The 123,546-nt window shown below is 31.6% G+C and overlaps 10 protein-coding genes and 1 non-coding gene across 14 annotated transcripts in view; 6 read left to right on the top strand and 5 right to left on the bottom strand.

Annotated features, from left to right (window-relative positions):
• The window catches only part of NAC35 (transcriptional factor NAC35), a 4,390-nt gene extending 160 nt beyond the window's left edge, over positions 1 to 4,230 (bottom strand). Inside the window, 3 exon segments of the mRNA NM_001248972.1 lie at positions 1 to 338; positions 1,096 to 1,370; positions 4,031 to 4,230. The exon segment at positions 1 to 338 is cut by the window's left edge and continues 160 nt beyond it. Of these exon segments, the coding sequence (NP_001235901.1) occupies positions 1 to 338; positions 1,096 to 1,370; positions 4,031 to 4,196 (779 nt within the window). The 5' untranslated portion in view covers positions 4,197 to 4,230.
• Positions 4,231 to 14,491: 10,261 nt separating this feature from the next.
• Positions 14,492 to 16,087, bottom strand: LOC100782862 (ribosomal L1 domain-containing protein 1). The gene has a single exon (XM_003545857.5). The coding sequence runs from the start codon at positions 15,894 to 15,896 to the stop codon at positions 14,670 to 14,672; it is 1,227 nt and encodes a 408-aa protein (XP_003545905.1). The 5' UTR covers positions 15,897 to 16,087; the 3' UTR covers positions 14,492 to 14,669.
• A 559-nt stretch (positions 16,088 to 16,646) lies between these two features.
• On the top strand, positions 16,647 to 20,926 carry LOC100783394 (uncharacterized). 2 transcript variants are annotated; one of them, XR_418601.4, is made up of 3 exons: positions 16,647 to 17,062; positions 19,572 to 19,670; positions 20,445 to 20,926. XR_418601.4 is itself a non-coding variant. In XM_006598121.4 (3 exons), the coding sequence occupies exons 2-3, from the start codon at positions 19,594 to 19,596 to the stop codon at positions 20,797 to 20,799; spliced, it is 339 nt and encodes a 112-aa protein (XP_006598184.1). In that variant the 5' UTR covers positions 16,647 to 17,062; positions 19,572 to 19,593; the 3' UTR covers positions 20,800 to 20,926. The 2 variants fall into 2 exon arrangements, 1 of the variants encoding a protein (XP_006598184.1); XM_006598121.4 differs by having other exon boundaries at positions 20,538 to 20,926.
• An 18,338-nt stretch (positions 20,927 to 39,264) lies between these two features.
• Positions 39,265 to 41,181, bottom strand: LOC102664887 (receptor-like protein EIX2). Its single transcript, XM_006598576.1, has one exon. It carries the CDS (start codon positions 41,179 to 41,181, stop codon positions 39,265 to 39,267), a length of 1,917 nt encoding a protein of 638 aa, XP_006598639.1.
• Positions 41,182 to 67,196: 26,015 nt separating this feature from the next.
• On the top strand, positions 67,197 to 68,521 carry LOC100784462 (uncharacterized). The gene is made up of 2 exons (XM_006598122.4): positions 67,197 to 68,276; positions 68,372 to 68,521. Exon 1 carries the CDS (start codon positions 67,240 to 67,242, stop codon positions 68,236 to 68,238), a length of 999 nt encoding a protein of 332 aa, XP_006598185.2. The 5' UTR covers positions 67,197 to 67,239; the 3' UTR covers positions 68,239 to 68,276; positions 68,372 to 68,521.
• Positions 68,522 to 68,724: 203 nt separating this feature from the next.
• On the top strand, positions 68,725 to 68,810 carry LOC112999659 (small nucleolar RNA Z122). The gene has a single exon (XR_003264869.1). It is a non-coding gene; the product is annotated as a small nucleolar RNA Z122 (small nucleolar RNA).
• Positions 68,811 to 73,736: 4,926 nt separating this feature from the next.
• Positions 73,737 to 78,087, bottom strand: LOC100781060 (uncharacterized). The gene is made up of 3 exons (XM_003546736.5): positions 77,805 to 78,087; positions 75,006 to 75,170; positions 73,737 to 74,084 (listed from the first exon to the last, which is right to left on the bottom strand). Exons 1-3 carry the CDS (start codon positions 78,085 to 78,087, stop codon positions 74,068 to 74,070), a joined length of 465 nt encoding a protein of 154 aa, XP_003546784.2. The 3' UTR covers positions 73,737 to 74,067.
• LOC100305829 (uncharacterized) lies at positions 77,990 to 82,723 on the top strand. Of its 3 annotated transcripts, XM_041009405.1 has the most exons (7): positions 77,990 to 78,110; positions 79,256 to 79,514; positions 80,108 to 80,182; positions 80,433 to 80,473; positions 80,573 to 80,647; positions 82,225 to 82,277; positions 82,386 to 82,685. In XM_041009405.1, exons 3-7 carry the CDS (start codon positions 80,146 to 80,148, stop codon positions 82,474 to 82,476), a joined length of 297 nt encoding a protein of 98 aa, XP_040865339.1. In that variant the 5' UTR covers positions 77,990 to 78,110; positions 79,256 to 79,514; positions 80,108 to 80,145; the 3' UTR covers positions 82,477 to 82,685.
• Positions 82,724 to 86,009: 3,286 nt separating this feature from the next.
• On the top strand, positions 86,010 to 87,115 carry LOC100781605 (thaumatin-like protein 1). Its single transcript, XM_041009524.1, has one exon. The coding sequence runs from the start codon at positions 86,182 to 86,184 to the stop codon at positions 86,878 to 86,880; it is 699 nt and encodes a 232-aa protein (XP_040865458.1). The 5' UTR covers positions 86,010 to 86,181; the 3' UTR covers positions 86,881 to 87,115.
• A 13,752-nt stretch (positions 87,116 to 100,867) lies between these two features.
• Positions 100,868 to 103,243, bottom strand: LOC100785525 (pentatricopeptide repeat-containing protein At1g20230). Its single transcript, XM_014767792.2, has one exon. It carries the CDS (start codon positions 102,782 to 102,784, stop codon positions 101,045 to 101,047), a length of 1,740 nt encoding a protein of 579 aa, XP_014623278.2. The 5' UTR covers positions 102,785 to 103,243; the 3' UTR covers positions 100,868 to 101,044.
• A 7,639-nt stretch (positions 103,244 to 110,882) lies between these two features.
• On the top strand, positions 110,883 to 113,113 carry LOC102667121 (pentatricopeptide repeat-containing protein At1g79080, chloroplastic). The gene has a single exon (XM_006598123.4). The coding sequence runs from the start codon at positions 111,194 to 111,196 to the stop codon at positions 112,907 to 112,909; it is 1,716 nt and encodes a 571-aa protein (XP_006598186.1). The 5' UTR covers positions 110,883 to 111,193; the 3' UTR covers positions 112,910 to 113,113.
• Positions 113,114 to 123,546: the final 10,433 nt, after the last annotated feature.

Consider the following 123,546-nt stretch of genomic DNA (forward strand, 5'->3'; position numbering starts at 1 on the left):
ACAGCTTTTAACATTTTTCTGTCACATGATAAAGGGTCTAAGCAATAACCCAAATTTGGTGCTCCTCCATATGCATTAGTTGCATGGTTGGCAGGTAACTTAGGCTCCATAGTGGCCATGTGGTTGAAAATGGGGCTTGTTTGGTTCTGAGAGAAAATGGAGAAGCAGGGCACTTGCTCAAACTCATCTGCATGGGTTTGAGTTTGGTCAAAACTTATGTAAGAGTCCATTAATGCAGGAAGAGATGAAGATCCTGTGTCCTCATAGCAGCTACCCATTCTAGGTTTGGCTGAAACTTCTCTGTTTTTGTAGAACACCCTACACAAAACCCAATCTTCCTGCATGTACACAAGGTGCAAATATTTTAAGATAAGGTCATCAATTAATATTGGATGAAGCAAAAAGTTAAGAAAGTGAAAGGAATGCAATATGATTGATCCTATAATATATGCCATGTTCTCAACACAAGCAAAAAACCTTTACACTTGGAAGAATTTGGTGCTTTCATAGGCTTACATAAGTGTGTAATAAAAAATTCCTAGAGGATCTTCTTAGGTAAGCTACCCAATATATCTTATGTAGTCACAATTTAGCCAATAGCCAGGTGAGACAAATTTGGTTTCGGCACAGACCAGAAACATATTCCATAAAGTCAAAAGTCCTTAAATTTTTTATTGCAAATCACTAGTTGCCTCCCTGATTCATGCAAAGGAAACCAAACAAGGCTAGTGCCAAAAGTCTATATATAAAGTAATATTATATATATTGACCATTCAAAGTGGTTAATGGAAAAACAAATCCCTCATTACTAACTCGTTTTGGTCCAATACACATTGGAATTTTATGTTATCATAACATAACATAAAATACTTTAGATGAATGCATATAATTGAAATATGTTAAGGAAACTAAGAAGTTAAATCCTAAGTAAATAAAAAAGTTTTTTATACTATTATCCAATTACAAACCATCACATTTAATAAGTTTGTCGACTTTTTCAATAATTAATTTAAAAGGCATATCAAATATGATTTATGATAAGTTAATATTAATGGTGTATAAAAATTAAATTCATAAATGCTTTGGTATGTATACCTTGGAAGAAGAAATTTTTGGAGGTCCATGAGGTCCTTCAATTCGAAACTCATGCATGACCCACTCAGTTTTATTTCCTTTGGGTGCCCTCCCTTGATAGAACACCAAAGTCTTCCTCATCCCTACAAGGGTGCCCTTGCGGAGGATAGACCTGTCCTTCCCTGTGGCCTTCCAATACCCTGAAGCAGTGGCACGATTTGTGCGTAGCCCTGTTGCATACTTACGGTCTCTTTGTGTATAGAAATACCACTCCTTCCCTCCCACACAAGCTGTTTCTGCACAACCATTACAATACAATATTGTTATGATTAAGAATCTCGTGCTTCAATTACATATATCATTGCTAAAATAATGTGGTATGTTTTGTGTTCTAGTCAATTATGACTAGTTAAAAGCAATTGTTCATATTAACAATATTACGTTACTATATAAGTTGAAGAAAATAAGTGATTCAAGTATACCAGTATCATATATATGCAAAAGAAGGGTCTGATTAACTTTTTTTTTGGTGATATATGATCTCTTGATTTCAGTAAGATGAGGCACATGTGCAGTTAGGTCAATAAGGCGTGTCTTGTGTTGAAGTCAACTATGACTAGTTAAAAATAACTGTTCACATTAACAATTTATCTTTTGTTTAATTTAATCCTAAAAAATGTTCATGGCTTTCTTTACTTTGTCTTATTATAAGAATTGAACATTTTGATTATGGAAACAGGGAAAGAAAGAATAAAGAAGTTATATTCTACCAATTGTATTATATAGACTTTGAGATTATTTTAGAAATACACATATATAATAAGAAGAATCAGAGTACAGTTTAAAGAAAAATACAAAAAACAAATAGTTCTTGATGGGAGGCAATTACTATTATTTGAGTGCAAATTATTCTGGTTACTATTCGGATAGGCCCCTATTTATAACTAGCTGAATTCTTCCATTAACTGTTCTTGTTTCTTCTGATTTGCCTATCCTTATCAGTTTCTTTTCATATATGACATGCTTATATAAAATACAAAACTAATTATGGTGATTTCATAATCAAACAGTTGATATTATTTCCAAAATAATGTAAACTATGAACCCATGGCCTAGCACACCAAAGCAATGTTGACCCAATATATCAGGCCTAGAAATCTTTTTTGCCCTTGTTGATATAAATTTTTTAATAAGCATCTCAATAATTATGCAGATATTTTGAGTATTTTTTGTTTGTTAAATATTAAAAGGGAAAAATGTTTAAAATTTAAAAATTAAGAATGAAATAAATCCTCTTCTTATTCAGTAAAGTAATAGTCGTTTCAAATTATTATCCAACGAAGGGGGAAAAAACAATTATCAATAAGGACAAGATAGTTAAAGAGGTGTAAATTTAATTGTCTTTGTTTATGATGAGTAAAATCTCACAGTATATTTGTTTTTGACATGAAAGTACAATAAACATGGTGAGATCCAGCTAGAATAGTGATAAGGCTTGAGAGTTCCATCACTTTAACACGACATGTGTAAGGGGATGAGATGTTCATGTGCAGTGTGTTGTTGCAATGAAAATCAATATTTGAATTATTGTGGTGGAAATCACTGTCAAACTCTTTATAATAGGACAAGATTCAATAAGTCAATTTATTCCAAACTGAAAAAAAAAAAGAAGCTATGAAGGTGATATATATCTTCCATTAACCGTTAGATAGTATTACAATATTATCGCATATAGCCACATGTACATGCATATACATGATTTTTAGAACTTCCCATTCAGAGTTGCCAACCTAACTGTGTAGATCCCTTTCATGGGTATGCATATTTGTGTACATGTTATCCATATTCACATTTCATAGCATTAATTAATAATTATTATTAAGTACGGATGAAAAATTATTTTTTATTAAAACAAAAAATAATAATGATTTCCAATATATATAATTTTTATTATTATAAAGTACAGGAGTGCAGCCACCTGTACCTATCTGTGTGAATGTGGCTGGGGTTGGAATTAAAGTCATGACCCACATGAAAATGCAGACTGAAAATAGTGATATGTGTTCTCAATTATTCAATTACAAGGAAGAAAATATTCAATTAATATAGATCATACATCATAGATGGAATTATTGATCCCAGAAAAGAAAGAAAAAGAGATTAAAGAATAACGGTTTTGATCTTGCTCTTTCATTAATTGGCATGTATATATAAAGCAGCGGAATCAAAATATCATATCATAGCTAATAATTATTGGCCGGGTTCAAGTTCAAAGAATCAAAGCTTCATGGACTCATCTACATGACATATAATTCTAAGACATTAGGATTAAGGTATGGCCTACCAAAAATGGAATTCAATATAACTATCAAAGTTTCAATTAATTTTCTGATGAATTGATTTGCAACAATGAAAGCTTCTATAATGTCTCATTAGTCACAGAGATGACAGGTATCATAATTCCCCATCAAAGCACTCACAAGTGCACGTATAGATTGGGATTTATACTAGCCATTGCAGTTGTTATCATCACCTCACCCCCACATAATCAATTTACCCCTCATCATGCTTTCAAACAGAACAAGAATTCAACACAAACGAAAGTAACAACTCATTTTCTACTTTGCAAACCGTAATAGGAAACTGAAATATTGGATCAAGCATGCTGCATGTCCATTATTAGTCTCATGTGGGGTGCCTTTGGCTTTGAGTGTGAGATGATGAAAAAACTACAGGAAATTTCTGGCTGATCAATTACCCCCCAAATTAATTTTATTTATTTATGAGAAGAAAATTTAAAGTATAAATTGTGTGAGATTAATTTCCAAAGATAGTGAACTCTAATGGTCATATATAGAGAAATTGAGAAACATGTCATGTATGTATAAAACAATAATTAAATTTATATTAGAGAATGCATGATATGAGGGGAAAGAGTAGGCACTATATTGCTCACCAGGAATATCCCATGGCTCACACTTGTTAAGGTCAACGTTTATCATGAGAAGGGAATCATTGTGTGCCACCTTCTTCATCAAGTAATCACACACAAGTTCTTCATCTCTTGGATGAAACCTGAACCCTGGTGGCAGCTTTGCCTCTACCATGCTTATGTTGCTCATTTTTCCTTCGATAAAGGTAATAAAGGTGAAATATAAGAGATGAAGAAAAAAAGAAAGATGATAATAGAGAAAAAAGAAGTTCAAAGTTCAAGTGAGAAATTTTGAGAGGTATAATAAAGGGAGAAGGAGAAGAAAGGAATATATATAAATGTGGGAGGGATCACAAGTGGGTAAGTCAACATGTAATTGCTTGCAAGGAGGGAGGGTAGACTTGTCATTGAGTTGTGTATCTCCAGTGAATGATGACGTGCACAAACCAATCACTGCCAACTCGTTGATTTGTACCCGTAATTCTTTTTTTTTTTTTTGTACAGAAACTTTTTTTTATGGGCAAAAACCTTTTGACAGAATTTGTACCTCCAATTCTAGGAAACTAGTTTATTTCCATATCTTATGAGATTAAGAAATATTAAACCTTATAAAAAAAGTTAAATATTGAAAATTATACTTTATTGCATTTTAATTTTTTAATATATGTTTCTAATTATGGATTAAAATTTATTGAGAAGTAACAAAATGATAATGTATTTTTTTTATAAAGAATATATGTATTTTATATGAGAGACAATTTTACTCCAATCGAATACTAATAGAATTATTATTAGTAATAAGAATTTTCTTTTAAATATTTAGTATAATTGTATATTCAAGAATCAAACTTAAAATCAGTAATTAAATTGAAATAATTTTATCTTAATTAATCTACATATTGTATAGTTAATTATCATATAAATCTCAACATTATTTATAAGTTATATTTATAGGTTGATATTTTTTAATAAATTTTACTAAGATTATCTTAATAGTGATGAATTTAGGTAGCTTGTGTGGAATTCTAGATTTCAATTTCAAGTATAAAAAAATGTGGTGTTGTTAATAAAAGTAAATCTTATATATAAATGATAGATATATGATGTAAAAAAACTAAGGTAAATATCTCTCCCTTAGAATGTCTCCAAAAAAATCTCTCTCTTACTCAGAGAGATAAACATTAAATTTCAATTAGACTTTAACATATTTAAATTTAACACGATTACTATTACGCATACATTAATTTCGGATGGAGAAAATAAGATAATAATTAGAGAGTTGGCACAAGAAGCAGCCAGTCTCAAATCAACACACAGAAGGAGGGGAGGGTTCACACAGATGATGAGAACTGACATAGTCATTTATTTTAATTTTTGTCCACTTGTGCATGATCTCTCTCCCCTCTATTAATTTATTTATTTTGTTCTCTGTTTTGTTATTTATCTTTGTCATGAATTAATACATTTTTGTTTTGTACAAATTCTTTGCCCAAAACTAGCAATATATAATCTCTACGAACCCATGTCTCTCTCTCTCCCCCTTCTACTTTTTAATTGTATTCATATTGGTTGTTGATAAGCTGGCATCCATAGGAATTTTCTTGAATGGCCTTTATTTGGAACAAAACTATATATGAGTCATTATATTCATTAATTTTGTTCATGGGCTATGGACTTATGGTGAATAATTTATATATAATGAAGACAAATTAAGGAAACGCATAGCCTAAAGAGTATTTTGTTCTGAAATGTGATAGGAGGGCCGGGGAGTTAGGGCGTTAGGTGATCAATTTAGTCATAAGATTAAAATAATGGATAAACACGAACACTAATGGTTTGATTGATTGATGATTAATTCAAATCTTGCTATTAACCCAACAGTTGAAAAGGGTCACTCCTCCTAAATTCTTTAAATCTAACTATTAGAAAATGTAACTTAATTAGGCATGTGATATTAGAGGGTTATAAATTCAGATTCTCTTATGAAATGGAGTAGAAATTATATTCTCCATTTTCAAATAAGTACCATTTTGGTGATTTTTAAATTACATGCCACTTTTCAATATTAGATGTGTGTTTAGTTCAACATGTTTTAAAAAATAATTATTGTTTTACTACTTTTTTTAAAAATTGAAAATAAGAAAAAATATTGTTCTCAAATATCCATTGAGAAAATATTTGTTGTTTTTATTTATTTTTTCCTTCTCTTTCTCTAATCTAGTGTTCCTTTACCCCCTCCAAATACATACTGTTCAGTCATTTTTATTTTTTTAATATATACAATATTTAAAGGATAAATTTGGTCCTATGATTTTTTTCTTAAAATTTAGAATTTCTTTAATCTTTGTATAATATTTTAAATAGATACGTATTTCAAAATGAAAGTAGTTCTAGTTTGAGCAACTCTTGGGAACGAGAGAAAAATCAATACCAAAAGATTGTGTTTTTTATATTCGTAAATTAAATAAACTAATTTGCTGATATTACCCACCAGTAGGTTGAATAGAAAACCTTTTGTTTCATTTAAAACTTAAAAGGACGTACGAAGATTTGAAAATGTTTAAATACACATAATTTTTTTACAACAAAAATGCTCCATCAGAACTTTTAAGGTAATTTAAGGAAATTACCTTTTCCATTTTGAATATTCACCACGTATTGAATACATATATATATATATATAGAATTACGGTTAAGAACTTAAATTAAAAAATTACAAATAAAATAAAATGCAATCATTTTGGATGCGTTTTGGGAAAATAGTTTATATTATTTGAAATTTAAATAATTAATTTTTAACTAAATTTTCTTTACTGTGTTCTTAACTATAATTATTAACCTAGGTTATTGATGTAGAAGTAATTGGCAAAATTAATTATTGAACTAGTTTCTTTTTTTTTAACTGAATTACTGAACTAGTTGAAACTGGCTTGTTTGTATATATTTTAAATATAAATTGTATTTTCTTGGACTAAAATATATTTTAAGGTAATTAATTTTAGATTTATTTTAGTTAATTTTGAATTCTTATCATTTCTATATTTCAAAGACCAAATAATTTATTGAAAATAAAATAAATTGTGTAATTAATTAATTAATTGTAGAGAAAGGGATGATGATTTCTTGAATTAAAATGGGAGGAATTTTGTTAAAACCATAAAAAAATGAAAAGGGAAATAAGTTATACAAAAATAAACACGATAAGTTAGTGACCGTAAAATTATTTACTAAATACTTTTATTTTAATTGAGTAAATTTGTAAACAAATATCAACATTTATTTATATAAATGATAAGAATTTGTGTCTCTTAATCAAGTGATCCAGCCTCGTAAGCTTATGTATGTTTAGAATCTCTCATAGAGACTAATTACTACTTTTCAATAACTAACATTTCATACAATATCATTGTCAAAACAAAATATAAACAAATTAAATAGTCATAAAATAGTTAAAAACTGAAATGTCTAGTAAAGCATAAAAGTATAACCTTCATTTTAAGCCTTAGTACATGTTAAATTCCTCATTATGCCATTGAAGGTTAGATGCTAAAAAATGTTAAATGTAGTATATATATTTTCTGAATAATTGTAGATAAACTGGGCATGTGAGGGCTACATTTATCGAACTTGCCAGTGCAATGCATAAAGTAGCATGTGTATAGTAACCGTGAAAGAAAAACCCTACCTTGCATGAATAATCCAATCAGAAGTGACACCTTGACAATATTCACTTGGGTATAGTAGATTCAAACCAAATGGAAAGTTGCTTCATATATGCTCTCAAACTAGCTAGTACCTTTGGTGTGGTAGGATTGTGATCATGAACATATAGGCCAGGTGGATCCAGCCACACGTGAATTTTATCGTCAATGCAACTAATTTATGTGTTCCTCCAAGTCAACTTAATTGACAATTTCCTGCTACCCTGATTTCAAATTCAATCCATTAACAGAGTTAGAGGAGAAAATTGCATGTAGGTAATATAATTAAAGTCGTCAAGAAAATAGGGATATTGATGGAGTAATATATAATAATAACAATGGTTGAAAAGAGGCACACATTCATGGGGTAGACTAAAACCGTATGGGATGTCACAATCATGTAAAAAACAAGGAGAGTGGAGAGTAGGGAATTTGATGACAACGTTTGGCAGATGAGGCAATTGGTGGAAATTTTGACTATTTCAATTTTTATTTTTATTTTTTTCTGGTTAGGTAAATACAGGTTCCCCATTTTTAGGTATTGAATTTCGGTGAGAGGGTCACGTGTGTGCCATAAATGTCTCCATGGAAAGGGGGGTGGCGGCTAGTGTGGCCTTCTTGAGAAGTTTAGTGTTGACGAGGAAGGGTAGCATCAAACCTTGAATTGCAACAGTGATTATGTTTTTTTCCCCTTATTGAGGAAATAATTTCCCAAATACCATAACTAATAAAGTTTTAAATTGTTTTCAGTAGGTATAGCTTTTTCGCAATTTTTAATACTAAAGACACATGTGATAAGACATCGTCAATGTAACCGTAATTATGATCACAAAAACTCCAAAAAATCTTGACGTTGGAATTACAATTCTAGCTCCGAACCATATTTGAAAACCCTTGGAAACCATTAAATAGTTTGTTACATAATCATCTTACTTACTACTTTCTTTACCCTCTTTTTTCCACAGTTTAATTTTTTTGGAGGCAATTATGCTCGAAACATTATCGGACACTGAATGTGAAAAAATAAAATAAAGTGTAATTCTTCATTCATTTACCAAGAGTTTGAATATAATCTTGCAATTGCATGTCTTGTTAAACTCTGGCTGTTTGTGAAATGTTGGATTGAACTTGACACATTGAACCTATATATTTTTTCTGACTTGACATCAATATAAAGATCCAAAATTTCGTAGTCGTACTTTGCATTTTACTAGTGCATGCACACGGTTTACTAGACTTGGCCTATTAATTATACACAGGGGAACTACATTTGCCATAAAGATTCAAGAATACTGGTTTGGTGAATTGTTAAGGGGAAGAAAATATTTGAACACAAATGTGATGTTTAAATATAATTGCGAACATCATTTGTATTACCACAGAATAAAAAAAAAAAAAAACTAGCCCTAGTTTTATAACCCTGGATAAAAATACTATGGATTTGTTTATAAGAATTTTGAACATACTAACCTATTCTTAAATCATAGGCTACACAAGAAACCAAACCATTGTCTCAGCTAGGTGACACACCACTTCATAATGTGCAAGCAAACTCATCATCAATGTATCTGTCTTAATTATGTCAGGCCTACCATTTGCATGCGACCATTATCAAGATGGGAAGAGGAACAGTGGTTATAGTTTTGTCAAAGAAAGTAGGCCATGGCTTCATTAAATTAGTGTATATGTGTGTGCACATGTGTATATATTATATAGTCCTATTAGAAATATGAAGCATGTTCAACGTTCTGATATTTTTGGTGAAAGACTGCCACTCCACTAGTTAAAGTTAACACTCATAAAAGTCACACGCACACATATACACACACACACACACTATATATATATATATATATATATATATATATATATATATATATATATATATATATATATATATATATATATATATATAAAAGACTCTCTTATGCAATTGAATATTTGCTGGGAACCGTGCACAATCTGATAAGTGAGTTAATTTCTAATAATCTAATGATAAATGGATTAACTTTCCATATTAGGGGCGGGAAGAACAGAAGGGACATAAGCATGAGTTAATTTGAGCTACCCTTGTTCAATACGACTCCTGTTTCAATGAATGGTGACTGAAGTCAAACCTCTGAATAGAGTTCAGATATACAAGAGTGTTTAGCCAATCAGAAACTGACATCCAATACAAATCATGGTGCTTTTAGGCCAAAAGAATCTTGGTTTAAACAAGGTCTAGATTCTGGAATGTGACAGAGACAACAGTGTGAGACAAACTAAACTCCTATAATAATGATTTGATTTCAAACTTCATAGTAACCATGAGTCAATGCAGTATTTGTGTAGCCAACCGTGAATAATATTTTTTTAAAAAAATTAAATACAATTTCTTGTGTATTTTTAGAAGTATTTTTCAATAAGAATTGAAGTTTCACATACACATGACTAAAGTCGGTTACGTATTAAGAGTGAGTTCTAACTCGATTAGGAAAATACATGAGTTGTTGTAAGAGGGGGTTTGATTTGACTATTTTTTATTTTCATTTTTATTGAAAATAGAAAATGATGATGAAAATGCGTTTGGTTGAATTTTTGAAAACATTTTCAATGAAAATATTTTCTCAAACAAACCAAAAATTGGAAACAATAAAATCTCGTTTTCAGTATTTTCAGTTGAAATCAGAAATTTCATTTTAGGTAAAATGAAAACGCGGTGACAAAGAATATAATTTTAAGCAAATCTAAAAATACATTTCTTTTTAAAAACACATTTTTAATATTTTTATTTCTTGAAAGCAAAAAATAAGACGACAAATCAAACATGTTTTTAAAATTTTAATCTTTTGAAAATAAAAATAATTTTCAAAAAATAAAAATAAAAAATGAAAATGCAAACCAAACACACTCTAATATATCTTATTTCAATTCCTACATAATAAAAAAAAAGTGGACCACAATACATGCTCGGTGTGGATAGTTAGTATTGTATTGTGCTCTTGAGAGTATTTACTCTAGCGCATATAGGTGTTAAAATTAGGTTAGATATCCTGACGCAAGGCCTCTCATGAGCAATTATATCTTGTTTTCGTATGATAAGAAAATAATTCTATTCTTAATTGTGGTGTAATTCGTTGTACACAAGTGTATGCTAGTGCTTCTATTATTGGTGATAACTTCGATCAATACTTATAATTTTGGGCTGGCTCAATATTTGAGCCAGAAATATCATCATACAGATTTTGGATTATTACCCACAACAACCTTGGTAATATGTATAATAAATATTTTATATTAAATATAAGCAATAGTTATCAAAATGAACTCCAGACTAAAAGCACCTAAAGAATTCGATGTCCAATTTCCAATTTTGGAGAACAACGATGCACATTTATCTGGAAAATGATAAGCACACGTAATGTGTCCAAATCCAATCGCTTTAGTATTTTTGAGTTTTGAAAAGTCTATTTCACTTAGTGTATCTCTAAACTAAATCCATTGTCTATAACATGCAAATACGGTTACTTTCCATTCAAACCGCCATGATGAAAATTTGACCAATTCATGAGAGTGATGTCGTGCCTATCTGAAACCACTAAGGAGCCTTACTAGTATATATGGTACTGTAGCTTCAGTCACTCTTCTTTTTGTTGATAGTAACCTTTCATGTCATTTTGCATCAAAATGAAAGGGAAAAACATTCACCAAAAGCCTAAAACGACAAGTTTGGAGCACGTGGCGTGCTTTGTGGCACTGCCATGTGTTACAAAGCCGCCACAATTGGAAAGGGAATCAAAATTACAAAAGGGTTAGTTCATCAAATGGCTAGACTTTTAAACTTTAAACTTGGTGCAATACCAAAACACTTATTAGTTTCTTTCTTTCCTCAGTCTTGGTCTTCAAAATTGCCTTTCCAACATTACAACCACTATTGACAAAGAAATCACTTATTAGTTATTATCACCCCTTGCAATGGCTTTTGATAGAGAAACACCACAAATTAATAAACCAAAAAGGGGTTTAATATTAATGTTTCCTAATTGGTTTGGATCACTTAAACACGAATGTGTAAACAAGAACTGACGTGGCTAATCACCACGCGTAGAGCTCATGAACTAATTTGACTGGCAGCGCCATGATAGGTAGTTGATGAGACAACTGTTGGATAGGACGAATGAACATAATTTGAAGAAAGATGAACTGGTCAAATTGTATAGGATTAGAGGATAGAATGAAAGAAAGTTAAATATAACAATATCATATTTCATTGTTTATCTTCATTTATCAACATGATATGACATAATTAACAAATAATCATATTTCTTAAACATGTGATCATAAATCTCTTAAATGAAACTCAGTATCTTAAAAAATTAATCTTTGACTTACGAATGAAGAATATCATAATTTACACCAAATTATTTATATTCATTTTATTTTTCTTTCTGAGAAAAGTGAGATGAAATGATATATTCTTCCAATAAAATGGAAATTTTATATTTATTATTTTTCATTCTAGTGAATTCCACTTCAACAAATCTCTTTCTATCAATTCAAATATAGTCTTAATACTCTCTAGTATGTACCGGATATACATGTAATTATATATGTGTAGTTATATTAGCCACCTATGGATTTATCCATTTCAGCCATCAACTATCACTATCAGATGAAGAGATCAGGATTCAACAGAATATACGCCGTGGCACATAGCAGCCCAACCAGAATATACCAAATGATGTAAGCCACTCGTTCACGTCTTTTTTGTATTTTACTCAGAAATAGTTATTGAACATATAATCTCTTCCTCATTATTATTACATGACAAAATTCCTGAAAGTTCCACTTACCCACGAAATATATCATTCGAAGTTTGTGATATTCAGGTAAAGAATTTATCTTTTTTTAAGAACAGATTCATTACACCACATTATCACCATCAGTACAAAACAGTGTGCACCTGGCTGCTTTCAAGTTTTCGGATTCCTCAGCATCTCTAAACGATGTTTGCATATAATGATTCAGATATTATTAAACGAGGTAGTGAAACTTAAAGGGTGGAAAATAATACAAGAACTAAATAATTAAGGAACCATAGAAAGTGTTGAACTATTTACTAGCAGCAGATGAGCATAAAAAAAATGAAAACGAGAAAAGATAACAGAATAAAGGGCAAAGCATACTCAATTTAGAAACCTTTAGTAAAGTTACACAAAACTTTGAATAATATCAAACTAAAAGCTAAATGTTTGCCAATGCTATTGCATCTCACACATGTATTAACTGAACTTCAGAATGCCTTAAAACTTTCTAATAGCTAATTAGGAATCCTGAAGCAATTCAATATCAAAAAGTAAAAAAATTAAGTACAATGGTATAACAGAAAATAGCAGCTTTTAGCTAACTTGTGCAACTCAAATTATCACTAAAGTACAGAGAATCCACTTCCAAGTCCAACCTAACTTGCCACACAAGGTCAAAGGTTCTATTGTTGTTTCTGACTATAGCACAAGATGAAATCCCTAACTCTTTGACTTTTCCATGGGAACATATAGGGATCCTAACTTAACAAGTTATCAACTTTTAGCAGGGATAAAGTCCGTCTAACAACTACACGGTGATTTTCTAAAAATTTTAATCCAGAGATTAATATTTAAGACAAATCTGGTAGCCCAGTAGTGAAGTTGGAAGCAGATAAACAAGGATGTTGCCTTTTTAAAAGACAGACACTAAAAGGTTGAAAGGAAGATCCTGCCTAGCAAGAAGAAAATGTGTGTTCATGAACATTAACCTATTTGATACAGAAATGACCTTCCTAGTAAACTAGAGTAAAAAGACACAAATGAATACAAAAAACATCAGAGTATAAACTATAGAGGAATTCCGCTCAAATTATCAGCTTTTCCAAATACCATGCACACTCATCCCCATATCAACTACAATTTTCAGCAGATATTGTTAAAAAAATACGTCTAGGTATTTCTTTTAGAATAATAAGAACTTTCGCAAGTAATCAGTCCAACACTCCATAATCCATACCCCACAAAACAAAGACAAAAAAAGAAACATTTCTAGTAGCTTAAAATCATTACAAATATAATGTACTGACCATGTGTGCCAGCTTGCATCTTTAAGATAATTTATGGCTATCTACTAAAAGCCCATACAGATGATAAAACTAAATACCAAGATATGCACTTGATACCACTGTTTCCAATCCGTATCCAACTAAGTACAGTCAAGGCATAGAGAGATGACTAACACATCCTAATTGAATGAACGAAATCACAAGTTTTGAATCCAAGAATGATTTTAAACTCACAAGTGTTTCAACTCCTATTGCTCTTTAAAAACAATAGCAGTTTAATTATCGGTGCCCTAAAATACTGCTAAATAGACGGCTTCAGAATTGACATTTTACATTGATCTTAGCATTCAAGAAATGAAAATTCAAAAACTACACAGAATAATACTAAAAATATTTCAGCAAAACAGGTACCTAATCTAATACGAAATAAAGAAATGAAATTAAAGGTAAAATTCTAGATTACATAAGGAAAACAGAAAAATTAAGCAGTGCGAATAAGAGAAAGCAGCACTCAACCCATTGAAAGCATTAATTTGTTCTCAGCATTCTCCTAACATTTCCTTGATACATTTTCCCTTAAAGTACAGCACCAACTTTTCATCTCAAATTCCAAGTCAAACTCCAACAACATGCAATATCTAAATATCTCTAGTATACTAAACACTTGTGGGGGATGCAACATTTAGATTCTTGCCCATTTAACAATCATTCTAAACCTCAAATATAGTAAATTTGAATTAGAAATGATGAATTGAACTGACACAACACACAACTACCATAATAATGCGGTCTAAAACAAAAATCCGCTAGAGGCTCAAAAATCAGAACCATACAATCTTGCACAGAGCCACATCAAGCAGCAATTTCTAACATCAAACACTAATCCAACTCACACAGCCTTCTTAATTATCTTAGCCTTTACACTTTTCGTAGCCTTCACATCCCCTCTCTTCTTCTTCTTCTTCTTCACCCCCGACTCCTCATCCTTCACAACCAATTCACTTCCACTCCCCTCAATCAAACCTCCCTTAACCCCCTTCCCAACAGACAAGCAGCCCTTCTTTGACTTCTTCTTCCCATTGGCACTCAACTCATTAAATACCAACTTCTTCAATTGCTCAACACCACTCAACTCACTCGAAACCCCTTTCTTCCTCTTCTTACTCACCATCTCATCTTCACTATCATCGTCATCACTCGCCAATTCATCTTCCATCCCAGCCTCCACAACATTCTCATCCATATACCTAACCTCATGAATCCTCCCCTTCTTCTTCTTCTTCTTCTCCGTCCCTCCCTCAATCGAATCACTAACCTCACCATCCCTCTCCTTCTCATTCTTCTTCTCCTCAACCTTAAATCCCTCAATCTTCAACTTCACATCAGGAACAGTCTGGTAGACCGGCAGAGCCACGCTCTCCAGCAGCTTCAAATGCAGCGACCTCACATTGCCCCACTTCTTGGGCACAACCTCCACAATCCCCTCAATCGCGGCAACGACATTCTCCACAATCTCATCCCTCTCCATCCTCACCTTGGCAACCCTAACCACACTACAGGTCCCCGTCCTCATGAACAGCATCGCGGACGAGCAGGCCCTCTCCACCTGCTCCTTCCAGCTCCCCTTCTTCAGGTCCACCGGCACCGGAATCTTCCTCTTCTTGAAAAAACTCTTCCCCAGAAGCCGCGGCAGGAGCGGCACAATGCTCTTCTCTGCAAAAAACAAATCATAAGAATCGCAGAGTTTTCGCTTCGCCTCGAAGGGGCGGTAATCGGAGGCGAGTTTCGAGAGCTTGAGGACTTTGTGGACGGGGATGGATTCGGACTGGATTTTGGCTTGGGCCTGGGCTTTGGTGACGCGGGCCTTGTTGGGCCGGTCGTCGAGGATGAGGCACTGCTCGGAGAAAGGGGAGATGAGGGAGTGCGGGAGAGGAATCTTGTGAGGGTTAACTCGGGATTTTGAAGGGATCTTCTTCAGCGTGAGGATCAGGTACACGAATTCTTCGTCTTCGCCCAAGAGTTTTGGTTTCTGAATCTCCGATTGGGAGCGGCGCCATTGGAGGAGAGCATCGACGGCTTTGGATACTGTCTCGGGGCTTACGTTCTCGGAAGCCATGAGCGACGTCTAGGGTTTAAGGAGGGAGATGAATGAAAGAGTAATTAGGGTTTAGTTGGTCAGAATTGGGATATAAGGGGTTTGACTTTTGAATTAGGGCTGTGCAAGAGTGTTTGTGGACTTGGGATAGGCCTATTGGGCTTCATAAATATAGCAATTGCACTGCCTCTTTTGATATATCCACTCCTAGGCTACTGCTTCCTGTTGCTTTCCCCACTCCCTTTATGTCTTCCAGAATGACAAATCCAAAATGTAAAATATACATTCCATAATGCACTCTCTTTTTTGGCTTCTAGAATGACCATTCCTTAAAGGTTATAAAAAACATTATTAAAAGAGCGTATGAAGCAATTTGGGTAGTGTAGGAAGCAATAACCCTACTCTCATTTGTTAATTGTTAATTGAAGTTATGGTAATGATAAAAGTTATGGTAATATTTTTAAACGTATACAGGGTGGTAGTATAATATTTTTAAATTTAAAGGACTTAATATAGGAAAATAAAAAAGGTAAGATTATGTATAATTATCCAACCCAATTTAATAATTCAACATTCACTATAAACGATTTTTTTGTCTCTTAAATAAGATAAAAAAGAGAGAGAGAGAGAACTTGCTATTATAATAATCTATACAACTAACAATTTTACTAGCCTCATTTAAACTCATTTTTAATTATATGCCAAGTTGTACATGCACATGTATTGAATCTTTTGTTCTTAATGATATAATACTATAAGGTGTGACTGAATAATAATAAAAATTATATAATAAAGATTACAAATGCAGCCAAAAGTTGCATACTTTAATTTGCTTTGTTTCTTTACTCCCCCATTTGCTTCCAAACAAAGGAAAAATCACTCTCTTCTGAGAATCCAAACCTCCTCCCAGCATAGGATGACTTCTAATCCAAACAAAAGTTCCTATTGCTGCGGCTTTTTTTTTTTTTTTTGGTTATAATCTCAAGAGTTTAATATAATGTTTCCGTTTTTCAGTCTTTTTAATCCATTATTTTTCTTTTTTTGGGGGTGTTTTTGTGGATAAATATTCAGATTTAAGTGGTGGTGGGTCAGCTACTATGGCTTCATCTCTGTTACTGGCTATGGTGCTTGTGCTTGATCTGGTTGCTTTTGCTCTCGCTGTTGCTGCAGAGCAGACAAGGAATACTGTGAGTCCACTCTCTTCTTCTCTTTCTTTCTTTGCTTATTTTTTTTTTTGTTTCTCTTTTCCTTAGAGTTTGCTTTTGCTATCATCTTATGATGTTTACTTCTATTTTAGTACTATGGATTTAGTTATCTGAGTCTGAATGGGGAAACAAGAGCAACTATATAATATTCAATTGAATTTTTTTGGATTAATCTTGGTAGAGGTTGATAATGATATTATTAATTTATTTTAGTATGAAAAGATTAGGTGGTTCAGTACTTGTTTATTCGGTTCTCTCTTAAATTTTGCTTGACTTCATACTTCATATGTAAGGAAGGTATGAAAATGAAGTGTTGTCGCAAAAAATGTAAATTATAGTTTTGTATTATTAATTTTAAAGATAAAAGTACAGATGATGTCACTATTAACTTTTAATTTCAACTCTATGGTTCATTTTTAAAAAAAAAAATTGACAAATATGTTAAGATTAGAATACATAATGTAAAAATTTTAAATTGACAAATTACTTTTTAGCTTAAATATTGCTTTTAAAAAAGAATTAAATATGTTTATAATCTTTACCAAATGAATAAGTTATGATTTTGGTCTTTGTAAAAAAATCATTTGTTTTTTATATAAAATCAGAAAATTTTGATTTTGATCCCTATATAATATTTTTTTTATATATTTATCTCTCTAAAATTTTAAGATTATTTTCCCCCTAGTTTTCTAAAGTAGATAAAAAAAAACTTTTTATTTTAGGAATCAACAAAAAGTTTAGAGCTATCACAGCTAATATAGTACCACAAATGCTAGTGGGTGCCATCGGGAATGATCAATTGACCTATGTTAAACACATTAATGTGTATGACATAATATTAGGAATAAAAGCAAAGATTTTTTTTATGATAATTAAAATTAAAACTTGCTTATATGGTACTAGGCTAAAACACATTTAAGACTTACTTTTTTATCTGATTATATGATTTTAGAAAACTTTTAATCTTGATAATTGATATATGGTTGTATATTTTATATTTGTCTTTCTCACCTCTCGTATAAAAATGATTTTCTCACTAAATACATCTGTTATATGTCATGAAAAATAAGAACAATGAATGTCAATTATTAAATTTTATTTGAATAGTTAATATATATATATATATATATATATATATATATATATATATATATATGAATTTTTAAGTGATCTATAATCATATTACAATTGTATAGAATCCTCTACACATGATCTTTGCCTCCTAAAATTTCTCACCCTCACATTGAATAAAAAACTTATTTGCTCGGGGAGAAACAAAGGAGAGGGTAAGAAAAATAGAGGGGAAATAGTGTTGGTCTCCTAGCTCCTATGCTCTACTTTAATTCAAATATATCCCTTCTATTTTCATCCTCTCTGTCAAACAAAGTGTGAAGTAGCATTTGGTTTGTGTGGACAGAGCAAAATGAAAAATTCTAGGTTCTCCTTGGTTTCATCTTTTAAGTGGAATGAATGTATCATTTTTTTAATCACATGTTCTGTTTCTATTTTATTATTATTAAAACGTACTAGACATAAAATAGAACTCAGATGTCAAATTCCATATGATTCTAACACATTACCAAAATGCTGCCGTATAAAAATAAAAAGACAAGTTGCATTACATGAAGATAGGTTTAAAACAGAAAAATGTTGTTATTTTATGTAGAGAATTATGGTTTTACTTATTGCTATTTACCACTTACTTAACTCCAACATTCAAAAGGCCTTTTATTCTATTCCTATTTTTACTTCATCTTCTATCATAAAGATGTCTACCAAAAATACTAAATTAATAAACTTAAAAACGACTTGGGCTCTGTTTGAAAGAACTTATTTATAGTTTATTTAGATTTATTTTATGAAATAAGCATTTGTGTAAGTGTTTTTTTATATTTTTCTGTTATTTTTTTCCTTATGTGGCAAGGTACCGGGAGCAGTTCCATGGCATGAGTATAGCTTGCATTACATGTCTCAAGATAACCTTGATCTCTCTAGTCTCTAGTGAATGTGGGAGCATTATTTCCATCTTAAAAGATTTGGCAGTTTAACCAACTTGTACCTTCAATGTTCTCTCATGATTAGATCCTGAATTTTACTTCTAGAAAATCTAAAGCAGAATAAGTTTATGATTGTTGTCTGACTCTGACAACACCATTAGATAGGGGGAAAATCTAACGTAAATTTGAATTTCAATTCATTAGTTGCAATGTATTCAGAATTCCAAGATGCATTATTTCATTTATTTGTGATTTGAGGGAAACAAAGTATGGATTAAAATTTTGTTCATATATACATAAAACATGTTCTAGAATTAGTTTCATTGTGCAGACACACTATTAGCTACTAGTTCAACATTTTCTCCATGGATCTGCTGTATTGTTTCCTTGCATAGTAGGTAGGGTGTGATGGGATAAGTCAAAACTGGAAACAAATTTTTGCAGTGTTGAAATGGGTTTACTCAAGTGTGACAATTAGTTCTTGTATGTGACAGGTCTCGTTATGGTGGTAACTAGATGCATGTGCTGTGGGAGAGCTATGAGACCCAGTGGATCAAGATCATGGTCAATTTGCTTGTTCATATCACTAGCCGGTATGTGTTAATTGCTAAATCCCAGTCTTAAAAACAGAAATTATATGTTTGCTCTAAATTATTCATTTGTTGATTTCAATTCACAGAAACAATTGGTTTATTTAGTTTTTTAGGAAATGTTTTTTCTGTTTCTGTTTTCTATCTTCACTAGTAATTATAAAAATATCACCTTATTTTCATTTTGTGGTCAAAGATTTTCACTCTCTATCACCTTATAGCAGCATTGTTTTTCTATGATTTCTAGCACACATATTAAAACAAAATGAAAATAACACTGCATTATCAATTTATCATTATTAGTGAAAATATACAACTAAAAAGCACATATTCTTACAAAAACACAAAACATAATACATACACAACATATATAATTTTTAGAAGAGTGTCACCAACACACTCTCTATTAGCTAATTATTTTTAGAAAGATTTTTTAAATAAGACGTAAGATCCACCACATTTTTGTAATTTTTAGTAAATTTCAACCAATAAAAAAAATGCTCAGTATATTTCTAACTTTTTTTATTTTGTTGTTAATATTTTTTAGTATTTTATTTAAGATAACTTCTCTAAAAGTTAAAAAGATGAATATTGTTTTAATAATATTAGTGTGTGTCTATTCATATGGAGGTGGTGTCACCTCAAGAGTGTAGAAGTATCGGCTTAATTTAGTTGAACATCTAATGAAAATGTTGCGGAGGTGTTGGTGTTGAAAATGTGTTTGACACTGCAACACTTCAAACAAGAGACATGTTTGTATTTGATACTCTCATGTAGGATCACAAAGCACTTCTTAAGCTCAAACCGGACAAGCTCAAAGGCAACAACATACAAGACATGATATTGTTTTCCCATACATGTATGATCCAGGGTGACATTTATCATTGCTGCTTCGTGCCTTCTAGCGGGTTCTGTGAGAAACATGTACCACACAGAGTACCGTGATCCCATCATGGGAGAGAGAGCACCTTCATGCCAAACCTTAAGGAAGGGAGTGTTTGGAGCTGGAGCTGCCTTCATTGTTTTCACAGGCATAACCTCGGAGCTCAATTATGTTAGTTTTTCAAAAGCTAATAATAATGGTCCCCCTCCCTATGCTAGGGACACTGGTGTGAGGATGGCCAATTTGTAGTAGTAGTGTGGGGAAATTAATTAGTTGTTTGTAATGTTAAGTTGGATGTGAAAGCCTACTTTGTAAATTTATTGATATATAAGTAGTTAAAAATAAATGTTTAACAATCAATTTATTTTTCATAAAATCACATTTTTAACATTTTCTTTAAAAAAAATTATTTTTTTAATTTGAATTGAGTACGGCAAGGGATACCGATACCCAATGACTACAGGATGAGATAATAATTTTTAACTTATCTGGTGATATGAGGACATATTGTAAAGTCAAGATCGAAAATTAGAGAGACAATATTCGTACTCGTCCCATACCATTTTCATGTCTACTTCATATCAATATATAGCATAGTGGTAAAAAAAATAATAACAAAAGTTTAACGTAATTTAGAAAGCATTAAAAATGACGGATATATATATTACGAGTGTGAGTGCCAGTGGGATAGAATCGCCAACCTGTTCCATTTTCTGTTTAACGTAAGCAGTGAACCTTGAGCCTACAAAATACACATACTATAGGTTGCGTGGATACAATTAAGTGGGAAACGTCGTTCAATATATGGCCCTTGCATGTTTTTCATTTAAGAGCAATTTGTTTTACCTTTATTCGTTTCAAATTTGTTTTGAAAGATTACAAATTTACCAAATGTTAATTTTTAGAGTCCAAGCTCTACTTTATTTAAAAAAAACGAAAATATTTATTTAAGAAAATATATGCATAAAATAATAAAAAATTTCTTTTTCTTTTTGGGTAGCTATGACCACCCCATTCACAAACAAGGAACCACCTCTGCTTGTTATAGGATGAGAAAAAGAGTGCATAGTGATAGATACTAGTAGTATGGCAAAAATATCAAAAGGGGTCCTTTTTATAAATTTTTTTATCAAAATGGGTCTGTTTTGAACTTATTTATCGTGGGGGTCTTTTTTTTTTTTCAGGTAGCGTTATCGTATCAGGCGCTTTCCGCGGATTGACGACACGTGGAGGGGTTGCAATTGGACGTGCCCACATTTGGCGCCATGTGTCGCGCCCTGCACGCTGGCGCGCTTGGTCGCGCCTAGCTGGCAGGCGCGAGTCAACGCGCTGCTACTCGAGGCGCCTTGGGTCACGCCCAGGGCCCAGGCACCTCAAGGCCTCCCCAGCTTCCCCCCCACACCCCCAGCCTCTTCCCCCCACACCCCAGCCTCTTTATAAAAAAATGTTTTAAAATGTTTTTATAAACTCTAAATTTTAAAATAATTTTAAAATGTTTTTTCAATTTGTATAAAAGAACTAAAAATACATTATTTGTTTAACATTTGTACTTTGGGTTTAATTTTTTATAGACTCTAAATTATATATTTAATCAAAAATTTTAATTTTTTTTCAATTTTTATTATTAGTATTATTTGTTATTTTTTTCCATTTTATTATTTTCTCTCTTTTTGAAGTATATATAAGTACATTTTCAATAAAATAAATTTTCACTTAAAATACATTTTGAAATCCTAAAATGTTTTAAAATGCTTTTTGATTTGGCCATTAAATTACGTTAAAGATCACTTTTGTTTTATGTTTGCATCATAGGCCACCAACTTTTTTGTAACTTGATAATTTAATATTTGGTTATAATTATGTGTCATTCACATTATCGTTATTTATTTTAAAAGCATTGCACAATAAGATTGAAACGTTAAAGTGACAATAATATAAAATTAACATGGAAAAAAACCATACAAATTACATGACAATGTTAAAACATGGAAAAAAAACAATACAAAGTACATGAAAATGTTAAAACATGCAAAAAAAATGTAAACCCATTATTAATCAATCATCACTATGTCTGTGATGCCGCGACGAAGTCCCACATGCCCGGTCCCAATTTCTAGCTGCCCTATCAGGATTTCTTCTTCTATGATTCGCCCTTTCATCCACTTGGTCAGCCTCGGCAGAGAAATCATGACGTAAATCGACCCCTAATAAGTCGTCCATGTCGAGTATATCTCCAGGTACATTCCATGGACCACCAAGTGGGGCATTTGGGGTTGATAGTTCACCACTTTGGGTAAATGAAGGAGTTCCTGTTGAAGGAGGAAAGGACCCAAATATGTCTGCCAAAATATACCCTGGTTGAAAATCATGTGGGTATGAATACATCGACGACATCTGCGACGGTTCTTGGGTGAATGTCAGCGGTGTGTAATACATTTCATGTTGTCGTTCTGGCATCGGAGGCAAATTGTATGTTGCTGCATCAATAGTTTTTCGACATCGCGCTAAGCCTCGAGTCTCCACACTTCGTTGTAGTATATTAAATAGTTGATGTTCAAATTGTGGCTGAGAAGGGGGAGCATCTTCATGTGCCTCAAGTATCTTATCCTCTTCGTCAGACAAAAGAGTGATCTTCTCGATACATGGCAGTAAATTGTCAAAAGTACAAACCCTTCTCCCAACAGGCAACATCATAAAATGTAGTGTTTCAGCGATTTCACCCTGCATAGAAAATAATGGAATAGTAATTAAAATAATCTTCAATAAGTGCAACATTTTTTTCTAAATTATAATGAACAATGTATACCAATAGTCCTCTTCTTGCATGTTTTGGGTCGACATAAACTTTTGTTTTACGCCTGTACCACCTCATATATTCAGAGTTCAGACCAAGGGTCCCTGTTTGTGGCGACGTTTGCTCTACTCTCCTTTCATAGCGACTATTCCATTCATGAAGCGCGGGTTGCATTAGTTGCATCCAATTTCTTCCTTCCTTTCCCTTTAATGTCAAGTCATGTATGTTGCTGGGTTGCATTACTGGGCCCGAAATAGGTTGTTGCATTCCAAATTGTCTCATGACTCTATCCGACTGGTGTCATTTCACTTTTTAAAAATAAATAAGTGGTACGATACATGTCCATAATACAGACCCAATAAAATAAACTTGGCTCAAATTCATTTTCACATGTCCAGAATAAGGGACCCAGACAAACTGCATATAAAAGTTAAATTTAATAAATTAATTAAGAATTACAACATCATTTAATAAATAAACGTTAAAATTGTTACCTCGTCGCGTTTCATGACATCTAATTTACGACGAAAATCAAGTAAATTGTCATTGCCTATGTGATGAAATTCACCTCCCAACCATCTTCACAAAAAATTAAATAACAAAATAAAATGTTACATAGAATAATGATTAACATCAAACAAACATATTTATTAAAAATCAATTAAAAATAGTAAAGAAAAATATACCTGTAGGCAAGTGGTGCGTTTTGTTGTTGTGGAGAAATAAACGACGGGGCTAACGTTGGGCATCGTTTCCATGCCCACAATTGAATCAAGAGAGTGAAATCGCCTATTGATTTAATATTATAGTATGCACATCTCTCTATAAAGGTTACCCAAAAGAGCAACTCCCCACGCATAAGTGATGCACTCTCCAAGGTCTCTCAAAAATTGCAAATATCTCATTGGCACCCTTTTTACTGCTTTTGTCAACAAACATCACCCTTCCTATGAATCTTAAGATCCAAGCACGAGAAAATCTTTCAAGCCCTTGTTGGTTGCCTATAAAATCATGAATATTTGCAAATTAAGAAGCCAGTCAACTCAATCAAAGTGAGTTCCCATCAACTGCATCATCGTCAGGCATGACACCCAATAATTCATGACACAACTCAAACCAGTCAATATTTGTAACACCAGTTAAAGGTCTTCCATCCACAAAAATACCAAGTAGCACAGAAACATTTTGAAGTGTAATAGTTGTCTCCCTACACTTCAAATGAAATGTATGTGTTTCTGGTCTCCACCTTTCACTAAAAGCATTAACTAATGCTCCATTTACTTTCAATTGCGCCAATTTCATTATCAGGTACAAACCCGAAAGTTGTAATAATGGAATAATTTCGTCTAGCGGTGCTTTTGTATGATTGTACAATGGTGTAGCTCGTCGGATTTTTAATATCCTTTCGTTAACACCATTCCAAATATGCTGTAATATATGATTTTTTTGCATCCACAATAAATCATCCTCTACTAGTCTAGATGCCACATCATAATGATTAGAAGATAACGAACTTGCCATATTAAAACCCCTGTATAGAAGAAAATAAATTAATAATCACACATATCATAAATAATAAACAAAAAATAACGATATATTTAAATACATTTTACTAATAATTTTATTATAAAAAAAACGATATTCAAAATACTCAATTAATTAAAAATATTAACACCATTAAATGTATATAAAAAAACACATAAATTCAAGTCATCCATATAAATAAATAATAACAATAATAATTTCATTAAATGCGACAATAAAAATATATTGGATATATTTTTAAAAATACAAATATAATAATTTTAAATATTTTTAACGATATATTTAAATACATTTTACTAATGATTTTAATTTAACAAAAACGATATAATATATCCAATATATTTTTAAAAATACAAATATAATAAAACAAAAACTATAAAAATTACAAATAAAAAAAATAATAATATTATCATAAAAAATATTTAAAAAATACAGACACAAATCATCCATATTAAAGAAATTATTTTAACATTAAGGCGCCTGGACGCGCCTGGGCCCTGGGCGCGACCCAAGGCGCCTCAGGCAGCATCGCCAGTCAACGCGCCTGCCAGCTAGGCGCGACCTAGGGCGCCAGCGTGCAGGGCGCGACACGTGGCAGCCAGTCGCGGGTGCGTCCAATCACGACCCTGCCATGTGTCGCCAATCCACGGAAGGCGCCTCCTTCGTTAACGCTACCTGCAAAAAAAAAAAAAAAGACTCTCACGATAAATAAGTTCAAAACAAACTCATTTTGGTAAAAAATTTGTTAAAATGACTCCTTTTGGTATTTTTGCCCCAGTAGTGTAGTGTGGTTATCAAAATGGTCCAATCTTTTTAACTGCCCTAGTCTTTATGTACCTATTCCAGCATTCATTTCCCTTCCAATCAATTGCCATCTTCGGCAAAAGTACCAGTTTGGTGTCATTTTAAAAACTATTTACCAAAAGGGGGCTGTTTTGAAACTATTTACTGGGGGGTCTATTTTTATTTGTATTGTGCCAAAGGCAGGGGCGCAACTCAACTGGGAGCTGACACGTGGCATGAATTTGTTGTGCCAAAAACTTTGCGCAATGAGTTGCTACACATGCAGTGGCGCAATCACTTTTAGTCAGCATAGGTGCAGGGTAGGGGCGCAGGTGCTGCACAGGATGCACAAGAAGCTAGTACGCATGTGAGGTGTGTTGCGCCAAACCTCATGTAGCAATACTCATTCCCCATTTATAAAGTGAAAATGCATGCCATTTGCTCACTTCTTCACTTCCGGCAAACACTCTTCAGCAGCTTCCTTCTTCCTTCTTCCCGATAAGTAATTTTTACTCCCTTTCATCCCGAACTTGCTCTCTCTCTTGTAGTTTGATATGTCTTTCATAATAATTTTAGTTTATATTTTTTATTATTACTAATGACAGTTACATATATTAAAATAGGTGATATTATTTTCAATTTGTTTTTTTATTGTTAGATATAATACTAACGTTATAAAATTAAAAGTTAAATATAATTTTACCTTGTGACATGCATGATTCCCAATAACACATTTTTAGTTTTTTTTTAATTTTATTTCACTTCTAGAGAGGCTAGGAAAAATTACATTTGTGTCTCTATAGTTTTTATAAAATAAAATACAATAAAAGAGAAAGATAAATAGAAAATGAGAAGAAAAAAAAGTGATAAAAAGAGAGTGGTGGATAGTGTTCAATATGGTATGTGAACCACGTGAAATTTGTAGATTTCATGAACAAGTCAGTGAGGTAAAAAAAGAGTTCTAGTCTCGGGATTTGATGAAAATTTTTTTGTATTATTTTAACCTTAGCTTGTAAAGTAACAAACCTGAAGAAATAACATTTGTATGTAGGTAAGAGTTTTCACTACTAGAAGATGCATGATCTACATCGGTCACAATCAATGTTCTACAACGGTGCATGACCGTTTTTGATTATAATGATGTTGAAACTTAAAAATTTCAACATCAGTCCATAAGCGAACGTTGTAGTAAGGTGTTTTTTTTCTAAATCGGTGCTATACTAATGACTGATGTAGAAACCTTGGTTCTGCTTTTTGAGGGCGGATTTTCTACATCGTTTTTAAATTAAGCAACGATGTTGATCTTTTATTTTCTACATCGTTTTTAAATTAAGCAACGATGTAGTAAGTTGCGCTTTTTACATCGTTTTATAGAAAGCAATGATGTTGAATATGGGACCGACGAAATGTAGAAGCAGACCAGGGAGGGCACCACAGAGGTTTTCTACGAAGGAGGTTGCTAGCTAGGGCGTGCTCACAACAGATAGGAAGGGCAAAGAGATAAAAGGTAATGGCGCAGTTTCTAAAATTTTATTTTAATTTGTAAAACTGCAACAAGGACGGTGATTTCTTAAAAAATGTTGTTGTATTCTGTCAAATACAAAGACGTTTTTCACTACTCAAACGTAGTCATTTGAATTGCTCAAATACGACATCGGGCAGCACCAAAAACGTTGTCGTTAAAGTCAGGGTATTTACAAAAATGCCACCGGTACATATTCAACAACATTGGCATAGCACCGATGTTATTCTGATGTCGTGGAAATGCTTTTTTATAGTAGTGTTTATGTCAATAAATTATCCGTTTCAAGATTTATACAACATCAAATGGTCCAAATAGTTAATTAGTTGCTATTTATTTTTAAAATTATTTGGTGCAGTTCATGAAAATCATTCCTTGTACCAAATACCACTTCTGTAATCAAGATTAACTCCCCTTACCTCTCCCACCCTCAATAATACATGTGGCCATAGTATTAGTCATAATAGAAGTGAGCTATGACTTGCAAACTTTACATACGTACAATATTAAGAGTTGAAATCCTAAGCTGTTAATTATCTTTTTTTCCAGAATTATTCAGAGTTTGAATCCTAATATGTTAATTATCTTAGAAAATCATTTACTATTTTTATATATTTATGTTAATTTTTTTATATCATGTTATGATATATATAATATAATTTTAGCACCTTAATTTATATCACGTTATGATTCTAAAATATATGTTTTTGAAAACTAAAACTATGTTAATAGTGGCTAGTGGTTTCTATTTTTAATATTTTTTAGATTTATATACTGTCATTATATTATCTATTTTGTAATTTTTAATTTATTTTTAATCATAATTGTTTTTGAAAATAAGACAGCCTTTTATAAGTACGACTTAAACAACGTATAAGCAGTTATCAATATATATCTAAATGTAAATAATTTATTGAATTTAAAACTCTTACAACATAAACTCCTATATAAAAAATATTCATAAAAACTTAATGAAGCTATTTTTTAAAATGCATTATATTGTATTTAAGCCAGTCATAAATAGACATAGATTATTTAAGTTCTATTAAAAAATTAGACTTAAATAAACTCATGGTACCTATAAAATAGGGAGATATTGATTTTGATATGTCTAAACTTCTTGTTTATTTTTTTTTATTATGATACTTGACAATTTTTTTTTTAAATAGTTATCTGTCATTTGAGAATTTTCATTAACGTACTGATGATGTGTGGCTAATGAAGTAGCACATCAGGTAGTCTAGGTAAATTTAATTATTTTTGTAATATGCAGTGTATTTGATATGGCAAGTTCATCATTCTCCTCATCCAGTTTTGATGTGATATGTGGACCACGTGAAAATGATGTGTTGTGGATGCAAAAGCAACATGTGTCCCAACATATTTGGAACGAGGATGCAGATAGAAAATTAAGAATGAGGCGAGCGATTCCAACTTATCATGGTATAGAACAACCATCGGCAGAAATTATTCCTCTGTTACAGCAGTCTGGATTATACACAGCAATAAAATTATGTAAAATCAAAATCAATGGAGGAATTATAAATGCCTTTGTTGAAAGGTGGAGGCCAGAGACACACACCTTTCATTTGACATGTGGGGAGGTCATCATCACACTACAAGATGTGTCTGTGTTGCTAGGTCTTCCTGTGGATGACAATCCTTTAATTGGCAGCACAAATATTGATGGGATTGATATTTGTGAATAATATCTTGGAGTCAGGCCAAATGCCAATGCATTGGCTGACGGAAACACATTGAAATTAAGCTGGTTGACTTCACAATTTGCAAATATCCAGGACTATGTGGACGACGAAGAGCACCTCAAAATGTTTGCACATGCTTGGATTTTGAGATTTATTGGAGGTGTCTTGTTGGTGGATAAAAGTAGTAAAAGAGTCCCCATGAGATATTTGCAATTTCTGGTAGCTTTTGAAGAGTGCAGTACTTATGCGTGGGGAGCTGCTACATAGAGTTATTTATACAGAGAGATGTGTAACGCAACAGATTATAATGTGCAATCTATTGGCGGTTACGTTCTCTTAATTCAATTGTGGGCATGAGAACGATGCCCTAAATTAGTCCCATCGATTGTGCCTCCACAACAACAAAACAATCCACTTGGTTATAGGTACACAATTTTAAATTATAGACTTCATTTATAATTTTAATTATTATTGTATGTAACACATTATTATTTATTGTTGCATAATTTTTATACAGATGGTTACAAAATAGAAATCCTTATATGGCCAGTGATAGGGACGAGGTAACTAAATATACAATTTTCAAATGAACAATGTTATTATTTGTAATTATTTAATGAATTTTTAAATTGCCTTGTAGTTTTTATGGGTCCCTTACTCTGAAGAAGTCCAAGCGTTGTTGAGTCATTTATGTTTTGCTGGGTCTGCAATTTGGAGATGTGTAGTGTCGATGATTTGTTTCAATGTTGTTGAATGGCATCAGCCAGATAGAGTCATGAGGCAATTTGGACTGCAACAACCTATACCTGGCCCTCCATTGTAACCTAGCAATATACATGGCCTAACACTAAAAGGAAAAAGTGGACATAATTGGAGGCGACTACTGCAGCCAGCGCTTAATGAATGAAATAGTCGCTATGAAAGACGGTTTCAAGAAACGCCACCACAAGTTGGGCCCTTCAGTGTGAATTCTGAGTATATGAAGTGGTTTAGGCGTAAAACCAAATTGTATATCAGCCGACAACATGCAAGAAGAGGACTAATGGTATTTATTAATTATTGTAGGTCTTACTTATTTATTTTAATATTCTAAAAAGTGGTTATTATTTTCATACATTTTCTAAATATATGTATTATTTAACAAGAATTTATATGCAGGGTGAAATTATAGAAACAATGCAGTTCATGTTGTCCCCGTATGGGAGAAGGGTGTCAAATTTGGACGATTTGGCGCCGTGCCTTGATAAGATGATTCTTTTAGCTGAGGAAGAGGATAGAATTATTGAGGCACGTGAAGAAGCTCCTCCTTCGGTTCCACAATTTGAAAGTCAACAGTTTGATATGTTGGGTAGGAGTATGGAGACCCAAGGTTTAGGGCGACGTAGGGAAAGTGTGGATGCAGAAGCACATGTTATTCCTGCGATGCCAAAGCGCCAACATGGAATGTATTACACACCTTATCAGTTCACCCAAGAGCCATCTCAAATGTCGCCCCTGTATCCGTACCCATATCAAAGTGAAACTTCATCAGGTATGAAATTTTTGTGTTAATTTAATTTATAATGTCCATTAATATTGTATTTTATTTAATTTATTGTTTATTTATTATGTTATATATTGTGATATGTAGATGCATATTTCATGGGAACGCAACCTCCGCTACAACTAGGATATGTTATGACTGACTTATTTGGGTCTCCTTCTCCTGCGGGAACTCCTGAGGAAGGGCGACCATGTGGGACTTCCTCCCGCCATAACACACATGATGATGATGATGATGATGATTGATTAGTTTTATTTTAAATTGTTTGAATTAATTAGAATATGTGTGTAACAAAATTGAGCAAACAACATCAATAAAAATCATGAATTGAATCGGACAATAATAACTAATTACATGCAGACCATGACGTTAACAACTACCCTGATTAGATTGTAGAGGACAATTGCGTCGGTTGTGTCCTTGTACACCACATCCACCACATTTTTGACGAGTTTGAGAAGGTTCCCTCCAATCCATCTCATTCCTTAACCGTGTTGATCTTGGCCTTCCTTTCATACGATTAAAACTTGGATTAGGCACAAGTGTCCACGACGCATCAGATGGAGGAATTGCATCCTCGTTCCCCAGGGGCCACCACGGTGGAGAGTAAACACATAAGATGTGATCATTTGTGTATACAACATCTATTTATTGATAAAAGTTGATGCTGACAACACCACACGCAACGATAATATGGGAACATGGATAATGGTAAGTACTAAATTGACCGCATTGGCAGTAACGGTCGTTTAAGTTAACTGACCATTTTTGTCCACCTCGTTGAGACATAGGATCGTAAGCCTCCTCAACTTCAAACATTGTTCTCTGAATATCATAAATGTGGACAATGTGAGAACAAGCCTTTTCTTGATTTTTCTGAATCTCTTTCATAACCTTCGAGCAATAAATCTGACCGCTTTGTAATTCTCTTTGAGCTTTACGACCGCGGTCTACAAAATATTGTCGACATTTACTGTATGTTGACTTCACAAGGGCAGCTATTGGTATGTTGCGGCAACCTCTAAAAACTTTATTTACACATTCAGATAGATTAATTGTCATATGATCGTATCTACGCCCTCCTCTGTCATATGCCATGGTCCATTTTACTTTTGAAATCTTGCCTATCCATGTTTTTATGGCAGGACTCAAATCACAAAATTTGTCAAAATTCCTATTGAATATATGTTTGCAAGGAGTGTATCCTGCACATTAGTCATTACCAATTTCAGTAAAATTATCATAAAAAATAAGATATATTATAAGTCAAATCTTACCTAATTTTTTCAACATTTGTTTTTGTTTCTAATTCTTGAACTTGTGGTTGAAATTGCTTGCGATATGTCGCACACAGTAAACATGATAAACATGGGGAGGTTGCCACCCAAGTGCTTCATTAGCAACGACTGACTTTATACTTGCATGACGATCAGAAATGAGACATATACCATCTTTATCTGTGACATGTTCACGCAAGTGTGCCAAAAACCATGATCATGTTGTTAATGTTTCTCCCTCAACCACAACAAATGCGAGCGGAAGAACATGGCCATTTCCATCTTGTGTTGTTGCCATTAACAATGTCCCACGATATTTTCCATACAAGAATGTACCGTCGATTTGTATGATTGGCTTGCAATACTTGAAAGCCTCTTTACATTGACCGAATGTCCAAAATACTCGATGGAACTGACGGTATTCACGACTCACCGTATTGCCAACTACAAAATCATCGTCACATATTTGATAATATGATCCTGGACAATGATTTTGCATGTGCTTCATCCATGACGAAAGTTGGCCATGAGATTCATCCCAATCACCATACTCAATCATAATGGCCTTTTGTTTAGCCTTCCAGGCCTTTCTATATGAAATTTTATAGTTAAACATACCACTGATCCTTTCTTGAATCAAAGAAATTTTCAATGACGGATCTTCTTTAATCATCCCTATGAAAATAATTATAACAATAATTAATTATCAACATAAACCAAATCAATGATAAATAAACATGAATAATTAAAATAGTTAAAATCATACCTACTACACACGTAGAAATCAAATCAGAATCAAGTTTGTCATGGTCTTGTGTTATACTTGTATTTAAACACGTGTGCGGTCCCCCCTGCGTAACTTTTCATGTATCAGTTTTTTTAGATACAATTGCCCTCATATAAAAAGGGCATGGGATGTCATCATTTCGATTTGCACAGCAAACAACATATTTTTGTGATTTTGATTCAACAACTTTAAAAGTTTGGTGCACCCTCATAACATACTGTTGGAGTGCATTTTTTTACTGCATTTTTGCTTTCAAATTCCATGCCAACAAATAATTCTTGGCCAATATTGAAGGTTGATCCCATATCGAAACCACGGATGTCTTCTTCATCTGGATGACTCCAATTAATGTTACTATAATAAGAAGCAGATTCCCAAAATGCAGTTCCACTTCCACCTGCAAATAAATCTTAATATACGGTTTTTTCTCAAAAGTATTTATGAATTAAATATAAGATTAAAATATTATAAGATTACAATATTATTTAATTAAATATACCTTCTTCATCTGTGTCAGATATATCATCGATATCTTCCTCCTCATCCGACGAGTCCTCAACATATGAATTCGATATCATGTAATCATCATCGTCAGAATCATCATCTAAATTTATTGCAAATCTTTGAACTTTTGATTCATTGCCAGCTATATTATTCCCACATGATAATAGTGAATTTGCCACATTCAACGCAGAAGCACTGGCAACATCTACTTCAACGCACAATTCAATGACACCCATTTCTTGTTGTTGTTGAAAACTTTCAATCATTGTTTCAACATCTTCATCGTCACAAATTTACAATGCAATATATTTACCTGCAACTAAAAATTGACAAGTCATAGTAGATATATTTTCATTTTTATCTAATTTTACCTTATCACGAATTCTTTTTTTTAACCCATCAAAAGTTACACCACGTTTAATTTGAATAGCCTTCTTAGGGCCTTCAAATCTGATGTCATCGTCACTTTGAAATATTCTTCCATTCAAATAAACCAGAACAATAATCGAAGAACTCATTTTTATAATAAAACCTACAAAATAAATCAATAATGGCATCAATAATTTTCATTAACTATAATAACATAAAAAATAATACAAATTAATAAAAAATTAATAAATATATTGTCGATTTTCACCCTACAGAAGAAAGATCAGCAAAGCTATAATATAGAGAGAAAGAAAATGGGAGAGATGTGGAATTATACCAAAGAAAGAAAATTGGAGAGATGCACAAATGTAGCAGAAAGTGTGTCTCATTTATATAGGCATGTATTGCGCCGGTAGTAATGGCACAATACGTTGTACTTAGCTAATTTAATTTAAGCAAAGGGTTGCTCCAACTGACATGCCACAACACCTTTTCAGCTGGTCACACGCTGCCCAAAGCAGTCAAGTCTGTCTAAAAGTGGTTGCGCCACTACATGTGTAGCAACTCATTGCGCAAAGTTTTTGGCACAACAAATTCATGCCACTTGTCAATTCCTGGTTGAGTTGCACCCCTGTTTTTGGCGCAATACAAACAAAAACAGACCCCCCCTCCGGTAAATAGTTTCAAAACAACCCCTTTTGATAAATAGTTTTTAAAAAGACACCAAACTGATGCTTTTGCCGCCATCTTCTCTCTAGTCACCAATCAAGAGGTCATCAGAGAGCTTTTTCCCACTTCAACCACGCTGGTTATTCCACTGCCACCCCTTGTGAAGTGTTGAAATTCTTATATGATGTTTAATATAATTTAGATTAAAGAGGTTTATTTACTTTTTTTTATACAAGAACCAAAGATGATATAAAAAAAATTATAATATTTACACTTGCTATCCTCAACTAAATAAGTTAGATTCAGAGGTTTATTTATTAAAGCTTGACACTAGTCATTTTAAAATAGTAACGTGTGCTTTTAAAGTTTAAACACATGGTTGCATGAGTTTTGAGTGGTCCTATGTAAATCTTTATTTAATTTTTGGTAAAATCTATGTAAATCTTTTATTATGTAAATCTTTTACGTTCTTCAATACAGATTTAGTTATATTTGCAATCGTGGTTGGCTTTGATTCTAATAATTATGAGACCACAGAGTAAGAAGTTGACAATTCTTTCAAGGCTAAATAGACAATTTAATCAATACTAATAATAAAGCATTCCTTGAATCGTCTCAAAATAATTATCTTCTTAAATAACATATTAAGAAAAAGTAATAGTTTAATAAATGAAAAACAATAATTTTATAAAATTAATTTTATGTCATCATTAATTTATTTATAAATTTTATTGTCGATAATTAATATTATAAGAGATAAAAGTAAAAAAAAATATGTTACATTAAAAATATTGAAAATTATTATATTTTTTTTGTTGAGTTCAACCATTATAATTACAATCTTTGCTTTTCAACCTGAGATATTTTCACAAATTTAATCCTTCAAGCTCTCGCAATAAAAGTGACTCGGTTTAAAACATAATTACACCTAAAATTTAACGTATTTGTCAAGTAAGTTATGTCAAATGAAGTATGTATGCTAATAAAAAATAATTATTTTTTATTTTCCTATATTAACCCCAGCAAATGTTCTCAATATATAAAAAAATTTACTTCATTATTTTTGTGATAATTATTTTAAGATAAAAAAATTACAAGATAATTATAATGTGAGAGAGAGACTTCTTTGAAAGGGTAATAAACATAATTATGGTCCAGCTCCAGCCAGCTTCCTTAAGTCTCTGCCTCTGGTAATAAACAGTATAATAAAATTATTGATTTTTGTAATAATTATTTTAAAAATTATTAGTATAATAATTTCTAATTAACTGAGAATGTAAAAAATTTACACAAATAATTCGTAGAAATTAAACTCAGACCATTTTATTACCTACAATGCCTAAACATGTGAGAAGCAATATTAAAATAAGGGGAAAAAAACTCAATGCAATCTTTAGGTTCTTTACATAAGAAATGAAAACACTGCCATATTCTTTGCTTTATTTAGGTCCATTTCTATGACAAGGAGAGATGACTAGATGAGGAGAAAAAAAAAAGTTTCTTGGTGCACTCTAAACACTCAAGCTTATGTATACTCTCTTTTGAGCCCCAGACCCCATTCAGAGGTGTCTATAACTCACAAAACACTCACGACTCATTGTTAAAATTATTTTAGAATATAATACTAATATGAGGTTAAAATTATACTATCATTATTGGGAAATATCCAAGTTCAACATCGACTGCCTCAATCCTTGAAGTGCAGCTTATATGCCTGTTGGACAACTTTACTTAATGTCAATTGGTTTTAAAATGAAATATAACATGGTATCAGAGCGGGCTCTGACCCTCGGACCTTGCCTTCGCTTCTGCTGCGACGAGCACCTACCATTTATGATTCACGCATCTATTGGGCAACTTCACTTAACTTATATACCTGTTGTGAAATCAAAAGACATGTTAATCTCGGAAATGATTAGACAAAAAGTCTTTTTTTCATCAAGTGCACCTCTAAATCCTCGTCCGTAAGAAGTGAAAATGCAGTTTAGATTCCATTCGAACATAAATTTTGGACTAATTCATGAAAGTGAACTTGTCAACATTATGCACCACAAAGTAGCCTTTCTCTAGTCTTCTCAACATTATGCACATAACATACCAGTCATTCTTTTTCTTGATGACAAACTTTCATAACATTTTTAAGCGGAATCACCATCAATAAAGAACATGCAGCTAAGGTCACACTACCCTACTCACAAGTAACTAAAAGTAAAAAACCAAAAAAAATGACAAAATTCTTTCAATGTGGCATGCCATAACTCGTTTGTTCTAAGATTATTCTAAATTCATCTAACATGAATCCAAACCTGCTATAACTCGTTTGCAGTACTTAAAAACATAACCAAAAGAACTGGTGTGGCTTATCAACATGACGCAAACAATATTGACTAGCTGTTGCAGCATCATGATAAGAATTGAACAGAAAACTCCTAGATGAACTGGTGAAAAACACCCTAGGATTCTTTATTTATACCATACAGAATACAATTGTAACTATAATAATAGCCAACTCTGGATTAATTTATCTACTTTAACTATCAAACTATTCAATCAAATCTAAATAGTGGATTAGGTAGAAAAGGAATATACGACAGGGCATCATTAGGCATATAGCAACCCAAAACAGAATTATATAAATTATACTAAGCTACTTGTTCAGGTCTTATAAATATCTTGTACTCAGATTAAGTTAAATAACCATAATCTCACCTCTATTACGTGACAAAAGTACTGATTTTTGTAATTCTTGAAATAACTTGTTCTAAATGTTGGGAATTGTTCTAAATGTTGGAAATAAATTTGTATGTTCACGATCCAAGTCATCATGTAATCAATTCTAATTTTAAATAATAGAATATTATTTTCATTGTCATATTTTACTATTTGATTAAATGGTTTATTTGATAATGTCTTTGATTAAAATTAAAGACTTGTTATTATAATATAGATTATGATAATGAAAAACAGATTTGTTCTAATTTTAATCTAAATCATTCTTGATCATAGGATTATTGTAAGTAGAATATCAATAATCTGGATAAATTAATATATATGTGATAGTATTTATTGGATAAATATTAATATATCTCATTTATTAATTTGTATATATAGATGAGTCACATGTTGACGTGATCATTGAACTGACTCAATTGGTTAAAATTTACCATAAACTGTCAATAGAAAATTCTCAAGAAGAGGTATAATAGTTTTCTTTGACATGAGATTGTCATAGTAATTAACAGGTTATTTGTTCTATTTTGATTCCGAACACCTAATGCTTTAGAGCACTTGTTGAATGGATATTGGATATGATTAAATACATGTAGAATTAATGATTAATCAAGAAGGAATACATCAACTCTTGGTAATGAGTTTGAGTTCTATGAATAAAGTTATATCCTGACCAGAAAAATTAAATAAAAGAAGAAATGAGTTTCTTAAGTAAGTCATTATCAGTTAACTCAAAAAGGGTTTGACAGTAATACTATACTCTAGAGTTAACCCAGTAAAGATAGAAGAAATTATTATATTACTCTTCTAATGGTTCTTGAAAGTAAAATACTACTTCATGCTATCCGGACGTTAAGGAATATTGTTAGACGTCTATCTTGATTAATATATTAACTTGATTAATATATTATCAGCTTAGTATTAAACTTACGGGGTCACACACAAACGAGTGTTCTAATCTCTATTAAAGAAATTATTTTAATATTTGATGATTAATTAAATTAGAGAATTTAATATGATCAAATGATGAATTGATTTCAAAAAGGTAGAATATTATTATATTTTTGCTAGCACTGAAAATATAAATAATGTGAAAGATTTGATGAAAGACAAGAAACAAACATATATGATTTTGAATATGGAATTTAGATTGAAAAGACGGGTAGATACAAGTTTGACTTGGTCAATTATTATTTCAATTTTAAAAAAAGGTACTATCAATAATGATTTTGATTTGATAAGAAATTTGGTATCCTTAGCGTGCTATAAATAAAGCCATGCACGTTGAAATTATCCCAATATCACTTCTCTATTCTAAATTTTTCACATGTCAAAGTTGTTGATAAATAGAGGTCAGTGTGAATACACATAGAGTCTTCACACTATTGAAGAATTTTTTTGCTTCAAGAGCTCATCAACAGATATATTTTTAATATGTCATATGTTTATAATATAATTTAAATATAAAATAGATCATTTTATTCTGTAATATTTGTTTTTTGAACACCTTTTATCTTACACTAAATTTGTGATATTTGAGTAAACAATTTATCTCCTCTTTCAAGAATAGATCTATAGATCTACAATTTCGATTGCAACACACATTCTTGGACAACCAATATCGATACACGAAAGTATAGTGTGTGGAAAATATTCAATTAAATGTATACTAAACATTAATTTCAAACTTCCCTTAAAAAACAATCCAAACCAAACCATATTTAAAAATTCAAATAATATAAACATGTTTTTAAATTGATTTACTTTTTAACAACTAATTCAGTTAACTGGTTTTGGAATCAGTTGACCCAAAACTGGTTTTAAAACTAATCTTGGTTAAAACATGGTTTTCTATATTTTAACTGGTTTAGAACTAGTTTTGAACCAAAATCAATTTTAGAACCGGTTTTCAAAAGTAGAAGTGATATAATTAGAAATCCAATCCATATAATTAATCTAAAATTAGATTTGATTCGGGTTTACATGAAACTAAACTATGCAGAGCCCTCAAAGAATATACAACTAGAAATAGATGCAAGCAAATTTTTAACTCTTAAGTACTCGGATTCCAAAGCATCTCCAAAAACATGTAGCACATAATATTTCTGATATCATTAATCAGGCTATAGTGAAATTTTTAGAATAATTAATCTAGGTCATCAGTTAGTTGTAAGCAAAAATAACACAAGAACCTGAGAATAGCTGCATCATCATTTAGGGAACCACAGAAAATGTTAAACAAGTTATGAAACGGCAAATGATCATCTAAGAGATTGAAACAGAAAAGAAGTCAGATGCTATTTCATATACCACACCCTATTTTACAAAGAATATTACATCTTAACGAGCACAATATGATACAAGCACAAGACAATAAAGTACAGGGAAAGAAAATGCAACAGTATAAAAGAGTTTGGACCAAACGTTTTGACCCCTACATATATCTAATACACATTTTGATGATCACCATCACCATGGCATAAAGTCAGCCTCTCAAGTCATAAAGAAACTTATAGGAAACTCCCAAAAAGCCGGTGCCAAATCCAGATCCTATTCCAATGTAAAACCATGACCAAAATGCAGATTCATCCCCATCTTCATCTATTGCCTTTGTGTCTTTAGGTTCACTAACCTGCAAGCAAAATTTTGTAAGTGGAGGTCCGCAAAGATTGCGATTGCCTATATAGCTGAGTGCACCGAACCCTTGAAGCTGTGTGCCTGATGGTATTTTGCCTGTGAAATTGTTAAATGACAGGTTTAAGGAAGCAAGAAAGGACAAATTGGAAAGGCCTTGAGGAATTTCACCCCGAAGTTGGTTTGTTGAAAAATCAAGGGACTCCAAGTTTTTCATGTTGCCAATCTCATTTGGTATTTGTCCTGTTAATTTGTTGTGGGAAAAGTTCAAGGAGTACAATCCAATGAGGCTGAACATTTGGGGAGGTATTATTCCAGACAAATTGTTACTTGACATATCAATTAAGCTCACAAAGTGCAGGTTCATTCCATAGTCTATTGTTTGACCTTTTGTGACCAGCTCAAGACTGTCTTCGAAGATATAGTAACTGAAACCATCTATAGGAAAGAAAAAAGTAAGCTTGTTGTAGGAAGCATTGTTGAAAACTAAGGCTGTGATATTATGTAGGCAGCTGGGTATATGTCCTGAGATTGTGTTATCTGCAACATCCAAAATAATGAGGGATGACATTAGGCATATCTGTGTTGGGATCACACCACTAAAATGATTGGATCTTAATTGGAGAGCCTTTGCACCATGTGGTATCCAGTTTGGTATATTTCCTGAAAAGTTGTTCTCACGAACATTAAAGATCAATAGAGAGTGGCAATTTTGCAGCGCGAGAGGAATGTCTCCATAGAGCTTATTCTCATGTAGATGTAAGGAGGTAAGATTAGATAACAAGCTCATTGATGTAGGTATCTTGCCTGTTAGATTATTGCTTCCGAAGTTAACATGAACCAATGATTTCCAATTCTTCCAGCAATTTGTAAGCCCTCCAGATAGATGATTCAGGGATATGTCCAAGTATTCCAAATTGTTTTTCCCATTCAGCATCTTGTGATCACACAAAAGAGGAGAAATGGTTCCTGATAATGAGTTGTTTGATATATCAAGAAAGGCCACGTTGGATGATAGTTGAGGCAGGCCACCTTTCAGATCATTTGATGACATATATATGAATGTAGAGTTCAACAACACCTTTGACATGTTCACATCTATCAAATTATCTTTTAAATAGAGTTGTGCCACTCTTGACACAAAACTCCAAAATTTTCCCTGTGCCTCAAATGATGATTCATAAATGTCCAACCATTCAATAGATCTTTGTGTATATAACCACACAGGAAGGTTAGGACCTGCAAATGCAAGAGCTAATCGTTGCAGTTGAAAAGGTGGAACCCAATAGGAGTCAAAATCAAAGATTAATGGTGGTGATGAGTATATATCCAATTCCCTTAATTTTGACAATTTGGCAAAATTTCTCTCAGAAACAACTCCTGATAATTGATTGTGGCCAACCAACAAGCTGGTTAAGGATGATAGATTTCCAAAACTTGTGGGAATAGATCCAGAAAACTTGTTTAAATTAAGAGCAAGATATCTTAGATGTTCGAGTTTGCCTAACCAATATGGAATTGGTCCACTCAACTTATTGTCTTCCAAGTTCAAGACTTCCAAGTGTTTAAGATTTAACAATGCCTTGGGTAGTTTCCCTTTTAAAGAATTTGAGTAAAGCTCGATACTAGAGATACCACTGCTAAGATTGAATAACCATTTAGGCAAATCTGAGGGAAATTCATTTGCAGAGAGAGAGAGAGATTTGAGTGAAGTAAAATTAGCATATTGAATAGATGGACTCAAGTCTTTAAGTTGACAGCCACCCATATCGAGCTCTGAAAGCTATGGAAGCATTGTCACAAATTGAAGCCAGTTAGTTTCCTTGTGAAGATCAATGCCAGTGAGGTAGAGATACTCCAAGGAGGGCATGCTGGAAATCCATTGAAGACTATTGATGGAAAGATTATCATTATATGACAAATCAAGATAATGAAGAGCTGAAGAATTGGCACAGTGACAATATTGACTATGCACAGAATCAAATTGGATAGCTAAGAAGTCATTATTCCTCAAATTCAAGTAATTTAAAAATTCTAATTCCACCAACAATAAGGATAGGTGAATAGAACCTGTGAGGCAGTGTGATTTATCTTCTTTGTCAGTGTAAGTTGGAAGAGTTGTGGAACATGAGAGACTGAGGTGAGTGACTCTACTTGTGATGTTGTCACACTTGACACCTCTCCATTCACAACAATCTTGTTGAGTGGACCATGAAGAGAGCACACTTGATGGATCTATGACTCCTTGCTTGAAGTTTAAGAGAGCATGCTTGTCTTTTTGGCTGCAGCGAATATTGAGGCTGCACATGCCAGTGTTGAACATGATTGCGCATAGCAACCATGCAAAGATGATTGCATATTCAGAGGGAGATGTGTTCATGGTTACAAGAGAACTAAAGTGTGAGCTAAGGGGTATGTATGGCTTCAACTTGAGGGGAACTCTATATATACAATTAAGAGTTTGTTCTTATTTATCATTTAGTATGATCTATAATAACATTTTGTGTTCCACAAACAAGTGTAATTAGTATTGCGACGATTTGGTCAAAAAAATTCCTCTAAGTGCTCAGACAATGATAACGTTGCTTGACAAAATGTGTTGCCCGGTTTACTGACCACAAAAATTTGAAAAGTAAAACTTGCAACCAAGTCATACATACTACATCATATCACCATTTCTCATTGACAACCTCCATAACCTCCCCTTTAAATCCCAATTAACATCTCCAAACTGTCCTAGTCCTAGTCCTGGCCACAACGCCACTAATTAGAAATGATATTTTCGACCCTTCATATGGGTTGGATGGTTAAGGGAGAATAAAAGAGAAAAAAAGTCATAAGTTTGATCCACTTTACTAACAAAATTAACATTTTAACAAAATATTTTCATCATTAGGGGTGGATATGCAGATTTGGATCCCCAGACCAGTTCGTTAAGCCCGCGGACCAGTGGACCTCTTTTTCTAACATCTATATAACTATATCGAATTTTTTTGTCTGGTCGTTAAGCCCATGAACCTAGCGGACTTTATTCGCAGACTCACAAACTATCCGCGTAATTCACCTGAGTCTAATGTGTAAGTATTATCAATTTGTTATGTTAAGATTTTGATCTTTAATTTAGGTTGTTATTATTAATTTGTTATGTTTAAAAGGTTTATATATTTTAGTGTGATAGATTTTAGCTTAAAAAATGAAATCAATATTTTTCTTCTAATTTTATACATTTTTTATTTTTTAAAAATTATATTTTCTACCATAAAAAGAAAATATATTTTTTCAAATTAGTATTTAGACTTCGGATCGGCCCATTTATCCACAGGATTTTGTAGATCAGATTTTGAAGAAAAAAATATCTATTTTACGGAAAGAATTTATCCCGTCTATTTAAAGTGTAGGTTTCATAGTCCATATCAGTCAGTATATTCACCCCTAAATTTTTATTTTTTTGTTAATTAAATGGCATCACACTTTATTTTTCTATTTTTCATGTTAATTTTTTTAATCAATTTGTAATATTTTAATTGTCTGCATGAGTAAATGTGTTGATTATGTGCTCATATGACAATTAAATTATATGAATTTTTTTGTCAATATCAATCACAACGTCTAAGTCATGCAGGATGTCCTTCATCTCGGAGTGCATCGAAAATTAATTGTAATATTTACTCATTAAGAAAAAGATTAAATCATTTATCATTAGGGGTGTATTTAGGCCAATTTGGATTGGATTTGATCAAATAAATGACTCAATCTAATTAAATTTAAACAGATTAGTTTGATTTAATTTTTTCATTCGATTTTTCAAGAAATTAAAAACTTAAAACCTAACCTAAATTAACCTATTTGTAAAAAGTTTGCATTAAATTAGATCAATAGGTCAAAACATTTAAATTTGTCAGTTAGTCTTTAAAATCCAATAACTTTTAATAAAATGAAATATTAAATGTATTACTTATAATTGTTAAAATATAGTCAAATAATAAAAGAAAAGTTCAAGAGAGGAATTACATTATTATAATATAATAAATAAGTTTAAGTATTACATTTCTAAAGCCTAAAAATCCAAAAACTAAAATTATTACACCATAATTTGAAAAATTCAATTTTTTTCAAATAGAAAAATGACCAGTAGAACTAAAACATCAATTATATCTAAAAAAATTTGAAATAAATTAGAAAGCAAAAATAGACGTACTACAACCAAAGAAAAATTGAAATCCGTGATTAAGTAAAATGTTAAGAGCTAGTAAAAGAATAAGTGATCTCATTCTTAGTTCCTAAATTTGATAATAATAATAATTAATTTTTTAAAATTTAAAAATATATATTATATATAAAATAATAATAATAATAATTTAATATAAATTAAGGAGTCTATAAGTCATGTTAGTTAGTAGACTAATAGATTTATATAATAAAATTTATTATTCAATTCTAATTAACGAATTTAAATATATTGTGTTAAATTTGACTCAAATAATAAAAGTACTCCATCCAAACTATATGAATTAATTGAAACTAATTCAAATCAACCAGTAACACCCCTATTTATCATCATGACGCGTGACACAAAGTCTTAGAATTAGGTATACAAGTAAGATAATGAAGATTGATCATGACGTCAGAGAAACTCTTAGATAGAATTAGGTAATATTAAGATAATGAAGCTATTTTCAAACCTATATGTCACAATTCGTTGATTTTTTATACAAAAGTTTGACGTGTGTGATTTTAGTTTCCAATCCTTTGAAAAGTAAATTTTAATTTAGAAATTCAACCCTTTGAATTAATCTAAACTTAGATTTTATTTTGGTTTACGTGAAACTAAACCATGGACAGCCCTAAAAGAATCTACACGTAGATGCAAGTGTGTTCTAGCTGAAGTACTCGGGTTCCAGAGCATATCTCGAAGACGAAAAACATGTAGCACATAATATTTCTAACATCAATGAACAGGCTATAAATCTAGGTCATCAATTGTTTGCAAAATAACACAAGAACTTGAGATTAACTGCATCATCATTTAGGGAACCACATAAAGTGTTGAACAACTTATTAAACAGCAAGATGATCATCAAAAGAGATTGAAACAGAAATAAGAAGAAAGCAAATGCTATTTCATGTACCATACCCTATTTTACAAAGAATATTACTTTCAAGTAAGCACAATATGATAAAACCACACGACAATAAATGACTCAGAAAGAAATGCAACAGTATAAACGAGTTTGGACCGAACTATCAACTTCTCGAAGTACCTAACATTTTGATCCCTACATCTATTACACATTTTCAGCACATACTACTGAAAATTACTTCTAGCAATGTTGTATATTGAGAATACTCAATGCTTTAAGAATATGTTTGGATGAGGAAATTTAAAATTTTAAGAAATTTTAAATTTTAAGAATTTTAAATATTTCAATTGAAATTCTTTTATTTTTAAAATTTTGTGTTTGGATAAAAAAAATTGTGAGGGTGAAAGAAAATGAATGCAAAGAGAAGAAAATATACGATTGGTGTGCTTCTAAAAAGAAGAATATCAATGCGGCATGGGTAGTCGCAGGAGAACTGGGACACGACGACGTACACCACCACACCCGATCACAACATTCAGTCAACAGTACAAGGCAAGACCCAGACCCTTCGCGCCGGCAAGCACCTCCACCGCGTGATAGGTAGCGACGATTGCTCCCCTGACTGGCGGATGCAGTTCTACACGTCCCCTTAAGCCTGTATTCCATGAGCTCAAACGATATTTCTTGAAGAAGAGGATCATCGGCGCGAGAGAAGAGTTACGAATTCGAAAACAAGATTAACTTTCACGTGGAAGAGAGAACGGAGGTTATAAAGAAAATACGCAAATATTTTTTAAGGCTCTTTTATCAAGAAGAAAATTTCAATTTCTCACTTTTTAGAAGGAAATTAAAATTCTATATTTTTAATTGTTTAAAATTATAAAAATTTAAATTCTTTATAAAAAAACATTCAAACAATCAATTTTAGATTAAAGAAATTTAAATTATCTAATAAATTACTTTCCTCAAGTAAAATTATGAATCTAAATGCATTCTAAAAGAAATTAGGACAAAATCCCCATGCCCACAGAGGAAAGACACCAAAATGAATGATGATATACAAATATATATTCTGGAAGGTTAACAATAATAATTAATACAAACAGCACGGGTGTAAAAAATTTACAAGCTTGCATCATGTAAGTGAATTGCTCAGCTAGCTAGCTACTCTAAGACATTACATATGATTAATGATAACAAAGTAACTTCTCGTGATGTTGGACCTGACTAACAACTTTTCACTGACGAAGGACAGAGGGAAGCAGTCAGCAGCATTGTGGCCTTGACCCACATGAACTTGACCTTGTCCTGAGGGGATCTTGAGAATGAACAAAACTCAGCAAAATTGGACATTGAATGATTGCAACATCATTGCCTTGTCCCATGTGAATTTGACTTTCTTCATCTTGAGGGTCTTGAGAATCAACTCAACTCACAAGAAATTAAGAGTCTAGCAGTGGAGTGGGGAGAAGCAATACCTGTACTTTACATGGTTTAACAGATTTAATAATATCAGCATGTGACAGAAAAATCACCCAACCAAGAAAAGAATCTCATAAAGAAACTCCACTCCAACCAGGCAATATTGAGTCATTCATGCTCGAAGACAGATTCTACATGGTCTGGTTTCGCACCTTTGTTTTTGGAAAGAGAAGACTAGGATGTAATCTTGCTACAGAAAGAAAGTAATGGAGTAATAAAATGAAAGCATATTCAAAGGGCTGTAATTGGGTAACTGCATTAAATGGTAGGGATACACATAAATATTAATGGCACACGCACACACTACTTACCTTTCACTAACAGGAGGATCTTACATCTTTGTCAATCTTTTTTGCAATTATGACCACATTTCTTGGGGATATGTTAGGATCAAATATCGGTAACATGCAGGCTTCTAGAGCACTGCCTTGTTCTTGAAGAAACAATAATCTATCAAGTAGAATAAGAGTTTCCAAAAGGGGCCCTAAAGCAGCTCTGAGAGACCAATACGGTCCTATAAGGTCCTGTACATAATTTTGTTACATTAAGTACTTGATAATTTTGCCTTCTGACTTAACTTAGATTACAGCATAAATATATGTAACTTCAGCAAAACACGTGAAATTTTGTTTTCATTAATTCTAGCAAACATCTTTGTAGAAGCAGTTCATACAAATTATTTTAATTTTGCAGAAAACATTATTTTATGACCAAAATTATATGACATGATGGAACTAAGAAAACACTACACCAATAGGTAGAAATATAAATATTGTATCTTAGAATATTAAAGAGTATCTGGGAACTTGGAAGATAATCTTATGAATGGTTTCCATATTTCATTATATTTCTTGATTTGTTTTCTTATTTTATTGAGATTAGGAGTATAGAATTAGTATGAATAGAAGTTGAGGCTTTGTATCTTGTATCACATCGGTATTCAAGATAAAACTATTAGCCTTTATTATCTACTTTTCCCTCCTCTAAGTTTCTATACTTTCAACATGATAATTTCTCATGTGCACACTGACCCTATTCCATCCACCTTTGCTGTCATTTTCCTAGCCTCACAATCTTCAGTCAAGCCTGGCCTGTGACCTCTGTTTGCCACCGTTCCATGGCTGTTTCGTTCCCATGGAAAGTGGACTTTGTATTCAGTGGTAAAATCTGATGTGTCCTCTCCATTGGGTTTGATGTGTTAGGGCAGTAAGCTTTAACTTGGGAAAGAGGGTTAGAATATCTGCAAAATATCTTATTAGCATTCATATCACTATTGTGTGTCTCTAGGATACTTTGAGGTATCTTGTATGATCTTAGGAATGTTTTCATATTTCATTAGGTTTCATGATTTGTTTCCTCATTCAATTAAAAATAGCACTTAATATTTTGTATCTCATCATATCACATATCACATCAATGTACACAATTGAACGCCATTCATAGTCCTTTTTATATCTCTTTTCCTCCTCCTCTCATGTACATACCTATAATTTCAACAAATTAGGATCTACCAAAGGTTTTAGGCTTTAAAAAGTTCTTTTTTCCTCTTCATGCTAAAAATTTAACGATGTGCTGCAATGAGATTTTTTTTTCTTATAAATCCAACCTTATTAACTAATCGTCTAAATCCTACTACCTTAGGTGACTAGAAACATTATAATTAATGTGTGGACTGTATTTACGATTTCATTTCTTGCATGCGCAATTGCCTATTATAATCTAACTAATGATGCATCCAACCAATATGTCTGCCACCACTATATCCCATTCACCACATGAAAATTGAATTCTTACGTATGTTAGAAGCTTAACCAATCTGAATAACATTGAAGTCAAAATATGAAGAATGTGTAAGTCATTAAACTAAAACAATGCACTCAATCAATCATTTTTTTCCTCTCATAAAAAAGTAGGCATTCTAACCAGGCAACCCATTCATTTTAATCATAGGGACACAAACAGAACAAATTCAAATTCAATTGATTATAACAATATTTTAAATTTTAAAGTTACATACAAAGTAGCAAAAGAAATCATATATACGCAACAAGAAAAAAACTGCTAAAAAGAAAATAAAGTCCTAGACAGAGTAAAAATAAGATTTACGAGCATTATAATGACAATAGTTTGAAATAATAGAAGAAATTGAAATTGACATACAGCAAATGGTTTTGCTTCCTTCCATGTGCCTTGAAGGTTTATATCATGTGAATGTTTAATTCCAAGATGATACAATCCAGACTGGCAGAAATTCTCAAAATGATGTATGACAGTAATTTTTTAGTTGAATTATTATATATAAAAATTATGCTCTTTTAAATTTATTATTGAATTGTATATGTTGTCACTGTAGAGTATTAATTTGTAGTAGCATATATTATATAATAACCAGATAATATTTTAAATATATAAAAAAATATTAATAACCAAATTACCGATAAATAATCCATCAGTAATATATAAAATAATCAAGGCATTTGTTGTTTGTTTCTAATCCATGGATAATAATATCAATGGATATTTCATTGGAAAACATAATTACACCATTACCGTTGAAATATCCATTGAAAATTATAGTATCCTTTACCAATGGACTATCTGTCAAAAACAAAAGTCATCATTAATGTCAAATAACCTGTCGAAAATAAAAGACACCATCACCAACGAATTATTTGTCGGAAACAACAGACATTATTATCGACGAATACTTTTTGTTGGTAATTTTGACGGATAAGTCTAACATAACTCCGAAAGAAGTTTTTTCTGACACTGCTGATGGATTTTAGTCTATTGAAAATGTATATTTATTGATGGATTTGTAACCTTAACAACGGATTTTGTTTATTAGAAATTGACGTTTTTCTTGTAGTGTAATTTTTAAGACTAGAAGCGAATAGTAAAAGTGAAAAAAGTGATATCAAATTGTTGCAATTAACAATAATGCAATTCTCTCATGTTTCCGGTTCCCATGTTCTATCCTTTCCTCATTTTCTCTAATTTACTTTATAACATAGTCTATTTATAATTTATATTTTTACCTTTTCATTTTATTTTATTATTATACTTTTATAGAATTGTGGTAATACAAAATGTCAAACAAAAAAAAATATAAATCTGGTTTTGAAAAAAAAAAATTAAAAAGAGCGAAGTTGAAAATTTAATTCAATCTAGACGTAATGCTCTTGATAAATTTGTTACTATCCTTAAGAAAAGATATAAGAATGAGCTCAATTGATGAAAAAAATGATAGAACAATCACAACTAAAAGATGTTGAAAGCATTGGTAGTCTTAATTCCAATCAAGAGTAACAAGTAAATATTAAGCAAAGTGACATGCAAAGTAAAATTCAAAAAACTAGAAGATAATAATTAATATTATATTAAATCTCTTTATAAATTTTGTCTTAACCCCAAATATTAACTCAATTGATTAAATAAGATACTATTATTATATGAACATTTCTTTCAATAAACCCCATCCCTTTGGCTTTGACCTTGTCTATAATGTACCTATTTGTAATCTTTCAAATAATTTGAGTCTAATTTCACTAGGATTGTTGGTAAAAAGAAAATAATATTCATATGATAGAGATATGTGAATTTTTCACTTATTCTTTAGTATCTGAATTAATATTCAAATAAAATCCCGAGATATTTATCATTTAACTTAATTGTAGTCTATTAAGTATTACATCTTTGACCGATGTTTGTGTTTATTTTTTTCACTTAAATAAAAATACTCAAAATTTCAAACTTTCTATATATCCTGTATCACATACAAGTAAAAAAGAAACTAGTTACTGTTAATTTGTCCTACATTATTATACTTCCAAAATGTTAAATGTTAATTATGTTCGCATAAATGATGATGTAGATTGTGTATGCATGCATGCGTGCTTGTCATGCCCAAGCTTACGTGTATCTACGTTTTATTGCCTGTCTGACTATTTCTGCATGTGCACATTCTTTATTGAATAGTAGTCACGCCTGTCTTTAAACTTTTTCAAGTCAAACTTGTCCCGTCTATATTTATTAGATAAAACATATCTATAAATAATCATTTAATCAAGTACAAAAGTTACTTGAATGAACAAAGACTTGACTGGTCAGCAAAGGTTTCATCTTGATTCTTGAGAATGAAGCTTTTCTACACACTCGACCAGAATGGAAGGTTGTGGGAGAAACTCTTCCCATGAATGTTAAACATAATTATGGTTTTCACTCATAATATATCTTATATGGGGCCAAATATATGTATGAGTAAGCTCTTGAACCTAGTTAAGATTGAGATTATATCATCACTCATTACAAAAAATAGTATGAATGTTTAATTCTACTTTTCTTTCAGCTGTCAATCAACTAATGTAATATACTTTGTTTTCCCCTCACTTTTCTCTATGATACTAATAAGCAAAAGTATCCTAAAACAACTAATAAGCAAGAGATTTTTTTTTTCTTTCTAAAATATATTTTTATCCCTTATTTTATTTTTTATTTCAGTATATTTTTTAAGTATAAAATGTGTCACTGTCTCTTAAGATATTTTTACTTGGTCAAATTGATTAATTTGTTAGTTTTTTTATTGAGTGTTACTCTGATCTTATTTATATTAAGACGTTTGTTTTATAAAATTTTATTTGTTAAAAAAATTATATTTATGGAAAAAAATTATTTATACATGTTTGATTCACATTATTTTTTCTTAGGAGTATATGCTATATTACTAAAATGTTTTTATATTAAAAAATTATTATATTTTATATTAATAACCAAATTTCCTATGTTTCTTGTGAATCGATGCAGTGCAACTATCAAATTTCAATATAAAAACTCATCACAAAACAACGATTATATTACAACATTATATATATTTTTTATAAGCAAAAGTTAATTTCATATGTGTTGCTAGGTAGATACAAGAAGAAAAGAATAAAAAACTTATTTTAGCCAAAACCCGTGATACCAACTACTTTCAGTTTTTTGAAATAGCCTCCTAACACACGGTTATATTAAAGAGAAATCTGATTTAACTTTAGATGTTACAATAGTGAGGATAAAATTATTTAATGAAAAATGCGAGCAAATATTTTAATAAATTTTAAATATGAAAAAATTATTTTGAAATGATTTTAATTCATTAAGTGTCAAATAGATATGGTACATTGGGTTTGAAAATAAAAGAAGGTGGATTATTATTTATCCATTTAACTATATGATTCATCCGATCCAATAGAAAGTCTTTTTTATTTTAACAACGTGTGAATTGATTAGATTTTATTTAGAAATTAGATGATAACAAATAAATGGATTGTTTTGCCATCCCTAACTACAATACATGCAAAGTGGCTTATTTGTAATCAAATCTAAAAATTACACAAGTTTCAAAGAAATTTAATGAGGCAAATAGGCAAATTAAATGACGCAATATAGATCAGGGTTAAAGGCTTATAGCAGCAAGAAGCATAAAACAGGAGTTTTTTTTTTCATTATTGTGTTAACTTGGTCAGTTTAAAGATTATCATGAAGATACAATACAACAATTCCCATTAACTTATTTAGCAGGGTGTTTTGCTATGGCTACAATTAAAGAGACATGACTCTGACATTCATTATCTTATGTTATTTTGTACATTCCGATAATCAGTGTTGAATCATATGGCCAATTTTATATTGTGTAGTTTCACAAGGATAAAAAAAAAACGATGGGTTAAAAATGCTTGTAACTGACAAATAAAGACAAATGCATAGTACCATGAAGAACGTTTCAAACAAAACATCTATAGTTGGTGAAATTCAGTTGTCTAAATTATTTCTGAATCATACTTTACAGAAATCTTATTTAAAAATCTTGCTATGGAAAACACGTGATAGGTTCAACTTAATCAAATGCAGTGTGTCCACGAATAATAAAACTTATTTTATACGAACCGACCTAATTCCCACTTTAATCATTAATAATATATTACATTATTCTTTTTATATTAATTTTAGTGTATTAGATTCTGTTACCGTTAATGTGGAAGGAAAAATTACTTGCGGAAGTAAATGTTATACTGTGAATAGTCTTAATTATTGAGATAAACACAAACAAAATTTTAAATAACGAATAAAAATAAATGTAACTATATAACTCTAAATTGAAACAAAAGTAATGTATTTGAACATTATCATGACCATTCCGGTGGGTATAGTTGAAATTAGAAGTGGGTACATGGTAGTTTCATGTCTCATTGTTTGTACTCATGGCAAAACACCTAGCTAATGGATATTTTTGTATTGTATCTTCATGATAATCTTTATTCCAACCAAGTCAACACAATAATGGAAAAAAAAATTGTGGCTTGCTTCTTGTTGCTATAAAACTATTAACCTTCTTATATCTATCACTCCATTTTTATCTCATGATTTTATTTTTTTTGAAACTTGTTTAATTTTTAGATTTGATTTCAGTATAGCCATTTTAGGTGTACAAGACACACACATAGAAGAGGATTAAGTTACATAAAAAATAATTCTTGGTAAATATACTTTTTTCTATAACTATATATATATATATATATATATATATATATATATATATATATATATATATATATATATATATATATATATAATTTTATTCAATCCATGAATTGAAAATTCTTATTAAATAGTTAAAGTTTACAACTTTTTATAAAATTAAAAAATTATTTGATACCTCATTAAATAAAGTTAATTAAACATATATAATTAATATATTTTTAAAAAAAATAAATATTGACTGCAAGATTACAATATATAATCAATATACCTCATTAAAAGATCTTTCATTTCTCATATATGTATATCTATATATAAAAAGAATATTAAATGAAAGATCTTTAATCATGAAAGAATGGGGGTGATAAATCTTAACCATAGAATAAAATTATGAAAAGTTAAGATTAACTTTATGTGTTCATTAAATAAATTTTAAATAAATTATATATATATATATATATATATCACTTAATTAAATATGAATTATATATATATATATATATATATATATATATATATCACTTAATTAAATATGAATTTGGGTTTCTAACTCACATATTTATGTCATCTCAAAACCTAACTGAATAAGATTAACCTCAAAATCCACTAAATTTGACTTAATGATGAGGAGTTAGAGCAGAATGCATAACATCATATTCAAATATGATTATTGTGCATTAAAAAAAAAAAAGACTAACCTCGGTAACTATACGGGGATCTCATTCTCTGTCCTTAAACTTAAACTTTAAAGCTTGTGATTTTGAGACTCTTAGGAACTCAACACGAAAGTTATATAGCCTAAGTATGCCTTATTTGATTTGAAAAGTCTTTTTTTTTGTGAAATATTTTATTTAAACAATCGAGGAAGACTGTTCTTGAATCTCAGGTACGTTTTTTATTTCCTTTTTTTCATTTCTTTGCAGATATTAAACGCATCTCCATGATCAAATAAATAAATGCTTGAATCGAAGGAGAAAAATGTTCTGAATAAAAATGAGCTAAATGAAATTTGACCAGGAGATTCGACTTTTTGCTCTTCGTACATGATGTGGGCTTGAGGGTTTGTCATTCAAGCATGTTAGCCAATGTTATAACCTTTAAGTGTCATTTTCTTTACAAAAATTAAAGATAAAATGTATGTATATACTCAACTCGTAAGTATCAAAGGTGGGATTAGTGTCTAATTTAGTGGATGAGAAAAATTGAAAAAATCATCTATCATGATACAAACAACGCCCTAACAATGCCAACGTGGCATTGTCAGGGCTGACGTGTCGCAATGCTAGTATTCCTAATTCTCGCCCAAAAATATCTCTTCACTATGCATTTATTTTTTTCGTCGTTTTGTGAGCATGGTTCACTTACCAATGCATTTTTTCGTTTCCAGCAACGCTGAACTTATTGTTTTATCTTTTCGAGTTTCGGTTGGGTCTGCACTGTTCATGCCTTTGCATTTTTCCGATTTCCATTTCCATTGTGGCCTCTGAATTCTCTCCCCTTTGGATTTCCTCTCCATGGTTTTCATTTTCCATTGTGACTTTCCATTTTTCATTTTCTCTCGTTTCGATTTTCACTTCGTTCGTCATTTCTGTTAGCAATCCTTTGCATTTTTTTTTTGTCAAAAGCATTGTTTGTTGTTCGTTTTCGGCTTGGTTTAGCATATGATGGTATTTCAAGCCAAAAGGTTCGACCTTTTTGTATTTTATCATGAGTTTGTTGTGAACTTACCCTTTGAGATGTTGACTCAATATTGAGAATGTGTCTGAATTCAGACCCTAATTTAGGGAATTGTTTTCATTTGATTTTTTTCTGAATAAATTTTTATCCTATAACTAAAACATAGTTGTCTATATCAGAAAATGGTGCAACTTAAAGCATAGTTGTTTGCTTTTTGACTTGATCCAACCTTCTCTTTAGAATATCAAAATTAAAATGATATTCTATTTTATATTTGCTTACAATATTGTTTTTAAAATGTTATTGCAAGTCATTCAATCGGTATGTTTTATTTTTAAAAATGTCTTGCAATATGCACCTGCAAAGCTTAGACCTTTGTTCATTTTTGATCATTTGTTTATCGTTTCCTATACCCAGCTGGGAAGCCTTTTGATCTTGCATGTGCATCATGTAGTAAATTTTTTCATTTTTCAGGTTGTAAACTTCCTTCTCTACCTGTAATTTGCTTCACTTCTTCCCCTTAATTTGCTAGACTTCATCTTCAATTGCTTTGTTTCCTCTTCTGGCTTCTGGCATTTCAAATTGAAGGTGAGCAAGTTGAAATTTATAAATAGAAATACACATATTATTTGTTGTGTTATATAAACCTCATTTTTTACGGGTTATGAATACCTAAACCTAAAAATGTTATTTGTATCATAGAGGTCTATATCAGAAAAAGGTACAAATTAAAACATAGAGGTCTATATCAAGGATTTTTTCATTTTCGTTTTTAGCTTGGTTTTGTATCTATGAGTTGGGAATGAGTATTGAAAATTGATTTTCTAATTCCAACATTGTAAGACAACTTTTTTTTTTATGTCAATCTTTCCTTTGTTCAGATCTGTGTCAATGAATTCATTTTTTTTCATTTTCATGTTGGTCATTGTTTTCTATCTGCTTGAGTCGATACATTAGTCAACCTGATTGTGAATCCTGCTTTATTATTGATTTCCTTACATTATTGTTTTTAAAAATTCTTATATTTTTTTATTTGCACCCCGATTTGTTTTTTTTTTTTTAGAATCCTATCTTTGATACACACTCTTCATGTTTTGTATTTGCTTGCATGTTGAGCGAGAATGACAAAGAAGCCGAGAAAGATAACTACAAAGAACGACAGTAAACAATATGTTTTCGTCTACCCAACTTTTCTACCTTTCATCATTGGATTGTTGTGATGATCCATTTTTGTGGGCCTTTGTTGTGTTTTGATCTTGCGTGGTTTGCGATGTTTTTGTTCTGAATGAGTTGCGAGAAAAAACACCTACATAACTTCTTTTTTATTTCCATGATGGCCATTGGTTTCATGTGTTTTGATTTGGTTATATATGTATATATATTTATATATCATCATCTATCATGATACAAACAAGGCCCTGACAATGCCAACGTGGTTCGACCTTTTTGTTCATAAACGTTGTTTGTTGTTCATTTTCGACTTGGTTTGCAGGTATGATGGTATTTCATGCAAAAAAAATTTACCTTTTTTAATTTTATAATTAGTTTGTTGTTTTGTATACGAAGTTTTTCGATTTTTCTTCTGTGGTTTGTGGTTATGTACCATTTTGTTCAGGGTTTGTTGGGTTTTCATTTTGCATGTGCATCATTTACTAGCTTTTTGTGGTTTTCTCAATTATCTGAACAACAAAACTTAAAGGGTTGTTCATTTTTTATCATTTGTTTATTGTTTCCTATACCTAGCTGGGAAGCATTTGGATGGTATTTTACTTTTTCCGTCTTAAAACAAGGCAAAAGGTTTGACCTTTTTTATTTTCTCATGACTTTATCATTTTCTATACGAAGCTTTTCAATTTTTCCTGGGTGGTTTGTTGTTATGTACCATTTTGCTCGGGGTTTGTTGGGTTTTGATGTTGCATGTTCATCATTTACTAGCTTTTTGTGGTTTTCTGATTCATCGCAACAACAAACCTTAGAGCTTTGTTCATTTTTTATGATTAGTACAACATGTTGGACCTTTTTTTGTTCTATAATGAGTTTATCGTTTTGTATACGAAACTTATCGATTTTCCGTGGGTGGTTTGTTGTTATGTACCATTTTGCCAATTGACACCTGGAGATGAAGGGAAAGGGACGGCAGCCCAGCTTCGGGACTCACGGAACCTTCTAGGCTACAAAAGAAAATAAAAATTGGACGCTCCTCCAGCTTCTGCTATTTCAAATACAACCAAGTGAGCAAGTTGAAATTTATAAATATATATACGTGGTTGAGTTATATTTTAAAATTTTATCTTATAATTATGTTTATGATGTATGCATTTGATTTTTCAGGTTGTAAACTTCCTTCTCTACCTGTAATTTGCTTCACTTCTTCTCCTTAATTTGCTTCACTTCATTGTTTTTGTCTCAAGGATTTTTTTTATTTTCATTTTCAGCTTCGTTTTCTATCTATGAGTTGGGAATGAGTATTGAAAATCAATTTTCTATTCCAACATTGTAAGGAAACTTTTTTTTTATGTCAATGTTTCCTTTGTTCAGATATGTGTCAATGTTCCTTTGCTTAAATGTTCATGTTTGTTCTGCAAAGATGTCCTACAAAGAAGGCCTTCACAATGCTTTGTTGATGTCCGTTCTGCATGTTTCGCAACATGTTTTGTTCATTTTATCGTTATTTTGTGGCCACATTATTGTTTTCTTCATGTTTTAGCAAATGGTTTCCTTTTTTTTTCATGTTTTGATGTATCACAAGTCAAAGGGTTTCAAGTGTATTCCATCTTGGTTTTCTGATGCATCGCAAGACACAAGCTTAGATTTTTAAAAACCATCGATCTCCATGTTTGCAATGTTTGCATTCTGAATGACTTGCGAGCCAACAACTTCATAACTTTATTTTGATTTCCATGTTGGCGATTGTGCAGATCTGTTTGGGTAGATACATCAGACAACCTTACACCTTTGTATATTTTATCCTTAGTTTATCCTTTCGTATACCATGTACATCATGTGCTTCCTTTTTTTGGTCTTCTGATTTGCCGCAACAGATACGCTTACATTTTTATTGTCAATCCTGTTTTGTAGATCGATTTGGTTACATTATTGTTTGAAGTCTCATTTATATTTGCTTAAATTTTTCTGTCTATGTTAGTGTTCATGTCTGTTATGCATCTTAATGCCACATGTGCATTAATTTATACTTATATCTTGCAAAGAAATCCTCATTTGGGGATTGTTATGTTTCACTTCTGAATGAGTTGCTAAGAGGGACAGCTTTGTTATTTTTATTATTACTTTGTCATTTTCTATACCCACATTTCTTGCATTTTGATTTTGAATTTTGCTCCTATACCTGAGGACTTTGGTATCATATTTTTTATTTGTAATTACCATTAAATTCATTTTAATTTTATTGTATTATCATTCAATTTTTGTATTATCATTCAATTTGTTCACAACATTTATGTGTTTTATTTTTGAAAACAATCATTAAGTATTGTTTTAATATATATTTTGAATATGAAAGGTGATACTTTGATGTGCTTGCAGGTTGCCAAGTAGTACAGTGACGTACAATTTTAAAGTTTCATATCAATGTTGACTTAATTATCAAGGTACCGTGTAAAATGTTCAATATCCCTACAATAGATCCTATTGGAATTAGTGTCTATACATGTACGGTCCACTCCTATACTTTATAATATTATATTATCGCTATAATAATATAGTATGTTCTAGTCGTCTCTACAAAGTTCTAGCCATCTAATCATTTTTCACAAGTCAGAAATGTAATAATTATTTTCACCATTATCAAAGAAAACCAATACGGGAATTGTTAAAGCCTCCCAATTAATATATATATATATATATATATATATATATATATATATATATATATATACATATATATATATATATATTCATTAATTATTAATTAATATATTCAAAATTCAAAAAACGAGTACGAGAATTGTAAAAGACTCCCAATTAAAAGCGGTTTCCAATGTATAGGAAGAGACGTAATTAAAAGCGATTTCCAATGTGTAATAACTGATTCGACAAGTACATTATGTATTTACTAAAGCCCATTCAATACAAACTACAAAACCTCAGGTATATCAAATCATAACCAACAGTTGTCCACGTTTCTTTTCTCATTTCTCCAACAACATCACTCAACCCTTAACAGTACGAGTACACAACATCAACCTTCTCTAATGCGGTAAGTTCTTTAACATTCTACTCCTTCCTCTTTTCGTTCTTATTTTTATTCAATAACTTTCCACATTTGTTTCATCAGACATCCTTACAATGATGATACTCTATTTTACACTTTGTTCTTCATTTGATGGTTATTATATCTATATTATATGTTTATGCTCATTATAGACTACATATTCACGGTGATATTTGTAATTTTGTTGACTAGGATATTCATCATGTTATCATGCCTATTTTTGTATATTGTATGTCATTTGTGTGTTGCTTCTTATATGTGTTTGTTCCTTATAAATTGGTTATTGACTTCATGTTTGTATGCCTAATATGGACGGTTTTCACGATTTTCATCATTACCTTCCATGGTTCTTGTTATGTTTTTTTATCTATCTTTATGTATATTTATGTATAACTTCATTATAGGTTGTTTGCATTTTGACCATCGATTTTTGTGCCTTTGTATACATTGCCTCTTCTATTGTTTGATATTGGTTATTTGTAATAACCCATTATTTTTGTTTGTGTTGCCTTTTAATCCTGCATCTGCATCAATCAATACCATTATTTGGTTTTCTCAGTTAGCCCATTACAAAATCCATCATTTTTTATTATCCTGGCATTTGTTTCTTATGTGCTTGCATTTTGTTTATGTTTTTGTCCATTCCTTATTTGATTATTTTCTTTCGTACTTCAATATTCATGTTTGTATGTATAACATTTACAGTATTCTCCCCAAACTGATTTGTCACCTATACTTCCATTTTTCTTTTCCTCCCTAACAACCTATTTTATATCTTTTTTATAAAGCTACCTCATAGCCATCATCTTTGCACAACAAATATGACTACGACCAATGTTTGACGATTGGCTATTTTTTGGGTGTATCTTTCTTATTTTGTTCTGTAACTAATTACATTCAATGTTGTGCTATAGGGTCCATCAAATTGGATGGCAAGAACACGATTTACAGCAGCATTTCGTGTTGACAAGGTCAACATTCACAATCTCAACCACTTTTCCATTTCTCTTATTCCAAATAAAAAGAATATCTAATGCCTAATGTTTTCATGTTTCCCTGCAGAACATCATTGAAGTTCCATTGACTTACCATAGACAATGGAGGCCATATTACCCAACTTATATTTTATTTGACTATAATGGAGAACCAAGCATTTTGTTAGAGTGTGCAAATATGGCACACTATACTTTTTGCTGATGGGCTGAAAGAGTTTAGAAGAGCCCACGACATTAATGACAATGTCATTATCCAATTTTTTGCAGCCTCAAAAGATACTTCTTTCGACGTTGGCGTCATGGGACCTATCCATAGACGTCGAAGGTCGGTTGTTACAACCAGAAGGCACATCTTTATCGCTGATGTCACGCAAGAGATGATGGAACATAACAACCCTTTGGTAGGAGTTTGTTACCACTCAATGATGTTTTTATTTTTTTGTTCCCATCTTCTCTTAGTTCAAATAACATTTTCAAATAACATTGACCATTGATCACTTTAAATGGTCGTATAATCACTATTTTGGTTTCAATGCAGGTTCTTCCCGCAACAGCTTTAAATTTTTTGTTTGGATCAAAAAAATATGTTCCTATTCAACGTGCATATGGAAGACGTAAACAATGGCAGATCACCGTGCACAACGGTCTGCCATCTATTGCAGAACCATGGTTCCAACACCTCTCTCAAAATAATTTAATGGCAGGAGATGAAGTTATGTTCTTCTTCAGGTTTGACGAACATGTATGGGAGACCATATTTAGGAAACAAGTTATATGGGAAGAAGACCTCCCGGTTTGAAAGACCATGTCTAAAGTCGATGACTTTTTTTGTTTTAATTTTATTTATATTTTGATTAATGTTGTTAATCCAATACCTTAGGGTATTAAACAATTTCTTTGACTTTCTGTTGTACAGTTAATGGTTATGAACTTATTATGTTCAATGGATATATCTATATCTTTGTTGTTTCTTCAGTAATGATAGTCAAAATTAGAGTATGAGCCTGTGCATCGACACGGGCTTCTCGCTAGTTATATATGATTGTGTTATCAAATTTTTTAATAATAATAAATCTATGAATTATTAATATTCTTATTATATCATTTGTTAACGTTATTACATGACAATAAGGATTAAATTCATATTTTTTATCAATAAATATTAACTGTTAATTGCTAATTCTTTGTTATTGGAAGAATCAAACTCACAATCTTTTTCTTTCTCTCTTCTCTTTTTACCATTAAGTCAATCTTATAACTTTTTAAATTCAAAAATTTTAAATCTTAAAAAATTAAAATAAAAAACCCTATTTTGTACGGACCAAAATGTCATTTATACCAAATAGTAATGATTGGAGAAATGTTAGTTATATAATTACTAATACTTTCTTTTGAACACATTCATACCATAACTACAATTTATTAGAACTTACAAATTTTATGAGTATCTATCTTACTAAATGATCTCCAATCAAAATTTTAAAATTTATAATAAATTTTAACTAATAAAAAGTGTATCAGAAAATACTTCCTCCATTTTTTATTTATAAGATTCAATTACCTTATTTATCCATATTAATAAAAAATGATTATTTAGTTGATAATAATAATAGATTTGTCCTAATTTTATATTTTTTTTCTAAAATACTCTTATCGTTAATACTTTCCAACTTTTTCTAATTGTTTGTCAAGTATACTTAATTAAGGATATTTTTGTCTAAAAATAATTAATACAAAGAATATTATGAATTAAGTGTTATAAAAAATATCACTTCTAACTTGGATCTTATGAATAATAATGAAAATAATATATGATAAAAAAAAAAGTGAGTTGTGGACACTTCTCTCATAATATGTGATACAAATTATTTAAAGACATCATTCACAAACAAAAAATGAAGTAAAAAAATAGAAAATGAAAATATGAATTTAGGTTAAGTCTAATTGGAAGAACTTTTTCAATTAATTGAATATAAAAAGTCTAATACTCATTAAATGTAATTTGATATTACGTGGATGGTCAAACATAATGTTTTGAATTTGCAATAAAATTTTATAATAATGAAAAAAAATACTACAAACACACTTTCTTACACGTTCTTTTAAATGTATTGTTTTTTACTAGTTAAGATTTATTAAAAATGACTAAGTTTTGTAAGCCTACATCATATTTAATGATTTTATTTTCTGATTTTTTAATTTTTAATAAATTTTAATTAATTATAAAATATGTGATTGAAGGAGTATGTTAAAAAGGACTATGTTCTTAACATTTATCTTTAATCAATTAAAGAGAGTGCTTATAGAAATGTGTTAGAAAGTGAATTCCTATAACTTCTCTTATAAAAAATATATAAATATAAATGTTTCCAAAAAATTTACTACAGATTATTTAAAATTAATATAAAGAAACTAAAAATGAAAAAGTTAAAAAGAAAATATGAATATTGGTCAAGTCAAACCGGAAGAATTTTTTTATTAACAATATATCAAAATCTAATACTAACTAAATCTCATTTAATGTCATTTAACTTAACCTCTACATTCAAACTATCACAATATTCTTTTTTTTTCTTTCTTAACTACCATAATACTTTTAGTTTGCAATAGAATTAGGTCATATTCATGAAGACATTTTAGTTAGTTTGTAGTTTTTTTATTAGTTGAAAAATTTGTTTAATTATTTGGTAAATAAGTCTTTTTAGTAACTTCTAATATTTTTTGAAACATTATTTGAAGTAACATTTCTTAAAACGTTAGCTTTTAGCTTCTATTTTTCATATTTTCTTCCATTTTTATCCTTAATACATTTATTTAATTTCCTAGTTACCCTTTTTAAATAAATTATTTTTTTTTCATTTTACACTTGTCAACTACTTCAACAACTAGTTTTATCAAACACTTACAATTTAATAAGTTATCTTTTTAGCTGTCACCTACCAGCTAATTTTTTCAGTTTCTAGCTAACTTTCCAACTAATTTTTTCAAACATAACCTTAGTCAAAAGTTTTTATTCATAAAGAAATAAAATAATAATTTTAACAATATTTAGAAAACCCATTCTCCAAAATACTCAAATGCTCTAAAAAATTTAACTACTAAGTGCTTATTTGGGTTCCTGTTGGGAACGTGCGAATGTAAGTTGGGATAAGCATCCCATCACATGTATATTTGTGGTTAACTTAATTTTTTGTCCTCTAATTTATTTTTTACATTCAATTTGGTCCTTTAATTTTTAAAATTAATTCAATTTTGTCATGTTGTCTAAATTAAACTAACAATGTTACCACATGTGTATTTTGTGACGATTTAAAATCACTTAATGAGAATTTTAAATTATCACAAAATATGATTTCTTAATATTATTAATCCAATTTAGATGGTATGACTAAACTAAATTGGTCTTAAAAATTAGAGGACCAAATTAAGCTAAAAAATAAATTAGAAAAAAAACTAATTTAACAGATAATTTTTTACTCCAAAAGTACATTGAAAGTTTTCAAATAGTGAAGCCATCATACCCTAATTCATTATATTACATTTGATTGAAAAAAAAATCTCTCAAAAATAAGTTGTTCTTTTCAAAATTAAATTGCCCTAAACAATAAACATGTAGTCATAAAAAAATTGTGGAAGAAACTATATTTATACTCTTGAAAAGTGTACACCTTCACATTAATATTTAAACTAAATTGTAATTTTGATCCCCCCTAGTTTCATAAATTTGTGATTTTCATCCCTATGGTTTTAATGGTAAAATTAGGTCCCCCTAATTTTGAAAATTGACGATTTAAGTACTTTCATCCACCTGCTCTCATTGATCGTCAGAATATGAACGTTGGCCAATTAATTGTTAGGTGACACAATCATTAAAAGGTAATTAGTGAATAATTAGGATTAGTAGGTTAACTGAGTTAAAATTCAATAAATTCATTAAAACCCACTAATTATTAAAATACTTCTAAAATAGATTAGTGAACCCTAACCTATCTCAATGTTTTTCACTCATGAACCCTACTCAGTGCCTTTCTTACCCGTTTCTCCTTATGATGAACCCAACACCTCTCTTACCGATCATGCCTGAAACTAAATGTTAGGTCAAAAGACATTTATGTCTTGAGACAAATCAAAACCCTTAATTATTTTGATTAGATATAAACAAATACAAAGGTTAAAATATGTGTCTTATGCGTTATCAGAACATGTGTTGTGAAGGTCGCGTTTGATATTTTAAACGGTAGCAAGATGAAATCATGATATGATATGACATTAGAGTTGACATTTAAGACTTCATTTAATACGCTATGTCTGAGATTTATTTTACAAAGATATTCTCTTAGGATCTATCAAATCCTATAAAGAATAAATGCAGCTAAGCTCTGAAATTCCTCAATCGCCATAAAAGAAGAGCTTTGCTACATAGACCTACTCTGACACAAAAGGAAATGGTTTCCTATTGAAGTATTCAACACGCCAGCGACGGAGAGTGGTTTCTCAGCATGAAGAAGTATGTGCATTAAATGCACACATTTAATGTCCCAATGGCCTTTTTCTTTAGACATAAGCTTAAGAAAGGAAATGTATCTATTTAAAGACAATGAATACTTGATTGAAGGAGGCCTATAAATATTAAAAGCTTTGAAGACATGAAGTATGATTTTGAAGCCTCATTATTTCATTTTTTGCACAAAAATTTATTTGTTTAAATCCTTATAAAATTTAGAAAATTTCTCAAAACACTTCATTCATATTAAGAGAAAAGACTAAGTGCTAAATTTATTTATTCATCTATAAGACGATGGTGTTAGTCATTGTGCAATCAACTAACAAATCTTCTTATTTGTGTTAGAGTTAGTAGTAACTTAGTAGGACAAAGTATATTGGCTGTAACAAGCTTGGTGTAAAGCTTGAGTTAAGGAGCCAGAAGTGACAATGATAAATACTTTTAACTTGTTGAAGTTAGTGGAACTTTGTGATTTGTCAAGAACTAGACGTAGTTTTAGTGGTTGAGACGAACTAGAATAAATCCTTCACGTCTTATTCTGTTTATTTTCTCTTTCGTTATTTGAACTAACCTATGGTTTGAATTTGATTTTTGCTTTTGAAAAACTTTTTTTATTGTATAAAGATCTAAAACTATTGTCTGATCTTTCCAGCGAAAATCTATTGTCTGTTTTTCCTAAGTCTTGTTAGATGATAATTTCGTTGTTTTAGAAAAAAGGTTTTACACGTAGTAAAAAAAAATCACAATTCAATCCCCTTTCTTGTGATATTTGCCTTTACACTGAAAATTGTTCTTTGATATTAGCAACCCCGGTAGAGTGAGAGCGACATTTAAGTCAATGATGAATCGTGCTCGAGCAGAAGCTAAAGCTACATCATTCATATGATTAAGCTAACCATGTGTCTTTCAGTTATCCTTCTCCTTTCCACCTTCATAAATATCCATTCTCTTTACCATCTTCTTGCATAAAAAATAGAGCAAAAATGATCCTCAAGTCCACCAACTTCCCAGTAATTGGTAGCTTGCACGTGTTAGGGAAGGTCCCACATCACACCCTCAAAGTCTTGGCCCAAAGATATGGGCCTATCATGTCCATGTGCCTTGTGTGTGGTTCAGTGTGGTCTGCTTTGACAACACCATGACGGGCCTCCACCTCTATAACCCAATCGACGTTGACGCCCTTATCGAGATTTGTGACCTATGAACCGAGAAGCGAGACAAGGAGAGAGATTTGAGTTTGAACAAAGGTTGGATCTAAAGAAGCAAGATCTGAGTTTGACAGAGGTTGAGTTTGGATCTAAAGTGAGATCTAAGTTTGGATCTAAAGATGTTTCGTTTGGTGTTGTGTTTTATTTGTGCTTAATGTTTTGTGATAATGATGAAGAGATACTTGATTATTGGGTGTTTGGTTTTCAATTTTCAATTAAGCATTGACGAGGAGAGTGTGACGTCAAGAGTGGATCTGGCTTGGGGTTGGGTGTGGGTTTGGTTTAAGTTGTCAATCCTTGTTGCAAATTTGGGTTTTAGATTGAGTTGTTTGACTGCAGATGTTGTGTGTGATGAAAAACAAGGAGAGGTTTAAGATTAAGATGCCCAACTTTAGTAGAACCTTTGTCACAAATTTTGTTTTTAAAAAATTTAATATTAACTTAATCAACCTACTAATCCTAATTATTCACTAATTATCTTCTAATAATTGTGCCACCTAATAGATTAATTGGTCAATGTTCACATTCTAACGGTCAACGAAAGCTAGTGGATGAAAGTACCAAAATTGTCAATTTTTGAAACTTGGGAACCTAATTTTACCAAAAAAAATCAAGAAGATGAAAATTACAAATTTGTGAAACTAGGGGACCAAATTGTAATTTAGCCTAATATTTAAAATTAAGAATATTCAAATAGCTTTCCAAATTGTAATTCATTGATTATATTAGTTCAATTTTTAAAAAAATATATGATATAAATGATAATGTTATCAAACATTTGGAAACAAAAACGACAATAAATAAATAATCAAGTTTGGGAATTTAGATAAAATAATAAAAATTCTTAGGTAATTATTTAAAATTTCTTTAATCTTATAGACTAATATAATTACTAATAAATCAATTAACACAACTTTAATTTTAAAATAATTATTATAAAAATTAAAAAAATTATTATATAATAATTTATAATGAGATGACAATATAAAACTTTTATAGTTTTAGTGTATCACCTATTTTTCTCTTACACTTTATAGTCTGTTTGCTAAAGAGTAAATTGGAAAATAGAAGCGAATGAGATTAGAATAAATTGAGTTGTTTGATAAAGAAGAAATATAAAATAAATAATTTTAATAAGGATGAGATTCATTATACTATTTCTCACATATTTATATTTATTTTTCTATTTTTTTTATATTTATTATCTATTTCTCTTTAACTTTTTTTGGTGATATATTTTTCTTCAATTGAATACCTTTAATATCTATTCACTGCATGCTTGATTTAGAGTTTAAATTTATTACAACATACATCTTAATGGAGATTCAACGAACGGATAAAAATAAAATAAAAACAAAAATAAAAATTATGAACCTTTCCCAAAACAATTTTGCCTCAAAAGTTATTTTTATCTCATTTATAAACATAGTTTTATTTCTTACCTATTGTTATTTTTTTCATTTTTTTCTCCTCTCTACCAAACATATAAGTAAGGATAAAAAATGATAGTTTATTATTTTTTTAAAGTTAAATTACTCATATATCCCTATACTTTCACGATTCTTATTTTTTTAGTTATTTTTAGTTCCTATCCTTTACATTTTAATTCTTTTTTAGTCCTGTAATCTTAAAAATGATTTTTTTAGTCTTTATAATTTCATGATTCTTATTTTTTAGTCATAATAGTTTTCAGATTACAGAAATTAAAGAGAATTAAAATATAAACTATAAAAACTAAAAAAAATACTTTTAAACTACATAACTAAAAATGACTAAAATATCACTTTTAAATTATAAGAACTAAAAATGTAAGAATCATAAAATTTTAGGGATAAAATAAATAATTTAACCTTTTTTTAATTTATAATTTTTATGGTATATATATATATATATAATTTATTAAATTGTAATTGTAATCCAAACTAAATCATACGATCTAATCTAAGTTTTTTTTTTATATATTTTTTTTCTGTTGAAACCAGTGAGAGTAAACCTTAGATAGGAGAGAGAGAGAGGGAAAAGGGGGAGACACGTGGCCCTAGTTTCCATGTAGGTGGAGAGAAGTGTTATATATGCGAGTCCTTGTGGCAGTCACCATCGGCACACACAAAGTCAAGTCTCTTGGTTGCATGATCACAATGCCCTCTCTCGCCATCGAACCCACCTTCCTCGACTTTGAGTTCCCTCTAGACCCTCCCACCACCATGCTCCCCGCCGACCAGCTCTTCTCCGACGGCAAACTCCTTCCTCTCCACCCCCTAACTTCCACAATCACAACCTCCAAATCCCCCTCTTCCTCCGCCGTTAACGCCACCGCCTCCGCCGCTACCACCGCCACCACCGCTGACCCTTGCCTCTTCTCCCCCAAAGCCCCACGCTGCTCCTCCCGCTGGAAAGACCTCCTCGGCCTCAAAAAATTCTACCAAGCCACTAACAACGCCAAAGCCGCCCCACCCTCTTCGGCCAAATCCCTAAAAAATCTCCTCCACCGCAAAACGACGTCGCCTTCACTCTCCTCGGAAAACGCGCCGCTGCTAGCTTCAAATTCCTCCGACGCTGAATCCCTCTCCATCACCTCGTCGCGCCTCTCTCTTTCCTCATCCTCCTCCGGCCACGACCACGACGACCTCCCCCGCCTCTCCCTCGATTCCGAAAAACCTAACCCTAACCCTAACCAGATCTCGCTCCACCGCAACCCTAACCCTAGAATCCGCCTCGTCAGAAACCGCACAAACTCATTTGACGCTCACAAGCCCTCATCGGACCAACATTATTCCCGCCCGGGGAGGAGTTCGATCCGGCGGGAATCGGAGACGGTGACATGCAGGGGAGTTTCTGTGGACAGCCCTAGAATGAACTCTTCGGGGAAAATAGTGTTCCAGAGCCTAGAGCGAAGCTCGAGTAGCCCCAGCACGTTCAACGGTGGTCCCCGCTTCAAGCACCGCGGAATGGAACGCTCTTATTCCGCCAACGTTAGGGTTACGCCGGTCCTCAACGTCCCCGTTTGCTCCCTCCGCGGCTCGTCGAAATCGGGTTCGGTTTTCGGGTTCGGGCAACTCTTCTCCTCGCCGCAGATAACAACAACGGGTAAAGGGCACCACCAAAGTGGTAGGAGTAATCGGAATTGACGTAAATACCCTTCTATAAAGAAACAAACCAAAAAAGGGTAACATATTGTTGACTAGGTTTTTTTTTTTGTTTTTACCTTTTTTGCCACTTTATCAACCTTTCTTATCTAATCTCGGAATGGAAACATTGCAGGAAGAGGACGTTGTTATTGATTGAGGGGTTTGGTTGGCTGATTTATTTTGATTTTGTTAAGGTTTTTTTTTTCCTTCACTTTTTAGGTTACTTAATGTAAATAGATGCTGTTGTTTGATGATAAATCGATAAAGATCTAGTTACTGTTTCTATCTTGGTTGATTTTTTATTTATTTTAATTTTTAAAGTTTAATAATGGGAAAATTGGAATGTGTTTTTTTTTTTATTTGTTCTATTATTAAAGTGTTTCGAGATCTGTGGAGGAATCATGTTGAGCTTATCTTGCGTGTCTGCTTGCGAGTTTTGTTTTGTTTTTGGGTTTTTGATTATTTTTTTACTGTGTGGTGAAGTGTTTTGGGAAATGATGCCAAAGATTCAAACAGAGGCACCAGCTCTGCTGAATTATTATTATTTATTTGCACGTCAGTCTGATCCCAAAACCTTCATGGCATACAATTAATTAATCAACCTAAGTTTTTATTTTAGCTAAGTGACAACATTGATGTGTTTATTTAACCTTTTTTTTATGTATAATGATATAGTATATGGATATATTATGTTTTTTTTTTCTTACTATATGCCTGAGGGGTGAGTGAGTGGTCCACACCTGAAGTTCAGTGTGTGTGACCTTTATGGAAGATTCAATTGGGTGGGGCAGGGTTCTTCTTTCTTATAATCAAGATGTGTGTTGTTGTGTGTACTTTGATTTGGGACATTGGATGAGTTTTTTTCCTAGAACAGATTATCAAACCTTGAATGAATAATCTAACACGATTTTCACTATTAAATTTGCCCGTTCTGTGCGTCCAAAATTTTGGTGGAGGAGTGGAACAGAACACCCACAAATCGGGTCATCATCTTTGTTGTCGGATAGACTTGTTCCTTCACTTCACTTTGATGAATGATAAAAAAGATCTTACTCTCGGACATTTGATTATTATCCAGCCATAATGGGTCCCTCCCTAATTAGATATGGTAGGACCATTTCCTGTTTGCTGCAAGCAATTTGATGATATTTGCTATAGCCAATGTGCATAATTGAGGGAAAGGATATGTTCAAAAGTTCAATGCCTTTGGACCCCCCACCCTTTTTTTCCCCCCCATCTTTTATCGTATTCTTCACATCATGATAGAAATGGTTCTAGATCCGTGGTACTATCACGGGTCTTAGTCACATTGAAATCATATACTTTGGGGCGATTAAACATTAAAACTCGTAATTTGATAGGACCCTCTGTTGGTTTAGTTGCTTCGGTTCATTCATTAATTCACACTTCCGAAACCCAAACTAGATTGTTGAAGTTTTTTATATACGCTTTCTTGTACTCTTCTAACTCGTACTACTAAGGTTCGATCGATCAAACAACTCTACAACAACGGAAACGAAAAGTGTACCAACCAAGAAGATGGTATATAAAAATACAATGATGTTCCTTTTTTTCTTTTAAAAAGGTAGGAATATGCTAAAATCACGTGGCTAATATGTTGCCATGGTTTCAGCCTATAGCCACCATAAAAGCCAAAACCCATGTGAGAGAGCGGGGTTTTTTTTTTCAATTGCCTAAATAAACAAATGAATGTTGTATCGTGTCTGCATCAGTATCTGTAACGGATGTGGATGGGAGGAGACAAGGTTCTTTCCTAACTCATTTTTCTATTAATGCATTTTGTTTCAATCTTATATTTTATTGGCACAGGTTCTACCGTTTTTTTAAAATTAAACAACATGAACTTTTAATGTGAAAATTTTCATTTTTACGAGTGCACCCATCTTTCTAAAGTACTAGCGACTTTAAGGGTCTGTTTGGTAGAGGTAGAGGGGAAAGATTGAGAATTTTTTTGAATTAAAAAAATAGAATAAAAACGTAGTCTTGTATCATTTTACGGTTTAAATGTTTTTCATTTTTTCACTTTCTTTCTCTTTACACCAAAAACTATAAACCCACTAATAAATAATATTCTTTGCCCCTTATTAGCAAGTTGTACTCGTTCATATTACAAGTGTTGTTGGAGTAAAAATAAAATGTGATTAATAATAGGTATGTACATTAGATGAAACACGTGAGTTGGCGCGCATGCTTTGGAGTTTGGGGTTCTGTCTCTATGACAATGATCTAACCCCCTACCCTAATGATTTGACATTTTCATATTCAAGCCATAGTTATTCTATTCAATATAGTTATAGCGTGCACCAAAAATATCCATATCAATAATCGTTTTAAGAACTCGTCTTCAGTCTTTGACTCTTTGTGGACTATTTAGTGATAATATTCAATATAATATTACTCTCAAGGTCTTGCAAATTATACACATTTTTTCTGTTTTCATTTACTTCTAACTAACCTTTTCTAGCTTTTCATTTTACTGTTTTATTTACTTTCAATACAGACACTTTATCATTGGGCTCTTATTGTGATTGTTACGAAATTCTAAAGATGTTTAATTTTACTCTAAAGAATATAGTATAATTATTCTAATTTAAAATACAAAATATTGTCTTCATATATGTTATGTAATTTAATTATTCTAATTTTAAAATATAGAATATTTAAAATAAAAAAACATTTTGAATAAATCTAATATTTGACGGGTATCGGTGCATGGCATGCTACAGAAGATTTTCTACTTTCTACTTTGTACATTGAAGCAATTTATTGGGCCCCATAGCATAGAGATCAAGTAAACCGTGAAGCTAAACCTACCTAGGAAGCATTTGCAGAGCCATGAGCCATCCTATCATATTCCCTTCCCTACTCACTTTTTATCTTTTATGTATATTTTTAGGCGTTTCTGTCCATAATCGGATTTTGATGCATTTGATATGATATGGGTGTGGTGTTTGACCAGTCCTAAATGGGTAGTCCCCATTATAATACCACATTTGTTCCCATTAGAGTTTGGGCTTTATGACAACTTGAAAATGGATGCACCTACCAACAACACTTCTTTTAATACCCATGCTGCTGCCAATGTCTGTTTACTGTGTCCCAATACAGCAGCGCAACAAGGGTAGTTCTGTCATTTTACACTTTTTGTGGAGGGAGGTTTTGTAGTAGGGTCACATGCCCCCAAAGTGATTCACCCAAATCCAAAAATGAGCCCTAGATTCTTGCCATATTTTGCTAATTTGTTCGTATTCTTAATTGCATTGTGAAAGCATAGTCAGGATTGTGTGAGGTGACTTATAATAGTTTGGTGAGTAAATAATTAATTTAGTCCTTTAATTTGTATTTTTTAATTGTTTTAGTCTCTGAAACTAAGGAGAACTTAAATAAATCTCTGAATTTAGTGCTTTTTTTGTCCATGGACAGAGAACTTAAGTGATAAAAACAACAAAAGTTTAGAGACTCAAATGAGAAAAAGAGGTTGATTTCATGAACTTAAATGAAATCTTTAAAAAAATTCAAGATTTTATTTAAGTTTTTTCTTAGTTTTGTTTCAGGAACTAAAATCTTCCATAAAAAAAAAAAACTAAAATGCCAAAGAGATACAACTTTAAGAGTTATATTGACCATTTGCTCTAGTTTGGTTGTTTTGATTAGTGAGCTCAACTTTGCCATTACTTTCTCTTAGCTTTTTATGGAGATGAGGATGCGTGCAATCACTTTTATCTTGCGAGGTAAATCAGCTGAAAAGCAACCCAAGGTTAATTAATAGAAACCCACAAAGTCTAAAAAAGATTCTAAACTAGCCAGAGGCTCCCATTAATTAAATATTCAGTAGGAGAGGGGGGGTATTTAAAGCATGATATCCTCCTTGATCTGATTTTCTGTCTCATAAAGAAAACAATTTGTTTGTTGAATGATAATAATAAGAGAGCCTGCAAAAGGCTGAGGGGTGAGTTTGGGGGCATCAAAGAGAGAACGTGCTTATGTGCAGTCGGGTCTCTGCACAGATTCCCCCTCATCCAATCCCTTTTACCCTATCATATGGCATCACTGCCACCCCCCTCCCCTCTTGTCAGTGCACAAAAGGGATGAGAAAAGGAGGGTGCTGTTGCTAAAATGCTAACGGCTAAAAAGGGTGAGGTCAGTACTAAGATCAAGATGGCAGACAAAAATAACAAAGAATTTCTGTATAGTGAAAGATAAATAGTTAAAAATGAGTTAAGTCATGGTTAAATTAATCACTTGACAAACAAGGTCAACCATAGTTGTAGATAAACTGAGTTTCTTAAACAAGGAATTTGATTTTCTGATATTGCTTATCAAGAATACTTTTTTAAAAAAGTCTTAAGATTTATTTTAGTGATTTATATGTTTTAAGAGTTAGTCTCTGTGACTTTTCGATATGGGTAAATTAATCACTAGATTCACTTGATATCAATTAATAGTCACTCTTCTACTTTTTGACATGAAATTTGAGGGAGGATATGAATGACTTGGGAACATATCTCTGTCCTCATCTTCATCTACATTGCAGTGTCCCCGTTATAAGATTCAAGGCCAGGTGGGAGGGTGGATGTTTTTAGAAATAGAATAATGATACTGCAACCTGTGAGGTCCGTACTAAAGTGTGGGGGCATGTGAACTACTGGAGTTTCACATCACAGTATCTTCATGAGCTGGACTGCGAAGGATAATTTGTTGTTGTTATGTTAGAGTATGTCATAAAACTGCAATGGGTTTTGGGTCCCTTTGGAGTTTAGTACTGCATGGACAACAACTTTTTTACGGTTTTACTGTAGCTCAATCAGAAGGGGTTGGATGGAGATGGAGGGAGCCCAGATGAGATAATTGTTAGTTATTTCCTTTTCTTCTTTACTCCATTTGGTAGGGTGGAAAGAAACAGGATCAATGTGAATTGAGATGAAAATTTTAAATTAACATAAAATGTAAAAATATTATTTTTACTGTTCATTTTTTTTTGTTTTTTTTACTTTCTTTCATTTCAATCGAATGGACTATCAGGGATACAACACAACGACAACAGCAACCAAAGGCATGATTCTGGCCATTTGCTTCGGGTAACAAGATCTGGTAATGCTTGGCAAATTTCCCATGTGTCACCAAATCGTTCGAATTTTATGCATTTATATATAAACAAGCACGGCCTTTGTATATTACAAGTCTATATCACCTTCTAGGCATTGAGTTTCATGGTGGACCCAACAGTGCAATGGAATTGGGTTGCAGACTTTGCTTCAGAAGTTCAATAAATTAAACGGGAATGAATTACTTCACCAACAAACAAAGAATGCAAATTTAGATGGGGCACCTGCTAAGTAGCCCCCACCATGCTATGGGTACCTGTTTTCCTCTTTTCTTTTTCATTTCCTAAACGCAGGGAATGGGATATATATGACAGGTTGCCTATGGGATATTTCTAGAAAAACATAAATTTGAAATATAAATTGACTTGTAAATACTATCAAAGGCAATAGAATATACAAATTCTTAAATACAACAGAGTTATTTGTTAAACTAAATTTTATCATTAAAGTCAAGTTTTCGGTTTCAAATAAGAATTCATTAATGAATGAAATGAATTTTTATTTGTGAGACTTCAAACAGAGTGATAATCAAAAGTAACCTAAATAAACTGGATCCCAATTCTGAAGTCCTTAATCCTTAACTGGCACCAAGCTGGTTTGTGCCTAACAAGAAGAATTCAATTTAAGGGGTTAAGGGTGCATTGCGTAGTACATTTGGAAAGAATGGAAGCTGATTAAGCTGATGACATTTCACTCAGAACCTTCAGTGGTTGTTTTTCTCTGCAAAATTACACAAAAAAAGTTAGTATTAAGAATTAAGAATATGAATACAAAAGAAGGTTGAAGTATGAAAATTATTAATCAAATCAATGCTAACAAGTGTGGTACAAGCCATTCATCAGTTTAGTCTTGGAAATTCTTTGACAAAACTATTTATCCAACTACTAACCACTGTAATTCAAACAGAATCACTATCCTACCTGCTTGTTACAAAATATCTTATGCATACTCGACCTTCCGGTCATCTACAAAGGCATAGCTTTCACATAGGCAAGTTAGTCAATCCTAATCATCTAAAGGCGCCTAGCTTTTTATTTTTATTGCAGGGACAGTACCTCAAGTCCTATGGTTCTTGTCAGAATCATATCGTAGATATCATAACTAATAGGGTTGTCAACATCTTCAGTGGCCCTAGAAGCTGATAATGCATGCTGACCACTTTCCTTATCAAGCCAGAGCAGCCGTGATGCTTCTGGGCTACCTGATTAGATAACTATCACAACGACAGCATGATTGATCTGCAATATGCCAGCTAGAGTGATTGATCCCATTCCCAGTGTTTTCTCATGGCAAGTGTATGCGGGTTCAAGAGTTCCTCTTAAAGCCTAAAGGATAAAACTCGATTGTAAAGTAATGAAGAAGTTGTCAGGGAACTTTCTCCAACTAAAAGGAAAGCAGATCACAGCTAGGCTAAGAGGAATCCTCAAGTCGTACACAATGATGCACACTCACACTGATGTAAGTTCAGCTTATAGCTTATTAGCATGAAAGTGATGAAAGACAAAAATTATTAACTCCAAATACGTAGCACAAAATATCAATTTTCCATGGTATTTATGTGGAGGGGAGTTTTTAATGATCCAATACTCATAATTACTAGAAAATAACTAGAAAATAAAGTCTCTGGAGACATGTCTATACCATGAGTGGGGCCAATAGATAGCATGCGATCTATATTATCAATCCGCCCTTGTATGGATTTTAGAAGTAAATTCAGTGATGAAACTCTTTTCCTAACACTAGAAATCTTGGCAGCTTGCTGCATTATGAATGGTAAAGGTGCATCTTCAAGTAACTGATCAAGTTCTGCCAAAAGAAAACATGAATTTCAGGTCAGCAAACTGGAAACCTAGAGTACTAAGAAATTAAGACATCCTAGAGTAATAGGAGAAGCATTAGCAGAGGCAATAAAATTACGCAAGTGTAGTTTATTTTATTTTTTAAAGTCTGTGGAATATCGAATTGGTTTTATGGAACATCTAACATTTTGGCTCTGGTATAGTAAAACACTCTTTGCTGGAGGCTAAAAATGCATCTTTCACAAAACCTGCTACACCATACCATATAGATGTTTAGTTCCTTATTCCACTGAGATGGAATGGAATGAATTCTGTTCTATTTTAAAATAAAATAGTTAAACCAAGCCATTAATTCAAATTAATATTCACGTTTCTTAGTAAAACATTCCCACACCAGGAGGTTATGAAATGAACCCTTTACAGAACTTGCCCATATGAACTGTATAGCTTGTCAACATAACTTATTCCAATAAAAGAATTTTATATGAGGGTTAAACCAAAGGCATCATACCAAATTAACACAACAATTTTCAGTTGCAAACAGTAATTTCAGAAAGAAAAAGCTGGAAACAAGTTGCCCATCAGGACCATATAACTTTTCGGCATAACTTACTTATTCCAGTATATGCATCACACCAAATTAATGACAGAATCATATTGCAAATGTTAACTGAAAGCTTCCAGTAATTTTATCTGGCTGCACCATAAATGAAATCCTTCTTCCAATATCAACTAAAGCAAGTCAATGCCTAAAATTAGCTTAAGTTACAAAGATACAAAAAATGCCAAGACTAGAACTGCTGTGCAACTTTAGATACTTGTCCGACGAACAAAAGCTCTAAGTCTATCCACAGAAATCAAAACCCGGTGCACCTCCAGTACACTAAGACAATGTATCTTCATGAATTGCACATTCTTCATTCTTCCAAGTGTACATAGAATAAAAAATATTATTTCATTTCTTTATGCCTTTTCCAAGTTTCCAGAATATAACACTTAGAAAGACTCTGGCCGAATGTCCTGACCAAGTACTAAAGGTGCCTACATTTCTCACTCCAAGACTTGGGTTTGAATTGTTTCCAAAGCATCTAGTAGGGACAAACCTAGGAACCAAATGCAAAATAGTGGGATTAACTGTTTCTCTATCTTGACCTCATAGCGAATCAGTAGTCAATAGAGCACTATAGTGGCTACGCGGAGCAGCCTTGCCCTTTGGTCACTGCAGGATTCAAATAGTGGAGCAGTTTTCAGTAGTGGCTGCCACAGCTGAAAGCCTGAAACTGAGGCCAAAAGTTTCACTGCACAGCAGTGATGGAATTCATAAACCTAGTTCAAAGCTTTACCCATGCAACATGAACTGCTCTCTCACCCTGTTTTGGCACAAACCACCAAGTGCGTGCAGGACTCTTTCTAGTAAGGGTGTTAAGGATTTGGTTTTTTCACAAAAAATCATTTGAACCAAACATAAAAATATAGATTGTTCTGAATGGTTGTCTGTTTGTTTTTTTCTTAAACTTCATTTTCACCCTTGAAGCAATCATCATCTTCCTGGAGGCTTGCGCTTACTTATTTTCTTGAATTTTGTTGTTATTGACTTGTGTGTTTAGCTTAAGATATGACTTTGGATTATTAATAAATACCTTTCACTTTGCAATCTTTTATTTTTGAGCATTTATATATATTTGATATAAATTATTTAACTAGTATCTATACTTGGAATAGCACCCATTCTGCTATTCACTACCCTGTTATATTGTTTTCAAGACCAGCTGCCATGTTCTCCGGTATTGATAAGTACAAGCAAAACCTCACTTTTGCTAGTTGTACATTCAGAAATGTTAATATTTCTTGTTAGATCTATCCACAGAATATGCTCCTTTGATACAATAGTAGGTTGAACAGAATAATGTTACATTTTTTTATTCGTAAGAATCAAAGATAAATACCAAAAGTTTACAAAAACTCACACACCTTGCTTAACCAACTGGGCTATACCCTCTTGGTATAATGTTACAGTTAAATGCCAACATTACTAAAAACTTCACAAGTTTATAGAGTAGCACGCATAATGATTTCCTCAGCATGTGCAAGTTCACTTGATCAGGTCACACACAATATACAATTTGACAAGGACCTCAATTCACCAAGTAAAATAATTTAGTGTCTGTTGGGATTAATTTAGCTTATTTTAAGGTCCAAACAAAAACTTTGGGAAGGAAAACAAAACAGGTAACCAAACATGCTCTAAGCCTATGTCCACAAGCAATTTTTTTCAATTTCCAGAAACCATAACCTAACTCCCTCTCATGTGCTAAACATGTTAACAGTGATATATACAAAAGCAAATTCTTCCGATAATAATAGTATTATCGATGAAAATGATGGGGAAGACTATGCAATTAGACATAAGTGCCGTTATTATATTCAACTAACTATAACCAACCATCTAACTAACTAACTTCAATTTCCCAACCAATCCAACTACTAAATATAACAATGATAATAACAAAAAGGAAAAGACATAACCTACTTGCAATGAACTACATACAAATCGAATCTAACTTTAGCAGTTGAAAATGCTGAAAATTTAGCAGTGTTGTGAAATTAGTAAAAAAAAAAACGGAGAAGCCGAAAGAGAAACCTCCGGTGAGACGATCGATGACGGAAGAGAGGTGGTTCTGGCTTTGGAGAGTTTGCTGAGCTCTGAAATCGAAATCGCTAATCACCGAAGAGAGCATCGAAGACAAGCCTTTGGCCAGCACGTCGGAGCTCTGTCGGAGGTGATCGTCGCCGTCGGAACCGTGGGAACTGGAAGGCTCCGTCGTTTCGAGTACGACGCTGTCGTTTTCCGCTGCTTCCATTGTCGTTTGGTTCAGTTCGGTGCGCAGAAGGAAGTGATGCTGTGACTGAGAAAAATCGTTCATGTCCTTAACAACCAAATTGAACGGTATGCTTAGTGAATCTGTTTTATTATTTTTTGACAAAATGTTTATTGATTCTATTAAAAATATGATAGAATAAATAGTCAAAATTCATCGGTGTAATAGTTAAAGATAGAAATTTAGTAATATGTAAAAAATATAATAAATTAATTTTATATTTTATATTTTATATTTTTAGGAATGAATTTGACTATTTAGTCATTAAAATTATGCTTTTAATCCTTATATATGCAGGTTTGTCTCTATTAGTCCCTAATATAAAAATTTGTATTTTTACTCCTTTTGTGAAATATCTTTTGAGTTCTTCTTGTAGTCTTGCAATAAAAAATTGTCATAAATTGTGGACATGCATCTAAATAATAAAAAATAAGCCAAGAAGGATTAAAAAATATATTTGTAAATTTGACGGACAAAAAAAATACAAATTTTAATTTTAGAGATTAAAAAAGATAATTTCCCAAATTTAAGTGATTAAAAGCATATTTAACCTAAAACAACAACGTTATATAAACATTAAATAATTAAATTATAAAATATAGCTCAATGTGTATTGAGGAGACTTGAGTTTTTTTCATACAAATTACATCCTTAGGGAAAAAAAGTTTTAGCCTTTAAATATGATTAAACTTGGACTGAAAATTAATTTTATAATTAAAGCAAATAATAAAAATTTGTAAGTAATTGTGTGTTTTTGTTGTTGTGAGTGGTCAAGATCCATTTGTGTTTGTAGGGGAGGGGGAGGAGGAGGAGAGGTGAAATACATTTTTGTTTAGTAATAAGGAAAAAAAAGAAACAACAAAAGGGGGAGGAGGAGGAGAGGTGAAATACATTTTTGTTTAGTAATAAGGAAAAAAAGAAACAACAAAAATATGATTATGTTGTTATACAGTATGACAAAAAAATCATATTTTCTATTACATTAATTTTTCACCCATCGTATCCACGATGAAAATACAATTCTTTGTATATTATACAATGAAATCTTATTTTCATTGCTTTAATTTTTTTCACACCCCAAATAACAATAAAAATATAATAAAATATAATTCCGTTGTATACTTATATAATAGAATTGTATTTATGCTATTATTTATTTTTTTTTCACCCTATATACAGAATAAAAATAGATTCTATTATGTTTGTGTCTAAGGGTTAATTTTGGGATATTACTAAATGGCACCCACGTGAGTAGTACCAATAGCAACACACTTGTTATTTTTTGTCTTTCGAACCCTTTCTGCTCCCATTCGATCCTTTGTGGCTCATTGTATTCGAACGAACCCTAACAACGTCTGTGGCTCTGTGTGAGACTGCGAGCCACGAACCCAATCTCCGACGACGACGACCTCGGTCCAGGGACGACTTATCTCCGGAGACCCACAACTTTTCCGGCGACCAACCGTGCGCAGGTTTTTTTTCTCGTTTTTTCTTGTTTCTTTTTTTCTTCGTCAACTGTTTTTCTTTGCTTTTTCTTCTCTTCTCAAATGTTCTTCATCTGGTATTCTGTTTATGCTGGTGCTCTGTTTTTCTGAAATTTCAGTTTTTCATCTCAATTCTGTTTTTTTTTATTAATTTCAGATTTTCAATTATGTGCTTTAATAAATTCAGAATGTATTATTCGTTTGCTGTCCTGAGGTTTGTCCAAATTGTTTTTTTTTTCAGTTATAGCCTTATAAAATCTTGGTGTTTTTATTAATTATGTTTATGACTTTGTGATGACTGAAATTATGAATTTTATGAATTGTGTCATTGAGGACCAAGTGGCCATGCGTATCCCTGCCCCAACCAAGGATAACACAACTCTTTAGAGATTGAATAAATTGTGTTGGACTTAATTATGCAACACCCCTTCATGGCTCATTTTGTCAACACTAGTGTTTTGAAAATGTTTGACTGATATGTGAGTTGTGGCATCATATTTTTGCTCTACCTGATTTTAGCTGTTTCTCAATGTGTACATTTGCATTGTTTAATTGATATTTTGACACTGAAGCTTCTACAGGTGCAAGGATAAGTGTGTGATCTATCTATAAACGCAAGATGTCAGCTGGGCCTGGACTTGAATCTCTTGTAGATCGTAAGTCATCTGTAAATATTTATGTTTTGCTTTGATGTTTGGAATTCTCTACATAGTTAAATCTTTATGTTTTGCTTTGATGTTTGGAATTCTATACATAGTTATATTATTTGCTGCGCTTATTAATGACAATTATTTAAGTTAATGAAGCATTAGGAACCAGTTCTCCATCAAATTGTGTTTCTGTGAGATATGCCTTAAACCATGCTAGTAGTTGCTATATTTTACTGAATCTTTTGGTTGTTGACAGAGACAATTTCAGTCATTACAAATGATGGACGAAATATAGTGGTAAGCTTTAGTATATAATCAAAATTAGCTCTTGATTATTTGTAGTGTGTTAATAAGTGTCATTGCTCTAACTTCTCAATACAATGACTTTTTGTTCAGGGAGTCCTGAAAGGTTTTGATCAGGCAACAAATATAATTCTTGATGAGTCCCATGAACGAGTTTATTCTACCAAGGTATGATGAAGTTATGCAATTGCAGAAAAATTCCTTCAAAGATTAATGAGCCATAACTTCAATGAACTTAGTATTTATATTTAGCTTTGAGACCTCTAAAATGAGCATTCTCACTTTTGAGGGTAAAGTAAGCATCACATCTTTACCATTCAATGTTCTAACGGATTAGATTGTCACTTTTCATTATAATATTCTTAAAATATTAAATATAAAACACATAAAACTTATACCTCTTGCCAACTTGTTCTCTCTGTTAGATGACAGGCAAGGCTACCGTGCAGCATTAGATTCTTCATAATGCAATGGGGGCAAATTCCATGTCTACTATGCTAGATGTTAGATATATCTGAGACCAAGAGGAATTTGTCTATGATTAAGAAAGACCATTTGTTGAGAAGCTGGTTTTATAATCCCAACAACAATACCCTTATCTTCCTAGGAGAGTTGGTTACATGGATACATTACATTATTGGGTTTGCAAGAACCAACTTCATGCAATATACTTCTTCATCAATGCCTCTGGTAGTCTTCTTTGTTCATGCCCAAACCACCTTAACTAATTTCCTGTTATCTTTTCCTCAATAGGTGCCATACCAATATCTCTTATATAATCATTTTGTATCTTGTTCTTTCTTGTGTTATCACATCCATTTTAACAGTCATTTTGGCTAGTGTTACTCCCTCTTTTTTTCTCTTATTGTCCCTTTAAAGCCCATCATTTGCTACCATAGAATATAGTTGATTGTGTAGCAATACCATAAAACTTTTTTTTGAACTTAGTAGGCACTTTGTAATCATAAATAAGACCCAAGTCTTTCTCTATTTTAACCACCCTGCTTGTATCTTGTAAGATCCTTAATTTTCCCATCATTTGGTAATGTGGATCACTTGATCTCAAATACATAAACTTTGAAATCTATGGTATGACATCTCCAATTTTTACCTCCAAGTCATTTTCCTCTTCTTGCTAAGTTGCAATGTATATCCTCACTCTTACTGCTACTTACGTGAAAACCCTTTGGCTCTATAGTTCCAACTCCCAAAAATTAAACTGCTTTTTCATGCCTTAGAAGTTGTAAATTTTCAACCATTTGATTTAAGAAATTTTACTGTCTTTACATTAAATCAATATTTGCATTTTTTTTTTTTTTTTTTTGTATTTTGCTCTTCTCTATTTTGTTTGATAAATAGCCTTTTGGTTTTGGGGTTACAAAGTCTATTGCTTGGTTGTGTCTCCTGACACCTTAATGTGGCTTTGCTAATGACGGAACAGGGAGAATGGGCAGGGACTGGGGGAAGGATAATCTTCATATATATGTTTTTTGTAAATAAAAAAATAGTAAAATTACAAAGAAAAGGTGCTGGTCACAGCCATTAAAACATAGGAAAGGAAAGATGGGTTTGCTTCCTTTAGAAGACTGAAATTTCTTTCTTTGAACTGTAGATTGCTGTATTAGGAATCATCAATTCTTTGTTAACTTTGTATTAACTGCTGATTTTTTCTTCAAAGTCACGGTTTAAGCCTTGCACAATTTCTGTCTTCCTGATGTCATCTTCATTCTTGTTTTTAACTACAGGAAGGTGTACAACAACTTGTTCTTGGTTTATACATCATCAGGGGTGACAACATGTATGTCCCTTACTCTATCATTTTTAAATTTGTGCATCATTTAGATTTCATTTTGTGGCACTATTTATATACACTAAAAAATGTATGGTTTCCGTTTGGTCATTGCAGAAGTGTTGTTGGTGAACTAGATGAAGAACTGGATTCTAGTCTGGATTTGTCAAAACTCAGAGCTCATCCCTTGAAACCTGTTATCCATTGAGGTGAAATACTATGTGATGGATTTAATGAATGCATGCCTACTTGGTGGAAAGAGTCTTAGATTTGCGGCATTGTATACTAGAGTAGGCTGTGAAACTCTAAGAATATGCCGACAGCATAATATTTCTAATATTCTGATTCTGTTAGCATGTAACTCTTGTCAAACAAACAAATTCTGAGACTATCTGACGTGAAGAAACTATCTTCTAATTGGCCATTATTATACATATAGATATAGATGTTTCTTTCGGTGAGACTTATATGATTGCTACACGAATGTATCTTATATAAGAAAGTGCATTTACTATTTATACATGTGTCACCGATGATCTTTGTCAAAAGGCATGATTTCTTTTAATTGCAAGATTGTATGTATACTCTCATTTGTCACACTCCCTCAGTTCGAGTCTCATTCAATGATTGTTATAAAATAATACTACTTGCTCAATTTACCTGGTTACTAGAGGGGTAATATTGATGTAAAAGTTACTTAACAGTGAAAAAATATGTAAAGAATGTCGGAGCTTTTACAAAGAAATATTTTTGTACATGATATATATATATATATATATATATATATATATATATATATATGCAGTACTACTCAAAATATTTAGGCCTTTTTATTCCTGCACCGTTTTTCAGCATCCAATACTTTTTCGAATTTTTCAAAATTATCACAATCCGTATAATTCATTGGTGATTCTTATGAATCATAAGGATTGTAAATCTGTATCATCTAAATTTTTTATAAAAAAAATAAAAAAATATTTTTAATGTTTTTAAAATAAATTATTTATAGTTTTTTTATAATTATTACATTAAGTAGATTTTTTATTATAATTAATTTTAATATAATAATATATTTTTTATGTATATAAATTTTAAATAAAAATTATAGATTTAATAAAAATTTATATGTCAAAAAATTAATTATTATAAAGTTTATCATGTAAATTTATATGTATTAAATATATATTAAATTTTTTAGTGTAGGCCATCCTCACCGTTTCATCTGGTGCATAGTCACCCATCTTTCCCCCTTCAAGGGGTGTGCCATGCACGTAGGCCACCCTCACCGATTCATCTTCTGAAAGCCTAGCTTGTGATGTTCCATAGGTTATGTCTTCTTTGCTCTTTGCCATGCTTGCTTTGCAAGCAACTAATTAATTCAACCTCTCCTCTATTTTTTATGGCAGTGTGTGTGAAGATTTGAATAATAAGATAATGAAATGGAGGTTGTGCCCAAAGGGTGTTGTGATGCGTGGTGGGCTCTTTATATGGTTAAGTGACAAGTGTGTATAAGCAAAGGTTTTGGATGTCTAAGTGATGACAAGTGGTTGATGATGAGGGAGAGAAATGGAATGTGTCAAAAGTCTAGAAATCAATAAGTTTGTTCTAGAGCTAGGAAACCATAGATGTTTGATATTTTTCTTTTTCTGTATCTTATATGAGAGATAATATATCATATAGGTAGGTTAGCAACATGTTTCTGGTTAAAATTTATTGAAAATATAAAATTAAGAGAAAAAATCATTAAATAATAAGAAGTGAGACTCATAAAATTTATAATTTTTAATAAAATTTAATCAATAATAAAAAATATGTTTAAAAAAGTATATTACTTCTTATTATAATATCATAATATTATTTGAGTTAGATAAGATAATTATAAATAATAAATTATTATTTTCAATATTTAATATAATTATATATTAATAAGATTTAAATTCAAAATTTTTATTAAGTTGGAATAATTTTTTATCATTTGATCATACTCGACAGGAAGCTACGTTAGTTCAAGGTGTAGGATTGCGTTCATAAGATTTACATATATGCAGGATTTTTTTAACTCTGAAAAAGTATTTTTTTTAAAATACAAAATCAATAAAATAAAAATAAACATTATAATTGTATTATAAAATATTTTTATATTTTCTAAGAGTATAATTTTACCACTTCTCATCGTAAAAAATAGAGCATTATTTTTTCAGACATGAATAATATTTAGGAATAAATTTTTAATCCTCAACAAATATGAAAACATTATACTTTTAAGTTCATATTTCTAGTAATAAATTTTTAAATGTTAAAATGAATACACCCTTAGTCTTACTTTAGTAAATAATGCATTGCATCATGACAGCTATTTCTAAATTTTTCTTGATTGATTGAATATGCCCATGAAAGTACTTAACCTTAATCTGTTTGATAACACACTACTTTATGGATAATGTTCCGTATTAAAAACCAATTGGAAGAATCTAATACTAATCTGCGTCAATCAAGCTCAAGGTTCAAGCCTTATCTGGCCACTCGCATTATTTTCAATATGCATATTTATAACTCGTTCATTTTTTTTTTTTCTTCCTGTGATGCAGAAATAATTTTCTCTGTGGTTCACTGAACCAGGACTCATGCATATATATCCATATTTTTATTCATACTTCTATATTATTCGAGCTAAAATGTATAAATTGCATTTGTTTTACCAGATTTTTTTGTTGAAAAATAATAATAACTTACCCTGCTTAATTGATTTTACATGCACGCCTTTTTTGTCTTCAAATCAGGAAGTCATTTTGTTGCACTAAGATTATAATTGAACTTGAACCCTTTAAGGTGAGTTCACACTTGAGTCAAGAAGAATGTTGCACAAGACAAGGGTCCATGAAGACTTTTACAAGATTATATGATAAAAACCAAAGAAAAAGAAGAACGATAATCGTTTAATATTTAGCAATTAATTGACGTAATGGATCAAGATACAGTTTTTTTTTTTTATTATTGAATATATATTTTGAATGATGGAGGCATGAGGATGGGGTTAATTATATTCGTGTTACTTCAGAATGAATCCATCGAATTTCTTGAAAGCAAAAGAAACATTAAATAAATGGAAGAAAATTGAAATGGTTAACGAAATGGTCCTACTCTTATCAGTAGGTTGATTGATTAGTCACACTGCCTTCTATTGAGAATTAGTTTAATGATGCTCTTAATTAGTAGTTAATTTAATATTACAGATATATTGTTATATGGAATTAAAACATATATCAATTAATTAAATGTAGATGATTATTTTTCATTAAGCATGGGACTTGAGTCTCTGTTAAGATAATGCAATGTCACTGACTAACGTAAATTGTTAGCCTCCTATAATGTAGTGAATTAAAGTTCAAATTTTTGTAGAAAAAATGGTTATATTTTATGTTCAATATCACCTCAAATAAGATTATCTTTTTAAAGAACATACACATGATGAACAAAAAGTAATCTTTATTGACAGAGACACTTATTTTAAGGTTTCATGATGCTTAAACGATAAAATTATCTTTTATAAAAGAAACTTGTAATAAGAAAGCAGAAATAAGGAAAAATATTTCTACAAAATCAATTTTATTATTGATGCTAATCAAAACAAACTCATTGTATAAGACAAAGGAAACGATTGAAGCACACATAGTACATTATTAGCCTACTCATTGTATATATTGAGAGCAGATTACAACTTGCATGATACAAAGTCTTTCAAGAAGCAAAACAAAAAGCATCAACAAATGGAAGCCAGTTCAATTTTTGCTCTCACCTTATCCACTTTTCTCCTCTCTGGCAAGTTCTCTAATTTCAACACATCTTCGACATTTGTCATTTTCTATCTCTCCCTCTTAGAGAAACATACATTTTGAATTCCTAACACATTTCCATGTATGCAGGGGCATATTCAGCAACATTCACAGTCACAAACAATTGTGCATTCACAATATGGCCAGCCACTCTCACAGGAGGTGGCAACTCACAGCTACCTTCAACAGGCTTTGAACTAACCTCAAAAGCCTCATCCACAATTGATGTCACAGCTCCATGGTCTGGCAGATTCTGGGCCAAGTCTCAATGCTCAACAGACACATATGGGAAATTCACTTGTGCCACTGGTGACTGTGGATCAGGTCAAGTACCATGCAATGGTAATGGTGGAACCCCTCCAGTTTCTCTAGTGGAATTCACTTTGGCTTCAAATAAAGGACAAGATTTCTATGATGTTAGCCTTGTTGATGGCTTCAATCTGCCAGTGTTGGTGATCGCTCAGGGAGGCTTAAGGGGTTGCAACACAACTAGCTGCCCTAGTGATGTGAACAAAGTTTGTCCTCCAAATTTTGCTGTCAAAGGGTCAGATGGAAGTGTCATTGCTTGCAAGAGTGCACGTTTGGCATTGGACCAACCTGAGTATTGTTGCACTGGACCCTTTGCTTCAGCTGACAAGTGCCCACCAACCCCTTATTCAGTTATTTTTAAGAATCAGTGCCCTCAAGCTTATAGCTATGCCTATGATGATAGGACTAGCACTTTTACTTGCTCTGGGGAGCAAACTATTCCATCACATTTTGCCCCTAAACCAAAATGATTAGGGAAAACATCCAGATTGTAATAACTAGAGAGGAAAGATCCTCTTCAGTCATTTTTTATCGACAAATATTAGTTATTAGTTTGTTAATTTTTTGTTTGTGGGAGGATTTGAACCTATGACCTCTTCCCCCTCCCTTCTCCCTTCACCACCAAGCCAATCATATAACCCCAAAAATTTCTTCCTCAGTCATTTTTTTGTATTGTATGATTGGAATTCTTATATTTGTTTTATCTGCAAGGAAATGTTATAATTCTTATAGTTGCAAGAACCGTTTAGACGAATTAGTGACAATGCTATGGTTTGTGTTTATAAATAAAGGATCAATTCACCAAATGCATTTTGCTATCTATAGGTGGTAAGCTATTGATGTTTATATTCAATAACATTATTTTGAATTTCAGTTTCCTCATGGACTGTTTCCCATTTTTCTGTGACATTACTCTGCTGTTTGAAAGTGATCATCTATCGCTTCACATGGAACTATTGAGTACTGAAGGTTAAAGCATATCATTGACAGATATCATTTATCTTGTGTATAGTGTATATACACACTAACAAGAGTTCGCTAACTAAAAGCAAAATCTACCACTTCACATTGAACTATTTGAGTAATGAAGGTCGAAGCATTTCATTGACACATATCATTATATAGTGTATACTGTATAGTGCATATACTCACACTAACAAGAATTTCCCCTTAACACTCTATTTATGAATCACTTATTCTCTTTTGAATTGGCACTTTCTGTTGGAAATGGTGTTGAAGGACACGAATAATGTCTTCATAAGGTGTGTGAGAACACTAAGGCAACAGAAACTAGCAAGAACAAAAATTCAAACCCAAACCCAAGAACTGAGAAGAGAAAAACGAGAAAAAGAGAGAAGAGAAAATGTTGGTGTGTAAAACTCGATCAAAAAGGCCATATATATAGCACTCGCTGGGACTTTGTGACTGTTTGTAATTAAAGGGTAACAAAATCCTAATTAAAATAATTGATACAGGAATTAAAACATAATTGATAAAATGGTAAAAAACATTAATGTCGGAAATCCCATAATTTCCATAATTGAAAAACGGTAACAAAATGTTAAAAGAAAAATCCCAAAATATTGTAATTGATCCTCATTAAAATCAATTAGCTTCAAAAATTAAAAATAATTTATCAAAAAAAAATTAGTTGAGTAAAACTAAGTCAATGGATTTGTACTACAACAATCCCACATGGCCCAAGCTCATGCATGTGAGACTTTCATCTCTTGCTAGTCACTTTGTAAGCTCATATCACAAAATGATATATAAGCACTTGAGCCAAAACTATCCTAGGCAATGTGACACTTGGTCTTTTGTGATTTCCTTCAAATTACAACAATCCCCCACATATTACAAAAGGCTAAATAAGACATTTTGATAAACCATTTTGAGAAAACAATTAAAGAATGGAAGAAAAGAGTTCTTGGGTTCACATGGTGTTGGACATTTTAGTGTAATTGATCTTTTTATTATGTTAAAATAAGAGTGCACGCTTGTTTTAATGTAATAACGAGATGTTCGGTTTAGACAAATTTTGGAAATTACATGAAAGTGACTTTCAGGAAAAGGCAGTTTTTAAAAAGATAAAACTTCCATCAACCGCCAAAAACCACCTATTCATCAACCGCCAAAAACCACCTGTTCTTTGATTATAAATAATCACTCTAGTTCAGAAAGCATAACGGGTGACAAAACATACAAGACCAAAACAAAACTCTTGAATTATAATCTTCTGATTTTATCCGATTGAACAATTTTGGTTGAACCCCGAAATTTGATTCAATCTGAAAGTGTTATACACGACTTCAGATTTATCCAGTATTATCTCGATTTTCAAATTAACCAACAAAAGATTGAATCAAATTTTTTTTCGAGATGACGAACGATAGTTCGAAGATGACAAGCAAGTTTGCGAAGTTGGACAAGTTTGAAGGGCAGAATTTCAGAAGATGGCAGAAGAAGATGCACTTTCTCTTGACAACATTGAAGGTGGTGTATGTGCTGAGTACACCAATGTCGGTGTTTATGGAAGACGAAACTCTGGATCAAACAAGGAAGCGTTCGAAATGGGAGAACGACGATTATATTTGTCGTGGACACATTCTGAACGGTATGTCTGACTCTCTCTTTGATATTTATCAAAATGTTGAGTCTGTTAAGGAATTATGGGACTCTCTTGAATCCAAGTATATGGCAGAAGATGCCTCAAGTAACAAATTCTTAGTTAGTAATTTCTTTAATTACAAAATGATTGATTCGAGGCCTGTTATGGAACAATATAATGAACTGCTGCGGATTTTGGGTTAGTTTACTCAACATGATTTGAAAATGGATGAATCCATTGCAGTTTCATCTATAATTGATAAACTGCCTTCTTCTTGGAAAGACTTCAAGCATACCTTGAAACATAAGAAGGAAGAGTTGACTCTAGTTCAACTCGGTAGTCATTTCATGATTGAAGAGTCGCTGAGGACTCAGGAAATTGACAAAGTCAATGATAAAAATGTAGCAGGTTCCTCTTCCGTTAATATGGTAGAGGAAAGTGGAACAGTTAAGCAAAATTACAATGCAAAAGGTAACAAACAAAAATTTCAAGGAAATAAGAACAAAGGTCCAAACAAACAGACAAAATTGTCATGTTGGAAGTGTGGGAAACCTGGTCATATAAAGAGGGATTGTCGGGTGTTCAAAGGAAAGAACAAGGCTGGTCCAAGTGGGTCTAATGATCCTGAAAAGCAACAAGGTCAGATTGTAGTGAATAATTTTAATTCGAATACGAATTCAAATTATGTATCACTAATATCTGATGCATTCTATGTGCAAGATGATGACGTTGCTTGGTGGTTTGATTCGAGAGCAACAAGTCATGTGTGCAAAGATCGTCGTTGGTTCAAGGAATTTAGACCAATCGATGATGGCTCTATTGTGAAGATGGGCAATGTTGCAAATGAACCAATCCTAGGATTAGGTTGTGTGAATTTAGTTTTTACTTCCGGAAAAAGTTTGTATTTGGATAATGTCTTATTTGTACCTGATATTCGTAAGAACTTATTGTCTGGTATGGTTTTAAATAATTGTGGTTTCAAGCAAGTACTTGAAAGTGACAAGTACATCTTGTCAAGACATGGTTCGTTTGTTGGATTTGGTTATCATTGTAATGGAATGTTTAAATTAAACATTGATGTTCCTTTTGTTCATGAATCTGTTTGTATGGCCTCGTGTAGTTCTATAACTAATATGACAAAATCAGAAATTTGGCATGCTAGATTAAGACATGTTCATTACAAAAGATTAAAAGATATGTCAAAAACAAGTACGATTCCTCCTTTTGATATGAACATTGAAAAATGCAAAACTTGCATGTTGACCAAGATCACTAGGAAACCTTTTAAGGATGTTAAAAGTGAGACTAAAGTCTTAGACCTTATTCATAGTGATTTGTGTGATTTGCATGCTACTCCATCATTAGGTCATAAAAAATATCTTGTTACTTTTATTGATGATGCATCAAGGTATTGTTATGTATATTTATCAAATACAAAAGATGAAGCTCTTGATAAATTTAAAATTTATAAGAAAGAGGTAGAACTTCATCAAAATGGGCTAATAAAAAATCTTCGTACGGATAGGGGAGGTGAGTATTATGATCCTGTTTATTTTCAATCTACTGGAATAATACATCAAACTACAGCTCCCTATACACCACAACAAAATGGTGTAGCCGAAAGGAAGAATAGAACCTTGAAAGAAATGGTGAATTCCATGTTATCCTATTCGGGTTTAAGTGAAGGATTTTGGGGTGAGGCTATGTTGACAGCCTGTTACTTGTTGAACCGAATTCCTAACAAAAGGAATAAGGTTACCCCATATGAACTTTGGCACAAAAAGACACCAAATTTGAGTTATCTCAAAATTTAGGGATGTAGGGCTGTAGTCAGGCTTACAGAACCTAAAAGGAAAACCATAGGTGAAAGAGGTATAGATTGCATATTTATTGGATATGCTGAACATTCTAAAGCATATAGATTCTATGTGCTAGAATCTAATGATTCTGTTGCTGTGAACTCGGTTATAGAGTCACGGGATGCTATCTTTGATGAACAAAGGTTTACATCTATACCTAGGCCAAAGGACATGAATTCCATGTTGAAAGTCTCAGTTAATATTGAGGATATACCTTCAACTAGTACTGAAACTAGAAAGAGTGCGAGAGTAAGAAAGGCTAAGTCATTTGGTGATGACTTTCAACTCTATTTGGTTGAAGGGTCAAGGAATGATATTGAATTTCAATATCAATATTTCCTTAATGTTGAGGAAGACCCAAAGACTTTTAGTGAAGCAATGGCTTCAAGGGATCTGGAAAGAAGGAATCCAAAGTGAGATGGATTCCATCATGCAAAATAATACCTGGAAATTGGTTGACTTACCTCCTGGATGTAAGCCATTAGGATGTAAGATGATCTTTAGGAGAAAGATGAAAGTGGATGGTACTGTTGACAAGTACAAAGCCAGATTGGTTATCCAAGGCTTTAGGCAAAAGGAGGGTATTGATTTTTTTGATACATATGCTCCTGTTGCTAGGATATCCACTATTAGACTGTTGTTAGCACTTGCTGCTATCCACAATCTGGTGATTCACCAAATGGATGTGAAAACTGCATTCTTAAATGGTGAATTAGAAGAAGAGATATACATGAAACAACCTGAAGGGTTTGTCATGCCAGGAAATGAAAATAAGGTGTGTAAACTGATGAAATCTCTTTATGGCTTGAAACAAGCGCCTAAACAATGGCATCAAAATTTGATGAGGTTGTGTTGTCTAGTGGTTTTGTTCTAAACCAAGCAGATAAATGTCTATACAACAAGTTTGATACTCATGGCAAAGGAGTTATCATTTGTCTGTATGTAGACGACATGTTGATCTTTGGTATCGACCAAGATCAAGTTGATGAAACTAAGGCATTTTTGTCTTCTAAGTTTGATATGAAAGATATGGGGGAGGCGGATGTGATCTTAGGAATAAAGATCAAACGTGGAAACAATGGCATTTCCATCTCTCAATCACATTATATTGAGAAGATATTGGAGAAATTTAATTTTAAAGATTGTTCTCTGGTAAGTACTCCCATTGATCCTAACCTGAAGTTATTACCTAATAAAGGTGTAGCAGTGTCTCAACTTAAATACTCAAGGGCGATAGGATCACTCATGTATGCAATGATCAGTACTAGGCCTGATATAGCTTATGCTGTTGATAAACTTAGTAGGTTTACAAGTAATCCCAGTTCTCATCATTGGCAAGCTATGAATAGAGTATTCAAGTACTTAAAGGGAACCATTGACTATGGTTTGACATATACTGGATTTCCTTCAGTTATTGAAGGTTACTCTGATGCAAGTTGGATAACCAATATGGAAGATTATTCATCCACAAGTGGTTGGGTATTCCTCCTTGGAGGAGGTGCTATCTCTTGGGCATCCAAGAAACAGACCTGCATTACAAATTCAACAATGGAATCTGAATTTGTAACTTTAGCAGCAGCTGGTAAAGAAGCTGAGTGGCTAAGAAATCTGATCTATGAGATTCCATTGTGGCCCAAACCTATACCTCCCATGTCTATCAGGTGCGATAGTCAGGCTACTTTGGCTAAGGCATATAGTCAAGTGTATAATGGGAAGTCTAGACACTTGGGTGTTAGACACAACATGGTTCGGGAGTTAATCATGCATGGTGTGATATCAGTGGAGTTTGTGAGAACTCAGCATAATTTGGCCGATCATTTAACCAAAAGGTTAAGTAGAGATCTTGTGAAAAGGTCGGCTGTGGGATTAGGATTAAAGTCCATCTTAAATCTCTTATGTTAAGATACCCAATTCCCATCTAATATGACATTAGGTGCTAAATTCAATGTGGAAAGCTTAACATGTAGAGATTGGAACACATCATCGAAAGTATCCCAAAAGGTATGTGTTCGGTTATGTAAGTTAAGGAGGTTGAAGTATAACTCCTCAATGGTTCTTTTGAAAAATTGCATTTGCAGGTGCAAGAAAGAAAATGACTACCTATATAAGCATGAAGTTTAGCCGCTTCAAGAAGCTGGGACTTGGCTTTGATATGCTTATGAAGGATAGGGACACAGGCTAGTAAACTAGTGTCGAGCAAGAGTAATGTTATAAACTATTGTACAGATTATCTTCATGTATTCATTATGAATAGAAAGGGTTCAATCCTTAGTGACACCCTGATATTCGAATATTTGAAACATGTAATTTGCTAAGATGAAATTCAATCGTCACGATATTTCATCTATGCAGTAGTTTGTGGTATGTTATGACTTTGGTGATTTGATCGGTAATTACACTAAAATGGGGAAGGTTTGTTGGACATTTTAGTGTAATTGATCTCTTTATTATGTTAAAATAAGAGTGCACGCTTGTTTTAATGTAATAATGAGATGTTCGGTTTAGGAAAAATTTGGAAATTACATGGAAGTGACTTTCAGGAAAAGGCAGTTTTTAAAAAGATAAAAATCAATCGCCAAAAACCACTTGTTCATCAACCGCCAAAAACCACCTATTCTTTGATTATAAATAATCATTCTGGTTCAGAAAGCATAACGGGTGACAAAACATACAAGACCAAAACAAAACTCTTGAATTATAATCTTCTGATTTTATCCGATTGAACAATTTTGGTTGAACCCCGAAATTTGATTCAATTTGAAAGTGTTATACACGACTTCAGATTTATCCAGTATTATCTCGATTTTCAAATTAACCAACACATGGGATATAATGCATTGAACTTAGTGTAGCAAGATATTGAACTTGACCTAGATTGATAAGACATGACACACAATGTAGTAGGTGTAGCAAATTATTGAACCTAAAACACTTGGTGTGTGCTAATCATTTACCAATCACAATAAACCCACACAATTCTTGTTGTTGTCACTGTGTTGCGCCACTAGGTCATGCACATGTCCAGTATTCATGAGTGCTCTAGAGATAACACATAACAAACCTCATTCTTATCCATCTAGGCATCCTTTGTGTGATGTTTATGATAGTGAGTCGAACATACAAAGATTGTCCAAAGTAGATTCATTCTGCTTTGAAAACTAATGATGACTATATTTGTTTATAATTTTACACAAAACTGTGAAGTTCTTGCCATGCCTTTTTATTTTCTTAGTAGCATTGTAAAGATTTTAATTTGTAGCATTAAAGCTATTTAAAGTCATGTATATTTCTTTTGTGATGGGTGTGTGTGATTCAGTGTTTGGGGGAAATGGATCCTTTCATTTTAATTTTTTTTCACCATGACATTGATGCATATTATTTATTAGTTTTACTTTGTTGATGACTAATTTTTGTTGAGAACCTTACTAACTATCTTTAGTGGGATCTTTCTGTTCAATCATTTTTTTTTATCATATATGAGGTTTGAATCTAAAACCTTATTTAAAGAATTTGAGTTGAGTTTCACTCTGACCAACAACATATTGGTACACCAATAACATATGTCATGTAACCTACTTACTAGCATTTTAATTCATCTTTCTTTATAATATTTACTCTTTCAACTTTCAATACAATAAATCATGGGCAGAGATGTGAGTGATCTTGATGAAATTTGTTTCTCTTTCACAATAGGAGTGAAATATGTGGGCCTTCTTGATAGAGTAAGAAGTTGAATGCATAACCATGCTTAAAGGAATCAATATAAAATATTAACCTCATTTATTGTCATGTATGGTCAAATAACACTAAATAAATAATGTGTTGTTAGATATCGTTCACTATTTATAATACTACCTCTAAATTACTTAATTCATCAGGATCAATGATTATGGTTAATTTAGTTGAGAATAATACATTTTTCCTAAATTAATAATTTTTTTCCAAAACTATCCTTGTGTACAAAACTAACAAACAATAATGGATTATGTTTCCCTCACTATCATGGCATTCTAGAATTGACTTTAATGAATGATATTTTTGTGAAAAATAATTAATGCATGAAACATTTTGGACTAGACCTTATAAAAAAGACTAAACCACACTTTTAATTTGAACCTTATGATAAAAACCGAATGTAGTATTAAGTAAGATTTAATATTGTTACTGATGTTATGAGAACCTATAACGTCACATGCATAATGCAAATTATAGAAGAAAATAAATATTAAGTATGACTATAATATTTCTCATGGGCCAGGCTCATAATGTAAGTACCTATGAAAAGAAAAGTCAAAGGATCCGATGTATTCTCATAGGCCATTCACTTATTATGAAAAGCCCAATAATGTTAGGTTAAAATGGCTAAAGTTCTTCTATAAAAGGTAGTGCCTCATTCTTCACTCTAACTTTTCTCTTTTGGACATGAGAGAAAAACCCTAGCCGTTGCGATGCTTTCTCCTTCACAACTAAAAATTACACACCTAACTTTTCTGTCTTGGATGTGAGACTTTTCAGGAACCTATTTGTGTGGACTTCATAGAAGTTCGACTGTTGTTACTTGATGAGGAGATTTTCATGCTTCAAAGGTAATTTTTAAACACAATGTTATGTGGTTTCACTTGAATCCTTTGATTGGAATTTTTTTTGGTTGCATATGTTTGTGATTTGCAATTCCCAACATGAATTTCTAGGAAAGATTTCTCAATCATCACGAGAAAAAAATATTCTTCCTATTTGAAAATATATTCCATTAAACATATTTAATATAATTATGTTATACTACATTGTCAAATTTTGTTATTTCTTCCTTCATTGATCAACTAGTTTTCTTGTCATAAAACTTCATTGTCTATCTCTTTTATATCCTTCCACTAAAGATTTTTTTTTCTGAAGAAAACACCCTCATGTTATGGAGTATTTATTTTACGAAAAACATGTTAGTAATTAATGAAATAATTATTATTTGAAAATGACTTATATTGTTTTATAATTCAAAATAGATACACACACACATATTCTTTTCTAAAAATTAATGGCCATAATTTCTTTTCTTTTCTTTTCCCTTTTCAATTTTACTCTACAAGCAAATGAAGCATCTTTTTAGGGTTCTCCAGGGGTGTTCAAGAGTCAGTTTGATTTGGATTTTAGAACCTTTTTTCCCTAACCTGAACCAAACCAAATCGATGATGAATGGGCTAGTTTAGCTTGGGTCACTAGATATTTGATCAAAAAATAAAAAATAAAAAATAAAAAATAAAAATCTGTATTAAAAAAAAGATGACTTTGTCTCAAAATTAAACAAATAATGTTGTCATAAAATAATGTAAGCAACATATTTGAGTGTAATTGACTTATAAAAACTAAGTAATATAATAAATTATAAAAAAATAGGGTAAACTAAGTTTTTTGGCCCTAAACTTTTTTAGATTTATGATTTCGGTTCCTAAACCTTTTTGTGACCAGTAAAAGTCTATTTTGGTCATTTAGTGATGACGTAACATTTTGTTTTATTATTATTTTGTTACCATTCATTTTTTGGCAACTAAAAGTTATCATAAATTGCCTCATCAATGTTCATGTTAAACTGCCATTGTTCAACGGAACCTTAAAATCTCCAAAACTTTTGATTCAATTTTGTCTCATACAGATAATCCTTATTTAAAATTGATAGAGGTCTTTAGTAAATGTATTAATTTCGAGCAAGCTAACCCATACTTAAACTTGGGTTTTCGTTCAAAAATGAGAGATTATTTGGAAAAAAATGATTTTTGGCATTATTCGCAAACACAATTTCGTTTCCCAAATTTCTCCTTCATTGTTCATCGATCTTCAAGATTGATTGAGGGGTTTTGTTCCCCATGAGTAAACAATCAAAACACATGCTAATATGTTTGATTTTGTTGTCTAAGTTGTAATATCGAAATTCATCTTCCTCACAAAAAATAGTGGTCTGGTTCATCTTTGACCTGCGAGAAGATACATTTCAATCTTGCAGCTCAAAAATGAAATCAAGTATATGTACATGTGTTTTAATCTTCTACATATGAGGAACAAAAACCCTCAATCAATTTTGAAGATCATTGAATAGTGAAGGAGAAATTTGGGAAACGAAATTGTGTTTTTGAACAATGTCCAAAATTGAATTCTTTTTCAAATAATATGTCATTTTCAATGAAAATCAAAGTTTAAGAAGTATGAGTTTTGCTCGAAATTAATAGATATACTAAATCCCTCTAACAATTTTAAAAAAGGATTATCCATACAAATCAAAATTTTTTAGGATTTGAAGGTTTCGTTGAACAATGGAAGTTTAACATGAACATAGATAAAGCGATTTTTGACAGCTAAAAGCGGCCACAAATAATTTATTCATTTTAAACATTCAATTTTTGACAGTTTTTAGCTATCAAAAAATGAATGGTAATAAAAAATAATAATAAAATGAATTTCACATCATCATTTAACAACCAAAATAGACAAAAAAAGACTAAAAGCTAAGACGCAAAAAAAGTTGAAAGACTTTAACCAATCGCAAAAAAGTTTAGGGACCAAAATCATAAATCTAAAAAAGTTTAGGAACCAAAAACATAGTTTACCCTAAAAAATAACACATAATTAATTGATTAAATCATAAAACTCCAACTATTTAAAATAATAGATAGGAGATAAACCAAATTACCTAACACTCACTGTGATTCTAAAGGCAAATTGAAGTGAAATGCAATGAAAAGATTCAAAATGACACACAATAGTAAGTTAAGTGTTAAATAATAATAATAGATATATAGTTGGTTTGGGTTGGGATGGTCCAAGTTTGGAAAGTGTGAACCTGATACTCGAATCAATCAACGTTGGATTTTCAATTAGTTAGGTTCGGGTCCAACCCGAACAGGAAAAAAACTGAATCAATCTAATTCGATTTTAATTGTTGGGTTCTACATATTGATTTAGACCAATGAATACCCTAGGGTTATCTATGTTTGAGAACAATTGTCATTATATTCACTAGTTCATTGATATGTTCTACACTTCTCGTCCTACATATTTATCTTCCGGTGCATATTGTTGATGTGGTATTGTATGTTAGCGAGCAATCACTAAAGACATATTATTTTTTTAAGGGAACATTTCAATGATTTTCCTTTTTGAACTCCTTTAATAAGTTGTGCCACTTATCGATGTACATGATGATATGGTTATCAAACTCTTTAGTTAACTTGCTAACTCTTGTGAGTTTATGAGTCCATTTATCCTCTACGAGTTGACTTGTGTGCAAACTCTTTTTTTAGTAGACTCTGGATAAACTTGGTAGACTCTATGGAAACTCGATAGACTCTTGAGTTTACCAAAAAATGCATGTTATTTTGGGTTGATTTCTAGGTGTTTAGGGTTCAATATACCATCATTTGGTGTGTTGTTCTTGAATCGAAGAATCTTCACCTTTAACAACAAGAAACTCTTGTTCTCCAATAGTATCAAATCCTCAATAGGAATTCTCTACCACTACTATCACCTCTGCAAATTATTATCTAGTAGTGATGTATTACTAGACTTGATTATTTAAGTATTGCGAAATTTATGGTTTGCTATTTTGCTTTATTATGTTGTTATTGTTTGATTAGTATGTTATTTATATGTATTTTGTAAACATGAAGAGTTTATAAAGACTTTGGAACTCTTATTTTTGTTGATAATGAGTTGTAAAATTGATAAACACTAGTCTTGATTAGGATGATTGTTATTGTTATAATACTTGATAGTGTGTGAAGCCATGCATACATGCATCCTAGACTAGAATATGTAATTCAACATGCTCTAATTGATTAACATTGCATTAATTCATGATGATTAGCCTTTGAGAATTGAAACTTTTGTAACTTACTTTTTAAAATTTCTAAGTTTCAATTCTGCAACAATATAATTGACTATATGCTAATATAGTAGACTAATTTGTGGCCCTTGTATCTCATAGTTGAGGTAGTGTGCAAATAGTTTACTATCTTAAATATCTAATAAACTATTTGGGTCTGAAGAAATTTTCGCTTTTGCAAACAGTCAACTATATAGGGAATATAATCAACTATCTATTCTTTAGGAAACCCATGTGATGCGAATAATAATATAGTTGACTATCTCTATGACGTAATCGACTATTTCTATTCTAAGGTTATAAAAATGATTTTTTTTTGAAGGAACTCTGTCTGAAACCATTCTCTCATATTTTTCACTATGATTTTCATTGAGAGAGATTTAGAACCTCTTGAGTGTCATCACCACTTTGATCCTTTGATTGAAGACTCATTTTTACATGGAATCAATGGATTTATGTGTTGGATCATGAGGAGAAGTTGATACTACATAGGACATATTTTCAAACTTTCACATCTTTCACTTATCAGGTGAAATCTTTCCTTTATTTATGTTTTGATTTTCGTTTTCATTTGGTGGGTTACTCAACGGTGTTCATGTAGTGGGTTTTCTATATGTAGCTTTTAGTTCTTGATAGGTTTTCAAGGATTAGTGCATTTTTTTGTGAGTTTAGTTGTAACTCAAAGATAATAGTGGAAAGATCCTAGTGGGTTACTATGTAGATTTCTTAGTAATCAAACCAACATAAATTGTATTTGCATCTTTTTCTTTAACCCTTCAACTCTTATATTACTTATTGCTTTAAGTTTCTTAACATTTGTGTGTTGATATTTTGATTTGTATCATAGTGTAATTGTTTAATTGTGATTAAGAAATCAAAGGATATTTGCAACACATCTATTTCTCTTGTTTCAATTGGATTAAAGGAAGATTTTTGAGAAAAGTTTTAATTTGAGTATAAAATCAGTTTAAAACCAATTCATCCCCTTCTTGGTTTGTGATTTCATGAGCAATTATTTCTAACATATTTTGTTATTATTTTTATATTAAGTTGAGACTATGGAACTTTCACAAGTTTACGTGGACTCTTGACTTTAATAATCTTGCATTGCAAAAGAACAATCAAAATCCTTCCTTTACAATCCTCTTGATCATCTTTAGCAGAACTGTACAGGAACAGCTTTCAGTTTTCAATGATGAGAATAATCACTGCAGTTCATCCATCCTTGTGCTAGTCTCCATAGAGGAAGCTGTAGGATTGGGTAGCTTTCAATGAAGAGGAAGTTCAAGCAGCAGAAACTCTTTCAACAAGTAAATTGTGCCCTCACACCTGAAGTGACAGCATTTTGTGAAGCTACTCAATGGTCAAAATAAAAGAGATCTACAATGTGGTTTGCACTGGGTATAATAATCTAGTCTTGACCTCTTTGCCCTAATAAGACTAGCTCTGGTAGTGGTAGGATAGGACTATTAGGTCTCTTCCTGATCAGTTCAGCATCTTAATTTCAGTTATACCTGGATGCATATTCTTTGTAGAAGAATATTGGTATCTTTATCAGAGGGCAATTTGCTGAAGATTGATACTGTACATTGGTCCACTTTGTAATATTTTGTAGTCATTTAGCAGATTCCAATACTTTACCTAACCCACCATATGAATATATTTAATTCGTTATATCTAGCAGTTCATGCGTCATGTGTACGCAGTTATCACATTTTTTTTAACATTTCAGCACAAAGTGGAAGGGGTATTTCAAAATAAATAATTTCATAAATTTTCTCACGATGCTTATTCCTTCATATACCAATGAATTTTTTGCTCGCCATACTCTAAGTAGGAATACAAAGTACAAAGTATACAATGAAAGTTTGTCATTGAAAAGAAAAAAAGATAAATCAACTTATATTAATTCATTCTATTCTATTCATACAACTGAAGCAATCAGCATATCTTTGTCACAAATTCCGGAGAATAATCAGAAACAAGCTCCTCCTGATGTCATTTCAACTGGTTGAATGCACAGTGCAAGCATCCCCATAGAGATATTTTCTTGAAAGAAATTAGTTTTTATTGCTAAGAGAATCTCTTGACATTGGTACATTGGCTGATCAAACCGCAGGTGGACCCAATTTTTTAAAAATATCTTATCAAATAATGTCATAGATAATGTCTCCAATTTCACAACAAACACATGAATTGTACTTTACAATTGTATTTATAAGTTTACTGAAATTTTGAAAAGACAGACTCGGATAGGACTTTTGTCACCACTTAATCCCAATATCTGGTTCAAATAATCACCACAAGTCTTGACAAGAACAATTTCCATTTCTGAAGTGATGAAACCTCAAGGAGTCTCTAACAATGATTGTCACACCAACAACCTTAGAAACGTACTTAATGGCATTGTGACAGTCACCACAAATTCTCAGATTCTTGAAAACCCGTATAGATGACTGTCCATTCAAATTGAGTATCCCAAAGGCAACAGCAAGCTTTTCACTGTGGCTGCAAAGACTCTCAGCTTTTTCCTCTTGGTCAATATCTTGCAGAACATAATCAGTATCAGGCTTATATCCAGCCGATTTCATTTTCTCACCCAACTCATCCAGAAAATTATAGATTTTATCGCTCTCCATGTTGTTTTTGTCTCCAACAACAAAAGTGTGAACTCTATCTCCCACTTGAAGCCAACTACAGCCTGGAGTTTTGGTAATTCCTCTCTCTTTCATCAATATTCTGGCTTCTGAAGCTTCACTCCACAATTTGGCAGTGACAAGGATGTTGAATAATGAAACATAGTTTCCAGGGTTGTTGGGCTCAATTTCAAAGAGTTTATTGGCTGAAATTTTTGCCAACTCCACATTCTTATAAACTCTACATGCACCAAGTAGTGCTCCCCAAGCACTGGCAGTTGGCTCCATAGGCATTCTCTGTATAAACTCGTATGCCTCGTGAAGCCGACCAGCACGGCTGAAGACATCAACCATGCATGCATAGTGATTAGCATCTGGTTCTACTAGATGATCCCTACCCATTGAATTAAATATCTGGAGTCCTTCCTCTACTAGCCTTGAGTGGCTACAACCAGACAAAACACCAGTAAAAGTGACAGAATTGGGCTTGATCCCTGACTGAAGCATGCTCTCAAAGAGCAAAAGCACTTCTCTTCCATTCCCATGCATTGCATTTGCAATGATCATCGTGTTCCAAGCAACAACATCCTTTCTGCATATCATATCAAAAACATTCCTTGAAAGATTCAAGTCACCACATTTAGCATACATGTATACTAGCGCCGTCATTGTTGTTAAGTCCCCAATTAACCAATGCCTAAAGACATAGCAGTGTACCTCCTTGCCCATCCTCAAGCTTTCTAAAATAGAGCAAGCTGGTAAGAAACTACTAATTGTGATCTGATTAGGTTTAAATCCCAAATTTTGCATCTTCCTAAGCATCTCCACTGCCTTCTCTGTTTGCCCATTTTCCATGCAGCCCCCTATAACAGCATTCCATGTAGCTTCATCTGCTTCGACTCCTTTGCTGCTCATCTGGGAAAACAAGGCAAGACCCTTATCATATTCTCTGTTTGTGAAGTATGCTGTTAAAACTCCATTCCAAGACACAACATCTCGATGAGGCATCAAATCAAATACTAGCCTAGCTTGTTTCACACTTAAACATCTTGCATACAGGCTCACAAGTGCACTGCAAACAAACACATTTTCAATCATCCCATGTCTCACTGCAAATCCATGAATAGCCCTTCCAGACTTCAAATCTTTCAATTCTGAGCACGCAGGCAAAATGCTAGACAGAGTCACCGAATTCGGCTTCACCCCATTCCATCCCATTTCGCAAAAAACAGCCAGGCCCAGCCTAGGCAATCCACAATTAACATAACATGATGACATCGAGGTCCAAGAAACCACATCTTTCACAACCAAATCATCAAAAACCCGCCTTGCACCTTCTACGCATTTACACTTCCCATAGGCATGAATCAATGCATTGCCCAGGAAAGCATCCGACATCATCCCACATCGAATGGCATCATCATGAACCTCCTTGACTCTCGAGGCATCACCAGAGGCACCACAAGCCTTGGCAACAGTCAGAAACACCGAGTTGTGGGGTTTGATCCCACGTGCCCGGAGTGAAGCATAGAGCCGTATGGCCTCATTTGGAAGTCCACGGGTGGTGAACGCTGAAATTAATGTGGAACAAGTGGTGGGGTCTGGTTGAGGAATATTATCAAACAGTTGTTGGGCACGCCTGAAATCACCCACATTTAGAGCTGCCTTAAGAAGCCTGAGACCCAAGTGAGATGGGATGTTAGTGGGCACAGAGGGAGCCACCTTTGTTGAAGTTAGCTGCTTCCAGATGGAAGAGGATTGAGTTGAGTGTGTGATGCTGAAGAAAGGTGGCAAAACAAACCCAAATACTACACAGTTGCACACTCTTCAATTGGATCCATTCTTGTAGTCGGATTCGGCGTTCGGGTCGGGTAAATTTAAAATTGGTATTCTTGTATTGTAACACTGTTTGACTTTGACTACTAACCTCTTTTTAAAAAGGTGATTGCTTTTCGTTAAAAGTTTTTTAGAAAAAAAATTAAGAGATAATAATTTTAAAAAATAAAATTAATCTACATACCTTAAATAATAATAATGTAATTGATTAGTGTGTGTGTATATAACATAATTAAAACTAAAAAGAGCTAATACTTTTTCAAATGATAAAAAATAATTTTAGAAGTGCATTAAAAAGAATTTAATTGGTGTTATTTAGACATATGGTAATAAATCGTCTTTTTTTTCAAGATTTATTCTTTTTTTTTTTTTGAGGAGGAGGGTTAAGAAGTGATCATTATCCATCTCGCAATTAGGAATGAAAAAGTGTACTTAGATTTTATAGTTATTCAAAAAAATATCCATAAGTAAAAAAGATAATTACTTATACTTAGACAGAGTATGGGACAAATATTTACTTACAAATTTACACAGGCATGAGTATGGATATAGGTACTATAGTATTCATTTCACGTTGTCCCGCACATGTCATATATATTTAATTATTTATTTATTTATAATTATAATGTGTTACATTAATAAATAATATATATTAATTTAATTTTATGTGAAAAAATAATTATGCATGTTTTTAATTTTGTGACTAATAATCTAACAATAACAAAGACATAAAATTTCCGAGTGGATCCTTAAATCTAATCCCTTCATTTGTGATTAATATTCTATTGATAGTTTTAAGTATTGTTTTTATAGTCTAATCCTTAGTCTTATTATCATGTTTTAGTGTCTATTGGTATTAGTGGATCAAAGCAATATGTAGACTTAGGAGATAAGCGTATGCAAAAATATGGAAAAATTGATATGATGATGAGGCCAAATATCTTATCTATTAGTGTTTTTTTATAATTTATGATATATAATTATTAGCTAATTAGTTTTAATGTATTCTTTTTTGACGAGTCTTAGAGAGTCCGTTACCACATGATGTCCAAGTTTAATTAAAGCTTGTGTTAAACAATAAGAACATTATAAACTTTAAGAATCAGTATGTCTAAGTTGAATGATTATCTTTGTAATGTTATTTATGTATGACTTGAGTTTGGACCAATCAATGTTATGTTTGTTTGTTTTTAATATTATGTGTGGGTGCTTTTAAAGTTATATTTTCTAAATCTAAGAATGCATTTTTAGTTTACTTGTAATTGTTTTAATTATTTTTTTATTGATTTATTAACTTTATACAAAAGTAAAGTGTGGGGCGCGGTGCAAATATGAGTATATAGGTATCGAGTCGACCCGGGGGATGAAGATTAAAATTGTTATCGTGTGGGTATGGGAACGGGGTACTAGGATTTTTTTTTAATGCGAGTATGAGAATGAGTACTACAGGATCCTACTCATTACCCTCCAAACTTCGAAGACTCTCTTATTCATATAAGCTACTGATCTATGTCTTGCACGAGTATTAAATTTATATTTTATAATTTATAAGAATAACTTTTTTATATTATTTTGATTTTTTATATATTATTGATTATTTAGTTTAAATTTTAATAAATTTATATTAATAGATATGTCAACAAATATTTAAATATATTTTTATACACACATGCTCTAGAAATTTGTTACTATTAGAAGAGTTGTCCTACTTTGGTAGGATTCCCTTAACTTTGGTGATGTCTTGCACATGCTTCCTTTTGTCATTCTTTAAAAAAAATTGATTTAGTTAATTTTTTTGTAATTGTATTATTGATATGAAGTATCTAATAATTTTACCAATGACTAATCTTAGTCCAAAAGTGATATTGTGACAAAATCTTCTTTTATCATAGATTTTTAGATTAAATTAATTTAATATGTTAAATTTATCATATATACAAAAATGTTATAAGAAATAAGATCAAATTATTAGAATTAGTGATAAAAAGTAATAAAATTATTTGGATATATTAAAGATATGATATAGTTTAATTTATTTTTATTTTATTTAAGTACTAATAATATAACTAATAATTTGTAAATTGATTCAAATAAATTTTTATTTAATTATTTAAATAATTTCTTTATGACTAATATATGTAATAATTGATTGATTATTTTTTTTTCAAAAAAAATTATTATAAACCTAAATAAATAATAAAAATATTTTTTTAAAGTATTTAAGGTAATTCTATTAATATATAAGAAATATAATAATTTATCGTCAACAAATTTTGTAAAATAATTGATATTTAGTATAATAGTATTATTTAATAATCCTTACGAGAGATTATGTGTAAAATTAAGGTAATTGATAGTTTATTTTTATCCATTAGTTTTTTTTATATTAATAATTAATAATAATATTTAAAATAATAAATTATTATAATGAAAATCATTATAATACATAAATACTATAAATTATTAAATAGAAAATATACAGTAATGATAATAAATATAAATCATGAACATTAATTCTATTACTACTATGCGCTATCATATTTTATTATGTTAAAATTTATATATTGAAATAATATCTCTTATTATATGTAAATTGATGTATATACTAATTTTAGTTTAATATATTTTGTAATGTATATATAATTTTACTTATGTCTATTTGTTTGTTATGATAACATGATATTAATATATTATATTTGTAAATATATGTCTATCTATACATAATTGACCAAATCATTTGTGGTACATACTTAAATATTATTCTATGTAATATATGCATTTATGAAATATTGAAATGATAACATTATTATGTCACTTGTTGAATTTTTTTTCTTTAATTATCTTTACTCTTAGGGTGTATACACTTTAATTCTAAGGATTTTTTTATATATATTTCAAAGTAAGATATGTGGTGAAGAGAAAAATAAGAGAAATGAAAAATATATATAGTAAATATAAAAAAATATGTGTAGAAAGTAAAGATTATGTGAATATTTTTCTAATTGTAATTGCAAGACAAAAAAAATCATTCAAGTCATATATTTTTTTTACAATGTTTTTGAGCTTGTTATCATTTTTTAAACATTTATATCCAAAAAATTAACAAATTATAGAAATATACAACAATGTTTGTTTTTCTGCTAGCATTTGATAAATAAGAAATTTCTAGGACAATCAAAATAATTAATTAATCTTTTTTATTTATTTTTTTAGAAGAAGAAAAACTAAGGATAGTATTATGTTGAAGTCGTTATAGGAACATGATAGCTTAAAAATATTAAAATTCATGTTTTTTTTTGTAATAGAACATTCATGTTTCAATGGTTTACATAAATTCATTTTATAAACTCTCTTTAAGAGGAAAAGTCATCTTAAACATCTTACAAAAATTCAATAAAGCTATTTTTTAACATTATCAACTATCTATTAAGTCATTTTTTCATAATTTGATGTTCATGATCCAAATATAAAATTCAGCAAAAAAAAAATCCAAATACAAATCCAAAAATCAATTTCAATACAAATTTGAATGATTAAATATTATAAGCATGACATGATCAAAGACAAAAAGATATATATACATACATATATATATATATATATATATATTATCATTTTCTTCACAATTATGTTCCTTTCTTCTTTTTCCTTTCCCATAGCTCATGGCATCCAAACTTCAAATCCCTCAACTACACACAAAAATGAGAGAAAGAAAATCAAAGCAATAAAAAACAAAAGAAAATTAATAAAAGGAAAATTAATTTGAAAAATTAATTGGATATGTAAATAAAGTTAACACATAAGAAGGCAAATAAAAAGTCTATAAATGTACCAGGTTTTCTTACTTTTCCTACCCCATTTCTTTTATATTCTCTCTCTATATCAAAAACTTTGTCAACATAGCACCATATATGTTTTCACCATCCTTGAATATTATAAAATTATATATTCTCATGACTTTTGTTCCTAGAGGCACAAAGATAATAAGAAACAATTAAACTTATAATATGAATGAGATAAGAAAAAATTATTAGATTTTTTCTTCTTTGCCTGTAAAAATACCTAAGAAATAATAAAGTAAACAAAAATAATACAAAAGAAGAAAATAGTTAAAAAGTCTATAAAATGTAAGATGTTTTTTACTTTATATATCTCATCTATATATCTCATCGCTTTTCATTTTTCTCTTTTTCAACACAATACTATATATATTTTTTTTACCTCCTGGACTATTAGAAAATTATATTCCCTCATGATTTTTGTTCCCTAAAGACACAAAGATAATAAAAAGAAGAAGAAGAAGACAATTAAAAAAAAGTCTATAAAATATAAGAGGTTTTTAATTTACCTTATATATTCTAATTTCTCTCTTTAGATTAAAGAATTTTTTGCCAACACAGCACCACACATCTTTTTACAATCCTAGAATATTAAAAAATTATATATTCTCATGGTTTTCTTTCCCTAAAGGCACAAAGATAAAACAAAATTAAAAACAACTTAAAAAATAAGCAGTTTTAATTAATAAATTGGTAGGTTTTAAAATTTGAAAATGGGAAGTTTTAGTTAACCAATTTGTAGGTTTTTAAAATTAGTTTATCTTTGTTACTCTTGTTTATTTTTTTCAAAAGAAAACAAAAAAAGATCACAAAAAAAATAAAGAAAAGAAAGGGGAGAAAAATAATTAAAAATAGATATTGAAAAATATGAAAAAAAAATGAGTAAGTTGAAAGCAAATAACATAAGGATTTAATAAAAACAAAAGTTTTAAAAAAAAATTAAGAATTCTTTCAATTTTAGAATATGTGCATTCCAAAATATTATCTATTGTAATGACTTTAAAAAAAACATGAAGAATAATAAGAGGTACATGAGTTAGTATAAACAATTCCATTGAATCTTGCAAAACACTTTATAAAATTTCAAGAAGATTTTCTCATCTTCACATATAAAAGGAAAAAAATATATTTTTTCTTGTATTTATATAATAAAAAAAACTTCCAAGGACCATAAAGCATGAATATTTTTGTATCTTTTCTTATGATAGAAATATATTTTGTATGCAAACTTATAAGCAACAAATTGTGATACACAGTAACTAATAACAAAATTGAACAAAAAAAATGAAATTGAACCAAAAACAGGAGGACCAGGAACATAGGGGATTCAAAATAAGGGTTAAAAGAATGTAAGAACATTAAACATTAAATATAACCTGGAGTTCAGTTTTCGCTTGGGCTCATCAACAAACAATAAAACCCCTTTCCTTTTCTCGAGTGTAGACTCAAATTTCCTTCCCAGGTTCTTAAAGAAACCAAAGTAAAAAACCTACATTCAACCCTTCACATGCTTCAATGAGTGAGGACAAAAGAGAAGCAAAATAAATTAAATCATAGAGACAAAAAAAAAAAAAAAATAAGAAACAATCCTTTGATTCAATTACATAAAAAGAAAAATCAAAACCAAAGAGTTGTCTCTACAAACACATTCATATTTCATTCTCTGACCATGATATGAGGATTCCATGTATTTAACCCAAACAGGATTTGAAGGAATTGACAGAGTAAACATCATCATCTTTCACCAACCTTTGCCCAAAAATCTCACAATTTGTTAGTTAGTTTGACCAATCCCAAATAGAACAAAATATTTTGAAGGTATAAGACGATAAATAAACAAAGAAAAACATATGCAACATCATGCATATTCAAAATAGAAATAATCATAATGCAGATGCCAAGTAAAAGAAAGAAACTAAGAAATGGTACAAATTCTGGAATCATCATCGTTTCTACACCATATAACTGCGATCCATCATGGATGAGAATGATTGGATGTTGAGAACGGAAAAATGGTGACAATATGAATGGGAGATAAAAGTATATAGCATAATTGGAAAGAGGAAATGGTGAAGAGGCAAGAACATTTCGGGAGTTGAATGAAAAAATATTTCCATTACTCCGATTGGGGGAATGATACAGAAAAGAAGAAGAATGAACATTACATTTTTTGTAATATCAATTTAACATTTTGTAATGTGATTTTAAAAAGAGTGGGCATTAAGTTATAATTTAAAACCAATTGTGTGACTTCCTTGAATTTGTGTATTTTTTTAATAATTAAGGGCATAAGTAAGTATTTTAAAATTACACTAACCAGAAAGCAGTTAACAAAAGGAAATTCTCCTTTATCTATTATTATTATTATTAGTTTGAAATGTTAAAATCATAGATATCTTATGGATCATAATTTTGTTAATTATGTATTAAAAATATATATTAGTATTATCCAAAAGGAATCATAATATATGCTTGTAGTTTTAATTTTGAATGTTATGATCATAAAAATTGACTTGTAAAAATTACCACTATAAATTAGTTTGAATTAAAATATATGTTTGTATTATTATGTTTAATATTCAAATCATAAAATCATACAAAACATAATTTTTTTTAATTCAATCATTTTTTTAGACAATTTAGTAATTATTATGCATGATTTTGATATTGATAAGAATAAAACAAATAAAAATGAGATTGATTGCATTTAATTGAAAAGAATGAATGGGGTTGCCATGTGACATCATTCCATGAAATCAAACCTTCTTTTATATATATATATATATATATATATATATATATATAAGAGATCAAATTAATCTATTTAACTTTGATAATTATTATATCATTTTTATAATTTAAAGGTAATCAAATAATCTATATTTTAGTATAATTTAAAAAGTTTATATTGCATCAATTTTAATTTATATAAACAAGATAGAAAGTGATTTTGGATTAATATAAAATTTTGTATATATGATCTATGTAAAACAAACTTTCAATCCAACTGCGAGTTTTATGAAAATATTATTCAATTAAAAGTTATAAAATGATGTAATAATTATTAAAGTTACATGATAAATTTGATTCATCTTCATATATATATATATATATACTATCATATAAATTAAATCAATTTAATAAAATAAAAGAAAATAAACAATATAATACATAAATATCATTCAATCACAAATGACCATTTGACTTACTTAAAGTTAATTGTTTTAAAAATTAATAATTTATCATACAAGATGATTGTGATTGGATAATTATATAAAACTTTGACAAATGCTAACAAGTGTCTTAAGGATATTGGTTAAAAAATTTAATGTAAAAACATTTTTATTGGGAGACAAAAAATTGGATTATTCATAAACTTTTTTATATTTTCTTATAATTTATAAGAATATTTTTTTAATTTCTTAACCAATATGATAAGAATGATGGACAAAATCTTAACTTTTTATATTCTCAGTTTATAATTTTTTTTTCTTCCAACAACTAACATGTAATCTGAACATTTATATATTGGTTTCGTAAATAAAATATTAAACTTTTAAACTAGTTCGTTTGATAGAGAAGAAAGAAAATAAGAAAAAAAAAAGGAAAAAAAATAAATTTAAATTGAATAAAAAATAAAATGTAAAAAGTTAAAACTTTTTTCTCATAAAATCAGTCTTTGTTCTTACTCTCTGTCCGATTAAACAAAGGAAAAAGACTATTATATTTTCTTTTATCTCTATTTTTTTTTCCTTCAACTTTCTTCTCTTCCAAAAAGAAACATTAATGAAAAAGGAACTTTAGGTAAAATGTGAAAACTGATAATAACGCAACCATTATTTGGGTTTAGGATAACACAGAAAAAACGTAGTTGTGGTCGGAACGAAGCTGACGCTGCTGAATTCAAATCCCTACTTCAATATTCCTCACTGGTACCTCTCTCTCTCACACTCTCTCTGCATTCTCACTCACTTATTAATTCTCGTGAGTGATCAATCTCCAGTGTTATCATCACCGTCAAACTAGTTGCAACATTGCCAACTAGAACCATCCCATAATGTTTCTTGATTTTTGTTCTACATGCAAAACTTGACTAACTAGGATTCATTCACTACCACTATTCACTTCTTCAATCATGGCTTCACTGCTGAATACTGTGTCACCAGCCGCAAATTTATCTCACAAAACAAAAAGACCCACTTGTGGCGGTTTCTTGCACTCCCAGGTTCCAAATCTCCACACTTTTACCCTCCACAAGGGTTTTTCTAGGGTTTCGGCATCGACCCAGATTGCCATTTCCCCAAAAGATACCATTTTTAATCTCCCCAATTGGAGGATTGGGAGGAATGACCAAAAGGGTAAAGAGCTGAGGATCTATGATGCATTTCTGCATTTGGAGTATTTGGTGGGTAAGGGCCAAAAGCCTGAGGTAAATCAAGCGACTCAGCTTTTGTATGATCTTTGTAAATTCAACAAAGCTAGGAAAGCTGTTAGGGTGATGGAGATGATGGTTGGTTCAGGTATTATACCTGATGCAGCCTCTTACACACACTTGGTCAATTTTCTGTGCAAGAGGGGCAATGTTGGGTATGCAATTCAGTTGGTTGAGAAGATGGAGGGGCATGGCTTTCCAACTAATACTGTTACCTATAACACTCTTGTTAAAGGGCTTTGCATGCATGGGAACTTGAACCAGAGCTTGCAGCTTTTGGATAGGTTGACGAAGAAGGGACTCGTCCCAAATGCATTCACGTATTCGTTCCTTCTCGAAGCGGCATATAAGGAGAGGGGGGTGGATGAGGCCATGGAGCTTTTGGATGATATAATTGCCAAGGGTGGGGAGCCTAATTTGGTTAGTTACAATGTGTTGTTAACCGGGTTGTGCAAGGAAGGGAGAACTGAAGAAGCTATTAAGCTTTTCAGGGAATTGCCTGCGAAAGGGTTCAGTCCTAGTGTTGTGAGTTTCAACATTTTGCTGAGGAGTTTGTGCTATGAAGGGCGGTGGGAGGAAGCGAATGAGCTTCTGGCGGAGATGGATAAAGAGGATCAGCCTCCCTCGGTGGTCACTTACAACATATTGATTACTTCGCTTTCACTTCATGGAAGAACAGAACAAGCTTTCAAGGTTTTAGATGAAATGACGAGGAGTGGGTTCAAAGCGAGTGCTACTAGCTACAATCCAATCATTGCCCGCCTCTGCAATGAAGGGAAGGTGGATCTTGTTCTCCAGTGTCTAGACCAAATGATTCACCGACGCTGTCATCCTAATGAAGGAACGTACAGTGCTATCGCAATGCTGTGTGAGCAAGGTAAGGTGCAGGAGGCTTTCTTTATAATCCAAAGCTTGGGTAGTAAACAAAACTTCCCTATGCATGATTTTTACAAGAATTTGATAGCAAGCTTGTGTAGGAAAGGGAACACATATCCAGCCTTTCAGATGTTATATGAAATGATAAAGTATGGATTCACTCCAGATTCTTACACTTATTCATCTCTGATTAGAGGAATGTGTAGAGAGGGAATGCTAGATGAGGCTCTTAACATATTCAGGATTTTGGAAGAAAATGACCACAGACCCGATATTGATAACTACAACGCACTTATACTTGGTTTTTGCAAAGCTCAGAGAACAGACTTATCAATAGAGATATTTCTGATGATGGTTAACAAAGGATGTGTGCCTAATGAGAATACCTATACCATTCTTGTGGAAGGGCTTGCTTTTGAAGAGGAGACAGATATAGCGGCTGACCTGATGAAAGAGTTATATCTGAAAAAGGTTCTGAGCCAAAGTACTGTTGAAAGACTTTGTATGCAATACGACATCAAGGAATTAGTAGCAACAGGGTAGTGAAGTGACATATACTCCCATAGTATACAACAGAAAGTAAGTAGAGGTATATGAATGCCTTCATATATGAATGGAGTTTTCTCAGCTTGATTGCCTTTAGACGTTGATTAGTCAGGTAAAACAAAATGTTCCCAAATGCTTGGAATTTTGGTTGAATGTAATGTTTAGAAATGATTAATGAAAAGGTTCAAGCATATAAATTAATGCTGACTAAATTCTCTCCCATGCTTTATATTTAACACCATTTTGGAGAATTGAGTTCTTTTAATGATTTTGTATTGTCCATTTGTTGATTTGTTTCTTGGTTACAAATTTCTTTCCATGGTCTGATTGCCTTGTGAATATATGCACTTACCCTCTGCAGTTAAAACATGTCATTTACTGCAACTATAAATGCTAAAATCTCAGCAGGTTACTATCCCCTACTTTCTATTATTTCCTAGTGCTTTTGAAATATCTTAAGCGCTTCTGAGATGATGTAATGTTATTTATATGTAACATAGACCTCACGGTGACTTCGAATGACTCTCAGTTGTGAATGCCTATCATTTTAAATTAATTTCCCCTTTTGGCGTCTTAATTGAGTAAATAGGCACATAATGAACCACTTTCTTGTGCTCATTTTCTAAACATTAATCGGAATGAATGAAGAGGGTTTAGTTCACTTAGATGAATAGAGTGCGGGAGTTATTATAAATCTCTTAATATTTACTTGTTTTTAATTCTTGCGGATAAAAAAAAAAAATCATTTTGAACTTTAAGTTTGGTTAAGGCGAATTATGAATTGACACTATGCTCCTCTTTGGCACTTTCAACTGATATTTATTAATTTGTACAGTTGGGTAGGTTAGATATCAATCTATTATGTAAAGTATCTTTTAAAATATCTATGAGGGCGTCGACTCTTCAAGCCTGACTACGTATTATCGACTTGAGGGAAAACACAAGTTTATGACTGTTAGACTTATTTTCATCAATATAATGTTTTTCTTAACAAAAAACTAAATAAATTAATAATATAAATATATGTTATGAGTGTGTTATGTCAACCACCAAACAATTGTTCATGAGAATGAGAATTTGGGAATGTATTATAATGTGTTGAGGGTACTATTTATTTCATATAATTAAAATTTGTGATATATGTAGAATTATTTTTTGATATATAAATTATTACGTTTAAAGGTAAATTTGAATTGATAAAAACATTCTTTTGATTGGTTGATAATTTGAGGTCCAAGGATCCAATAATCTGATCCAATTAAGATTGTGAGATTTTAATTGAATTACACCCTAATTTCCCTCTATATATTAATGTAATTCTTGCTTTCCTAGTTTCTTGGAGAGGTTTCTGTCTCTTCCAAGTTAGATTTCTAGTTAAACTTTTCATTCATTTTTTTCCCTTCTCCCACTGTGTTATGAATTATGAATTTATGATCACGTTGTTTTATTCTATTTGCATGCATTGCATGTCCCAGTTACTTTTTTCATTAACTATTTTGCTCATTCACGAGCTTTTGCATTTTCAGTTTAGGTAGAAAATTTGGTTGGACGAAGTATACAATAAGCCTTTAGAAATTAAAATTCAGTAATTTTTCTACCTCCTACTTTGTCCCGCAGGTTTTAGATATTTAAAAAACAGTACGTTGATAATTTGATAATTGAGCAAATACAATGAATTTCTCTGGTGATCCACTTCTTTAAAACGATGGTGAATTTTTCATTGTCGACGAAGACATCGTGTACGAAGTTCCCTCGGATAATGAAGAACTTCCTGATGCATCCGATGATGATTCTGAACCCGCACATGATGGTATATATGAATTTTCTACATGAAAACTAAGATTATAAATTGCACTTATAGAAAATTAGAAACAAATGTGACTGATATATACAATATGATTGTGGCCACAATGCACTCATAAAGATCTCATAAACCTTCATGTTGCAGCCATAGTTACATTTGCACACAATTCACAATTTTTTAAAAGAGAGAAAATAGTATATGCATGTAAAGATTTTCTACATGTTATATTAATAATTTCAGAGGTGTTTGATGATGGTTCTATGCGAGTATTCAAACTTCATGCTGGTAAGATTTCGATTTTTATGCTACCCATATTTTTTACTGATAATTAAGTTCATATAATATCCAAGGTTTTTAAGTAATTGGATATTGCATCAAGGGTTAAATTGTCTGGTTGTTTTTTTTTTCTGTTCCTAATTTTGAAGCTATGTATAATATGTATGCCAGGTGCTTCCAGGGAACAAAATTCTTCTACAGAGCCATAATACACAGTTGCATGCAGCCCAATAGATGCAACATTGGTGGCAGCAGAGGGTGGTGAGGACAAAGGATTTCTTTGGAAGATTGCCATAAGACACGATAGCATGTTTATATGGTGGAATTTCAGCTTTCTGTCATGTTCCGTCATTCACCATTGATAACATTTTTCGTATAAACTATTTAAGATTTGAAGTTTAAATCCAAATTAACAATTAAGATTTGTAAATTTCTGTCTGTTATCATTATTTTATAATGCAAATACTTGTCTCTTTTATATAAACAACAAATATTATATCTTTTTAGGAAGATATATTTATGTGATCTATAGTCGAATTTTATTAATTTTTTGTAAATTGAAAAATTCAACTTGTTACATGAAAATTGATTGAAACTATTGACATGTGTGGTACCAAATTATATAATAAATTTTCTCTACTAGCATCTTAACAGAATGTCACCCCATTTAAGGAAAATTGTTAACCTTTATCCTATTTTGGGGTGGAGGAAAGAAAGAGATAAATAGAAAAAAAAAGGAAAAAGAAAAGGAAAAGATGAGAAAGAAAAAGTGATAAATGTGTTGGGAAAGAAAGAAAGAAATATGAAGAAAAATGAGATGAAAGTGAGACAAAAGAGAAAGTAAGTGTATGTTTATATTGTTTAAATAACTTGTTCCAGCACTCTCTTGCCTCTCCTATAGTACACTTTCCAAATCCTCAGCTATATAAGATAAGAGTTTGTTATTAATTCTGTGCAGGTCATAAAGGATTCTATTCCTAGTTTAGCTTTCAGCTATGACGGAGAGTTTCTTGCACCAGGAAGCTATGATGGCAAGCAATGCTAAGGTCTGGGATGTTTATGGAAATATGAAAGGTACATTGGAAGGTCCTGGTCCTGAAGGGGACATTGTGGTGAGAATGATTGCTATTTTTCTTGCCTTCTCTGCTTTAAGCACTTAACTCAATCAGTTGCATGACAACCTTCAGTGGCTCATGTGGCACCCAAGTGAACATAAAGTTGTAGCTGGTTGTGTGGATTCCAGTGTTTGGATGTGGGGTGGTGTTACATTTGCCCATCTTAATACTTTTCTTGGTCATGGTGATCTTGTGACCTATGGTGATTTTACTCCTAATGATACTAATTTCTCTTCGTTTGGTGCATTTTTTGTTTACAGTTACTACCTTCATTCCTATTATATATAAGAAACAAATACCTAAACAAGTAAAAGTACTTAAGTTGGTTAACTTTAATTATAGTATCATAAATTTTAATTTTATTCCAAAAATATTCATTGAATTAAATGATTTAAGTGATGGTTGTATTTAATGATACTACTCATTTTTCAATGAATATTTTTTTTTACCAATGAGTATGATTTATCTTATTAATAGTTTTTACAATAAATAAGGGTACGTATAAAAGGAAATTTGCAATTAGTGCATTGAAGGTGTTCATATGTTTCTTATATTTAGGAACAAAAAAAATATTTCCATTTTTTTTCATATATAGGCATAGAAGTAGTATTATTTTATATGATGTACTTTTACATTCATCAATTTTCTTTACTTGGTACATTAGGGAATTTAATATGTATTGGTTTTGATGATGCAACCTTGAGAATATGGAATGTTGAAGGTGGAGGAGGAAATCGTGTTGTGCAAGGAGAATCGTGTATATAAATTTAACTTTAATGTCTGTAAGAAAAAAGGATCAAGGACAGTCTCAAATTGAACCTAGACCTTTATTAGTGTATAGGAGGAGGAACAAAACTCAATAGATCTAACAAAATGTTGTTAGATTAGTTAATACTGTTAGAGGCAGTTAATTTGGTTAGGAAAGTTAGTTAGAGTTAGCATAGAGCTTGTTTGTTAAACAAGGAAGTGTCCTTATGAGAGATCAATAGATCTAACAAAATATTGTTAGATTAGTTAATACTATTAGAGGCAGTTAATTCGGTTAGGGAAGTTAGTTAGAGTTAGCATGGAGCTTGTTTGTTAAACAAGGAAGTGTCCTTGTGAGAGAGAGAAGGGCTTCTATGTTTTACCTTTGTAATTCTGCATATCAATAAACAAGAAGAACATTCCTTTTGTTCTTGTATCCAAACACTCTCTCAATCTCTTTCTTACCACCCAGTTAATACTTTCTCTAGTAAAGGATTCCTAACAATTGGTCTGACTTGCCATGGATCAAAATGAGGCTAAAATTGCTGCGCTTGAATCCTCAATTGAAATCCTGAAGAAGACTACCAACGAACATGGGAATCACATTATTGAAATCAAGAAGAGTATGGATGGCATTGATGGCATGAAGGCGATGCTAAAAAAGTTGATGGAGAAGCAAGGCATTATTGAGGAAGGCGACCATAGTGGAAAGAAATCGATGGAAGGGGAAATTGAGGCAGAAGCCCATGAGCCAGAGTTGGAGGGGACACCTCGTGAATGGGCGAAAAAAGTGGAATTACCATGGTTTGAGGGAAGCGACCCTCTCGAGTGGGTAGCATGGGCTGAAAAATTCTTTGAGGTCCAACAAGTCAAACCCACAAAAAAAGTGAGGTTGGCGTTCATCAGCATGGACAACAATGTTGTACATTGATACCTGTACTGGCGGAAAAGTGCCAAGAACAGGGTTTGGGTGGAATTCACAACAACGTTGTTAAGGAGGTATGGCGGCAATAGGCACGACACCATGTATGAGAGATTGACAGCCTTAAGGCAGAAAGGAAGTGTTAAGGATTATGTTCAAGATTCTAAGTTGTTTGTGGCTCAAGTAGCTTCGACTTTGGAGGAGCAAATATTGGGGTATTTTTTAGTGTAAAAGGGGTTTCAAAGGCACATCGGTTGGTGGCTCAAATCAATCACAACAAAATCGGTATCAGAATAAAAGGGGTTTTGAAGGAAGCATGGTGGGATCAATGAATTCTACAAGTAGGCAAGGGGATAATAGCTCAAAAGGGCAAATGAATAGAGGTACAATGAATCTAATAGATAATGGTGCAAGCCACAATTTTATCTCCATAAGGTTAGTACAAATGTTGGGACTGCATGTGGAGCCAACAAAGTCTTATGGAGTCAGATTATGGGATGCAAATAGGAAGAGGACCTAAGGGTGCTGCAAAGGTTTGGCTGTGCAATTAGGAGAATGTGAATTAAGGGAGGATTTCTTCCTATTCGAGTTAGGAGTTGCATGGTTGACAACTTTGGGAGAGGTTAAGGTGAATTAGAAACCTCTCACAATGAAGTTCATGCAACAAGAAAAGGTTAAGAAAATAAGAGGGGATCCGGGGTTGTCCAAAACTTTGATATCTCCTCAGGCTTGGATGAAGATGATAGAGATAAAGGCTTTCTCAATGTTGTGGGTGATGGAATCTGAGCTAGCTGAGTCAATGAGGCTAAATCAAGTCCAGTGTGATATGTTAGAGGGGGGAGCAATAACAATTAAAGTCAATTCTGGATGAATTTGCTCAAGTTTTCTTTAAGCCAAAAGGATTGCCTCCTAACAGAATGGTGGACCATCGCATTCCAATCAAAGATGAAGTGGATCCAGTAAATGTCAAGCCTTATAGATATCCCTATTTACAAAAAAAAATGAGATAGAAAAACAAGTAATAGATATGTTGAATGCTAGAACTACAAGGCCTAGCAACAGTCTCTATTCTCGTCCTATGATACTAGTAAAAAAGAAAGTTGGTAGCTGGAGATTTTGCATAGACAACAAAGCTTTGATTAAATTTACAACACCTGACAAATTTCCAATTCCAGTTATAGAAGAGTTGTTAGATAAACTGAGCGTGGCTAAGTATTTTTTAAAAGATTAATTTAAAAGTTGGGTACCATCAGATTAGGATGTTTCAGAATGACATACCGAAAATAGCTTTAAAAACCCATCAAGGGCATTATGAGTTTATAGTAATGCCTTTTGGATTAACCAATGCTCTTGCTACTTTTCAATGTGCTATGAATTCTATCTTATAATATAGCCTTATCTAAGGAAGTTTCTATTTTTTTATGATATCTTGGTGTATAGCAAGAATTGGGCTGATCGTTTAACTCATTTAATGGTAGTATTAAGGATAAAAAGGATATTTGAGAGTATTTGTTTATAAAATAATAAATAAAGAAAAATAGAATAAATAATAGGTTGAAAGTACCCTAACTATAAATAGAGAAATGTTAGGTCAATTTTCATACTGACGATAGTTTCTATGCTTCATCTTCCTCTCAGTTTCGTTTTTCCTTATCCTCTTCTCAAAACTCTCTCTTTTTCCCATATACACTCCAACCTGTTTTAGTAAAACAACGATTCCGGGCTCATTAACCGTTGGGTCGTCGTGAAATTTGAACACGAGCTTTGGAACTTATTCCGCACAGACCCACTGTTGGGATTTTTAAGATAATGTTTGTGGTGGAAGAAATGTCCCTCGCACTGAGATTTTCCTTTTCCCGCAGACACCCAAAACCTGTTCGAGTAAAACTACTATTCCGGACTCAACAACCGTTGGATCATTGTGAAATTTGGACACCAGCTTCAAAATCCATTTTCGCACATTCCCATTGTTGGGATTTGCGAAATAATGTTTTTGCAAAGAGAAATTAGTCTCGCATGTCGACAATAAAATGGAGGCTACAATCTCTTCTCCTTCTCTCTAACGCTTGGAAACCCAAACAGAGCAAACATAGGAAAAGTTTGAGGAATCTTTGGGAACTGCTAGATACGCTGCTATCATTTCTAGACTACACACATGAGCCCGCTTAGAGGTAAGAGATGAGTTTATCGCAATTCGGGTTAGAATGAACATGTGTAGGAATCTTTAGGGGATCAAATTGGGGTTTATTTTGGGATGTTTATTATATTTTCATTCTTTCTGTATGATTATGTGAACTATTTGAGGGATTTTGCTCCCCGTGTTGTGAGAAACATTTTTGTATGATTTGTTTGTGTTTTAGATAAGATTTAGCATGATAAATAATTATATTGGGATCATAAAATTGTGATTGAAATTGTGTATATGTGATAAATTAAATATGTGATAAATTGTGAAATAACATGTTGCTTTGAGATTATAACATTGTTATTGAGATTGAGTATAAGTGCAAAATTGAATGTGTTAATTTATGAGATACACGTAAACATGTGATGGTGAATTGTGACATTATGAGATGTTAAATTGTGGACATGAGATTTGATTGTGAATAAGTATGTGGTTAACACTTGATGTGACAATGCTTGTGTTGTGAACTGTGAATTATACAATAACTCGACTAGTGTTTACCTTGAGAAAAGTGTTTATGCACGGTGCTAAAGAGAAAGTGTATGATTCCTAGTTAGGAACCAGTGTTAAATTGTAGTGCAATGTGTTAAACGTGTTTGAAACACGAGTATGAGGTCGTGGGTATTGTATAATTCATGAGCAGTGTTTGCGTGCAAAAATTGTTTTAGGAGTTGGACGAATGAACATGTGTAGGGGTCCTTATAGGATCAAATTGAGGTTTATTTTGAAATGTTTATTGTATTGTAATTCTTCATATATGATTATGTGAGATTGTTTCAGGGGTTTTACTCCCCGTGTTGTGTGAAGTATTTTTATATAATTTGTTTGTGTTTTAGATAAGATTAGCGTGATAAATAGTTATATTGGGATCATGAAATTGTGATTGAAATTTTGTATAAGTGATAAATTGAATATGGGATGAATTGTGGGATAACATGTTGTTTTGAGATTATAATATTGTTATTGAGATTGAGTATAAGTGCAAAGTTGAACATTTGTTAATTTGTGAGATACACGTAAACATGTGATAGTGGATTGTGACATTACGAGATGTTAAATTATGGACATGAGATTTGGTTGTGAATAAGTATGTGGTTAATACTTGATGTGACAATACTTGTGTTGTAAGTTGTGAATTATACAATAACCCGACCAGTATTTACCTTGAGAAAAATATTTATGCACAGTGTTAAAGGAAAAGTGTAGGATCCCTAGTTAGGAACCAGTGTTAAATTGTAGCGCAATATGTTGAACGTGTTTGAAATACGAGTGTGAGGTCGTAGGTATTGTATAATTCATTAGCAGTGCCTGCGTGCAAAAATTGTTTTAGGGGTTGGACCTAAATCAGGAAGGTGAGACCCTAACAGATTCTTCGAAGTCTTGGCCATGGGGAAAGACAGTCCGGTTTGAATGCTCCTTTAAGTCTATATTGATCCCATATGGTTGGAGCATTCTCGTAAAACAGAGTGACCCTAACTGATCACCTTATGATTTTACTTAGTGAGAGTGACTTGACATACCCATTGTGTGGGGTGTCTTGTTATGTACTCATAAGCGCCCTAGGGTGGTTTTTCACTGACATGGTACCACATTACATATAGGTTTGAGTCTTAGTATAATTGTTGTATAACATGTGCTAATTATTTATTATGAAATTGATGAGTGTTATTACGTCTTGACCCAAGTGTTGATTCACGTGTAATGTGATTGGTGATTGAAAAATGAATTTTAAATGATAAAGTGATGAAGTGATGTGAGTTGTATTAAGTTAAGCTATGTTATAAATACTTATATAATTTATTTGGATTACGTCTTTGTTTATTTGTATTTTTTTAGAAATATGATAACTCACTCCCTATATGCTATTTGTGTTTGGATCATGTGATGATCTCGAACCTTGTGTTCGTGGGAGGAGATGACTTTAAATAACCTCGTGCTAGAGGACGCTGAGACATAATACTCTGATAGGATATGACATTACGGATAAATTTTTATCTTAATTGCATGATGTTATTTTATTTTATTTTACCTTACTCACTTAACAAAATTTCTTTTGTAAACCTTGACGATCTTACTCCGAGTCGAATATGTATTTTTATAAGTTTTATTGGGCAATATTAAAGCGAATGTGAGTCTTTTACCCTTTTGAAATACTTTTATTTAAATGTGGGCAATATTAAATGTTTTTAAAAACTATTAATTAATTTCGCATTTTTATTCTTATTATTATTAGTATATGTGTATGTGGGGTAGAGGGTGTCACAGACATGACTTGGTGCAAGGTGTGTAGCTATTGGATGTGGGGATGGAAATGTGAGATTATTTATGGGATAGCCATCCTGGTAAATGTGTAAAATATTACATGGTGCACTCTGATACCATTCAATCTCTTTCTGTATCTGCTGATCAGAATTTCATTGTCACAGCTTCAGATAATGGTAAAGCCATTGCATATGATTTGAGGATGTGAATCAACATCCCTTGTTTACGGCATGTGCCTAGGCTGGTGTCCTTAGGGGAGGGTGTTACTCTACAAAATCCAGATTTTTGTTTTCATTTTTTGTTTATTTTTTCTATTTAGTATTGATTTTGAGTATTTTATGTTCATACTAGCTCAAGTTTAATGTGTTTCAATGAAAGGTGGATTTTTTGGTTGCAGACTATCATATTTACAAGTTAAATTGGTCACAAAGAAGCAAATAGTGAAATCCTTCAAAAGCTTTCAAATATTTTACCAATCACATTACTGTCCAGAAAGGAACAAGTCTATACTTAGTGTACTTAGTGTATGGTAATTTCATAAATTAGACAAGGAACAAATTTAGAAGAAAAAAACAGAAAAAAATAAGTTAAAAAGATAGAGAAGCGAATTAAATAATATGCTAAAAAGGCTTGCTTAACAAGAAATATAGCGTGCAGAATCATCAACGTAAACTAAAGCAAAACTCACAATATACTTGATTCGACGAGCTTTCAATTTGTGTAAGAGGTTTACTTTTCTTTTTCTTCACTGTTTTGAAAATAAATGATTGAATGACTAATATAAATTACTAAATTGTTTGCTTTTGTAATAATCATGGTTAAATCAGTATCTTCACGTGTCCAATCATCGGTTGTGTTTAACATTAAATATGTTTTTACTTGAAACTTAGTAAGAAAACAATAATAGTATATTAAGTACAAAAGATGTTTTAAATTTTCAATGAAAGCATTTAAAGGATAAAAAGACTTTTTAATTTATTGATTCTTATTATAATAGAAAATAAAAAATTATGTGAATTGTATTAGGTAAAAAAATAAACTTTTATAATGTTAATAAATTTTCTTATTACTTTAATATAATAAATATAAATAAAAATAATCTAAATAACATTAGATAAGGATATATGTATTCAAATTAAAATTTAAAAGATTTTTTCCATAAAAAAATATTGTGATATACATTCAGATTTTTAAATAATAAAAATAAGTCTTATTACTTTGTAATCAATACAGATTTAAAAAATATATAATAAAATTTGTTGATATTTAATTTAGATTTTTTTTATCACTTATAAAATATCTTAAGATATTTAAAAATATATA

This window comes from Glycine max, chromosome 15 (assembly GCF_000004515.6).
Source record: "Glycine max cultivar Williams 82 chromosome 15, Glycine_max_v4.0, whole genome shotgun sequence".
Lineage (NCBI taxonomy): Eukaryota > Viridiplantae > Streptophyta > Magnoliopsida > Fabales > Fabaceae > Glycine > Glycine max.

What these genes read in the sequence shown, in the direction of transcription:
- LOC102667121 (XM_006598123.4), top strand. Translation starts at nt 111,194, where the DNA reads ATGGCTTCACTGCTGAATACTGTGTCACCAGCCGCAAATTTATCTCAC.
- LOC100305829 (XM_041009405.1), top strand. Translation starts at nt 80,146, where the DNA reads ATGTCAGCTGGGCCTGGACTTGAATCTCTTGTAGATC. An exon ending in ATGATGGACGAAATATAGTG is followed by an intron (nt 80,474 to 80,572) that starts GTAAGCTTTAGT and finishes CTTTTTGTTCAG; the next exon opens with GGAGTCCTGAAAGGTTTTGA. An exon ending in ATCATCAGGGGTGACAACAT is followed by an intron (nt 82,278 to 82,385) that starts GTATGTCCCTTA and finishes TGGTCATTGCAG; the next exon opens with AAGTGTTGTTGGTGAACTAG.
- LOC100785525 (XM_014767792.2), bottom strand. Translation starts at nt 102,784, where the DNA reads ATGATGTCGGATGCTTTCCTGGGCAATGCATTGATTCATGCCTATGGG.
- LOC100782862 (XM_003545857.5), bottom strand. Translation starts at nt 15,896, where the DNA reads ATGGCTTCCGAGAACGTAAGCCCCGAGACAGTATCCAAAGCCGTCGAT.
- LOC100781605 (XM_041009524.1), top strand. Translation starts at nt 86,182, where the DNA reads ATGTATGCAGGGGCATATTCAGCAACATTCACAGTCACAAACAATTGT.
- LOC102664887 (XM_006598576.1), bottom strand. Translation starts at nt 41,181, where the DNA reads ATGGGTGGCTGTCAACTTAAAGACTTGAGTCCATCTATTCAATATGCT.
- LOC100783394 (XM_006598121.4), top strand. Translation starts at nt 19,594, where the DNA reads ATGCATGTGCTGTGGGAGAGCTATGAGACCCAGTGGATCAAGATCATG. An exon ending in CTTGTTCATATCACTAGCCG is followed by an intron (nt 19,671 to 20,537) that starts GTATGTGTTAAT and finishes TGTATGATCCAG; the next exon opens with GGTGACATTTATCATTGCTG.
- LOC100784462 (XM_006598122.4), top strand. Translation starts at nt 67,240, where the DNA reads ATGATCACAATGCCCTCTCTCGCCATCGAACCCACCTTCCTCGACTTT.
- LOC100781060 (XM_003546736.5), bottom strand. Translation starts at nt 78,087, where the DNA reads ATGAACGATTTTTCTCAGTCACAGCATCACTTCCTTCTGCGCACCGAA. An exon ending in CATCGATCGTCTCACCGGAG is followed by an intron (nt 75,171 to 77,804) that starts GTTTCTCTTTCG and finishes TTCTTTTGGCAG; the next exon opens with AACTTGATCAGTTACTTGAA.